General features: G+C 49.1%; 4 protein-coding genes and 2 long non-coding RNA genes across 17 annotated transcripts; 3 read left to right on the top strand and 3 right to left on the bottom strand.

The window, feature by feature from the left end:
- Nucleotides 1-8,812: 8,812 nt before the first annotated feature.
- On the bottom strand, nt 8,813-36,521 carry TMEM248 (transmembrane protein 248). 2 transcript variants are annotated; one of them, XM_045074907.1, is made up of 7 exons: nt 36,294-36,521; nt 20,066-20,242; nt 16,676-16,961; nt 15,035-15,185; nt 13,562-13,745; nt 12,066-12,209; nt 8,813-11,508 (listed from the first exon to the last, which is right to left on the bottom strand). In XM_045074907.1, exons 2-7 carry the CDS (start codon nt 20,231-20,233, stop codon nt 11,488-11,490), a joined length of 954 nt encoding a protein of 317 aa, XP_044930842.1. In that variant the 5' UTR covers nt 20,234-20,242; nt 36,294-36,521; the 3' UTR covers nt 8,813-11,487. The 2 variants fall into 2 exon arrangements, with proteins under 2 accessions (XP_044930842.1, XP_004761761.1); XM_004761704.3 differs by lacking the exon at nt 36,294-36,521 and adding an exon at nt 28,316-28,380.
- A 4,018-nt stretch (nt 36,522-40,539) lies between these two features.
- RABGEF1 (RAB guanine nucleotide exchange factor 1) lies at nt 40,540-91,452 on the bottom strand. Of its 4 annotated transcripts, none has more exons than XM_045074901.1 (9): nt 91,319-91,452; nt 75,347-75,535; nt 72,963-73,129; nt 61,845-62,014; nt 52,628-52,709; nt 51,597-51,729; nt 50,261-50,352; nt 45,896-46,152; nt 40,540-42,836 (listed from the first exon to the last, which is right to left on the bottom strand). In XM_045074901.1, exons 2-9 carry the CDS (start codon nt 75,523-75,525, stop codon nt 42,438-42,440), a joined length of 1,479 nt encoding a protein of 492 aa, XP_044930836.1. In that variant the 5' UTR covers nt 75,526-75,535; nt 91,319-91,452; the 3' UTR covers nt 40,540-42,437. The 4 variants fall into 4 exon arrangements, with proteins under 4 accessions (XP_044930836.1, XP_044930838.1, XP_044930837.1 ...); XM_045074903.1 differs by having other exon boundaries at nt 61,845-62,011; XM_045074902.1 differs by having other exon boundaries at nt 75,347-75,532; nt 91,319-91,444.
- On the top strand, nt 47,417-51,715 carry LOC123390682. Its single transcript, XR_006605220.1, has 2 exons — nt 47,417-49,675; nt 50,570-51,715. It is a non-coding gene; the product is annotated as an uncharacterized LOC123390682 (long non-coding RNA).
- Nucleotides 89,048-91,111, top strand: LOC106006706 (proline-rich protein 2-like). The gene is made up of 3 exons (XM_045074861.1): nt 89,048-89,637; nt 90,056-90,429; nt 90,510-91,111. The coding sequence occupies exons 1-3, from the start codon at nt 89,048-89,050 to the stop codon at nt 91,109-91,111; spliced, it is 1,566 nt and encodes a 521-aa protein (XP_044930796.1).
- A 6,223-nt stretch (nt 91,453-97,675) lies between the features above and the next one.
- LOC123390681 lies at nt 97,676-112,845 on the top strand. The gene is made up of 2 exons (XR_006605219.1): nt 97,676-97,876; nt 112,553-112,845. It is a non-coding gene; the product is annotated as an uncharacterized LOC123390681 (long non-coding RNA).
- Nucleotides 102,732-116,092, bottom strand: KCTD7 (potassium channel tetramerization domain containing 7). Of its 8 annotated transcripts, none has more exons than XR_006605215.1 (6): nt 115,744-116,092; nt 112,959-113,128; nt 109,569-109,747; nt 108,743-109,115; nt 104,706-105,034; nt 102,732-103,397 (listed from the first exon to the last, which is right to left on the bottom strand). XR_006605215.1 is itself a non-coding variant. In XM_045074904.1 (5 exons), exons 1-5 carry the CDS (start codon nt 115,885-115,887, stop codon nt 103,155-103,157), a joined length of 879 nt encoding a protein of 292 aa, XP_044930839.1. In that variant the 5' UTR covers nt 115,888-116,091; the 3' UTR covers nt 102,732-103,154. The 8 variants fall into 8 exon arrangements, 3 of the variants coding, with proteins under 3 accessions (XP_044930839.1, XP_044930840.1, XP_044930841.1); XR_006605214.1 differs by having other exon boundaries at nt 102,732-103,167; XR_006605218.1 differs by lacking the exon at nt 102,732-103,397 and adding an exon at nt 106,960-107,055 and having other exon boundaries at nt 104,931-105,038; nt 115,744-116,091.
- Between the last annotated feature and the right edge of the window lie 477 nt (nt 116,093-116,569).

Genomic DNA, 116,569 nt, shown 5'->3' with positions numbered 1-116,569 from the left:
ACATGTCTAGGAGGGTGTGGCCCTCATGCTGGACCCAACATGCTGTTGGTCCAACACGTGGTGTGAAAACAAGGCCATTGCCTGGTTTTCCATTGCTAGATGCTCCAAACTTTCTCTTGGCTTGAAAGGGATGCATTGCACAGACAGATCAGAGAAGGAAGTTGTGAGAATCCACTGCATTCCAAATAGGTCCACTCAGGAAAACACATGCACAGGCTAAATCAGTTCCCTGTGCCACAGAGTTTGTTTTGAAGCAGACATCTTAAAGTTCTCTTTTAAAATTAACAGAAGGGTAGATTAGAAAGATCAGACAAATCTTACAAATGAAAATAACTAGAAAAGCTAGATGAAACAATACTTCTGCAGGTGCCTGAGTGGCTCAGTCATTAAGCATCTGTCTTCAGCTCAGGTCATAGTCCCAGGGTCCTGGGATCGAGCCCCACATAGGGCATCCCGCTTTGCAGGGAGCCTGCCTCTCCGCTCCTCTGCTGTTCCCCCTGCTTGTTCTCTCTCACTCTCAAGCTTGCTCTCTCTCAAACAGATAAATAAAATTTTTTAAAAAGAAGAAAATATTAGAAGGGGAATTAAAGAGTCATTAAAGAGAATGAACATGAAAATACAACATAACAAACGCACAGTAGAAATGTTCAGAGGGAAATTTATAGCCATAAAACCTGCCTTAGGAAGAACTGAGATCTCAAATCAATAATGTAAACTTCCCCCTGAAGAAACCAGAACAAGAAGAGCAAGCAAAGCCCAAAGCAAATAGATGGAAAGGGGGCACCCAGGGGGCGCGGTCAGTGGAGCCGCTGACTCTCGATCTCGCTCAGGTCAAGATTTTGGGATTGCGAGATCGAGCCCAGGTCAGGCTCACACTGGGCATGGAGCCTGCTTGGGATTCTCTCTCTCCCTCTCCCTCTGTCCCTACCCCCAAACCCCACTCAAACATGCACACGCTCTCTCTCTTAACATAATAATAATAATAAATAGAAAAAAGAAAATAATGAACATGAAAGTGGACACAAGTGAAACAGAATAGAAAACAATAGAGAAGAACAAGGAAATCAAGAATTCTTTGAGGGGCGCCTGGGTGGCTCAGTGGGTTAAGCGTCTGGCCTTCCGCTTGGGTCATGATCTCAGGGTCCTGGGATGGAACCCCGCATCGGGCTCTCTGCTCAGCAGGGGACCTGCCTCCCCATCTCTGCCTGCTTCTCTGCCTACTTGTGATTTCTGTCTGTTAGATAAATAATAAAAAATAAAACATAAGAAGGAGGAAGAAGACGACAAGGAGACGGCAGGGAAGGGGCCGCTCTGACCCCCGCCTGCGTGCGGACGCGTGTGTAAAGTCCCTGCACACGGTCTGTCTTTTAAGCCCCAGACACCCGTGAGCCCGTGAACGCTGCCATGCACTGACACTCTGGGACCGGGACATTCGTGGAAGCAACCCCGAGTGTCCGAGTGACTGAGCGGGACCACGCAGCATGCGTGTGCCATGCAGTTTGGGACGGCAGGAAATTCTGACATTTACTGTGAAATCGCAGGCTCAGTCACCAAACACCAGCCCTGCACGGGCCTGCTCCGAGGCGGTGACACCTGAAACCACGGGGACAGAGTGGACAGGTGCTTGGCAAGGGCTGGGAGAGACAGTGTCCGGCGGGGGGACCGTCACGGGGTCCCTGGTCGCTGCTGCAGAATGGCAGGCGACCTGGCTTCACCACCCCAGCGGGACCGCAGGACTGGACTGATGTGGTTCGTCTGGGAAGGCTCACACGGCCCGGACGTGACAGACTCTGGCTCTGCTTGGAGCTTGGGCCACAACCTGTGGAGAGGCTCGGGCTCCTGGCCCGGGGACCAGACTCTGTGGGTGTTGAGGTGACGTGTCCTGCTGGGGAACATGCTCTGCTCAGATGGTCTCTGAGCTCCTCCAGTGTGCGGGGTCCCAGGACCTTGTGCTGCGGGGATTGGCACGGACCGTGTGGGGACGAGCCGGAGGCCCCGCGAGCCCCGGGGGCCCTCACAGGCTGGCCACGCTGGGTCGCAGGGACGCGCTCTGCCGGTCCCCACGGGTCTGAGGGGCCCGGACAGTTTGGGCACACAGCAGGCCCGGGGACTGTGGGAACACCTGCCGATCCAGAGGAGGTGAGGCGGGTCGGCCATTGGGTCACCCCAGACATTTGAGAAGATGCTCTTGCCTTTGAGAATTTTTCTGAATAAAAACTTCTAAAATGGGAGATAAAGACGCTCCCCTCGCACGATCCCCACACAGCATCCAGCGGCAACTTCTCGGGTGCCTTCGGGGGAGGCAGCGGAACACGAAACTCAGGAAGTCCCTGTCTTCACGAAAGGACACAGGAACCAGACAAGTGTGCTGGTCTCAGAGCAGGACCCACGTCCCTCGGCACTCCTCCCAGGGAGACGCAGAGTCCATGCCCTTCCCCTTGAACCTGGGCAGGCCTGTGACTGCCTCAGCCAGTAGAGAATGGTGGTTCACGGCTCTATGGGACACACAGACCAGGTGGAAAGCCCCCATGGGGACATTCCACTCACAGTCCCCAGGCCCATCTTCTTCCCAGCATGCAGGAACCAGACGTGCGATTCTAGCCCCCATCATTGGCGTCACCCCAACGGAGACCCTAGGCCTCATGGAGCAGAGACACTCATCCGTGCTGTGCCTTGTCCAAATTCCCGACCCACGGAATTCACGAGCATAATAAAAGGGTTGTTACCTCTTGAGTCTGGGATGGTTGGTTAAGCAGCAAAATCTGCCCAGAGCAAGTTAGCATATAATGCAGCGTCTGCTGTAGGGGACGTGAGTGTTCCCTAGAAGAGCAGAGCTGGGCAAGGCCATAATGAGGCCAGCAAACCCGATCAGAGGAAACAGTGAGCAAGAATGAGGGGCAGAGACACCGAATGGAAGATCGTGGTGTCTGTCCTTGAGGTATAAGCCTGCTCCCTACCAGCCCCAGGCCCACAGCTTCTCAGGGTTAGGGTTAGGATTGATGCGGGGCTCGATCCCAGGACCCTGGGATCATGACCTGAGCCAAAGGTGGATGCTTAACCGACACAGCCCCCCAGGCGCCCCGAACACCAGACATTTCACACGACATATTATAGCAGCTGTGAATTCTGATTTTTTTTCCCCGAAGTTTGTTGTTACTGTTCTATTTTTAGCAAGCTGCCTAGACTCTGGAATCGCCTTCCCATGGCACACACTCATAATGTCTCCACTTGCTTTTTAATTTATATTTTCATTTTTTGTGAAATAAAATCTGAATTGTCCCTGAGCCCGTCTAGTAGAGGGGTCAGGTCATGATTGGTTGGAGATTCTGCTCATACACCTGAGCCAAAGAGGTTTTCACCCTTTGCTGACGGGCCTGGGGGCAAGTGGGAGAGGCTGTTCAAAATGTCTGTTTTCAAGTCTTTCCCAGCGTTTTCTCTCCACCACAGAGCTTGAGGCTTCCTGGATCTCCCCTGTGTAAACCCACAAGCCCCCATTCAAGCAGGGATGTGTGGGAAGCTTGGTCGCCCTCTCTGGTTCTCTATTTCCTGGGATCTCCCTGGTAAATTCCTACAGAGCCCACTGGTCTGCCACCCGCCCCGGGGGGGCCCTGCCACCTCAGGCTACCACTACTGAGCAACAAATCCTAAACCCAACCTCCCACCCACCATGTTCTCCCGCCTCCTCACAGGCTCTCTGTCCACCCCCTGGGCACTAGAGCTGGTGACCAGAGGGATGCACACGGTCATTTGCTCTGATAAGATAAATAAGCGTGTTGCAGGCTTCCGGTGCTAGGGCTTAAGATACACGAAGGTGTACTCCGGAGGGTCCCATCCAGAAACCACCCCCTCCCCCCAAAGCATCTCGCTTCCTCCGCTGGCTGCCAATACCTTCACATTCTGGGCAGACCACCTCAAAGATTGGCTTCACTTCGCCTGCCTGGCCTAGATTCTTGACATCTCATTTTTTCCGAGTCCAACCCTCGCCAAAACCGCTAGCGTCATTATCATCAAGTTGCAAATCCCCCGTTCGCCGGGTATCGTGCGGTTCTAGCCAAATTCTTGACTTTCCACCGTGTATTTGTGACGTTTCCAGCTTATACTACTTCTACCCAACAAATCCTCCAACCCCTTCCCCTCCAGTCCAATATATAGCATGTTTCTGTGGCACCAGCAACTTCATGGGCAAATTTCTTTTTCGTTGTTTTTAAAGATTTTATTTGACAGAGCAAGAGCGCACGAGCGGCGGGGAGGAGCAGAGGGAGAGGGAGACAAGCAGACTCCTTGCTGGGCAGGGAGCCCGACTCGGGGCTCGATCCCAGAACCTCAAGATCATGACCAAAGCCCAAGGCAACTGCTTGACCAACTGAGCCACCCAGACGCCCCTATGGGCACATTTCTCACACCTCAGAGCTACGGGCTCGATTTTCCATCTGGGTACGGCAGAGAGGCACATGCATGGAAGTGGGTTAAAACGAGTTACTCCCTTTCCTTGCTCTCCTGGTCTGTGCACTGGGGGGATGTGGGTGGGGTGGGGGTGCACACGGGAGTTGGGCTGGGGACAGGAAGCGCACCACTGCTGCCCCCTCCCAATGCCCTGCCTGGTGGAATCTTGGCTTTTCGCGAGTAGCCGGACGGACATCTTCGAGGCAGGAAGCAAATCACGGGCATGCCCTCCTGGACCAAGCTCTTCCTCCTGGAGGACTAGGGACAAGCCAGGACCTCTCTCCGGTCCACGGCAGCCCCGTCGGAGTGTGGGCCATAGTCAGGCAAACCGGGGAGAGGCACACGTCCCAGACTGGTGGCCCTGGACCGTAGGGGCCGGGAACGACCGCGTTGCCTGGAAGCCAAAAGCCGAGACACTGCAGAGTTCAGTCTGGGACCCAGTGCACGGACTCTGTATGCCAGGGCCCTGCTGTCAACCACAGGGGACACCACCGCAGGGGACCTTTTCTTTAGGGGGTGTTTTGGTGATCGCGGTAACAGGGGCCTGTCCTCGGGAGCGGGGGCCAACCGCAGGGCAGTGCAAAGACCTGTCTCATTCCCGAAGCCTTCCAGCATTTGCTCCGTCCTTCGTGTGGGGATGAAACACGCTCATAATCCTGGGAGCCTGGCACTCAACTCAACTCTATTTCGCACAAGTCCTTTTAAGACACACACTGTACTTTCTGGGAACACAACTAACCTGAGGGAAATCGAACAGAAATCCCATCTCTAGCCCCGCCGCAGGATCAGGGCGGCCCATCCGAAATCCGCCTGTCACTGTCCTGCACAGCCATCCTCTAGCAGGCCAGGATCTAAACCCACTGTCCTCACTCCCAGGGTCATTGTGCCCAGACCCTTACTTAACACGCACCCGAGTTCGTGACATGTTGCTTCCCTTCACTTGACTTTTATATTTTGGTAGTCCTCTATTTTTAAGTTACCTGTTGGCAAACGATATGATCTCTCTTTGCGGGATAGTAAAATTTATAAAAAGAAAAGCTTAGGACTGATCAGGTTGAGCTCAAGGTGCCAGTGAAAGCCATGGGGTCCCTGCTCCCTAAGTGTGACCTTGATTGCCTGCCCACGGGTGGCCTGCAGCTGCCCCAGCACAAGGGGCCCCTGGGCAGTGCCGGGCCAGGAAAGCAGCCAGGCCAAGCCTAGAACAGGTGCCCCGGACTGGAGGGAAAGCAAGGGGTCCCATTCTAGGTAGCAGTGTTCATCACGTGTGCCCGCGCGGGGAACCCGTGCCCAGGTGGTGGATGACCCGGCCTGTACACGGATGCGGCACGTGAACCAGTCACGTGGTCGTGGGTGTGGTGCGGGGTAGACAGCGGGGCTTGGCTGAAGGACAGGGACTCAGCTGTCTTTGGGAGGAAGTCTTCCAGATTCAGGAGGTGACTCGGGAGCCAGCCTGCAGATGAAGGGACAGGGAATGGTGTTTGACCCAGAGCCTCAGGGAACAAAACGTTTTCATTGGAAGTGTCTTCCCTGGCCCCTTCTGTGTGCCTCTGTGTTTTGTTTTGTTTTAAGGAGTTTATTTATTGGGGCGCCTGGGTGGCTCAGTCATGAAGCATCTGCCTTTGGCTCAGGTCATGATCCCAGGGTCCTGGGATCCAGCCCCATGTTGGGCTCCCTGCTCGGCGGGGAGCCTGCTTCTCCTTCTCCTACTGCCCCTGCTTATGTTCCTGCTCTCGCTCTGTCAAGAAAATAAACAAAATCTTAAAAAAAAAGAAAAATATTTCATTTATTTGAGAGAGTACGGGCAAGGGGAGAGGGCGGACAGAGAGCGAGCAGGCTTCCCGCCAAGCAGGGACCCCGACACAGGACGCGATCCCAGGACCCTGGGATCATGACCTGAGCTGCAGGCAGACGCTTAACTGACTGAGCCACCCAGGCTCCCCTGCCGTTGTATTTTTTTGGATTATCTTTTTAGATTAACAGCTACTTCATCTTCAGAACGAAGGCGTGGTCAGTGTGATTTCAAGACCTCCGGCTCCCAAGCTCCGAGACCCAGACAGGCCGCAGCTTTCTCAAAACGGCGAAACGAATCCCTGACTAGACTCATGGCGTCCAGACCCTGAAACCTCTCCACCGTAAGCCACTCACAAATTATCCAGATCGGTGGTTTTGAAACCGCAGGCTGCCCTCCATTAGCTGCCATGTAATCGGTTTAGCGCTCGAACTCGGTTTCAAAATTAAATGGAAGAAACTCGACTTTAAAAATACCGCTGTGGGGGCTCCTGGGTGGCTCAGTGGGTTTAAAGCCTCTGCCTTCGGCTCAGGTCATGATCCCAGGGTCCTGGGATCAAGCCCCGCATCGGGCTCTCTGCTCAGCAGGGAGCCTGCTTCTTCCTCTCTCTCTCTCTGCCTGCCTCTCCATCTACTTGTGATTTCTCTCTGTCAAATAAATAAATAAAATCTTAAAAAAAAAAAAAAATACCGCTGTGTGCCATGACGTTCAGCTTCCTTTCGGGCATCGGTTCCCATCCTCGCTGAGAAGCACTGCGGCCCAGGAAGAGTCGCCTTGTGTCCTTCCTGCTCATCTACCCCCAGGCGACCCGCGGTGACCCGCCGGACTCACTCCTGCACACTGGCCCTCAGCTCTTCCTTCTAAGCAGCACGTACAGCACAGCACACACTGTTCGAGGTGCTTGGTGTCAGTCTGCCACGTCCTCGACGCATGCCGCGGGTGCCGTTACCCTTAGGAAGCGGGGCCGTGGAGAGGTGAGGCCGCTAGGCCCAGCCAGAGCCCCGCACGTGGGGGCTGGAGCCGAGGCTCATTCTGGCCACGCGGGACGTCTGGTCTGAGAACTCTCTTCCAGGACCTGTCCTTGCAGGGCCTCAATAGCAGCAACTTGGAGGAATCCTGTCCTTGGGAGGGGACAGAGGTCCCCACAGGCTTCCCCTTCTCCACCCAGCAAGGAGCCAGGGCCCCTGAAGCACAGCCTCTGAGCTCTAGGGCTTCTCCCAAGGTGCCATCCGCGTGTGACCACCCGGGGTCTCGGGCCATCAGCCTCGACCCCGACGAGCCTCTATAGCCCATGAGATCACAAACACCGGTTCACGGACGTTCTCACCAACTAGAAGGACATGCCAAAAGGACAAGTATTTTGTCTAGGCGCTACTGTACCTCTAGCTCCCGGAACAGGGGTGGCACTTCCGAGAAACTGCAGAAGTATGTGTTACTGAGTAAGCAGGAGTTGGGAGGGAAAAGTCTGCATAAAACCAGAAGCAGAGCCCACCCCCATTCCCTTCGGACAGGGCACCACACCTGCCATCTGGTCCTGCAACGGCTGACCCACTCCGGTTCACGCATCACCGACAAGCAGCCGAGGGAAGGAGTCTGGAGTCCTCAGGAGGGAAGAGGCTCTTAGAGGGGAGCTTCTGTGAGCAAGATCACAACGGGCCCGACCGGACTCCACGCCGCCCCCAGGTCTGTGCATTCATCCTGCGAGTTTCCGCTTTCTCCGTGCTCGGGGCTCGTCTGCGATCAGAACCTTCAGGCTCTGCCCACCCCCCGGGACATGAAGTGGTTTCAAAGCATTATCTGGGCCCTGGCATGTCAGATTTCACACACAGCGGACAGGAGACGTGAGCTCACCTCGTCCAGGGGCTCTCGCTTGTCTGAGCTGCGCTGAACCAGCAGAGCACACGGACCGCTGGGGACCAGGAGGGAGCAGAGCGCAGCAGCGCCCGACCTGGGACAGAGAAGGCCGGAGAGGGGAGGGAGGTGGAAACAGACGGGCCTGGGGAGGTGTCCTGACCCACAGTGTCTAGAAACTGACCCCTACCACCCTGCACCTGCTGGGGAGGGAGGAGAGACCCTCAGAGCCCCTGCCCACTGCAGGAGGGAAGTCACTTGGTGACGGCGATCTCCTCCACGCGTTGCTGCAGGGGACGCAGCGGCCGGCAGAGGCAGCCTGGCACACGGGGGGCTCCGCGGCAGGAGGCAGCGCGGCCGGAAGTCTGCTTCTCCTAACTCAGGCCGAGAGCACGCGAAGGGCTTATGTAACTGAGCGGGGTCTTCCAACGCCCACACCTGTGCCATCGCTCCCTCGAGCTCTGTTCCTTCCTTTACCTACTTCTGGGCAGGATTTGGGCCACGTCTGTGAGGACCTGTTGGGCCGGTGCACGGAAGGAGGTCCCACACTCAGGGAGATGAGCCGGGTGCCTGCCGAGGCCAGCTCAGTGGGAACCGCGGCCACCCCACATCCCGAGGACGGGTGACCCTTGGAGGGAACAGCTTGCAAGACACCCTCAATGACTTAGCACAGATGCTCTCGCCTTAGAAAACACCCAGCAGATGGCAGGAAACAGGAGACACGGCAAATAAATTCAGAGGTTTTATTCTGTAAAGCACATATGCACATACTCCAAACACAGAAAATTAACCTGGGAGTGAACGCCGGAACAGATCAGCTACTGACCATCGTGCAGAAGGTAAGCGAGACGGGTCTGCAGGCCCTCGCAGCCCCACGGTGCCTGCAAGAGAGCTGGAAACTGGGATGCGGAATCCCCACAGACCGTCAGAGAAAATGCAACCCAAACGCAGGCTCCTAGTGACGAGAAAAACTTACAAATAGAATCAAAACTGATTCAAGTCATACGGTGAAAAGACAAAAGGAGAAAGGAAAGAGATCAATATGATCTGAAATGACCACGGAGAGCTGCTGGCCCTGACTGGGCCTCCCGTCCAAGACGCCTGAGAACGCCCAGGGCTCCCACGCGGGGTCACTCGCAATGGCACCTGGGCCCTGCTGGGACGCTCTTCTGAGCCCGAGGTCCCCCGGCAAGAGGCGGCGGAGGACCAGGCCTCATCTGCAAGCGCCCGGATGTGACAGGACTCCGGACGTCCCAGAGCCCACGGGAGCCTCTTCGGTGCCTAGACTTCTGCACCAGGCCCACGGCCTCTCCGCGTGCCCGCCCCCCTTCAGACACCTGACAGACCCTGGGTTTCCGTAAGATCTTTGAGAAATTACCTGCCAGAGTGAACGCTGGATTTTAACGTGTGTGTCCTCCCCTCGTGACAAGTCCTACTGTCGAGGCATTTTTGGCACTTCCTTCCCTCCGCCCCTGGCTACAGATTCCAGCCACTCCCTGTCACTGAACAAGGGACCGTGCTGTGCTATTCGCAAGGGCCGGATCGAGCCCGCGCGCCGGGAAACGGACTCTCGTCACCTCCCTCCTTTCAGGGCGCGACGGACCCGCCTCCCGCGACGGACCCGCCTCACTCCGCCTCACTGGGATTTCATGAACTCAGCAGCAGCTTAATCTAAAATCTGTTGCTCTTGGTACTGACGTTTCTAAAGGCCAAGCCAAACGCTCTCTCTCCGTCTCGTCTCGTAAGAGCCTCACAGTCTCTGCAGAGGAAGCCAAATGAGCGGGTCAGCCACGCGTCACGTGAGCAACTCAAAACCCTAGACAGGCAAGTATGATCACTGTGCTTGAGATGCACCGAAAGGAAAAAAAATGGGGGGGATATTGGCATATTCAGTCACGACAGTGACTACTTTAACAATCTTTGTTTAGAGCCCACAACTGTCTTCCACTCGAGAATGCCTGGGACCACGTGTCTGAGGCCAGGCATTTTAGACGTAGCACTGATCTGCAGTTCGGAGCAGACTACAGACCTGACGTTGAGGGAAAGAAGTGCTGACAGTCACGTCCAAGGTTGTAACTGCCCTTCGCTCCACACCACTGCTTGGGGGAGCACAGAGGTCAGTCACGACGATGTGTTTTGAATGCAAAGAGCTATTACGGAAAACAGTAAGAATACAAGTAACAAGAAAGGACTAGGAAAGACCACGCAAATTTTTTTTTTTTTTTTACAAGATGGATTAGAAGAAAAAAGAGATAAAGGGTCTGATCATCAAAGTGCCACAGGAAAGAAAAATGCTTTTTGTCTTCCTCAGACACGGCGGATCAGAGCGGCCTTCCTTCCAGTTCCACAGGCACCATGACGTGCCCGGATCTACCAGCTGCCACTTCCTTCCGAAGACACGTTCACTGCAGAGACAGAGATGCAAAAAGCAGAAGGAAGAAAACCCACTCCCTCTTCAAGGAAGACAAGAAACTCCTGCACAACTATTGGGCTGAACCAGCTTTCTCTTTCCAAACTGCCGTCAGCATTCCAGCAAACAGAACAGCTGATTTCTACTCTAGAGCCATTCACTTCATTTTTAAGCTCTTCTGAGTGAGGACGCTGCTTTAACTCTGATAATGGAGGAAAGGGCCAAGAGAGGAGAAGACAGTGGGAGATTCTGTGCCAACTCGCCCCACACAAGACCAGGTTCCTCACCGTCTGTATGGAAAATGAAACTTAGATCTTTACCAAGTAGGTGATTTTTCAATAGTTAACTTTTCACTCAAGATGAAAGCACAAGTCTGTCCTAACTAGAGTAGTATTAAAATGTGACTATTTTACTTTTCTTTTCAAAGGAAAAAAAAAACAAAACAAGAAATAAGAAAGACAGGCATGTTTCCTTGCAAGCAAAACGGAGAAAAAGGGATTATTGTTGTCACCATGATTATTAAGCCACAGACACGTAAAATCCACAAAATGGATTGGTGGCTTTGGAAATGCAGTATCACATCAAAGGTGCAGACGGTTTTGAACATTCTGTACATACGGGCTGAGACAGGACCGAAGCAAACCTCAACCCCGCCAGCCATGAAACGGCCGCGACCGCGGGGAAGACGGCCCGGTCCGCTCCGCCGCAGCCAGCCGCCCGTCCTCCCCGGCGGCGCAGGCGCATCCCACCAAGTCCGCGGTGGGGCTGAAGGCTTTCGGCTGCACCCAGTGCGAAGCACGTGCATCATCGGACCAATTTCTGAATAGATTTTATAAATATATACAAATCAGTTACAGGCACTTGAAATGTCTTTGGCTGGAATAACCCAACATTGCGAGATAATATATTCACAGAGTGTCCAGGCCCAGGCTGGGTTCAGCAGGCAATGATTATGGTTCTCTCAGTCTCTCTCAGAGAACGGGCAGTTGTGGGGTTAGGCATCGGCCAAAGCCACCTGAAAGAGAACACGATGAGCCCGCCACACAGCAGAGCCCGCAGAACTCAGTCCCACCGGCGCCCTCACCGGTGATCCAGACCCTTTATCAACCAAACACCGGGAGCTACATGGCAGGCATCTAGCGGGCAGAGGAATGACTAACTCCCTAGGGAAAAAAGATCTCACTCAGCAGGGCATGAACAGCGACCCGAAAGTCTCCGCTGCGAGCGGCCGATCCAGCAGAACCCCCTGCCGAGACAGAGGTCGCAGTTTTGTGACCGCGGTCAGGATTCTGCGAGGCGGCTCCTCCAGCTGACAGAAGCAGACAGGAAGCAGCCCTGCCAGGGTCTGCTGCCCGCCCCCCCCCCCCGCCCGCCCGGGGCTCTGAGAACAGTTCCCAGTTCCCAGCCATGCAGTGGGTGTGCGGCTGGGGGCAGACCACTACAGATACACACAGGACCTAAGCTCTCTGCAGGAGACGAGCCGCCAGCCACAGAGGGAATCAGGACCACGCGGGACGTTCAGTCTGCAGAGACCCCAGCAACAGTGCTGGGCCACACCCGTCCACCGCTCACCTTCTCGGGACAGAAGTCGGGATTGCTCTGACGCAACTTGCTGGGTCTGCCTTTGATGACCGCGTAGCAAAACATGGTTATCACCATCACGAAGAGGAAGTAGCTGGTGTGCATGAGATGCAAATTTATTAATGAACGGTCGTCCTGAATAAAGAGAACAAGCCAGAAACATCGCACTGAGTTGCTGGAAGACGTCTCTGCTAGGATTCTGGAAATGGGTTCATAACCTCCAGACTCCCCTCAACTTGAATTCTTAACTGGAAGGAGAGAGGGTTCTGTTCCTCTTCTAAACTATTAAAACCGGGTTTAAGTAAAGACGCTGTTCCTGGGGCCACCCACTTCTTCCTAAGGCAGCCCCTGCCCTGGCTTCTGCACTCCCACACTGCCCAGGACCCTGCCCCAGGACCCCCGTCCCCAGGAAGCCCCAGAGACCCAGGGGCTCTAACCCTTCCCCTTCTCCTCCGCCCCTTCCTCTGACAGCCCAAGCCTGTCTTCCCCAATCCTCCCTACGCTCCCGCCAAGAAGGCCTCTCCCCACGGGCGGCTTCCTTCGGTCTTTTCTCACTTTCCAAGTCCTTGATTCAGTCTCCTCTGACCTCCCGCACGCGGTCACCGTCGCCAGGCCTGCCAGGTGCCGCACGCCGGCCCTGCTCCCACCCCTTTTCCTTCACACAAGCGCGCACACACGCACGCACCTCCAGGCCTCGAAACATCAGCCTTGGGCCCTTGGGCTCCAGCCCACAAACGCTCATGGGTTGGGCAGACCCGTCTCCCTCACGCACTGCTGTGCAAGGCCCTACAGCCCAAACGCACACAGTCCGAAAGCCTCGGCGAGGCACCGACGTGTCTTCCAGCCCCCGGCCCCTGCCCGGTGCCCAGTCTGGCTCTGTTGCTCAGTCCCGCAGCCCCAGCCCACCAACTGCTACAGCTCGACAGAAGAAAGAGACAAGAATCAGGCCAGAAGAAGTCTAGCTACCATATACCAACAGGAAGAAAAGTGCGGACACTTAGAAAAATCCGTGCAGTCCGTTAAAAGCGGGTTCAAGGCTGGGCACGAGGCCGAACCAACCCCAGCAGGCGGGTTACAGCCTTGTTAGGTAAAACCCTACCAGCCCTCGGTATCTCGCCAAAGACTCTTCTCCTCCAATTTACTTCCACCTTTCTGAATTTCACACGATTTACTATTCATGTTCACACCAACCCAATACTCCCGGAGTGACCGCGGGAGTGAGCAGACGGTACACGTGTCCCTGGAACACGACGGCCGTGTGACAAACGTAACCGCTGGTGACCAAAGCAGAAAATGAAAAACAGACGCAGAGCGTCCTTAACCAACAGGGTGGCAGCTCCACCCGGGCCCCCGCTACCACCCCTAGTCTCCTGGCCCAGCTGGAAATCCAGAAGGGGAAGGGCTAAGCGCACTCAAGGAGGTAGAGGGCCTAGGTGACTGTCCCCAGATGCAGGCAGACACACAGACACACAACTTCTCTCACTTACGTCTGGAACAATAACTGTAAGCTTGGGATTCAAAGCGTGATAGACTTTTCCAATGGCCCCCTTGTAACACCAGAAAGGGTTGTAATCCTGAGCATATTTTGTGTTGGCGTCTCTCGCGGTCGTGAAGATCTTGTACCAGAGTGTGGCGTTGCTGTACGTGTCGGGAACACAGTGTGGTGGCTGTCTGCGGGGAAGAGAGCGCAAGACAAGGCTCAGCGGCCTGATGCCCTCACCCGGGCCTCCCCCACGGCCCAGGCACCACACTGAGCATGGCGTCCCGTGTGGAGAAGAGAAAGAAGCAACATACATTTCTTTAAGATGAAGACCCTTACGTTCTTTTTAGCTTACAGGTTTTTTTTTTTTTTTAATTTAACGAACACCTAACGGACTAAGAAACAGGCAAGTCTGTTTGTTAAGTCTGCTTGTTAAGATTTCTGGCTTCACAAGTCAACCAACCATGGTTCTCTTCCCTGTGATGTAGCCAAAGAGAGGCCTGGCCCTTTTAGGCCCATTTTTGTAAATTAACTAAATTCTCAGTCACAACTGAAAGTTTTATACACAAACTTCTCTGACAGCAAGTAACACTCACCTGATCTTGTCCTACAAACCTCCAACTATCTAAAACAGGTAGATCCCAGAGTAATTATTTTTTGAGAGCGCGAGCGAGCGAGCGAGCGAGAGAGTGCGTGCACGTGCGTAGGGGACAGGCAGAGGGAGACGCTCAAGCAGACTCGATGCCCAGCGCAGAGCCCGACGTGAGGCTCCACCTCACGACCCCGAGATCATGACCTGAGCCGAAATCACGTCAGATGTCAACTGACTGAACCACCCAGGCGCCCCCTGAGTAATTCTTCTTCTTTAAAAAGAATTCCTCTACATTGCAGGTTAATAAAAATAATTAAATAAAAAACCAGAATTCATCTTAGAATTCTCTTAAATAGGCTACATCTTACGCATTTCATGTACTTACAGATCATTATCTCCATTATAAAGAGGCAAAAAAAACCCCAAACCTTAAAACTTATCCACGGTGACATGACAGCTGCTCAAAACAGATGAGGCACAAGTTTCAGCAACAGACACTGTTTCGCAGAAAGATTCATTTATGCTCCCGGTCGCAATGACTAAAGCTTCATCTTTCTGGAGGCTTCCTCCTAAGTCCTGCTGGTGACACATCAGCTCCTACTAACTCGGTGTGACACGCTTGCACCGACAGGACAGGCGGCCCCGCACGGTAAGCAGAGCGGATGCTTTCAGTCCCTGCTCAAGCATCACTCACTCTCCAATCCTCAATGCCGAGTTCTACCTTAGGATCCCAAACTCAACTCAAATAACCCTTCAGATGGGCCTGCCGGGACAGCCGTGTCTAGTCATTTACCGCAAGCTTCCCCAGAACCTGCCCAAGCGCCCCAGTCCCACTCCTGGTCAACGGGGCTTCTGGCGCGCAGCCACGGGGTTCCGGAAAACACTTACACGGTGACGGGGAACACCCCAGGGTTGGCTGTGAGGGTCATGCACGTGGTGAACACCACCTGCTCGCAGTGACCGTGAAGGGCACAGTCGTCCGAACTCCAAGCTGTAGGCAGGGTAAAGGTAATGTTGATCTCCTCGTGGGCTTCCCGGCCTACGAAAGAGAAATGGGGGTAGGGGGCAGCGAGGGAGAGCGTTGGTAAATCAAGGCAGGAACTCATCTATGCATGATGCTCTGGGATTCCAAGGAATCCTGGAATCAAACTCACCCAGGAATCCCCAATCCGCCCAGAGAAGCGAGACATCTGCCTGTGCGGGATTTCAGGAACTAGAGCTTGGAGCCAGACTGCGAGGCCTGCTCACCCGGGGGAGCCCGCGTGTGGCAAACGGAAAGGAGCCGCTGTTAGCCAGGGCCCAGAGATGCCAGGCAACAAGGGCCCCCAGTGCCCAAGGTAGAAAGTTGGGGGCGGGCTGAGTTACTACCTCCGCTGTTCTAGCACCTGTACGGCACTCGTGCCATTTCCAAATCGCTGTTAGATGTATCACTCCACATAAAACACACGCCATCCCACAAACATGACCAGAGAAGCGTTACTGCTCCCTTCCACATGTGAGCAGACCAAGGATCCGGGGGTCTACCAGACTTCAGGAAGGTTGGGAACTGATAAGGGATAAAGAAGCTTCAACGAAAACCAAGGTCTAGTACCGCAGCAGCAGGAGACGGTCCACCCACTCCCAGAGTCACCTTCCCGAACTCCTGTGGGAACAGCTCTCAGCCGGAAGAGCCAGCAGAGGTCGGCCAGGCACTCCCAAGTTCCTCCAAGGACGGAGAGGCCCTTGGTAACAAAGAACCAAAGACTATTCTTCTAAGATCTGGGCCTCCGTAGGAAGCCTGTCCTAGTCACTCCAGCTTCTGCTACGTCCTCAACTGTCTCCTGAATCACTTGCAGTCTGTCACGGTCAGAACGCCCCACTGGTCCAAGAGCAGGGCTCAATGTTCTACTGATGGTTATTTTCACTATTTTTTTTTTTTTAAATTCATTTAAGAGAGAGGGAAAGAGTACAAGCAGGGGGAGGGGCGGAGGGAGAGAGAGAGAGAGAAGAGCTCCCTGCTGAGAGGGAAGCCTGGCACTTAGTACAGCACCTCCTTTGTGCTAGGAACTACTGTTACGTGTTTGATAAATATTAACTCATGTTATATTGGTCTCTTCTGTGATCCTAAAATTCCAACAGACAAGACCAGGTCTTGGGCTTTTTCTTGCTCTTCCCAGCAGCTGGCACAGTGCTGAGCTAATGTGGGTGCGCATTCAAAAATTTGTAGACTAGTAACAATATTTGTAGTATGTAGTGAAAACTCTAAGATGAAAAACCTGAATAAAAATTTTGTGTTGTAAAAATTAAAACCGGAGCTCAGCCTTAAAGTGTCCTCTCAGCCGCTGTGTTGAGAGCCTACTATACACCAAGCACTTTAGGTGAAGACGCAGCAAAAACAGCTCCTTCTTGACTTCATTTAGCTCCAACTCAAGAAAAGAGGACACGTGTAAAAACAATAATCTGACGAGTAAAAACCATATACCACTGATACTCTGTCTTAGAAGCTGCTGCCTAAGAAAATCTAAACGGAAAAGGGTGACACTCACGTACCTGAAAGTCCAATCTGATGGCCCAGAATGGTCGAGCACAGATGGGTAACATTGCGGGAGTACCCTCCGAAGGGCTTCAGCGGGTCCAAGGTCAGCGTGATGGCCACTGAGATGTTCAGTGGGCCCGCGTCCTCCAGGGCCTGCGGGGACTGGGTGGACGCTCTGGCCTGCCCGCTGGCCACCGTGCTCTCCGGGGTTGTGGTGTCGTTTGTGAGGTGCTTCAGTGTTTCGTTCTCGGATACACACAAGTCCAGATCGTTGAACCGCAGCAGAAACGTATTCCAGTCCTGCGGTGGGAGAAAACAGAGGTGTAAGGAAAGCACGTGAGAGCCGTCGGAAAGCGCTGCCCCTGGCACCCTACAGCCAGGACCCCTGGAGGGGGTCACGGAGCCACAGAGTTAAGCGCTGAAAATAACTACGACAATACAGCCACCAGCCTCTCGCAGTGGCATAACGGTGCTGGTTTTCCAAACCACTCTCACACTCACAATCTAAAATACGAGCTCTTCACTGGCATGAGATACGAAATAAACTAGGAGATTAAACCAGCTTATTCAAGAAAATGCATTAAAAAACAGCATATTATACTTAGAGAAAATGATCTAGCTTGAGAACAAAACTTGAAAAGAAAGCTTGAATGAAAGTAGTAAAACATTAAAAGCATTAATCCAAATTCACTTAGCAGATGTGATTAGTTACTTGTTTTTTCTAAGACTTTTAAGTAATCTCTACACCCAACGTGCAGTTCAGACTCACAGCCCCGAGATCGAGTCACCCACTCCCCTGACAGAACCAGCCCAGTGCACTTTTACATAAGGCTGCCGGGGGTGCCTGGCTGGCTCAGTCAGAAAAGCATGCAACTCCTGGTCTCGGTCAGGGTCGTGAGTTTGAGGTCCATGTTGGGTCCAAAGGTACTTAAATAAATAAAACTAAAAAAATAAATAAATAAAGCTGCCTTAACATAATTTCTGGAAAGGTCAGTTCACCACCGTCAATACCAACACCAGTATGGCCCCCTTGTCACGGCCTTTCAATCATGACCACCTTAAAGCAGAACAACTTAAAAAAGGAGGAGAAAAGATGTTTTCTGGCATCTGTTCACTTCTGTATTGGCGGTTTAAATCATAGGCAGTTTTAAATACATACACAGCTGCTTATGTCATGGTTCAACCGAAACCAACAATAATAAAGTACTTCCTGGGTTCTATTTTAATTTAATTTTCACAAAAAGGCAAAGATAAACTCGGGATGAAAGGGAAGAACACACTAGCCCCAGCTGAGACACTGACTTCCTTCAGGCAACATTAGTCTACAGGAAGCTGTCAGATGTGAGGACTAATCGAGTTATACTTCGATCACTCTAACGAGGAGCAGGGGAGGGGAGGGGAGGGGAGGGCAGGGCAGGGCGCTGCCGGAGCAATCCTGGAGCGGCCAGCGAGTCTACCTTTAGAGAACCCGGTCCATCAGTCTGCGGCAGCTACGGCGGGTGCATCAAACTACACTCCTCCAAACCTACAGGGTCGACCGACCACTCAAAAACACTGGGGCTGAACAGGAGGAACATTCTAGTACATTCCTTCATATTCCAGACATGAGGGAACTGAGGCCAAGGGCAGCCTTATGGACTCTCAAATTCCACAGTTGACGGCAGAAGCAGGATTAAGTTTTTTGATTCATAGCCCCTAACTTTTCCCATATTTCTAAGATCCTCATTTGAAAATAAAATCATGGGGCGCCTGGGTGGCTCAGTGTGTTAAGCCTCTGCCTTCGGCTCAGGTCACGATCTCAGGTTCCTGGGATCTAGCCCGGCATCGGGCTCCCTGCTTGGTGGGGAGCCTGCTTTCCCTCCTTCTCTCTGCCTGCCTCTCTGCTGTGATCTGTCAAATAAATAAATAAAATCTTAAAAAACAAAAAAAAAGAAAGAAAAGGAAAGGAAAGAAAACCACGAAGTCGATCATGACCACAGTTCTGCACCGCCTTGGCACTGCCTTCCTGCAGACCGCGAGCCCATTCTGGACAGACAGCCAAAGCCAATGTCAGGCACCATTCCGATGACTAAGGACTGATCATCCAGGCTGCCTTAACCACTGGTGCTGGCCAAGTGCTCACCGTGGCCCTGGGCTCTGAGGGAAAGCAATGCCAGGATGCCGCAGAGCCCTGGTTGTGGCTAGAATATTCGTTTTCAGCCCTAATGTGGGCACATGCTATCTGCACGACCTTTAAAGACTCGGGCAGAGTCAGGGCAGAGGGAGAGCTGAACCAGCCTGTACTCTTCTTGGTTAGAAATAGTTTGAAAGGGTTTCCTGGCAGAAATAGCTAACACTTGTCACTTAAACTTTGTGAAAAAGTTCACTTGTGAAGGGGACCCCCCCTCCTGCCAAGGTAGTCTAGGATCGAGAGCACTGAGGACAGAGCACAGAGCAAGCCATGCCCCCTGCTACACCGAGGAAGACCCCTCCTTTCCTGCACAGGGCGCACACAAGGCAGGCACAGCCCGATTCCAATCCCGCCCCCGTTCCCGCTCCCACCAAGGCACGCACCCCAGAAGAGAAAGGGTAAGAGAAGGCACCCCATAAGTCTACTATGGCAGGAACTCTTTTGTCCTAAGAGAAACCACAACCACCAGTAATTTACCATACCTTTAATTCAGCATGATTCCTAACGTTGTCAAATACATTTTGTAATAGGTACATTATCATTCAGCTCCATTAAATAAGAACTGTTAACTTTGTGTTGTTTTCTTGGTATATGCAAAAATACATCTTTTAGAACCCAAATTATGAGTATTCAAACCATTATTTGCCTAGATTAAGGTTTAAAGGGCAACACCCTAATAATTTATTTAAACTGACCACAGTGTAAAATCTAGAAGGCCAGTGTGCAGAAAACGAAAGCTCTGCTTAATAAAAACAAATATATTTGGAAATAAGATCCAGCTTTGTATTTCTTCAGTGTCCCTCCTCAAGAAACGGAAAAGCTATCAGTACAGCTACTAAAACTCCGTGATGACACAGGGCCTCAAAAGAACAAATGTTTACAGTTTTTAAAAATAGCAATTAGCTAATTCAAAACTTTAATAATAAATTTGCTGATTTATTAAGTTAATAATAGCAAGCATGTTAGTTCTCTAAGTTCCTGACACACTTTACAATATACTTCCCAAACGCACGGTTCACCGCTGAAGCAGTCTAACTGAAACTGGTAACATCACTTAAATCAACACTGTCTGACTAGATGTATTCCCAGTGAACCACACGGAGACGGAAGACATGCTGGGGAAAACGCTGCTTTCTCACTGCGTTCAAAGGAAAGGTGTGTGGAGAGCCCAAGGCTGCTCCCCTACTGTGGAAGGCCTGGCCAGCCCGAGAGGAAGACTTGGAACGCACGATACCTCCGCCATTTCCGGTGACTTAATCTCCTTGATTTTGAAGAAATAGCCCAAGGTCAGGAAAGCTATCGCCATGGCGCTGACACTGATCATGAAGACCACGAGGGGAGGCCGGCTGCTGATGTACAGCTTCAGGTTCTCCAGGGGGTTGATGCTGAACATTATTCCCATCAGCTCCACCTGAAAGGGACGAATCGTTAGACTCAGGGACCGTCTCGCCCAAAGAAACCCTACGATCCCTGCCGTGGTTTCCTTCTCTGGTGCCTGGCTCTATGTAACAGGATTTATTTTTCCTGTGGGCTCCTCGATGGACTGCTGTGCACTGCAGTCTGGTTTTTTGTTTTTTAAAATTATTTATTTATTTATTTGACATACCGAGATCACAAGTAGGCAGGCAGAGAGAGAGGAGGAAGCAGGCTGAGCAGAGCGCCCGATGCGGGGCTCGATCCCAAGACCCTGAGATCATGACCTGAGCCGAAGGTAGAGGCTTAACCCACTGAGCCACCCAGGTGCCCCGAAATCTTGCCAGTCTTACTCACTGCCCTAGCCCCCTCGTTCCTGGCCCCAGTACAGGAGCTGACACACAACGAGCAAGTCTATACATGAACCGACGACAACACTAAAAAAAGCAACTAAAAAAACATCTGTAACAGCTTTTAAGTTTGAGAGAAAAATATGCATCAACACGCCCTAAGAACCAACAGCGACCACGTGCAGTAAGCCGGGCTGTGTCCGGCCTCACCCTCACCAAGAGTCCTTTGAGATGTGAAATAATATCCTCCGTGCTCCTCCCAGAGCAACATCCCCACGTGTTCTGTGTCCTTTTACTACACACACACACACACACACACACACACAATTACTGGCACTGCACACAGAAACTTGTGGAACATGAGACACTGACTATATTCTGACGCTAGTCTCATTCCCATGGTTGGAGCTTTGATCTCTGCAGACCGCGGCTGCCGGACGCACCAGCCACACCGTGTGCAAGTGCGGCTGAGGCCTGGGGTCCTCCCAGGTCCCACACCAGGCCCTGCAGCTCGCACAGGAGGGGCCCTGGGCCACAGGGCAGGCCCCTCGGCCACCGGACCGGGTCACGCCACACAGCTCTCCAAGGAGTCCCACCAGCAACAGAAGGGCTCAGTCTACTCCCCGACATTAGGACCAACACTCCACACTCTGAAGCAAGCTTACTCACTGGGACCACCAGTAAGATCGCTGCGAAATGTTATCTCATCGTTTTGTTTTCATTTTTATTTTTGCGAGAGAGCAGGCGCGTGAGCAGGAGCGGGGCAGAGGGAGAAGCAGACTCGGCCGAGCAGGGAGCCCAGGGCAGGACCCTGGGATCGTGACCGGGGCCGAAGGCAGAGGCTTCCCGACTGAGCCCAGGCGCCCTCCTCACTATTTCAATTGCGTCTCCCTCAGACTGACCATCTCCACTGCTTTCTCAGCCATTTAAAGAAATCGCCATTTCTTAGCCATTATTTTCCTCTTCAAGTCTTAGAGCTTCTTCCTAGGGAAACTGTCTCAGTCTTTTGGCTACTTATCAGCCTTTCGTCCATTTCTCATTAAAGCTCAGGAGTTTTTATATTCTGGAGCCTAAGCCATTTCCAGTTTTTTATGTTACACATAACGTAATGTATACATATGTTATGTATATGTTACATAAATACGCATCTATACATATGTTACTTATACATTATACTTGATGGCGTCTGTGGACTTCCTTTAATACAGTTTACGGTACCTTTTACCATATGAAAGGTTCTTGTATTTTTTCAACAACTCTCTTGATATATAATTTACATATAATTCACCCACTTAACATGCACAAATCAACTCACAAACCTGGGCAACCTTCACTATAATCAATTTTCAAACATTTTCATCGTCTCATAAAGAAACCCCCCACGCTTGAGGAGCCACTCCCCATGCCCCCCGGCCCTAAGACAGCCACTAACACAGCCGGTCTCTACAGATCTGCCCAGTCCAAACGCCGCACAGGAATGGACTTGCAGCATGTGGCCCTCGGCGACCGGCTGCTCTCCCCTAGCACGGTGTGTCCGGGTTGGTCCGTGATGTCGCATGTATCAGTACTCCCTCCCTTTTTGTTGCTCCAAATACTCCACTGTATGAAATACTTTATTCACGTATTTTGCACGTCCACGCGTCAGCTGACAGACGTCTGTTTCTACCTTTCATCCACTGAGTCAGGCTGCTACGAACATGCATGTGTCGTTTATTGTATGGACACAGGTGTCCACTTCTCCTGGCTGCTGTCTGTCCTACATACCCCAAGAGTGGCACTGCTGGGTCATGTGGTAACCACAGGTTTAACTTTCTGAGAATCTGCCGGGCTGTTTTCCAAAGCAACTGCCCCACTCCGCATCCGCACCGCCAGATAGTGAGTGCTTTTCCCCACCGCGTCACCCACGCTCATCACTGCCTTGTTCATTACTGCCACCTCAATGGGTGTGCAGACCACCGTGCTGTGGTCTGCATTTCCGTGATAGCTACGAGTTCTTGATTCTAATGTATTTATCCCCCCTTTCCTTTTATGATGATGTGTATGCGTACGTTATTTAATTCTCTTTCATTATTTTTCTCTTCAAGTCTTAGAGTTTGACTTTTAGTCTCTTATCGACTTGGAATTGATTTGAGATTCCAGAATTTAGTAGGCTTCTCATTTAATCTTTTTCGATATAGGAGGCCAATTACCCACTATCATTCACTGAAGATGGTTTTATACTGAACATGGATTTCCCATGGATTTGGAAGGCTACCTCTCATACACATGAAGCTCCCAGATGAATGTGGGTTTGTCTCTAGGCTTTTCTAATGTCCCATCATGGTGTCTGCATCTCCCCACCTTGGTACCGTTTGAAATCTTGCCATCTAATACAAGAATTCTAACATTTTACTTTTATTCAAAATCGTCTGAGCTCTTCTTGGCCCTTTACTCTGCTGTATGAATTTTAGGTCCTACCTATAAAGTTCTCAGGAAAATCTAGTTGAGTTTTAAACTGAAACTGTACCAAACAGACTACTAATTTGGGGAAGAAATGACATCTTTATAACACTGAGGTCCCTAGTCTCTGAACAGAATCTGTCTTAATTTACTTGGGTTCATTTATCTTTTTCTATAATTTTTTAAAACTTCTTATGTACCTTATTAGATTCAAAAAATACTGATTTATGCAGGTATCATTGACAGCATCTCCTAAAAATTACGTTTCTTACTGCTGTTGTGTATAAAAGCAACAGGCTTTGGTTGCTTCCAGACACACCGCTGAAATCTTTTAAATTCTAACTAGGTTCTTTGTAGCTTTCCCTGGGTTTTGTGTAGACAGTCACATTGCAAACTAGTGAATATTTCTTCCTTTCCAGACCCTATTTATTTTTCTTAAACTTTGACTAAAATCTTCAGTGAAATGATGAAGAGAAGTGGCAACAGTCGATTCCTGCCTTTAAAGAGAATGCTTCTAAGTGTTTCAGTATTAACTACCGTGTATGTTAAAGGTTTCTGAAAGAAACCCCTTGCCAGGTTAAGAAAGTACTCCTCCGGGGCACCTGGATGGCTCAGTGGGTTAAAGTCTCTGCCTTCGGCTCAGGTCATGATCTCAGGGTCCTGGGATCGAGTCCCACATCGGGCTCTCTGCTCAGCAGGGAGCCTGCTTCCTCCTCTCTCTCTGCCTGCCTCTCTGCCTACTTGTGATCTCTGTCAAATAAATAAATAAAATCTTTAAAAAAGAAAGAAAGAAAGTACTCCTCCAATTCAAGCACGCAAACAGACTTTCCTTACAAATAGGAGTTACATTTTAATGATCGCTTTCTCTGCAACTTCTTATCAACTTTTTCTCTTTGATCTGTCGACATCGACTATAAGCTGACATTCTCATGCTAACTCATATTTGCGTTCCTTGGATAAACTTAACATGACTGTGATTTTTTAAAACTACATGACTGGTTTATGTCTGCCATATTTTATCTGGACCTTTTAATTTCTATTCGTGAGAGATAAGAAAACGATCAGCCGTGATCACGCTCTCCTTGACTAGTAGGACCAAGTCATCCCAGTATCATGAAATTAAATGAATTATCTGCACATGCATTTTCAAACTGTGTATGAGTCTGTGGGTAAGATATGTGTAAGATATGAGTTTTTATTTCTAAGAACTTAACAGAACTTGACCCCCCCCCAAAAAAATACTCCTTCTTTACCTAAATCATGGTCATGGCCTCACCACGACCACCAACCAAACCCACTAGCTAATCCTGTAGCTCTTCTTTCCGAAATCTCTTTCAGGCTCACCCATTTCCCCCACCTTCATGTGAAGAGGTATCAGCCCTCCACAACTCTAAGAGCTTGACATCCACGAGCCCAGTGAGCATCTTTATACTTACACATTCCACATGTCCAAAACTGAACTCATCTGCCTTCCTGCCAATAAGATTCTTCCCCCTGTATTCCCCACCTCAATCCATAACTCTGGAAAACAAGCCAGACTGCCTGTGCCTTCCCCACTATATCCAATCAACTGCTAAGTGCTAAAAGATTCTATTTCTTTACCATCTCTTACTTCCTCTTCCTCTCCACACTCCTGCCCTTAGTTCAGGCCCTTATCACCTTTCTCTTGTAGCTATTACTAAGCGTCTCAACCGGCTCTGCCTATACCAGTCACATCATCCATCCTCCACATGCTGCGAGAGTGTCTTCTCCAAATGTCAATCTAGTTGTGTTACTGCTGAACTCTCGCAGCGCTCCAACAGCCAAGGGATGAAGTCCAAGCTCCTTAGAACGGCAAGCCACCGTGAGCTAGGTCTCATCTACCTCAACGGTCTAACTGCTTATAATTCTTGGAACACATTAGACAATACTATAGCTAGATGGGGAAGCGGGGGCGGGGATAGATGAAACAGGGGACGGAAATTAAGGAGTACACGTGTCATGACGTGTATTAGGGAAGTGGTGAATCACTATACCACACACCTGAAACTAATTTAACACTGGGTGCTAACTAACTAGAATTTAAATAAAAACTTTTTAAAAAATTGGGCTCATTAAAATTATTTCTGCTCTATGAAACACACTGTTGAAAGAATGAGAAGACAAGCACAGACTAGGAGAAAATACTGCAAAAGACATATCTGTTACCCAAAATATACAAAGAACGCTTAAAAAACAGCACAATTTAAAAATTAGCCCAAAATAGTTATAGTAATAAGATGTTAAATAAATAAATAAATAAATATTAGCTCTTGACAGCTCAATAAAGAAGATTTACAGATGGTGAATAAGTACACAAAGAGATGCCCCACATCGTAGGTCATCAGAACATACAAATTAAAACAACAATGAAATATCACTACACCTGCTAGAATGGCCAAAACCCAGAACACTGACAACACCAAATGCTGACGAGGATGTGGAGCAACAGGAACTCCCATTCAGTGCTGACAGGAGTACAAAATGCTAACAGCCACTCTGGAAGACAGTTTGGTGTTTTCTTACGAAACTAAAACATACTCTTTTTTCCCCCCAATATATTATTTATTTGTCAGAAAGAGAGAGAGAGAGAAAGCGCAGACAAGCAGGGGGAGCAGCAGGCACAGAAGCAGGCTCCCTGCTGAGCAAGGAGCCCAATGCGGGACATAATCCCAGGACACCTGATCACAACCTGAGCCGAAGGCAGAGGCTTCACCGACTGAGCCACCCAGGCGTCCCAATTAAAACCTACTCTTACCCATAAGGTCCAGCAACTACACTGCTTGGTATTTGCCCACAGGAGTTTAAAACTTACGTCCACATGGGGATGCTAGGGTGGCTCAGTCAGTTAAGGGTTGGTTCCTGATTTCAGCTCAGGCCACGATCTCCGGTCCATGAGACTGAGCCCCACGTCAGGCTCTGTGCTGGGCACACAGCCTGCTTGGGATTCTCTCCCCCTCTCACCCCTTAAAAAACGAAACAAAACAAAAACTTCTGTCCACACAAAAATCTGCACTTGGATCTTTATAGGCACATTATCCATAACAGCCACAATTTGGAAGCAACCCAGATACCTTTCAGTAGGTGAATGGATAAACTGTGGTATATCCAGATAATGGAATATATTATTTGGAACTAAAAAAAGAGCTATTCAGCCGTGAAAGGCGAGGGGGAAACGTAAATGCATATGACTACATGAAAGAAGCCCATCCGAAAGGCCACTTACAGGATGACCCCAACTATATGACCTTCTACAAAAGGCACAACAATGGAGCCAATAAGAAGACCGGAGGCTGCGGTGGGTGGGAAGCAGAGCACAGAGGCTCTGCAGGGCAGTGAAAACACCACATGACACTATCAGGTGGACACGGGTCATTATAAATTTGTCCAGGGCACCTGGGTGGCTCAGTGGGTTAAAGCCTCTGCCTTTGGCTCAGGTTATGATCCCAGGGTCCTGGGATTGAGCCCCGCATTGGGCTCTCTGCTTGGCGGGGAACCTGCTTCTTCCTCCCTCTCTGCCTGCTGTAAAATAAATTTAAAAAAAAAAAAACAAAAAAAACAACTTAAAATAAATAATAAATAAATAAATAGATTTGTCCAAACCCCTAGAACATACAACACCAAACACAAGTGCTAATGTAAACTGCACTCTGGATACTAGTGACAGGTCCACAGAGGAGGTTCACCAATTGTAACAAATGTGTCACCTGTGAGGAGGCGGGGGATGGAGGGTGCTGACAATGGAGGAAGCCGTGCACCTGTGCGGACAGACTGGTTTCTGTACCTTCCTCTCAATTTTGCTGTGAACCTAAAACTGCTTTTAAAAACTTGAGTATTTTAGGAAAAAAACCCCAAAACTTGAGTATTTTTAAAAAGATAAAAATCTAGAAATGGCATTACTTAGGTTAAGAGTCATAAGATTCCGAAACAAAAACATCAATAATAACTTAGAATTCGGTAAATTTAAAGTTGGAAGTCTCTTATATATGCTTATAAAGTTTATTAAGAAAGAGAACAAAATCTGAATCATATATAAACGTAAGCACCTGAAACTACAATTATGAAACATCTAGAAAAATAGAAAAATCTAAAATAAGCTTTTAGAGAAAACTGAGTCATTAAAACCGTGTCACACCAGAATGTAAACACTCAGATAAATATCAGCATAAACACCTAAAAATTAACAAACATCAACATAGCTAATTTAATTAGAGAAAGTTCCAGAGGAGGCCAACTATGTTTACTTAAAAGTACAGTTTTTCATTGTTTATTTGTTTGTTTTCTTTCTAGAGAGCGCGTGTGAGATCGAGACGGGGAAGGAGCAGAAAGGAAGAGAGTCCCAAGCAGGCCCCACGGCCGGCACGGAGCCCTACAACGCGGGGCTCGGCCTCACAACCCTGAGATCATGATCGGGGCTGAAATCAAGAGTCAGACACTTGACCAACTGAACCACCCAGGTGCCTCAAGCTTTTTAAAAATTTTTTAAAAAAACAATGAAAAGTCTAAATACTTCACAAACTTAAAATTCCTTTCCTACAAGCATTTTCAAATACAAATTTAACAAAAGCTAAACAAATTTATTTCTTTGCCCCAAAAATGACAAGAACATTTCTGTAACCTTCATCATAGTAAGTGTCACTAATTAAAGAGTAAGTTAAGCTCTGTACAGGGATAGGAAAAGTAGATCAGAGGGAAAGCACACTATCCGGCCCCTCCCCTCAACCCACCCCAACTTCAATTAGGGACTTTCACAAAGATAAAGAGAGAAACCGCCAGGGCTTGTGATGCTGCCTCTTGGCAAAGTCTAGGCATTTCAGGTACCAGAACACAGCCCAAAGGCAATTTTACAAGCACGTGATTCAAGTCCACTGGCAAAGCACCTAGAGCTGGGAGATGAGTTCACCGCCAACACTAACACCTCAGGTGGCAATTTAAGTAGACAAAGGCTAAGATTACTGCGGAGTTACCTCAAGCAACCTTCAAGTTAGGAGAAACAACGGTCACTTTAAAAAGGGAGAAAAAGGGCTGTTAATCTCCCTAGAGACCAGCTTGGCCACACAGATCAACAGCATTAAAGCCTAGCACACTCCCACCTCTGCTATGTGACTTCTGAAAACTTCACCTGAGAAAATACTCCTCGCTGAAACCAAAGATTTAACTAACACAGCTCCCTCAGGAGCGTTTAAAATGGAGAAAGAAAGAAAGAAAGAAAAGGAAAGAAAAGGAAAGAAAAGGAAGGAGAAAAAGAAAAACCAGGTACCCACCAGCAGGGCAACAGCTACAGGATCTACTCCCAGCAGAAACACCACGGTCCTCAGACAGCCAGGACCTACAGTGACACAGAGAGAGGCTCAGCAGGTTTAAGGACGAGCGTGTGGGTGCGCCTAAGCCCCCACAGGGGGTGAAAAGACAGCCACCCGCAAACTGTAAACAGTGCTGGTTCTCTCTAGCTGGTGAGATTACATACATCTTCTTTTAAAAAAATTTCCAAATGAGGGGCGCCTGAGTGGCTCAACTCCTGGTTTCAGCTTAGGTCCTGACGTCAGGTCGTGAAATCGAGCCCCGCACTGGGCTCCCGGCTCAGTGGGAAATCTACTGGATCTTCTCTGTCCCTCTCCTCTTCCTGCTCAGGCACAACGCACTCTCACATAAAAGATTTTCCATAGTGAGTATGTATTCTCTTTGTAATAATTTCTAACAATAAAATTTATATATATAATCCCCAATAGATCCTGCTGCTCTCATGGCCAAAACAAAAACTTTATTAAATCTTTTTTTTTTTAAGATTTTTATTTATTTATTTGATGGACAGAGATCACAAGTAGGCAGAGAGGCAGGCAGAGAGAGGGGGGAAGCAGGCTCCCCGCTGAGCAGAGAGCCCGATGCGGGGCTCGATCCCAGGACCCTGAGATCATAACCTGAGCAGAAGGCAGAGGCCTAAACCACTGAGCCACCCAGGCGCCCCAAACTTTATTAAATCTTAATTCTATTCACTTTGTCCATTAATAAAGGTGATGGGGTGCCTGGGTGGCGCTGTTGGTTGAGAGCCCAACTCTTTTTTTTTTTTTTTAAAGATTTTATTTATTTCTTTGACAGAGATCACAAGTAGGCAGAGAGAGAGGGGGAAGCAGGCTCCCTCCTGAGCAGAGAGCCTGATGCAGGGCTTGAGCCCAGGACCCTGGGATCATGACCTGAGCCGAAGGCAGAGGCTTTAACCCACTGAGCCACCCAGGCACCCCGAGAGTCAAACTCTTAGTCTCAACTCAGGTCATGATCTCAGGGTCGTGTGGGACTGAGCCCTGAGTCAGGCTCTGAGCTGGGTGCAGAGGCTGCTTGAGAGTCTCTGTCCCTGTCCCTCTGCCCCTCCCACTCATGCTCTTTCTCTCTAAAATAAATAATTCTTTAAAAAATGATAAAGGTGATTAAAAAAAATAACATACCTTTTTTATACCAAACTAGAACAAAAATAAATAAAAAACAGGATGGTCCTCTAGTATGTCCTGGTGCTAAAGAAAGGCAAAGCTTAACTCGCAGTGATCTGTACACAGAGGGATCTGTAAGAAACCAAAAATAAAATAAGAATACTTAGGTGAGGGGCACCTGGGTGGCTCAGTGGGTTAAAGCCTTTGCCTTCGGCTCAGGTCATGATCCCAGGGTCCTGGGATTGAGCCCCGCATCAGGCTCTCTGCTCAGGAGGGAGCCTGCTTCCTCCTCTCTCTTTCTCTGCCTGCCTCTCTGCTTACTAGTGATCTCTGTCGGTCAATTAAGTAAATAAATAAATCTTTTAAAAAAATAAATATATTTAAAAAAACCAACAAAATACTTAGGTGAGGTTCCTCTAGACCACCCACTAACGTGTGTGCCTGGGGCAGGTGGTGCCTTAGAGGTCCTCCCGACAAGCGTGGGCCCCTCCCCAGGGCATGGAGGGGAGCGGGTGACATGAGCAGAGAGGCCCCCAGGATGGTAAGGTGTCCTGCAAGGCAGGAGCAAAGAGCGTCAAGAAGGAAGCGGCTCTGAGAAGTGTGAAAGTAGGAGGAGTAAGAAAAGAAAGGACATGAGTCTCTCCGCTGGAGACGTGCTTAGCTGAACCTGAGCTTGCGTAATCCTGCACCTGGCAAGATCACTGGTGACCTTTAAAACCACTCTGGCGGAGGGAAATCAAACAGGATGAGGAGACAGGCCACAGGTGCACAGCGGCGCTTCACGGGAAAGGACAAGCGACAGAGTCAGGAGAAGGGAGGAAATGGACAGAAAGGAGCTACTCCAGCGAGAGGGCTGCCCAAGGGACCAGGAGCCGCGGCTGAAACACGCAATCTGCATCTGGGCTTAGCATCTTTATTAGAAAGAAAAGAAACGAACACTGATTATGTCAGATAACGAGCCCTTCCACAGGGTGTCCCTCTCGCCAAGTACATCACAGAGCGACTTGCTCAAGTTTAAAACTGCAATCTAAAACCAGAACTTAGATCTGCTAAACCACTACCTGTGACCCAATCAAAAAGCTCACTTTACATGAAAAAAAACGCTGTTCACCTTAAACCAGGTTTTCGGCCTCAAGCTAAATGGGAAATTCCTTAGATCTCCCCTATAAACTCAAGTCCTTTTCTAAGTTTGGACGAGACGGGGAGGTGGGGCGGGGGTCGGGGCATGCCAAAGCGACATCGTGGGGGAGGCTTGGAGAGCCCGTTCTGCGTGCCCACCCCAGGACACCCTGCTCTTGGGCCAGGGGAAGAGCCGCAACTCACCGGGATGTGGGAGAGAGGCCCGCTCCGAGTGTAAGGACTGAAGCGGCATTTCTCAAATATCCTGCGCCCACCAAAGAGCACTCGCGGACAGGACCCCAGATCGTGCAACACCTGGCAGAGCCGCAGGCACTTGCTGGCGTCCAAGAAACCCTGGGCGGTCTTGAGCGCCCAGCTACCATCCTCACTCTGCTCCAAGAGTAGCTGCAGCTCAGCCTCCACCCCAAGCTCATGGCCCGGCCTCTGCACAAGGCAGACACGCTCATTCCCAGCTTCCCGTGAAGTTTGCGGACCGATCTCCCACCGCCGCTCCAAACAGCCACCCACCGAAGCCCTCTACTGAGCTAAGCCACGGCTACCTGGAGCCGACCGGGTCCAACCTCATCCGCGGTCACCAAATCAGCTCATCCTCCTGGACAGACACAGCCGCCCCCCCAGTGACCACTGCCAGCCCTTCCTGAGTCTCTCCCTCCCACAGTCACTGTCTAGCAGGTCCCGCCTTGGAACCTCGCTCGCGAGCAGCTGCTCCCCTCCCCAGACACTGCCTCCTTTAGCCAAACGAAAGCCGCATACCCTGCTCGTGTTGACTCTCCTTCCCGTGATGTTTCTGCACTGCCCCACCCCCGACAGGCACCGCCTGACACAGAGCAGGTGCTTAACGTAACATTGAACACGGCTGCCCACTTTTCACGTGAGTGGCACACGGTTCCAGGAGTCCTGCACATACTGTGTATGTGCCCTACAACATCTGTATTGCACAGAAGAGGAAATTACGGCCTAAGTCAGTCGGCTAACTTACCCAAGGTCATACAATAGGAAATGAACCAAGACTCCAATCCAGTCCACCTCCAGAGCCAGCGCACTAACCAGTAAGCGCAGTGCAGCCTCCCAGGAGATGTTCCGGATTTGGATCAAGAGTCAAGCCTAGTCAACCCCCATCAAATGAGGTAAAAACCGAGGGTACACATAAAACTTTGCAGTTCAGACATCAGGAGCGATACAAGCAAGAGCCCTCTCACTAAGGGGATATGAGGAAGGCAGAAGCCAGACTACCAAGGGTTAAGGAGAGTGTCCTGTCTAACCGCGACCTACAGCACACCCTGTGTCAGACACCGCGCCAAGTGCTCTACTCACATTGTACTTCTTAATCCTGCAACAATGCTAAGTAGATCCTACCATCCTGATTGTACAGAAGGGGAAACTGAGTCAAAAGAGGTTAAGTAATTTGTGCAAGGTAATAAGTGGCAGAGATAGACTCTGATTAAATTCATCCGAGCCCAAAAGCTGTGCCACAATACGAGGGTTGATAAGTAGGTTTCAAGTCCAACATCAAGTTGGAAAGAAATAAATTTTTTTACAAGCCACAGATATATAAAATGTTTTTACTCGTGGAATTCAAAAAGCACAAAACCAACTTTTCTGAAGTTTAAAATGGTGAACTTACTTTCCATCTCTATAAACAAGGCAATTCATGTCTCAAAATGTTCATCCATTAGCGTACAAAGCAAAGATGAGTAGAATTTTGTCCATGGTTTGTTTCTCAAGCTAATATAATTCAGTGTAGAAAAAACTTCCACCATAACCAGAAGTTTAAATGATCAAAAGAGAAATTACAACAGAAAGCATAAAGTTTTAGTTGCTAAATGTGCATTTTAGGCAATACCAGTACTCAAAGACAAAAAGGAAAGGAACAACACAGGCTGATATAATTACGTTTGTAAGCAGACTTACTTTCAAAATTCAGACTCAGGCTGTACTTACTCACTTATAATTAATGAACGCATGGTTCCACTCTCCAAGTCATAACGTAAAATCACTGTAACCTCCAACATGCCCCTGTCCCTTTTTTATAAAATTAATTCACCATAGTTCCAAAACAGAAAATAATTTATCTTTGTTCTTTAATATTTTTAAACTGCTGACCATCTTAAAAACCAAATTAAAAGTATCCCCACATTAAAGTTTAATGACTTGGGAGTTTAATTAACAGATATTAAAAAAATAAATCACGAGTGACGACAAGATTAAATGAACACTAAACATTCAATGTGAAATTATACTGTAACATCCAAATTCAGTATAACAAGTGGGAGATGCCATGAAAACAGCACTTTTAACCAACGAGCATAAAAGACCAACTGGCAAATGACTGTACTTTGCAGACTGTCATCACCAAAGGCTTCTGTAGTCCCCAGGACCGCACTGAGATCTGTAATCATACAAACTACAAACCTCTGGTCAAATTTATTCAATCTGTACCAGGGAAAGATAATTTAAAGATTTCCATATTTATTAAAATAAATCCAACATGGAAAATCAATTTGCTAAAAACTCTCTTTCCTCCATTTCCTTTTTTTTATCACTATGATACTGTGCTCGGTTTATTTTTTTCAACTCGGTTTATTTTTTTCAAGTTAATTTAAATTCCAGTTAGTTAACAGATAGTAATACTGGTTTTAGGTGTACAATTTAGTGATTCAACACTCACATACATTGCCAAGCGCTCATGGAAAACAGCGCCCTCCTCAGTCCCTACCACCTTTTTCACCCCTGCACTCGCTCACGTCCCCTCTGGTACCCATCAGTTTGTTCCCCATAACTGAGAATATGTTCCTTGGTTTGCCTCTCTTTTTTCCCCTATGATCACCTGTTTTGTTTCTTAAACTCCACAGATCATTTTTAATATTAATTGTAGTGTCATAGTAAGATACTTTTAAAAACCCTCTTACATGGCAACAGAATTCCGCAGCACACTACTGACAAAAAAACCACGCAGATTGTCCGTCCCTGGACTAATGTCATGCTGCGGCCCCTGTTAAAACCACTCTTTTTCAGGTGCTCATCTGTAACGAGGAAGCACAGCAGTGGGTAGAAAGGGACCAGTCGTCTAAAAGCATTAAGAAGTCAACAGAGTGCAGTCCTGAGCAGCGCTCAAAGAAAGGATAAGGCTGCAGTCAGGGAGGTCCTGAGACTGGTTACAATGATGCGAGGCAATGACAGGGCATCCTCCTTGAAGGATACTGGGTCAGAGAAACAGCACGTCTGGGAAGTGAACTGATGTCAGTGAAAATACTGGGGAACCGGCGGAAAAGCGTGAAAATACTGGGGAACCGGCGGAAAAGCTCCGTCCATCACCCGGCTGCAGCCAGAGCCGCAGAGACCACACCAGGGCTGGGTTCTCGCAAACTAAACACAGGCGCAGAAACAACGTGCAGACACCAAATCTAATTTCCTGATTGCTAATACCAGACAGAAATCACCATCAGCATCTTTTTCATTGTCCTTAAAATAAGTCAAGCACCGCTTTGTGTCACTGGCGGCATAAAAGAACAAAAGAAACCCACCCCATGAAAACAATTCTTTAGAACCCAGAAATCTACCAGAAACCAGACTGGGTAGCCTCAGCTTTTTTTGTCTTAGAAAAGCATTTAACTGGAGCACTTGGGTGGCTGAGTCAGTTAAGTGCCCAACTCTTGATTTAAACTCAGGTCATGATCTCAGGGTCCTGGGATGGTGCCTGGAGTTGGGCCCCACGCTCAGCGGGGAGTCTGCATGAGGACTCTCTCCCTCTCCCCTTCCTAAATAAATCCTAAAGAAGCAGAAGGGGAGAAGAATTTAACCCTTTTTAAAAAAAAAAAGATTTTATTATTTATTTGAGAGAGAGAGAGAGAGCAAGAGAAGAGGGAGAGTCAGAGGGAGAAGCAGACTCCCTGCCAAGCAGGGAGTCTGATGCAGGACTCGATCCTGGGGCTCCAGCATCATGACCTGAGCTGAGGGTAGTTGCTTAACTAACTGACCACCCAGGCACCGGAGGAGCATTTAACCCTTAACGGAGTTCCGAGGCCAATGACTGCAGGACCCCACTGTCCAGCTACGAGGCCAATGACTGCAGGACCCCACTGTCCAGCTACCTAGTCTGGGTGCTGTTCCATTAACCGGCCTTTGCTTTTTCATTTCACGGGTTAATTCTGAAAGACCCAAATGCTCCAGACCCCCTGAGGTCCACCTTAAAAGCCACTTCCTTTATGACACTTAAGCATAACACAGCCACATGGCCACTGCGGCCTGCCACTTCTTCCCGCTCTCTCTAAGCATGTTCCCTGCGGGCAGAACTATCTGCAGGTCTGGTCTCTCTTCCCTGCAGCAGCGGCGGCCGCAGCCCAAACAGAGGGTGTTCCCTCAGCATTTGGGGATCTCAGACCCCAGGCGTGGGTGGCGGCCCCCACTTCCAGTGCCCCGCAACGAGGCCACAGCCATTCTTCCCACACCTCTACTGGGAAGTCCACACTATGCTAGAGAGAAAGCAGGCTTGGGGTCACGAAGTACGTCTCTGCTGCACAACAGGTCCCTCTCCTTTTCCCACACGGGGGAAGGGGAAGGTGCCCAAGCGGCTGCACACAGACAGCTCCCACGTGCTCCGACCCCGAGGGGACCGGAGGGCTCGGGCACCAACCGACTTACGGCACATTCGTCATCCAACCATCCCGGGCCGGCGCTGGATTCCCTCCACCTGCTCCCACCGCGGCTCACCTTCCAGGCAGGCGCGCAGCAGCTCGGGAGGGGCCGCCGTCTTTGGGCTCCGGGGCGGGCCGCGCGGAAGCCCCCGGCCGGCACCGAGGGCGCGGCCCGCCGCTGACAACCCCGGCGCAGGCCCCGGGCCCCGACCGCTGCCCCTCGCCAGCTGACCCGGCGCCGGTGCTCACAGGCTCGAAGCGGCCCAGCAGGCGCGGGGGTACCGCTCACGGCGCTGACCCCGAGAAACGGAACGCCGCGCCTCCAGGCCCCCCGCGGCCGCCCCCGAGTTCATCGAAGTGCGCGTGAAGCCGGCCACCCGCCGCCCCGGGGCAGCCACCGAGCCCGCGCGCGCTGCCGGCGCTCCGTTCCCGCACCCGCGCGTCCCCTCCCGTCCGCCCTCGCGGACGCTACTGCGCGGAGCCAGCGGGTCGCCGGCACGACCCCACGGGCACGACCCGGCCCCCCGCAGCGCCCGCGCCGAGTCCAAACTGTCCAGGTCTCGGGCGCGGCGGGGAGGCCCCGCGGGCAGCCCTGCTCCGGGGGCGGGTGTCAGCCGGCGGCGGGGATCAGGCCCAGGCCGGCGGCGCAGGCCGGACCCTGCGGGGCGGAGCGACCCCACCGCGACCCGGGCGGCGGCTGCGGCCCCGAGAGGCTGCGGGGACACCCGGCCGGCAGGTCCGCTCCCGAGCGGCGCGGTCCCCACTCGGCCCCGCGCTCGGCCCCGGCGACCCCGACCCCGGCCCCGCGCTCGGCCCCGGCGACCCCCACTCGGCCCCGCGCTCGGCCCCGGCGACCCCCACTCGGCCCCGCGCTCGGCCCCGGCGACCCCGGCCCCGGCCCCGCGCTCGGCCCCCGCGACCCCCACTCGGCCCCGCGCTCGGCCCCGGCGACCCCCACTCGGCCCCGCGCTCGGCCCCCGCGACCCCCACTCGGCCCCGCGCTCGGCCCCGGCGACCCCGGCCCCGGCCCGCCGGCCCCCGCTCACCCCGCCCCGGTGGGCAGCGGCGCGCCCCGGGCCCAGCCGGGCCAGCTGGTCGGCGGACGCCCGCGGCCGCTCAGAGCTCACTGGCGGCGGCGCGCGGCGGGCCCGGGGCCGCTCGGCACCATCCTCCCCGCCGCGCCGGGGGCGGCGTCGGGCTCCGCGGGGCCCAGGCGAGGCCCAGAGGCCAGTCCGGCTCACGCCGTGGCGACACAGACTCGTCCCCGGGTCCGGCAGCGGTTTCCGGGTAGAAAAAAACGCCACCGCCAACGCCGCCGTGACCTCCGACACCGGGCGTCCGACGGCGGCTCGGCCGGGTCAAGACTCCTGCGTCGCGAGCGCCAGAGACCACGCCCCCGTCGGGTCACGTGGCGGGGGCTTGCGCGCGAGCACGGCGCTGCGTGCGTCCCGACGTGGAGCGCGCGCCTGCCGTTCCCGCGCGTGGGTGTGCCCGCGCGTGCCCGCGTGTGCCCGCGTGTGCCCTGGAGGCGCGGGGCAGCGACGCTGTCATTCCGGGGAGCCGAGGGGACTGCGGAGCGGCTGCCGCGTCCCCGGAGCGCGCGGAGGACCAGGTGCCCGCGGCCCACCGGGAAACACGCTTTCGTGGGTTTTTAACGATTTTGTGTATTTTTCCGACAGGGGGGCGGGGGGCGGGGAGCAGGCTCCCGGCGGGGCTCGAGCCCACGACCCCGAGAGCAGGACCCGAGCCGAAGGCAGAGGCTTCGCCCGCGGACACCCAGGCGCCCGCCACGTTCACTTTCCGAGTTTCGGCGGGTTTTCAGTTATTTCGGATCGGGGGACCCCGTTGATCTCAGTGCGCAGAGTCACTCCCGGGATTTCCCTTCTGATGTCGCCGTCATGACAGCTTTTCCTTTTCAAAGTTCGGTGATCGTGGTGTTCGGTTCTAACACTTTTTGGTTCTTTCCCGTTTCTTTGTTTTCTTTTCCTTTCTACGTTTTCATTGTTTTCAGGCATGTTCATCTTTGCTCATCAGTGCGCTCTTACGATGGAGTCTTAAAATCTCTCAGGGAATTCCAACCTACGCGTCACCTTGCCTAGAAGTGGGTCAAGCAGCCATCCTGGTCCTGCTCCTGGTCCGAAAGGAAGAGCTTTCAGTCTTTCACCATTGATAGGGCTTCGGGTTTTCCTATAAACCTTTTGTTATGCTGCGGTTTCCTTCTATTCTTAGTTTACTGGTTTTTTCTCCAAGGGTATTAAATTTTGTTAAAGGCTTTTTCTGCTTCAGTTGAGATGACTGTATGTATGTATTGCATCGGCTGGTTTTATATGTTGAACCATTTTTGCATTCCAGGAGTCAGTCCTACTTGGTCGTGGTGTATAATCCTTTTAATGCATTGTTGAACTTAGTTTGCTAATATTTTGTTGAGAATTTTTGCGTCTGTAGTCACCAGGGAAATTGGTCTGTGGATTTTTCATAGTGTCCTTAACTCACTTTGGTATCAAGGTAATGCCGGTCTCTTAAGTATTCCCTCTTAGGGGCGCCTGGGTGGCTCAGTGGGTTCAAGCCTCTGCCTTTGGCTCAGGTCATGATCCCAGGGTTCTGGGATCAAGTCCTGCGTCGGGCTCTCTGCTCAGCAGGGAGCCTGCTTCCTCTTCTCTCTCTCTCCCTACTTGTGATCTCTGTCAAATAAAAAAATCTAAAAAAAAAAAAAAAGTATTCCCTCTTTGATGTTTTAGAAGAGCTTGAAGAGGCATGACTTAGTTCCTTAAATGGTAGAATTCAGCAGTGAAGCCATCTGGTTCTGGGCTAAAAGACTGAGATTTAAAATTGCATTTCCACCCCTACAGTTACTAGCTGTCATTTTACTGGGAGGAAGGCTTTCCCTCCATCATCTGGGTTCCAGTTCTAGTTTTTCCTCCAAATGTGTTGGTATAATGGTAACCTACAATATGTGCAGGTTTTAAAAATTTATTCGATGTTTTTCACAATTACTCTTCATAGTTTTTTATTCAAACTGTCCCCAAATAGGCCCGTGAGAACCCTTCAAGCTGACTCCTGTGCCCATTAGCCTTAAAGTAATTTCTCACTTTCTTGCTTTCAGACCAAAAAGATGTATTTTCCACCTGGATTCAGCCTTTTCTGCATGGAGCATGCTGGACAAACCCAGCCCTGAACTGGCCAAGATGCAGCTCTCAGATAGCGAACCATCCGTTGCACATCATGTCCTGGTCCAGTGCCCCAAGTGAGCACACCCAGCACTGACCATTCCTGAGTGCCCAGGCCGTGGCTAGAGTGGTCATACGCTGGCAGGGGTAAGACCAAGAGCTCATTCTTGGAAGTGGTCAGAAGCGAGACTGTGAATGAGCTCTGAGCCTCACTGTGCGTGATCCATTGTCCCATCGAATTTCACTTCAAAACACAAATTCAATGACAGGGGAACCTGGGTGGCTCAGTCGGTTAAGCGGCTACCTTCGGCTCAGGTCATGATCCCAGGGTCCTGGGATCGAGCCCCGCATCGGGCTCCCTGCTCAGTGGAGAGCCTGCTTCTCCCTCTGCCTCTGCCTGCTGCTCTGTCAAATAAACTAAAAAACAAAAAACAAAACCCCAAAACCCCACCAAATTCAATGATAAAATTATTAAGAATTTCCAAGATGGCAGGGAGCCTCGGTGGTTCAGTTGGTAAGTGTGTGCCTTCCGCTCAGGTCATGATCCCAGGTCCCTGGGATCGAGCCCTGCATCAGGCTTCCCACTTCTCCCTCTTCCTCTGCCTCTACCCCTGCTCGTGCTCTCTAAGAAATACAAAAAAAATCATAAAAAAAACAATCTTTTTTTTCTTTTTTAAAGATTTTTAATTTATTTATTTGAGAGAGAGACAGTGAGAGAGAGCATGAGCGAGGAGAAGGTCAGAGAGAGAAGCAGACTCCCCGTGGAGCCGGAAGCCCGATACGGGACTCGATCCCAGTCCCGGGATCAAGACCCGAGCCGAAGGCAGTCGTCCAACCAACTGAGCCACCCAGGCGTCCCTAAAAAAAAAAAATCTTAAAGAATTTCCAAGATGGCAGAGATAGAACATTACAGCAGCCCAAGTGCAGAGAACTTGAGCCTCAGCTCTGTGTATGTCTATTTTTTTTCTCGATTTTGTATTTTTTTCCATATAAATCTTAAAAGCTCTTGCTACTTGATTTATGTTGTCATTGTGAGTAAAATTTTCCCATTATATTTGCTAAGTGGCTAGTAACAAGACACAGAAAAGTCATTTCGTGCAGTTGCTTTTGATGGCTTTTCCTGGCATTTTCTGTCTTACTGTTTTAGTTAAATTTAATGTTTCAGAATCGGTTCTCTTGGGATTTCTACACAGAAGAATCACCTATGACTTGAGTACTTAGCACTGCTAGTCACTGTTACAGGTCGTTTAATCCTCATGAGCCTTCGAAGCAGACACGACCATGATCCCAAGTCACAGACTAGGGATGTGACACATGAGAGACTTGCCCAAGGCTGGAGAGCTGAGATCTAGGTGGCGGCCAAAAGTCAAAACCAGCACTGCGCCTCGAGTTCTCGTCCTCAGCCACCTGCTAGGACATTTCTGTATTGATTACATTCGGCTCCCTTTGCCTGGGGGGCTCCGTGCGGCAAGTGTCTACCTCCAGTTCAGGTCCTGACCCCAGGGTCCCGGGATTGAGCCCTGTGTGGGCTCCCTGCTGAGCAGGGGGTGTGCTTCTCTTTCTCCCTCCTTCTCCCTCCACTCCTCCCTCTCTCGTGCTCTCAAACACAAGCTTTTAAAAAATAAATAAGATTAAGTCCATGTTTACTTCTGTTTGAAGACTGAGTAGCTGGGGTGAAACTTTGAGAACAGTGTAAATAATAGTGACAGCAAACATCCTTCTCTTGTTCTTAGTTTTAACACGAATGTCTGCGATGTTTCCTTTCTGGAACGGTAATGGTAATGATGGTTCTTCAACAGGAAAACTTTGTAACGTGAGAGTATCAGTAATGGCATTGTCCTAAGACAACTAAAAATCAATCTGTTTGGAAGAGGGATGGATCATGAAACCTTACTAGTACGGACTTCTGTTCTAAGGTTTATTCCGGTTACGCTTATGTACATAAAACAGCAACGGTTCTTGTTGAGGAGACACAGACTATGGCCGTAGTGTTGAAGCGGACCCAAGAGAAACAGAAGCTTCCCGAAGGCAGGAGTTCCCATCTACAGAATCCAACTGACAGGAGACAGACAAAGAAATCAATGCCACAGCTTACTTGAACAGTGAGAAATCGAGAGGAGACAGCTTTTGTGGGAGGCCGATATGCACATTTTATTTAACAAACAGAGGGTACTGTATTCCCAGGAGAGTTAAGAGTGTGTATACCTGGATTAGCACCTAGAAAGTACATAGAAAAGAACAACGGGAAAGGGCAGCGCCTTCTACGGAGGTCAGTGGGGCCCGGGTTTCTAAGTGCAGATCCTCACTGGCCCATCGCAGTGACTCGCCGCACTTCCCGTGAGCGCGGTGACAGGTGACTCAGGTCACTGTTCACGTCTTCAGTGCGATACGACAACAGGTGTGTCGACCCGATGGACCTTATGTGTAAATTTAAGGAAAGGATAAAAAGTTGTATATTTACCCTAGTTTTATTCCAAAATTATTGCACTACAGATCTGTGGTACACTACCAGGAAGATACTGGGAAAGCAAAGAAACCTTAACTGCTTGTGATGTGACCTCGTTTCAGAATGGGGCCCTGGGCAGGATACACAGTTGCACAGGTCCACTGGTCATCTGTAGAAATCACGGACTCGGGGGAGGACCACACATGGCATACTTAGGTGATGAAGGGAACTGTTAGGGTTAGAAAAGGTTCCACAGTGCCAGTGGCTGAAGAACCTCCATGACTATCAGTTAACTGTTCTGTGCATTTAATGCAATATTCTTTGGTTACATTGTATTAACCACCAGCAGGAGAACTTCCTCACGTATGGAACAGATGAGTTGTTCCTAACTGGGGGCGATTTTGCCACCCCACTCCAACCTGGAAACGTGGCAATGTCTGGAGATGATTTTGCACAACTGTGGGGGGTGCCACCTGTGTCTAGTGGGTCAGAAGCCAGGAATATTGCTAAACACCCTACAATGCACAGGGAAGCGCCCAGAACAAAAGATCCTCCGGCCCCAGATGTCAGTAGTACTGAGGTGGAAAAACCCTGGAAGAGGTTTACAGGACGTGTGTCCAGGTTGTCCACCAAGTCAAACGCTGCTACGGAGGCAGAAAGGCAGCTGTGCACGTCAGCTCGGAGGGATTCCCCACCGCTCTCCGCAGTGCAGTCCTGTTCACTCCTGTCGTCCGGTCCAGACCCAGGACCAGCTCCTTCAAAAGAACTCGATAAATATTTCCTGAATGAGTAGAAGAAAAAGATGCAAGAAGCACAATTCAAACTCTTCAAATGACCCTGAACAGCAACTTCATGGGACCTAAAAATTACTCTGAACCTCAATGGCGTCACAGTCTCTGACTGTACGGAGGCCCGGTCGGGGCTGACGTACTGCTGAAGATGGAGCCGAGGCTTCAAGGGAGTCTGTCTAAGCACTTCTGGACTCACTGAGGTGGGCACACCGAACAGAACAGAGTTAAAGGTGAACAGTCAATATACTTCATTTTGAACTAAACAAATTAACACATGAAATGCCATGCACAGCAGACACCATTCCTTTTTTTTGTTTTTACATATTTACAATTTTACATATTTACTTATCAATATATCTTCTATCTTTACAATTATAAAATATTTCAAACTGTAGAAGAGTGGTACCATTGAATTCCCTTCAACATACATTTTGTAGCATTCATTTGTTTTACCCTTTAAAGGCAATTATTTACCCAAATCCAAACCACAGTGAATGCCACAGAGGAAGCACTTGGAAAAATCATGGAGAAAAAAGAGATTTAGATAAAACTTGCACATAAACCTTAAATGAATCTATTTCCATAACTCAAATAAATAGTATTTTATTATTTACTAAGCTTCCCCTGCCAGGAAAAACAAACAAAACAAAGAAAACAATCCCCACAAACTGTACCTTTAAAAATGCTGACACAAAGCGATTAAGTTACTGTCTAGATCCCAACCACGCTGCAGGAAGGACTCGCTACAAGTTAGGCTCAAATAAATACCACCCGCGTGCGCTCCCGTCATCCTGCATACACCTGAGGTTGCAGCGGCGGAGGAAGTTTATCATTTTCAACATTTTCAGAGTCAATAGCTGCTAAAGGCTGATTCGGGGGCTTGATTTCAAGGGGATATTTCTCCACAATGTCCTGAACCTCTTTAGCGACCCCATCTGTCCACTGTATGAGATCTTTCTCCAGTTTCCTGGCTTCACTCATGATCCTTTCTTGCCGTTCATTCAACTGAGACAGAAGATCCAAGTTCTTGTACATTTGCTTGACCCCCAGGCAAGCGTCAGGAGACCAGTTCTCAGATTCCTGCTTCCGGGGAGAAGTCTGGCCAGACATGTATCGATCAAAATCTTCCTGACTTAAATTCAAAGACTGAGCATCCAGCTTCTCGATGAAAGCCACAGCACAGCACTGAGAAACAAACAAGCCCGAGAACGTTATTTACTCCGGTCGCCCAAGAAAGACTCAAATTCTCAAATATGTATTTTTAAATCCTTTCACTGTGGTGCATTTAAAACAGAATCAAAAGGACACAAGAGTCTAACGACTCCCCAGGGACTTCAGCTTCAAAAACTACAACTCAGGGCCAACCACGTTTCCTTTATAGTCCCACTTGAAACGATACATTTCCTTCTTTAAAAAAAAAAAGTCAGGGCGCCCGGGTGGCTCAGTGGGTTAGGCCTCTGCCTTCAGCTCAGGTCACGATTTCCGGGTCCTGGGATCGAGCCCCACATCGGGCTCTCTGCTTAGCGGGGAGCCTGCTTCCTCCTCTCTCTCTGCCTACCTCTCTGCCTGCTTGTGAACTCTGCCTGTCAAATAAATAAATAAAATCTTTAAAAAAAAAAAAAAAAGTCAAATTGCCAATTCTCACTGGGTCTGTCAGAAATTCATTCCTTTCCTTGGGTTTCAAAGGTCCAGGGGTCTTATACAGCATGAAATGCTAGAGCAGGCACCTTCAGGGTCTGTCCCACACTGGCTACCACAGAGCTTCCGTGGACAAAACCGAAACAATTCCTCGGACAAAACCGAAACAATTCCTCGGACAAAACCGAAACAATTCCTCAGACCCGAGGCTCCCTGCTTCCCTGCTGCGCCGCAGGGCAGAAGAATCGTGCTGGGGCCGGGAGCTCTAGGGCCCTGTGTCCCAGGAACCTGCCCCACAAAGCCATTCCCTTCCAAGGTCGAGCCAGTCTCACAGCGTTCCCTCAGGGCACAGCAGCAGCCTGTGATTCGGGGACGGCTGTGGCACACAGGCCTCCGGGCCTCAAAGGGCCTTTGGTCCTTTCACATCAAATGTTTAGAAGAATAAGCTTTGAAATCAGGCAACCTGAGCTGTCCCCTGTCAAGTGACAGTCCAAGAGTCTATGAGCCTACGCGAGTCTCCCCACGCCCTGACATCCGTGTGTCCATTGGACAGGGAGGCACGGGTACTAGTGCCACACGCGGGAACAGCGGACGCTAGAAAAGAGAAAACCACCGGCCGCTCAGGAAGCTGTGAGTCTTGGAAACTAAACGCGGGCTGGATGAAACAGCTGGAAGCGGGGTCAGTGCGAGGGCAAAGCAGGGGCCACAAGCCTGTGTGTCGTCGTGCGCAGGTGACAGCTGCGCCGGTCCGGGGAGAGGAGCCACGGAGGACAGAACCCTGGGGAGTGACACCATTCAAGGGGAAGCAGAGGACACAGACAAGGAAGGAGCAGAACCGTGAAACTCTAAAGACCTAGAAGCTGCAGAACGAGGAGCTCTCAAGGGCGGTAAGGGCATAGGACGCACAGCGGGAGCTGTCGTGGGTCTGACAACCTGCGGACTCTCCCCCGGAGCCACAGCGGAAGCCAGACTCTGACCCAGACGAGAGGACGATGAGAAAGAAGGTTCCGGCCCTGGGAAGCCGCAGGAAGAAGCGGACCGGCAGCCTCCGCTGCTGACCACAAGGGCTACACCTCCCGGTCCCGCTCGTCGCTTCTACCACTGGCCATGTGTCCGTCTCCAACTTCTCTGAGATCTTCAGACTGTCTGAGGTTCCCCAGAGTAAGAACTAAACCCACAAGGCTCCTCTGCAGCAGTCAACAGCACTTGCGTAAAGAAATGGGTACCCGGCCACCTCCCCTTCTGGGGGTGTAGTTCAAATCCTGGCGTGTCTGGAAGAATGACAAATACTGCGAATAACAGCCCGAGCAGCATTTTGGAAAAAAGCGTTCCTGGGATGGGCTGGCTGGGAGATGGGCGTTCAGGAGGCACCTGCCGTAAGCACGGGGCGCCGTCTTGACGTGAGGACTCGCTACGCTCTGCTCTGAGTCCAGCTTTGTTACCCTGTATGCTCACCAACCGGAGTTTAAATAAAAACCTGGAACAGGAAGAGCCTCCCAAGTCGAGCAGCTGAACCCCGCGGCTGAGGGTGACGAGGGACGGGGCAGCACCAGGTTTTGAGGGACCCGGAGCTTATACACTTTTGGGAACCCACTTAAAGGAAAACACGACACAGAACAGGTACAAAGCTGAGTACGTATTTGGGATGTAAGAATAAATCACAACAGCTTTCTGGAAGCCTTGAAGATTCATGTACCGTCTTTTTAGGCAATTTACTAGAATTTACTGGAAACACTTCCCTAAGCAACCTGGCTTCCTCTCCGTATTCTCCTGTACGGCTTCCAACACAGGAAGGAAAGCGTTTAAGGTGTTTTGAGGCTCCAGTTCATTAGCAAACCTACTCTAAAGTAAACAACAGACGAGTTCAGTGGTCAGGAGAAGCGCTCTGCCTTACGACTCAGACACGCGCTCTTGAGCACTGTCTCACCAAGAATCAACGAGCACGACCAACAATACTTGAAAATCATCTCACATCCTGTAAACCAAGCTTTTTAAAATCTCGGTATTCGGGCGCCTGGGTGGCTCAATGGTTAAGCCGCTGCCTTCAGCTCAGGTCATGATCTCAGGGTCCTGGGATCGAATCCGGCATCGGGCTCTCTGCTCAGCAGGGAGCCTGCTTCCTCCTCTCTCTCTGCCTGCCTCTCTACCTACTTGTGATTTCTCTCTGTCAAGTAAATAAATAAAGTCTTTAAAAAAAAAAAAAAAATCTCGGTATTCAATTCTAAGAGATCACTTACAAAAATAAAGCAAAAAATAATTCCTAGGTCTTTTAATAAATCAAAATCCATGATCCGACTCATTCATGGTTAAACAACCCAACTGAGCGAGTGGCCCTTCTACTGGGATCTGGGGCGGGACGGCCGCGCAGCACAGATGCTCCCCCGCATGGCCACGTGCTGGCCAGCAGAGGACCGCAGTCTCTGGCCGAGGAGCGGAGGTGCGGTGTCTGCATGGCACGGTCCCGTGAGCTCTGGGACACCAAGCAAGCATCCTCAGCTGTGCCGACACAGCGGCATGGAACCGTCCCAGGCCCGCAGCGCCCTGTCACATCCCTGAAGTCAGCACCTCGGTGATCTTCGCCGTAACCCCCGGAGCGTGAGGCTTACCAGGTTGGTGAAGTAGTAGCCGTCCTCGCCGGTCATCAGCCGGCTGGGGTTGCAGAAGCGGGTGATGTACTGGATGTTGGACTGGAGGCGCGGAGGGTTGCCCTTCAAGACGATGTAGATGAGGGTCGGTAGGAAGTCATCGGCCGAGGCCGGCTCATTCCTGGTGATCTTGATGGCGTTGAAGATGTGCTTGCTGCAGCGGGTGATGCAGGCCAGCTTGTCCCGCGGCACCCGCTGCGAGTCCATCTCGATGATATCTGCGCAGCGGGAAGACACGGCTTCCGGTGAGGACATACGTCCACGCAGCACCGGAATCAGCACTTTCTAACCGAGCAGCGTGTGGAGGCCTCGCGGAGCCGCCTCCGCCAGGTACGTCTGTGCCCGAAAACGGACCACAGAACACCGTGGGCTCAGCTCGTCCATTCAGGACGCCCGGCCACAAAGCGGACGCTACATGCGTTACTTCTTTGCCCCGCAAGCCCACTGCTTTTCCGTCCCCAGACTGGGCAAGGGGTACAGCTGTGAGGAAGGCAACTGAGGTTCAGAGAAGCCTGGTGATTTGCCCAAATCATACAGACAGCAAGGGACGGAGGGGGGTTTTGAAACCAAGTCTGCCGGATTCTGAAACCCACGCTCTTAACCACGGTGCGAAGCTGCTGGTGAGCTCTCGGGAGGATTCGAGTCTTTCTCCTGCTTCTGCTCCTCTGCCACCCTGGGAACCGTGCAGAACGCACGCTGCTCTTTAGAAAGGCGGGGACGACACAGCATCGCCGCACCAGACATCAGCTGCCGAAGCCCCAGGCGGGTCGGTCTACAGGACGTGCCCATCTCCCCCCCGCCCCCCCGGCCAGAAGCCACCAGGGCCCCTCGACGACATTCGCAGCCCACCGGTCAGCCCAGGGGTGAGCGAGGATACACCTTTAGTCTCACACGCACCATTCACTTCCCTCAGAGAAAAACCACTTCACCGTCCCTAACCCTAACCCTAAGTGGCAGGCTCTTATACACCGTCCTGTGTCGCCAGGACGAGGAGCCCGTGAGGAACAGGAGTCAGCCCTGGGGACACGGTGCAAGGGAAGGGGGAGGGCGCCCTCGGACGTGCACTGCCGCCTGCCGCCTGCCGCCTGCCGACTGCCGCCCCGTGGAAGAAATAGCGGGGCGGGCTCCTCTGACAGCAGTAGCTGCCCACAGCGGGAACTGAAGTTTCCAGTTTGTGGGGGGCAGGACGGTGCTGCGCATCAGGGTTCCTTCCGCTCCCGGCTCCATCCCTGCGGTCGGCTCCGGGGGAGCCCTCACAGGACCACCCGCAGAAGGGGAGCCACTGGGCCGTGCGGGGCCGAGTTCTAACTCAGTGATGGGGGCACCTGGGCGGCTCAGTGGGTTATAGCCTCTGCCTTCAGCTCAGGTCATGATCTCAGGGTCCCGGGATCGAGCCCCGCATCGGGCTCTCTGCTCAGCAGGGAGCCTGCTTCCTCCTCTCTCTCTCTCTCTGCCTGCCTCTCTGCCGACTTGTGATCTCTGTCAGATAAATAAATAAAATCTTTAAAAAAAAAACCTTACTGATGCTTTCATTCCCCGAACTCACGAGTCTATTGCGTGGTTTTCCTTATTTTATAGTTTGGTTCCTTTAGTCTTTTAATTATGGGCTGTAATTACTGTTAATATGTCTCAGCCTGTTTTCTGAGTAGAACATACCACAAGAGCGACTCGGGGGAAGACCTTTTTAAACCTATTTCACTACTTTCATTTATGCTATTTAGCTTCCTACCTTTTATACTGGTTTTTACTCTTAGTTTAAACTTTTTGCCAATCTCTCATTAATGTTTATTAAGTATTAAAGTGAATAAAAAAAGAATCACTTTTTCTCTGGCAGCATGTGTAGCTGCCAGTGCCAGGAGGGAGTCCAAGAGTGTGGAACGGAAGAGAAGGGAAGGGAGCCCAGAACGAAGCGGGGGGTGCTGTGGAGATTGCTCCTACACCCTGTCCTGTGGCCAAGCTTCCCCTTGCTAGCACCCTTCAAGACTGAAAGAAGATTCTGGGGGATGCTGCTGGGCCCCCACCACGTGTAGTGAGCTCTGTGACCTGCACTGCCCTAAAGCCCAACTGAGGGGGTCCGGGAGGAAACAACAGAACAGGAGATTCCCCCTGGTGTTAACTTCTTCCACTGAATGATTTCCCACCCCGGTCTGCCTGCGGTCACGTCACCGTCCTCAGATAACGGCTGCACGTCTGTTGCCCCGGGCTTTTACAGTGGGCAGGACGCGAGCTGGGCTGCGTGGGGTCCTGCATCTGGTACAAGTCCAGGTTTAGCTTTAGCAAGTTCTGAAGACAAAGCAGGCTAGCCCTCTAAGTCATGACTTCTCCACCTTGGCACCAACGACAGTCTGGACTGGATCATCTCTTCTGGGAGTGGACTGTCCGGTCCTGCAGGATGTTTAACAGTATCCCCGGCCTGTACCTCCTGGACGGCAGATGTCCAATGAGATGGAAAATGCCTCATTCAGTGTATTTACCCACAAAACTGCCAGTGCTCAGCAGCAGCACATGGGGTGATTCTGAGAGATTTAGCTGGTGTCTCCGTTTTGAAGACCAGGGTTAGACACCGTCCTGTTTGTTCCTGTACTTGGGCTAACACCTGGAGATTAGGAAAAAGCGCTCACACAGCCTGTGGCCCTCGCAGAATGTGTGTGCACGCGGACCGGCAAGATGAGAAAAAGTAAGGAGGTTCTAAGATTCTGTGGCCAAATTTCTACTATCGCCACATCTCTTCAAACTCCAACTCAGAGGCCTTGAGATGAGTCTCCCCTCGAATTCTATTAACAAACTGTTGAAATACTGAAGTCCTTTCAGTTCTATTTTTAAGCAAACAATGGTCTGGCTTTTGTAGTTTCTGGTTTTACAAGGTCTAACCCTATGGCACTTCAGGAAAGAGTCCCGGGCACAAATTCCTATGAAGTACTTTAAACATAAACCAGCTGGTCTTGAACTTGGCAAGAGTCTTTGGAAAAAAACACAAATAGGAGGCCTACATCCAGGCTTCTCACCTTCAATCTCTTATGATGTTCCCTGAGCAAAAGGTGGGAGTGGGAGTGGGCCTGGACCCAAAGGAGACAATTCATGAAACCTACAACACAGCCTTGGAGAAAAGCTCTGAGTGACAGAGAACGGTAATTAGCTAGGCCAGTTAGACTCCGCAAGCAAGTGGAATTAAATCATTCACTCAGAAAATAATTCATTTAAAAACAGGAGTTAAAAAGCAAAGCTATACAAAGAGAAGCAGAACCCGAGAGAACAGAAGAATCATGTTAGGAGCAGATGACCCAGTCCCTAGTGGGGCTAAGTTTTGGGGAGAGCCCTGCTCCCTTTCCTACCTCGAGAGTATCTTAAGCAAATCCCCATTTCTTCCTGTCACATGAGTCTCTAGTTCTTAGAACCAAAGGAACCTACTTAAAGGCTTGCCCCAGGCCACGGCTAACAGCAGCTAACTTTCTCTCCCAGAGGAGTTCCACTAACGGCTCTAACTAGGGAAGTCTTTCCAACTCCTCTTAATTAAGAAGTATCTGGGTGTCTTCTCCATAAGGCTGAATTTGTTTTGGTTCTTCTTTTGTTTTAAACTTCCATGGTATACTTCTGCTGGGCTATTCCTCTGAGCAAGAAACAGAAACCTTATCAGATGCCGGGACCTGTCCTGGATGGTGGAGCCGCATCAAGGTCCTTCATTTCTACACTGAACAAACCAGGAAAGTCATCCAAAGCGCATCTCTGACTAACAACCAGTCAGTAAGTATATAACTGTAGTGTGGGGGTTACCTTCTCCCATCAATTTGCTTCCTCCCTCCAAAATTATTCTGAATATGTAAATGCAACAGGGTTTTCAGAAATTTTCCCTAGCTGGGGTGCCTGGGTGGTTCAGTGGGTTAAGCGTCTGACTTGACTTCGGCTCAGGTCACGGTCTCGAGCCCGGTACTGGGCTGTGCTGGGCATGGAGTCTGCTTGAGATTCTCACCCTCTTTCTGCCCCCTGCCACCCTCCCACTGCCCCAGTCACACACGCCATCTCTCACTCTAAAAAAAGAAGAAAAAAGAAAAGAAAAAAGGCAAGAAATCTGCCCTAGCTGCATCTGACCTCAGTTTAGTTCAAGGCCCACGAAATGAGAGACCTGGTCAGAGAAAGCACAGAGGAAACATTCACCTGCTAAAACGAATGGTCCAAACTCATAAAACTAGCACACTTACAAGCGGCTTTTACCACATTTCAGTATGTCTCTGGCAGTCTACATTTTAGAAACACTTCGCTGTCTTGTATGGATTTACGTCAGCTTCAAGGGGTAAACATCCAGACGGAAAAGCTCTCTGTGTCACTGACCTGTGATTGCTTTCACCACCATATCAGACACTTCTGAAATTTCTTCATTAACAGGGACACAAAGCATCTGAGGTGTGACCCAGTGCAGGGCTCTACAAAGAGGGAGAGACAATAAAAAAAAAATTCCAAGAATGGACCACAGTCATTTGTCTTGTTATTTCCTTCAGTTAAGGGAAAATATTGGGGCACCACGGACTAACAAGGCAATCCTAGGCCCGAGCATATCAGGAGCTCTGACGTTGCCCCTGAACATAGCAGGAGCTCAGACGAAGTGACCAGAACCCTCAAATGAGGCTTCTCTCATCACAGGAAAAGCAGAAGTGATCCGAGACTGAAGATCTGAGAAGAACCCGCCGCTCCCTCTCTCCATCGTCAATGACCGTAATGTCACTGGGGCTCTATCCTCAACTCTGGAGGCAGAGCAGAACAAGTGAAGAAAGGTCACCAAGCATGAGTCGCCCCCTTTGGGATCCCTGAGTTTTCTGGTCTCCCCATCTTCACGGCAGGGATTCCGACTGACGGATGCTCCCACCCCACTCGTTAGTCCAAGGCCCACCTAGTGCCTTAGGGCTCCACGTGCCACCTTCCTAACACCAACTCCTTGCTTCTGCCGTGACACATCAAGATAGTCTACCACTTAGCAGCCCCACTGTCAAGGAACCCTCCTTGGATTCCAAGACCCCCTCCTCCAGAAGCACCTTAGCACGACCAGTCTTGGACCCATTCCCACATCTGATGGCCTATTTCCTACAGGTTTCACTGCCACTGGTAATACAGAGCCCTGGGGCTCACTGTGCCGCCAGGGAAGACGGAGCGCTTTGGGGAGTGTCGTCAACCCAGTGTGAGCGCAAGTTGTGATCAGAAGAACAGCTAAATAATGAGTGACAGGGAGGAGGAACAATGACGCCTACCGCCTTCGTGTGGATACTCACAGCCTCTTGCCTGACAAGACAGTATAATGAAATGAGAAAAGAATGACATTTCCCCCCGTTCCTTGGAAATTCCGGAGATCTGAAACAATCTGAAACATCAGATCTGCTTCCTTTCTAAAGCTGCTAGGAGTCAGACGGATAAGCAAGCACGTGTTTTCGGGTGTTCCGTCCTACAGTCTACCGGCTGCTTTTCCTCTGACACCCCGAAGCCGCGGAGATGCTACGGATGGTGGGTACCTTGGCTGTTGGTCGCTGTCAAGGCCTGAAATCCAAGTGTGTCCCCCTGCTGGCAGGCAGTAAGTACGAGACAAAGGAAACAACTGGCTACCTGATCCTGTTCTGAAATCCAAGTGTGTCCCCTGCTGGCAGGCAGTACGTACAAGACAAAGGAAGCAACCGGCTACCTGATCCTCTTCTGAATAGCGAGATCCTTCTTCTCGTCGTCGGTGGTCTCTGGACAGAACACGTACTTATAGAGACGAGTCATGATGTACTTTTCGATCTGATCCATTATCTTCTCAACTCTTTCGGGAGGCACTGGAATATCCAAACGGACATACAAGCTCAAGGGAAGGACGACGGGTGAAAGGAATAGAGGTCTTCACAGCCTTCCCTTTCCCTGTGCGGCAGAAAGCGAACTTCCACTTTCCTGAGGTTTACTGTACAACCTTGGAGAGCTCTTAGAGATGCGCAGTGGGGCTTATTTCTCAGACAGACAGACATGCTACGTATATCCTAAAACCCAACACCAATGGAAGACAAATCCAAGAAAATGTACTAAGGGCGCCTGGGTGGCTCAGTGGGTTGGGCCGCTGCCTTCAGCTCGGGTCATGATCTCAGGGTCCTGGGATCCAGTCCCGCATCGGGCTCTCTGCTCAGCGGGGAGCCTGCTTCCTCCTCTCTCTCTCTCTGCCTGCCTCTCTGCCTACTTGTGATCTCTGACTGTCAAATAAATAAATAAAATCTTTAAAAAAAAAAAAAAGAAAATGTACTAAAAACCTAAGCTCTAAAATATTCACAAAAAAATAAATAAAAATCTAAGCTCTAAGTCAGCGATTCTCAAATTTTTTCCATCCCTCCAGCCATCTGAGGAATGTATCACCATGAAAAATGACTCACCAAAATGGTGATTCCAAGATGGGCATTTCGTGTAGAAGCGTCCTTCGGGGTTTTAACGGACACTACCCCTACCCCAACAGGATGATTAAACAATGTTTAATAAACTACCCAACTGCTGTGATCACTTTGGAGTGACACTGGTGGCATTCAAAGGCCCTCTCAGGACAAGACCAGTCACCAGCATGTCGGTGGAGCTGTTTACAGGACGGAGTTGGCAAACCAGTCAGGCCATCAGAAAGAGAGAAAGCTCTAACAGAGCAGTCAGACTCTGTACAATTACCAGCAATCCCTTTACAGCTGGCGAACAGAGCATTACCTTTTCCACGAGTCTGCATTCTTTCAGCCACATTTTGGTAAAAATCTTGAGTACACTCTGACTGTTCCTCAATGCTTAGATCCTGAAAAAAAAGGGACAAAGAGGCTATTGGTAGCTCAAGAAAGATCATGCGTAAAGCTCTCAATTTTACGAAGTTTCCAGAACCCACTCCATAACTGATGTAATCTCAAAAGTACCTACCAATTATACCAACTCTGCAGAGGAGAAAACCCCAATACTTAGAACTCCCATGACCTCATACTTCTGTGTGTGTGTGTACATAATATGTATTCACAGATAAGTACATTTTTCTTACATGGGTATAATGCACATCCTTGATAATATACACATTTATGTACATTTCGATTTATCGGGTCCACATAGTCCTTTCTGGGGGCCTTCTCACACCCCTTGTGTTAGGTGAATTACTGAACCGATCTACCCTGTGCCTCTGAGTTCCTTCTCTTTCTCATGACCATGTACTGCAGCATAAGTAGACTATCTCTCTGGGGTTATTTCTTGGTGATGCATGTTCAAGAGTGACACTAAGAGTTTAGTAAATATGAACTTTATGGCTCTCAGTATCTGCTGCTAGATGAGATCCTCGGAAACGCCAGTGTCCGGCCGTTAGCCACACGAGTATTGATTTCTCTACAGCCTCTACGCCACTGAGCTTCATAATTTCCCTTTGGGTTTACTGGTTATATACATACAATATGTGTATTTATTCCCTATTTTCTCCTAAAGAGTACGATCTACACAAAATGCCAACACAGTTCAGCACAATTAACTAGATGAAAACAAAACACGGCGAGACCAGAGGATGGAGCTGGGAGCAACAGAGAAGCACGGTCCTTGAAGATACAGAGGTAGAGTCAGCCCAGGCACCGGCCTCCAACAAGGTCTAGCAACCATCACTAAGACAAAAACGGTCCCGTAACTGGGGGTCCAAAATGTAAAAGTAAACTAACTCTTCAGATGAAATTCTAACACCAAACCCAGAAATTTCTCCCAAGGCTTTTCTTAAAGAAGTCACTGCAGAAGGGCACGACTGTGGCCCGGGACAAATCCCACAGGGCTGAGTCTTGGACAGCCGCGTGCAGGGCGGGGAAAGCAACCAGCGAGGGCTTGGGGAGAAGCTCTGGGGAGAGCGCGCAGACCCGGCTGCCCCAGCTTAAATCCCAACGTATGGGGCGCCTGGGTGGCTCAGTGTTTAGCCTCTATCTTCAGCTCAGGTCATGATCTCAGGGTCCTGGGATCGAGTCCCGCATCGGGCTCTCTGCTGGGCAGGGAAGCCTGCTTCCTCCTCTCTCTCTGCCTGCCTCTCTGCCTACTTGTGATCTCTGTCTGTCAAATAAAATCTTAAAAAAAAAAAAAAATCCCAAAGTATGCCGTGGGGTCCAGACCATCCCCTGCTGCCTTTACAATGTCTGTCCCCATTTTTGCCCGGTTTGGGCTCTCGTCACCCCTCATCTCGAGCAGAGCTGCTCTCCCCAACCCTGACCTCACTTTCCAATCTGTCCTACACACCACGCCCACTGGTCACCTCGGATTCAGACCGGGGCACGACAATCAGATCAGAAGCAGAGCACCAAGGGCGTCCATCTGTCCATCCGTCCGGGATGGTGCCTCAGTCTGCGACCAGCACTGCCCCCCCCCCCAACCGCCCTGCTTCCTCTGCTGGGGAGCCCGGGTCCTAAGGCTCTGCTTTAGCTGCTGCCCGCATCTGGAGCACCACAAAGTCATTCTCTTCCTGACGCACTTCTGTTGCTCTCCGTTTTCCAAGAGCTGCCCAGGGAAGGCTCCGTTCACACTTCCCTCTTCTAAGAAGGTGTCCCTCATCTCCTCAGTCAGAGTAACTCTGCGGGTCTCACAGGGCTTGCGGAGGTCTCGGACAAGCAAGTCCTGTTGCTTTCTTAACTAGTTATTTACGTAAGAGCGACCTGGTTGAATTAAGATCGATCCCTTGTCTAGTGAGAACTTAGTACTAAGTAAATTTTACACATTTTAAAATCTTAAGCTTTTCTTTATATTCACCACAATTTCCCAGTGCTACTTTCCATTTTATCTTTTACTTTTCATTACACAGCTTTCAAAAAAGTTAATGCCACTAAACCTTTTAACTGGTCCTTAAGAATAATTCTTTAACAGTTCAGCTGCACCTTGAAAACTGTTCTACTCAGATATGAGGAATCTGGGAGGCAGGGCAGGGGTAGGGAGGGGAAAAATGAAACAAGATGGGATCGGGAGGGAGACAAACCATGAGAGACTCTTCATCTCACAAAGCAAACTGAGGGTTGGGGGGGAGGGAGGGGGGTGGGGTTGCGGACACTGGGGAGGGCATGTGCTATGGTGAGTGCTGTGAAGTGTGTAAACCTGATGATTCACAGACCTGTACCCTGCGGCAAACACTACATTATATGTTAACTTAAAAAAATACATTTTACCTTCTTGGGGGGGGGGGGCTGTTCCAAATTTCTCCACAGAAGTAAGTACCTACAGTTGAAATAAATATCCTAATCTACTTTGTTAATTTACTTCTAAGTTTTCTCATGTTTAACTCTTTGGAGGAGGTGTGGGCGCAGAGCACGGAACACAGGATGTCACTGACATACAGACCCCGTCTTCGTCGGCGGCAGGTGGTGAAGCCACACTGCCCCTCGCTACCCCAGCTGTCACGTAACTGGCTCCTGAGAAACCGAATTTATTTCTGGAATCCCTGGTTTATTTCACTGTCCTATATTTTAATTTTTTAATCAAAATCTCACCCACTTGTGATGTCTTTCATTTTAGGAAAGTTGGCCAGATTTAGAAATCTCTTCCACCAAATTCATGCTCCCCACCCCACCTCACAAAAAGAATATATGTTTTTTGTTTCTAGAATAAATGTAACATCATAATTTCAAGTTTTCTTACAATCCTCAGTCTTTTAATTCTTTGAATGAGGTACGAACTTTCCTTATTAGAGTGCTATTAACATTTAATGCCATTCATTGCTAGTATCTTTAAAAGTAACTATTTTTTAGTACTGTGCTCAGTTCTTTAGCTTTTATCACTGGCATGTCATATTGCAACTGAATTTTATGAATTTATCTTGTCATGTGGCTAATTTTATGCCCCTATTAGTACACCTGGATTTTCCTGAATTCCATGAAAAGTATATTTGCATCCACTCTGAAAGCATCTGCTGCATGACTGGAATTGCCAGCCACTGCACCAAACATAAAAAAATAAATAAAATGCTCCAAGAGCACTCAACCTGAATGGGAAGGCTGAATGCAAGTAAGTAATTACAATATTCTACGAAAATTGTAAGCCAGAATGACCAAGTGCCATGGCGCATGTGGTGAATCTCTGACTTGTCTCATTCCTTCTACCTTCTACCATCTTCTCCCAACAGGCACGGGCAGAGCAGTAAGTATTCGTGTTCCGCGCTGCCCCCCGCGGGAGTGCGGAGTGACGGGACAAGCAATGCCCACAGGAAAATGTCTCCTCACGCCCTGGGTGTAAACTCCCGCAGATCCACTGCCACTCGTCCCTGTGGAGGCACGACTGGGGAACACGCTCAGACACGCTCAGACACGCCGAGTCTGTCCGTACATGGCCTTCCTCTCTGTGCCTCTACTTCCCATAAGACTTCGAGCTTCTGTTTCCTATCAGCCCTCACTGAGTCAGTCGATAAGATTTGTACGGTAAATTCTCTAAGCCTTAGATCACCAGACAAATATATCCATGGACCAAATAATTTTTAAGTCCCCTGGTATTACCTCTTCAGAGAGCGAATTTTACTACTAGGCCTGGACGTCCATGTGGGTAATCAGCAGCAGCAGCTCCACGAAGAACATGTCCATGAATTCTAAATACCATCGAATTATGGGTCTCTTCTCTGACTCTTACTTCAAATCATTCCGTAAACCTCCTCAAATCCCGTCAGTCAGCAGAGCGGGTTTCAGTCAACAGAAGGACTATCAATACGGAGTCTGTCGGAGGAGACCTCTTCACTACTAAAACTGTAAATCTCATTTTATTTTTAAGATATGGGGGATTCCCTTCGCATTTTAACAATAATGTTCTTCCTCCATGACGCTGAGATTTTGCTTTCTTTCCATTTACAAACGTCCACAACAGACTGTTTTTGCTCTTTTCCTCTACTTAGGTGCCTGAGACATGGCTACATTCCTAAGTACCGAATCTCAACGCTTAGAGCAAATTACATGGACTCTTCCAGTTACTACCAGCACTCACTTCTACTAGAAACACTGTGATGTGTTTCTACTCCTCTGCAACAAGTTCTTGTATCTGCCAAGCCTCGCTGTTACGCTTCCACAGGTTCTTTTAGTCGCTCTTCTAACGTGACCTTCTCTTCCAGGAGCATCTTCTCCATAGAGAAAGCATCTCTCTTCTGTTTCATGTCCACCCATGTTCTCCCTTCCATTCCGGCCACTGCACAACAGGAGAGGTCTGAGAGGCGATGCCAAAGCTGGAGCCTGTCTTGCCAGACCCACCGACCGAGTCATCATGGTTCAACTCCACAATGTTTTCAATTTTCTCTTACAGGGGCGCCTGGGTGGCTCGGGGGTGTTGAGCCTCTGCCTTCAGCTCAGGTCATGATCTCAGGGTCCTGGGATCGAGCCTCGCATCGGGTTCTCTGTTCCGCAGGGGGCCTGCTTCCCCCTCCCCCCTCCTTCTCTGCCTACTTGTGATCTCTTTTAAAAAAAAAAAAATCTCTTACATGTCATTGTATTCTATGTATGTTCTTATTTTATTCATTCACCACGTTCACATAGTTAGCAACGCGACCTTCTATCTATGTCTAGTTCTTACGATCTACAGACTGTACCAGCTCAGACGCTTTCCCGTCGCTTGTCCTCACTTCTCATCCTTTGTGTTCCTAACCCTGAAATGTGTCCTGGGGTCACTCCCCCGCCCCTGTTCCCCAGTTTTCTTACCCCGTTTAAAGCCCATTTTGTTAATTAGAGTTTCTCTGTCTCGGACACATACTCTGCTCTCTCAGCAGTAACTGCACAGCAGGGAACACTCGCACATACATATGGTTTAGAATAGTGAGGACATTTTAAGGCACAGAAGGACATCTATCTCTCTATTTCTTCTGAGAAAGAGAACGCAAATGAAGACATAGCCACATTTTAAACTCTTTTTCTCCTTTCTCAGGTTTAGAAAAACAGTTTTTCAAGAGAATTAATATGGGAGAAATTTTAAATTCATGGATATAACAGCACCAGAATTTTGTAGAAAGAACGGCAGGGAACAAACAATGGAAGTGGTAAAAAGTCTTCCACTGCGTCTGACTGCTTCTGTAGTAGGGAAACGCACATCTGAATGACTGCTAGCAGAGATATCTTTTTTAAAAACTGCACAGAGAGGGATGCGTGGGTGGTGCGGCTGGTTAAGCCTCCGACTCCGGCTCTGGTTTCAGGTCATGATCTCAGGGTCGTGAGCCCCGTGTCAGGCTCTGGACTCAGCACAGAGCGTGCTTCCGTTTCTCTTTCCCTCTTCGGCCCCTTCCCTTGCTCTCTTTCCCTCTCTCTAAAAAATAAATAAATCTTTTAAAAAACTGCACTGAGAAACCCACAAAATTCACTTATTAAAGAGCTATAATTCAATATCCAGTAAATTAAAGGGCATGTGTTTTCAGGAAGTCGAGGGTAATACAAGCTATGCTTTCAGAACAGGGGAGACTTTATTATTAAAGGCTTTATTAATAATTAACAAGGGCAGGATTTAAACAATTTGAGCAGCAAAAGTATCTTTTTTATTTAATTGCAGTCTGTTTTGTGTGTGTTTTGAAAATGTTTTCATATAAATAAACCTGTGGGGAAAAAGGTCTTCACTTTTGGCAAGGATCTCATTAAGTTAAAAAAAAATTAGGATTTTCTAATTATGACAGAAAAGCTTAACATCTGGTTGGGTCTCTATAATATTTTAAATTACCCTGGGCACATAAGGTTTTGTCCAAAGAACAAAAGAAACCTATACACCCTTCATTTCTTTGGTGACCATATACATCCTGGAATCTGTGGCTACTCTTAGGCCTATTTAAAGCTTTGTTCTTACAGTGAGACTCTTAAATTCTAGTTATTTTTGTAATGATAAGAAGTTTAAAAAAACGAAACCCTGCAAATTCTTCTTAGCTTCTTCTGCATACGCCACCCCTGTCAGCCATCTTCTCAGTAAAATTCAAATTCTTGCTAAGATGAGTTCTAAGAAAAGTGTTTGAGGGACGCCTGGGTGGCTCAGTTGGTTAAGCAGCTGCCTTTGATTCAGGTCATGATGCCAGCGTCCTGGGATCAAGTTCCACATCGGGCTCCTTGCTCAGCAGGGAGCCTGCTTCTCCCTCTGTCTCTGCCTGCCATTCTGTCTGCCTGTGCTCGCTCTCTCCCCCTCTCTCTCTGACAAATAAATAAATAAAATCTTAAAAAAAAAAATAAAAAAAAAGAAAAGTGTTTCATAATAACATAAATATAAATGAACTTTGTGTTAATGATGTAGCTGCCTATCCAGTTTGCAATAAACACAACTCTCTTATTCTAAAGAACACGAAAATGAACTATAAGAAATACATGTATTAATATTAAATAACTAATAAGATTAATGGAAAAGGAAAAATGGCAAAATAAACGAGCTTCCGAAGAGTCTTAGCAAACAGCAGCATCTTTGGGACAGGGACGCGCCATGCTGCGTTAGTGCACTGGGCATGAAAAACCACGCAGGACCCGAATGAGATTGCAGCCCAGAAAGACACCCTTTGGAATGAGGAAATTAAGAAAACAAAAAAGTCTGGCTACAGATAAGGTGTCTTATGACAAAGATAAAATGGCTGGGGAAAAAAACCCCAATCCTTTTAATGCTATTCTGTAAATATTTGGTTTTCTAGACTTGATCCATACGTGGAAAAGGCCGCTCGCCATGGGCTTACTCCAGGACTGGAGAAAACACTCATGTAGTAGAAGAAGATATGGGCAAGACTGGCTCACTGTTGTGGACCTCAGAAATGCTGGGAAGACTACAACTGTGGGACACAGTAGAAAGAATTACCAGTTGGGGTGCCTGGGTGGCTCCCTTGAAGCAGCTGATTCTTGATTTCGGCTCAGGTCATGATCTCAGGTCCTGGGACCAAGCCCTGAGCTGGGCTCGCGGCCCAGAGTCTGCTTCTCTCCCTCCGCCCCTCCCCGTTTGTGCTCTCTCTGTAACTCCCTCAAATCAATAAATAAAATCTTTTTTAAAAAAAAACCTACCAGTTAATGGCAATGTCACCAGAGTGGGTTCAAACATACAAGAATGAGTTTTCATATTGTGTAGGTCATTAGAGTAACATGACTGGAAAGTCTACTTGGTGAGAATAACATTAAGTTAAGGTTTTTCAAGTCTTAAGTCTAAGCCCAAGTTAAGGTTTGGAGTTTCAGTGAACGGAGCACAGAGGGCACCTCCACTAACACGCACTTCATTACCTCTCCGCAACCATCCCAAGCTGGACCCAGTCAAAGTCTTTGAAGAAACTTAAATGATGAAGTAATCTGAAGCCAGTTAGCTAAGACTGGTTCATTCCGGTACAAGAACCGTTTCATTTACTTGAAAAGACATGTAGCCTGCAGCCAAAGGCAAAAGGGCTTCTCCAGGGACATTTCAGCTGAACAAACGCCTATTCCTTATCAGGTGCAGGCGAGGTGTTGTGCAAGATACTGCACACGCGTGACGTAAGCCTGGGCCACTCAGCCAGCGCACACTCAGGGCTCGTGCAGACACGCAGAACAGGCTGCAAGACGGCCCTTCAGACGCAAGCAGTCTGAAGCCCGGCCCAGCTCTCCGGGGTCAGTGACCCTGAAAACAGGCAAGATGGCATCTGCACCACTTAATTACCGTTCCACTTTCGTGCACCGAGTCACAAGTCAACTAATTATTACAGAACGAGAGCACACTACAGTCTGAGCAAAAGAAGAATGAATAAACTGGCTCAGAAGAGCCGATCGAGTGGGCTCCGACATCCAGCATCACCCAGCGCATGCCGTATATGCTGTAGCACAGGCCTGCGAGCAGGATGTCCCAAGAACACCGTGCGGGCAGAAGGATAAAGAACCACAAAGCCTCAGCTCTTACCTCTGGTTAAAAACTTGAAGTTGTAACCACATGAGCTCTGCTGTGTCCCTACTGAGAGTCTATCAGTGCTTCTAACTCAAGACATCAATGATCTGTGCTTTCCTTAAATGTTACTATCTGCTTACAAATACTTCGAGAAAAAAACGGGGGGGGGGGTCTGCTTACTTATTCTCAGTGTAACTACACATCAAACAACAAAAAAGCTTCTTTTCTCCTTTACTAACTGAATTTGGTATTTAAAAAATATTCTGGCAGAAGATGACTGCTTATTAGCCTAGTGATTCTGGCCACGCTGGAACACAGCCAAGCTGCCTACCAGCTCGCTGCTTTCTTTACGTCCTTTCTCTTCTCAAGACCCCCTCACTTCACAGAAGGTGCCTTTCGTGCTAATTCTGAGTTTAATGGGTGAAGAATGTTACAAACAAACTGATCATTGTTTAAAAAATGAGTCCCTTTACAAGTAGTCTTACGAATTACTGCAACTGACATTACACTTTAGAAACTATGGGTTGGGACACACGTGTGGAAGGCACGAGTTCTAGCTCTGACTCGGGCAGAATATGCGGCCGTGTAACCTTGACAAGTCACTTACCTTCTCTGGTTCTCATCTCCCCATCTATAAAATAAAGGGGTATCTACTAAGGTCCCTTTCCACATCTAAATTCTAGCTTTCCCTTCTCTACTTGAGCAGAGAGAGTATTTTGTATCAAAACACAAAACAAACAAAACCGTAACACCCTGACGTGAGTACTACTTGGTCTAACAACTGTCACTTCGAGTTCGAGGTTACTCTGCTCTTGGCCGTCTGTATTACTTGCAAGGTGACCGGTTAGGAAGGCTTATTACTAAAGTACACAATGTAAGTGGCTTCAATGTCAGACTTTCCATGCAAAGATTACCCAAACACACTGACTTGCAGTGGAAAAGTACTAGCCTAGGAGCTGGGTTTTCACTTGGCTCAGTGACATTTCTTCGGTAAGTAACTTAACATCTCTGGGTCTTGATTTTTCCAGGTATAAAGTGACAAGGTTACACTAGATCGTCTCTAAGACCTTTCCTAAAACCAAAACTCTATGTTTCTAAGTGGTTACTCTCAACCTACCCTTTTGTAATGCATTGTTTCCAAAAACATCTTGGTCTGCTTATAGATTTCTTGGCCTGTCTTGTGGAAGGTCTTCAGAAATTCTATGAACTCTTTAGACACTCTATCCGTCTCAATGCTGGTTTGCCGGTTTATGGAAGGACTGGGAGCTTTTGCTTCCTGAATTTCTGCTGGGAAAATTAAACAGAATGAGTTTCGTTATATAGAAGATCCATGCATGAAATTACTTTAAGTATGTTACTTAAATTACTTAAATTATGCTTAGTCAAAGTGAAACCTAAATTTAAATTACTTTATGTTTAAATATTTGGACAACTTCACTTAAAGTGAGCTAAACCTATTTTAAGACTAGGACGTACAAGCAGATAAAAGTATATAAAATTTCCATTCAAATAAAAGTGGTTCTACTAATATTTTATCACCAAAATACATCATGCTTTGATCTACATACTTAATTGTAAATATGAAATAGCACTACTGTCTTGAACTCTCTCAAACACTGCATGAGTTTACAAAGCTAGTCAGCAGGGCGCCTGGGTGGCTCAGTGGGTTAAGCCGCTGCCTTCGGCTCGGGTCATGATCTCAGGGTCCTGGGATCGAGTCCCGCATCGGGCTCTCTGCTCAGCAGGGAGCCTGCTTCCTCCTCTCTCTCTCTCTCTGCCTGCCTCTCTACCTACCTGTGATCTCTCTCTGTCAGTTGAATAAATAAAATCTTTAAAAAAAAAAAAAAAAAAAAAACAAAGCTAGTCAGCAAATGACATAACAATCAGTAGGAAAAAATGTTACATTACTTATGGTAACTCTTCCAAATCCATTCTACTTGTCAAACAGGCTAATCTGTTGACGTGGAGTCTAACAATTATTTTCCCACCATTCAGTTTTCAAGTCAGACTGCTCAAAGTGAACGGATGCACCCAGCGTAGCGCAGTGAACACGACAGAACGTTCAGCAAAGGCCGCAAGCAGAACAGACAACACGCGTCTAATCCACCGCCACACAACTCCTTCACCTCTTCAAATTAGTACACTGACAGGAAAATGGGACCTTTCCGGAACAAAGATAGGAGCGTTGCCATCGAGGTCAGTGCTACCAGGCAGCGTGAACTAGCCCCTGATCTCTGACCACATTCTGAGCCTCCTGACTTTGAACTGCGCTAATTCGGCTAATTCAATAGTTCTAACGAAGTAAACTCCCTCATACCCCATGAAAGCAAAGTACCTTTGGAAGGTACCGAAATCGACTTACTACCTGCTTTCTCACAGTGACTTTGTATAATTCCACTTTCTGAACTTTAGTACCTGGGATACATTTTAATGACGCGGCGTCACTGAAGTTTTACGAGAAGACTGGATTAGTTAAGGGGCACGTGGGGGCGCAGTGGGTGAAGCGGCTGCCTTCAGCTCAGGCCACGATCTGGGCTCCTGGGATCGAGCCCCACGTCAGGCTCCACCCTCAGCAGGGAGCCTGCTTGAGAAGTCTCTCTCCCTCCTCCCTCTGCCCCTTGCGCACATGTGCTCTCTAATAAATCAATCAATCTTAAAAAAAAGAAAGAGAGAAGAAATCTAACAGTTCAACAGGAAAATGGGTAGAGAATACTAACTGCACAGAAAGGAAACATAAATGGACCTTAAATGTAGGAAACAAATTAAACTACACGAGATGCCATTTTAAAAATTAACGAAGAGACCAAGACCTGATGCTGAGGAAGGGGGGGGCGCTCTCACACTGTGGAGGGGAGAATGTACAATGATCCAAGTGCAATGGAGAGCAATGTGGCAATAACCATCAAACTAAAAATACATTTATCCTATGACCCAACAATTCCATTTCTCAGAAATTTCCTACTGATGTAACTGCACATGTACAAAATGAAGTATGTACAAGGCTACTCATTTCAGCACTACTTGTAACAGCAGAAGACTAAAAATGACACAGATATCTACCACTAAGGGACCAAATAAATTGTGATTTAATCCATAAAATAGAACACTATATATGTTTTAAAATAAATAAATTAAATAAATAAATAAAAATAAAATATTTTTAATATACTAAAAAAAGTTCTGTATAAGAACTTTTATAAGTTATAAGTTATGTATAATAACGCTCAAGTAAAAATAAAAAGGACAGCATGTGACTAAGAATACAGAGCACAGTACATGAAAATACCCGTGTCTACACTGAAAACAAAAGCACATAAGGATACACAAGAAATTAATGAAGGTGGTTGTCTGCATATGGGGAGAATGATGGTGGTAGTGGCTGGAAACCAGATGGGTAAGGGACCACACACCTTTTATTTTGGAGACATTCGAATGTACTACTTTTCTTTTTAAGCAAGTAAATAAATCAGGTACAATTTAACTTAAAACAAAAACTGGCAACATCCTTTCTGAAATATTTTTTACCAATATGGAAAACCAAACACCCTTGTATGATTAGAAAAAGCTCTTTAATACTTAAGAGTTTAATCCCTCACTCAAACTATTAATTCCAATCTTAGTCACGATGGAGTAACTGGGATTGGGTTTACCCTATGGCCTTAACAACTAGAACATCAGAAAAAATAGATGAAATCGTGGTTTTTAGACACTGGTCAAGAGGCAGATGGGAGAGGAACTCATGAGAGAAGTCGACAGTGTGGTAAGTCTAACGAGCACCCCAGCTCACTGCAGGGAGAATTTTTAGGCCATAGCACAGGGGGAGGCAAGGGGACTCAAACAGTCTAGCAGACCACTGAACTGGGGAAAGAGCATTTAGAGCTAAGGGAGGCCAAAGTCCCTAGAAACCACATGGCAAAATGAGAGGACGGGCCGGCAAAGAAAAAATTCCAGATAGCCACGCGGCGGGTTCCCTAAGTCTATGACTGAGCACTGCGCGTGCAAATTAGAAACTACCAATGACTGCATACAGAACCAGGCAGAACCACCCCAGGCAGACATGACTGGGATTAATTCATGTCCCAGCAGCCAGAAAAAGAACATCAGCAATGGCAAATATAAAAATCATTTTCTTATTTTAAAAAATTTTTAGGGGCACCTGGGTGGCTCAGTGGGTTAAGCCTCTGCCTTCGGCTCAGGTCATGATCTCAGGGTCCTGGGATCGAGTCCCGCATCGGGCTCTCTGCTCAGCAGGAGCCTGCTTCCCCCTCTCTCTGCCTGCCTCTCTGCCAACTTGTGATTTCTGTCTGTCAAATAAATCTTTAAGAAAATTTTTTTGACGACAACTAACTGTTTAAAACTAAAGTAATAATAATAGATAGTGGGATTTGTATCGTATGTGTAAGTAAAATCTATGACAACAATACGACAAAGGGAGGAAAGAAGAAATCCAAGAATACTATTGGTAAGGGTCTTATATAGAAACTGGGATAGCACCATTGAAGGCCGAGTAGTTAAAAGGTATTTTTTACACCTCGAAACAGCCACTTTAAAAAGAAAGAAAGACGGGACGCCTGAGTGGCTCAGTTGGTTGGGCAGCTGCCTTCGGCTCAGGTCATGATCCCAGCGTCCTGGGATCGAGTCCCACATCGGGCTCCTTGCTGGGGAGGGAGCCTGCTTCTCCCTCTGCCTCTGCCTGCCGTTCTGCCTGTGCTCGCTCTTGCTCTCTCCCCCTCTCTCTCTGACAAATAAATAAATAAAATCTTTCAAAAATAAAATAAAAATATACATACTTTGTTTAAAAAAAAAGAAAGAAGGAGAAGAGAAATGAAAGAGATACAGCTAATAAGCCAATAGTGAAAATAAAGATGCAATCATAAAAAACAATCTACAAAAACAAATAAATAAAAGGGTAGGAAAAGAGGGGATAACTAAGTCCAGATAAGACAAATAGAAGACAGAGAGCAAGAAGGTTAATATTCCACACCACGTTATCAAAAATTTTACTAATGTAAGTAGCCTGAATAGGCCATGATCCCTATATAACCTGTCTACAAGAAATCCACTTAAAAAAAAAAAAAAAAAAAAAAAAAAATCCAATTTAAATATAAAGACATGAATATATTAAAAACTCAAGAAATAAAAAGGATATACCACCCAAATAAACAAAAAGAGCTTAAGTGGTTTTATTAATACTGGACAAATTTCCAAACATGGAATATTACCAAGGATAAACAGGGGCATCTGCCAAAAAAGGGGGGGTTAATTCTTCAAAGGAACACCAACCCCCGAGACTCTGGAGGTCTGGAGGTCAGCCAAGGGTAGGGGAACATTAGCCATCCCCTTACTGCTTTGCTTGTGTATACTCTCCCCTCCAACAAACACTTCTCTTCAAAGACAGAAAATTTTGATGTTTAGAAAGCCTTTCAAAATGTTAATGAAAATAAAATGTAAGTGAAGATGTTCTGTATGATCCCATCATGGCAGATACACGTCATTCTACACTGTGCAAACCCACAAAATACACACCACCACGAGGGAATGAACCCAACGGAAACTACAGACTGTGGATGGTGGCGACGTGTCGATGCAGGCTCATGAGTCGTAGCACAAAACTTCCCATTCTGGGGCAGAATGCGGGTAACGGGAGAGGCTGTGCGTGTGGGGGCGAGGAACATACGGGAGATCTCTGGACCCTCCTCTCAATTTTCCTGTGAATCTAAAACTGCTCTTAAAAAAATTAAAATCTTAGGGGCACTCGGGTGGTTCAGCTGGGGGAGCATGGGACTCCTGCTTCCGCTCAGGTCATGATCTCAGGGTCCTGGGATCAAGGCCTGCGTCGGGCTCTGTGCTCTGCACAATCTGCTAGCTGCACTCCTGCTTGTCCCTCTACCTCCTCCTCTGCTCCCCCCTGGGCATGCACTCTCACTCTCTCAAATAAGTAGAATCTTCAAAAAATTTAAAATCTTAAAAAAAAAAAAATCAAGATTAATTCTACTCACTAGTATTAATTAGTACAAATCATTAAAATTAACACTTGGTTGTTTCCTTTTTTTTTTTTTAAAGATTTTATTCATTTATTTGACAGACAGAGATCACAAGTAGGCAGAGAGGCAGGCAGAGAGAGAGGAGGAAGCAGGCTCCCCGCCGAGCAGAGAGCCCGATGTGGAGCTCTACACAGCACCCGGGGATCATGACCTGAGTCGAAGGCAGAGCCACCCAGGTGCCCCGTCACTTGGTTGTTTCTGACCTTCCTAAAAACCAACTCCCCAGTAACAGAACATAAGTTCCAAGTTTGGATTATGGAGTGAAAACTGAGGAGCCAGAGTTCAGGTACAGAGGAAGGTGATGAGGCCCAATGGACATTCAGAAGGGAAGACAGAAAGGAATAACTTTTCCTGTATCACATTTTGGTGAGGATCCAGATGCCTTGCGTTTCAACTTCTAATCTTAAGGTTTTAAGCAGGTTGAGTGGCAGGAGGAGGCAGAGGGAGAAGCAGGGTCCCCACTGAGCAAGGAGCCTGATGCTGGACTCCATCCCAGGACTCTGGGATCACGATCTGAGCTGAAGGCAGTGGCTTAACCAACTGAGCCACCGAGGCATCCCTCAACTTAAGGTTTTAATACAGAAAATTTTTCATGTAGAGTGTTCATTATATAATGTATGTATGTATACATATAATGTATGTATGTACTACATGTCACATAATATAAGTAATATTTATATTTAATACTAAAATATTAGTATATATTTAATAATATTATATATAATATTATATTCAAGAATCGCAAATCTGCCATGAGTATCAAGCTTTTCATTACCCCATATACACACACCATTTAAAAAGTCTTCCTGGGGTACCTAGGGGGCTCAGTCAGTTGAGCGTCTGCTTAACTTAACAAGGAGCCCTGCCTGCATCAGGCTCCTTGCGCAGTGAGGTGCCTGCTCTTCCTCTGCCTGCCACTCCACCTACTTGTGCTTTCTTTCTCTATCAATAGATAAATGAATTTTTTAAAAAGTTAAAAATATGGGGCGCCTGGGTGGCTCAGTGGGTTAAGCCGCTGCCTTCGGCTCAGGTCATGATCTCAGGGTCCTGGGATCGAGTCCCGCATCGGGCTCTCTGCTCAGCGAGGAGCCTGCTTCCCTCTCTCTCGCTCTCTGTCTGCCTCTCCATCTAATTGTGATTTCTCTCTGTCAAATAAATAAATAAAATCTTAAAAAAAAAAAAAAAGTTAAAAATAGAACCATACCCTACAATCACACTACTATTTTTGGAAGATATTTTTTGGAAGTTATGGAAGTTTTTGGAAGTTATTTACCCAAAGAATACAAAAATACTAATTCAAAGGGATATGTGCACCCTGATATTTAAAGCAGCATTATCAACAACAGCTGAATCTGGAAACACCTGTGTCCACTGACTGATGAATGGATAAGGAAGACGCTGCGTATATATACAATGAAGTATTAGCCATAAAAAGAATGAAATCTTGACATTTGCACAACACGGAGGGATCTAGAGAGTATTATGCTAAGTAAAATAAGTCAGCCAGAGAAAAGACAAATACCGTATGATTCTACTCATACGTGCAATTTAAGAAACAAAACAAATAAGCAAAGGGAGAAAAAGGAGAGAGAGAGAGAGGCAAAACAAGAGCGGACTCTAACCACAGAGAACAAACCGATGGTTAGCAGAGGGGAGGCAGGGAGGGAGGCGTGTGTCATGATGAGCACAGGGTGTGCACGAAGTGCTGAGTTACTGTATCACAAATTAGTATTACTATGTAGTATGTTAACTAACTGGAATTTAAATAAAAACTTAGGGGCGCCTGGGCGGCTCAGTTGGTTAGGCCGCTGCCTTCGGCTCAGATCATGATCCCAGAGTCCTGGGATTGAGCCCAACACCACGTTCTCTGCTCGGCGGGAAGCCTGCTTCTCCTTTTCTCATTCCCCCTGCTGTGTTCCCTCTCTGTCTCTCTCTTTCTGTAAAATAAATACAGGAAATCTTTTAAATAAATAAATAAATCTTTAAAAAATAATTTCTTTATACCCCGTACTCAGATTCACAAAACTGTAACACTTTGCTCATCAGTATTATTTTTGTCTGAATTGCTTCAGGTAAACTGTATGTATCATGGTCCTTAGCCCTTAATACGCATGGTTCCTAGTAACGGAACATGCTTTTACATCACTGTGCTATCGTTCCTGGAGAAGGTGTGTGTTTTTCTCACACAGGATTCAACGGAGGGTCACGTCTTCACTTCGTGGTCAAGCGCACTTAGCCTCCTTTAACCTCTGGGGACTCTCGGCCTTCCCGTGTTTTCATCATATTGACAATTCTGAAGACTATAGGCAAGTCATTTTATTGAATACCCCTCAATTTGGGTTTTTCTGCTGTTTCCTCGTGACTGCATTTGGGTTTTAAGTTTTTAGCTTGAATAGGTCATAATTCATGGTATGTTCTTCTCAGAGCATCATATCTAGAGGCACATAATGTCCATTTCCCACAATTACATGGTCACCATTTCTCTATGTGTAATCAATTAATTAGCTGCGGGGATTAATTTGAGATCATGTTCACAATTTGCTCCTCAGGAAACTCTCTCCTCCACCCCAGATTTAGCATCCATTGATGGAATCTGTCTGAGTCGATTCTTACTACGACGACTGCAAAATGCTGATTTCATACTCCCTTACTCCTTTCCTATTTATCAGTCAACATTCTACGGCAGAGGAAAAAAGCTTTCTCCGGGCTCCTGGGTGGCTCGGTCAGTTAAGTGTCCTGATTTCAGCTCAGATCATGAGCTCAGGTCATGAGATCCAGCCCCACATCCACAGCCGCGCTCAGCAGGGAGTCTGATTAGGCTTCTCTCCCTTTCCCGCTATCCCGTCCCCACCTGCACTCTGGAGCACACGCTCTCAAACAAACAGATCTTTAAAAAAAAAAAAAAAAAAAAAAAAAAAAAAAAAGCCTTCTCTTCTCCTTTATTTACTCATTTATCTATTTTATTAGTTGAAAGGAGTAACGCCCCGGATTTGGGGATGCCCTTTTTTCCCTGCTCCAGCCCCTCGATCAGTCTCTTCTCCAAGGAACCCTTGAGTTCACTTTGGTGAGGACCAGTATTTAGAATCTAAGGTATGGGTGGAAAAATTGATATTTAAATTCTAAAAAAAGGGGCGCCTGGGTGGCTCAGTGGATTAAGCCGCTGCCTTCGGCTCAGGTCATGATCTCAGGGTCCTGGGATCGAGCCCCGCATCGGGCTCTCTGCTCAGCAGGGAGCCTGCTTCCCCCTCTGTCTCTGCCTACCTCTCTACCTACTTGTGATCTCTCTGTCAAATAAAATAATAAATAAAAAATTAAAAAAAAAAAAAAAGTTTTAAATTCTAAAAAAAGAAAAGCGATCCCTCCCACGAGCACTGCCTTCACGTAACGCCTGCCTTGCCTTCAGATGCGCGGGAGAGTCTGTTCAGGTCGGCAACAGCCTATCGAGCTGTAATGGGAAAAGGCTTTCAAAATGTACGTGCAAGTACTCCAACCTGGCCAACCACGACTTGCTCTGGGAGCTACACCAACTCACCCAACCTTACTTTGGAAATTTAAAAACTGTGAGTAGATTCTCCGAGTTTACTCAGAATCAAGCTATTCCATTAACCTTCTCTGAAGGGCATCCAAGTCTTAACAAGGTATTAAATATTCTTCAAACTCCTTAGAAGCCTAAATTTATGTTCTGTTTACCACCGACCTGCCTTGGTGTAAGAGCTTTCTTTCATGCCACTACAGAAGCAAGAAAAATATCAAGAGCGAAAGCATCACGTATTAATAAAGCAGAGAATACAGAACACAAAAGGCCTATTTTGGCTGAGACTCAATAAATGAAAACCACATGTAGTATAGGCTAACTTTATCCACAGGCAAAGACCAAATAATCAGCCTGAAATGCAAGGTTCGCCTGGCAGAGTTGCATAAGCAAGCTACAAACATCAAATAGGGGCTTCTTGTCTAATACATACACACCAGTTTTTTTCAGTACTTTGAGGTCTTTATCTTCCTATGCTTTCTATAGAACAAAGCCAACTAAAGATTAAAAATCCCAGGTAATAGTCTTACCTCTTGAAAAGAAAAGAAGCTAAGAAGTATACCAATATAATTTTTAAAAATAAAAACAACTTAGAACTTTTAAAGTACAGATCTTTCATAAATAATGCACATTGCACAGACACTCTTAGGACACCATTTTTTGGAAGTACCAAGGACAGTCACCAAATGTACATGACTATTATGCACTTAAGAACAGAGACCTCACCAACTATCTTTCCACACATAGAGACACAGATATACACACACACACACACACACACACACTTACTAGAGATCAAGGGATATAGTGGGAAAAAAACGGAACCAGGAGTTAGGAGACTTGAGTTCTAAGACACCAACTTATTCTATGACCTTGAGTCCGTTACCTAAAAGAAGCAGTTAGAGCCACTGGTTTTATAGCTTCTTTACTGTTTCATGTTTCACCATATTTGACCATTTCACTGTATATCATAATTTCATAAGGTTAATGAGACTTTCCCAAAGTAAGAACCAGAATTTAAGCTTACTAGGAAGGAGCAGCTTTAATACCGCTGTGCTCCGTATTAGCACAGCTTATTCTACCAGAAAAACAACCCGTATTTTTCTAACATTTATGGGAGACATATCTGTCAGGTATTGTTGCTGAACTCTTTTAACTGCATCGCCTCATTTGATTCTTAAGACATACCTCCAGCAGGTATTACTATCTCCTCAGGACGGAGCTTAAAGACATTTGCTTGCTCAAGGTCACAACAGCTAATAAACCACAGAACTGAGACTCAAAACAAGGGGACTCCAAAGATTACGCACCCCCCTCCCTACCTCCTAATAAATAATCATGAGCCAAATTTATCCTTAATTTAATCTCTAACAAGTACTAATTATTTCCTTTCTAATTACAGTAGAGAAAACCACCATGAATGACAGACAACCAAGAAACAACTCCAAATTAATTATGTGAACAAAAAGATTACTCCAAGGTTTGCTTTTATTGGGACACCTGGGTGGCTCTGTGGGTTAAGCGCCTGCCTTCAGCTCAGGTCATGATCCCAGCGCCCTGGGATCAGGTCCCACACCAGCCTCCTTGCTCAGCAGGGAGCCTGCTTCCCCCTCTGCCTGCCGCTCCCCTGCTCAGGCCTTTGCCTCTCTCTCTGTGACAAATTAATAAATAGAATCTTAACAACAACAACAAAAGGTTTGCTTTTATTAAAGAGAAGGGCTGTGTTTTGGGTAATAAGCAACCTTTCCTTCTAACAAGACAAAACAGAAGACGAGCCACTAAATCTGAAAGGCCGGCAAGGATCTTAAGGTGTGGATGTTGTTACTCAAATACAGAAACAAAACAAAGAACCTCCTGACAACTCCCTCAGGTGGTGGGGTTCGTTGGGGAGACCATCTCCTGCGACAGTCTCCACTACCACTTCAAATCTCCTGCCGAGCTCCGATAACCAACACTGATAACCAACGCTGAGGTTCAAAGACTAAGCGCCCCCAATGGACTGTCCTCGTGTGCAGCTAGGCCGCATCAGCTGCCCTCCAATGACGGGCGGAACACATGCAACGTTCGTGAGGGTCCTTTCACGGGTACTGAGCATTTTAAGAAGCAGATGCAAGAGATAATGCACAGACAAATCCACATGCTAGAAAACACCCACATGGCTTACTTTCACCCTCCAGAAGCCCAAAGCGAGCCTCTTCCCGTGTGTTCTCTATGTAGGTCTTCATGACGCAAGCTGTCCCTCAAGAGCTCAGAAAACCTCTTGTTCACCTCCTTTAAGCCCAGAGATAGTCATTTCTGATAAGGGATGTTTAGTAAGGATATTATACAAGGAGAATAGACCAGAATCCAAAAATTAAAGGAACAAAAAATTAAAACATCCAAAAAGATACACATTTGGATGGGAATGCATTTTATAAACAAAATTACATTTTTGTAGTCCTATAGAGTAATAAACAAGCTTCTCCAACACACAATGTCCTCCAACTAAAGATGACTTTTGGTTTTATGTCTTATCTGATCCTTAAACCCCATTTCAGTTCCAAATCTGGGTTGGTGCATCCTGGATGCTTACTGAAACTGAAAAGCAGAGTCCACATGCACTGTGGGTCTATACTGCACCTCACTTGAGCACAGAGGAAAAAAAGAATCAGAAAATTACCCTTTTTTGATCCAACCCTGGATGAAGCACTGAAGAATTTCTTTACTGTGGTCACTTTGCGGGTCTTCTCATTGGTTTTCTTTTCTTCAAACTTGGAAAATGTGAGGGACTGGGCCCCCTGGCTGCTCTGGCTGCTGGCAAAGGCCTCTTCCTCCTCCCGCTGGAGTCTGCAATTCAAGAGAGGATTGAGAACGAGCCAGACAGCCTCCGTGTTCCTTGTATCAGAACAGCAGGAGGGTCTAGAAGTTTTAAAACGGGAGGCTAAACACACCAAGCAAGTCTGAGGTGTCTGATATGAAACTGTCCCACAAATGATTCAAAAGGGACCTTCTCCGTAGATATTCATTTAGCAACTGTAACCAAATGTAACTAAGGTTACATAAAATAACTAAACTCACTTTCCACTAACAAGCTCACGGCTGAAAAGGAGAAACAGTAAGCAATGGCCATATAATGTGGCAGCTCCTACCCACGGCTCCTACCGGAGAGGGAAACCCAACTGCTACGAGATCATAGGGAAGAACAACTTAATCTGCTAGAGAAGTCCGAGGTTTTACAAGGGGGACATTTAGGTTTATCTTTTTTAAAAAATTGTATTAACATATGACCTATCATTTGCTCCAGGGGTGCAGGTCTGTGCGTCGTCAGGCTCACGGTCACAGCACATACCTCCCTCCCACCCCCCACCTCCAGCAACCCTCAGTTTGTTTCCTGAGATCGAGTCTCTTATGGTTTCTCTCCCTCCCCGGTCCCACCTTGTTTCATTTCTTCCCTCCCTTCCCCCCGTGATGGAGTATGACAGGCTGATCTGAAGAGAGGAACAAGGTTCCACTGAGTGAAAGGACATTCCAGGGAGAGGAACGACAAGCGTGAGGGCATGTGGTCTCGGCTGCGGACTCAGTTAGCGCAGTCACCGATGGCGTGACCAGATGGTAAGAAAGCCCGAATGCCAGTCCGTTAGAACCCTACATTCCACCGTGCGGTGGCGAACCAAGAATGGCCGTAAATTCAATAAATTACCATTAGGAGATCTGTGCTTCAGAAAAATACTGCAGGGAGCTGTGTTATAACCTGAGGGGCAATAATTAAGACTGTATTATACAAGATTTAAGTGAGAGAAAATAAAGACCAGGAAACTAAAAAAGGGTGAAATTCTAAGGACTCCTCTGAGCTGAGTAAGTTCTACCTATCGCTCAAAGACGGCCAGCATAGGCAGCTGTCCCAGCAGCGTGCCCTGGGAACTTGTTAGAAATGCAAATTCTCAGAGCTCACTCCCATCCTCCTCAAGTCAGGGACTCTGAGGAGAGGTCCAGGGATGCCTCTTTTTATAAGCTTTCCAGGTGATTCTCAAGCTTGCTCAAATCTGAGACACAGCGCTGCAGGAAATCTCAAGCAAGGTCCCAGACGGAGGAAGAAACAGCAAGGAAGTCACAGGCAGAAGCCTTGGGCTGAGCGTAGAACTGGGACACGCCTCTCTCTCAGACAAAACCGAATTAACATACAGAGAGTAGTGCATTTTGCTGTGGAGAGGGGAGAAAGCTAAGGGAATTCATGCCTACTGACCTCTACTGAAACCAGGTGAAACAGGCAATGTTCTTTGTCTACATCTTCTGTCTCTGACCGCAGAGCTGCTGACAGCAGTGGGCATGCACTGTCATTCTGAGGTCACCACAAACGCTAGCGAAGTGGTCACTCAACGTACATGGCTGATCAGACACACATAAAACTAACAAAAGTTGTCCGAGTTCAGTCTGACTTTTTTTTATGGAGAAGTTTTACTGTTCCTAGGATGTTCTGGCAAAAGATTAACATCACGCGTGATGCTTTATCCATCCCTGTGCTCACCAGCCATTCCATCTTCTACCATGGTCCTCGGTCTAGGTAATATAAACTACTTTTCACTAACAAACCGCATTTTAAAGAAAAGGTTAAATTTCCAAAATGCAAGGGCCATGTATACAAATCAACAAGTTTCCACCCCAGTGTGTTTATCACCACGTCAGATGCCACGCTAGATATATTACAAGAATGAGGAAAAGGATGTTTGGTGAGAGCCATGAGCCAAGGACTGTGCTAGGGACACCCCAGAGAGAGCCACAGTTCATAGTTCAAGTATGTGTTTTGCATTCCTCCAGTCCAAGAAGCCTATTATCTACATGAGAGAACTCAGACTAACGCACTCTAAACATAAGTAATTACAAGACAAAGATGAAAATAAATAAATCACTCAAAGCTATTCATTAAATACTGACTAAGAAGAAAAGGGTAAAAATATTCGTTTCTCTTAGCATTAAGCCGACGTGCTGATAGCTCGCCAGAGGAGAGAAAAGCGGATTCTGACAGTGGCCGTTTCCCAGTTAAACGCCCCCCTTTAGTCCTTTTACCGCTCTGCCAGTTCCCAGTCCTCCTGAATCTGCTTCTGCCTTGCTTTGTGGTACTCTTCCCTCCAGCACTTGGAGCAGAAACCCTGCCAAGCGGGGTTGCCATAGTAACCACATCCTTTCTTGCACAGGAGCTCGGACTGATCCACATGAATCCCTCGGCGTTCAGACTTAAGGCTCATCTTCTTCCTGCTAATCAAATAAATAAGAAGGTCATGTTGCAAACGAAGTCACTATCATTCTTCTATCAGCACAGCAAGGAACAAAAATGTGTCCGTAATCTTCAAGCTATGAAGGGGGGGAGGCAGGCTGAGAGGGAGGGAAAAAGAGTGTAAATAGAACACGTTGCTGGGGTACCTGGGTGGCTCGCCTGGTGAAGCATGAGATCTTGATCTCGGGGTTGTGGGTTTGCGCCCCACTCTGGGAGTAGGGATTACTTAAAATCTGGAAGGAAGGAAGGGAGGAAGGAAGAAGGCTGGTCCTGACACAGTCATACTGAAGAAAACACTTCTTACTTCCTTCTCAATGATATAAAGAACACTTTAAGAAAGGACTTATATTAGATTAAAAGCCTAAATGTAACATACGAACCTATAAAACTCACAGAAGAAAACATAAGGAAAAAACTCCATGACATCAGATTTGGCAAAAATTTCTTGGATATGACACCAAACATAAGGTAAGCAACAAAAGGAATAATAGGCAAATGTGACTGTATCAAATGCAAGCATGTCAGAGGGGGTCGGGCAGAGGGAGAGGGAGAAGCAGACTCCCTGCCAAACAGGGAGACCAGGTGGGGCTCGATCCCAGGACCCTAACTAACATCATGACCTGAGTGACGGCAAATGCTTAATGGACTGAGCCACCCAGGAACTCTGGTAACAAACGTTCATAACAACATTATCCACAATAGCCAAAAGGTGGAAATAACCCCCCCCAAAAAAGTCCACCAACTGATAAATGGATAAACAATTGTAGTATATCCATGCAATGGATTTTACTTGGTCACAAAAAGGAATTAAGTATTGATATATGCCCCAAGATCAACCTTGAAAACATTATACTAAGTTAAAGAAGTCAATGATAAAAGAACACATTTTATATGACTCCCTTCATAGGAACGTCCAGAACAGGTAAATCTATAAAGACAGAAAGCAGCTGAGCAGTTGTTTAGGACTAAGGGGCAGGTGTGTGTTGGGGGGAGAATGGGAATAAAGGAAACAGCTCAAGAGTATGAGGCTTCTTTGGAGATCATGAAGATAATGGAAGATTTTAAAGTTGGCTGTCATGATGGGTACCACCAAACTGTCTGACCTTTCGATAGCTGAGTTCTATGATATGGAAATGATATACCTAATAAAGTTGCTCTTAAAATAAAGGTACAGGGGGACCTGGGTGGCTACGATGGTTAAGCATCTTCCTTTGGCCCGGGTCATGATCTCCAGGTCCTGGAATCGAGCCTCAGGTCACGCGCCCAGCTGAATGATTCTGCTTCTCCCTCTCCCTCTGCCTCTGCTTGTGCTCCCTCTGTCTCTCTCAAAAATAAATAATATCTTATAAATAAATAAATAAATAAATTACAGGCATATGTTGGAGATATTGTAGGTTGGGTCCCAGACTACAATAAAGCAAATGTCGCAATAAAGTGAGTCAAATAAATGTTCTGGTTTCCCAATGTATGTAAATGTTAGGTCTACCCTATACTGTAGTCTATCTGGTGTTTAATAGTATTATGTCTAAAAAATAAGTACATCTTCAATTAAAAATACTTTATTGCTAAAAAAAAAAGAAAGAAAAGAAAACCTTTATCGCTAAAACCTACTAATTAACCACCATCTGAGCTTTCATTGAGTTCTAATCACAGACCACAGATACTATAACAAATAATAATGAAATCATTCGAAGTATTCCAAGTACTACAAGATCTTATGACACAGAAACACAAAGTGAGCAAATGCTGTTGGAAAAATGGTACCAACAGATGTGTTCAATGCAGGACTGCCTTACACCTTCAATTAAAAAAAAAAATGCAGTATTTGTCAAACTCAATAAAGCAAAGTGCAAGGAAACAAGGTATACCTGTCAAAATCAGGGAGGAAGGCAGAGTGGGAAGTCAGATTCAAAGAACTATCAGCTTCGATGGTGGACAGACTATAAGCCAAGGAATGTGGGTGGCTTCTGGAAGCTGTGAATAACCCCTGGCTGACAGCCAGCAGAGAAATGAAGATCTCAGTGCTTAACTGCACGGAACTCAATTCTACCAGCATGAGTGTGTCTGGAAGCAGATTTTCCCCACAGCTCCAGGTAAGAGCCCAGGCTGGCTGCCTCCTTAATTCTGACCTCTAGAGATCCTTCACAGAGTACCCAACCAGAGCAAGCCAAGAGTCCTCACTCACAGAACTTAGGGATAATAAACGGGTGTTCTTCCAGGCCGCTAAATTTATGGCACTATGTTACGGCAACGACAGAAAACTAACACTCCTTTCCATTAGTCTTCTTGGGGGTCTTTGCCTTGTGTTCCAGTGTCTAGAATGCTGTGCGCCCTGCTGTTCGCACGGGGAATACTTATGATATGAAGGCCGCAGCATCCAAGTCATGCTTCCAGAAAGGCCTCCCCCTGCAACTCTACCTCAAGCAGCACCTCTCCAACCTCCCCACCCTTCCATCCACACTGGCTCAGCATTGCTTCTCTCCATCCTACACATGTCTAACAAGGGAGGGAAAGGAAAGAGTTAACCAAGAGGATAAATTGCTAAAAAAACAATTATGCATATTCTCAGAAGGGCCTGCTTATTACGTGACTGGCTCTTGGTCAGCTTCTAGGGGAATGGAGGTCTTGGAAGTGTCCTTGTGTTTTGTATGCTTGGAGCTTCAAGCCACACTATTCCAACTTGCTTCGACAGCTCATGCAAACAGTGTGATGTATGGCGAGTACCTGCTGTCTTTCTGGGGGGGTCTGGAGTTGCATTAACTGTGGTCGGTCCTGAAGGCAGTCATGCCTGTCTGACCAACCTTCAATAAAAACCCTGGAATTCAAAGCTTAAGTGAGTTTCCCGAACAGAAAACATCTCACATATGTTGCTACAATTTGTTGCTGGGGATTAAACACACCCTGTGCAACGTCTCTGCTGGAAAATGACTTGGAAGCTCATGCCCGGTATCCTCCAAATAAATAAATTTTATCTTATTTATAAATAAATAAATGTGTCTCTGTCAGGTAAATAAATAAAATTAAATACAAACAGTCATGTGAGCCCTTCTATCAAATCACCAAACCTAGGGGCAGTCTTGGGGACTACTGACACCAGCTATGATTATAAAGGGGTGGCATGAGGGTGATCTCAGTGGTAACAGAATAGTTCTGTATCTTGACTACGGTGGTAGTTACAGGAATCTACATACACGATAAAAAATGCAACAGAACTGCTAAACATGCACACAGTACTGAAATCAATTTCTCGGTTCTGATGTTGTACTATGGTTATGTAAAACTCAGACACTGGCACAACCTGGTAGCATACTACAGCATCTCTCTGTATTATCTTTGCAATTTTCTGTTAATCTGTAATTTCAAGTTAGGGAGTTATTAAAAATTCCACTTTAAAATTCAAATAACATTTATGATTGAACCAATGTGTATCAGACAGATAAGCATATCACTCAGATTATTTCTAAATATGGAAAACAAAGAGAGCAAGTGAATCTCCAAAGTACACGCCAGGGTTTGAAAGGCTATCACAGTGGTGACGGTAGCTCTGTTTCAGGGGGCAAAGCAGGTACTTTCAACACACCTAGACTAGACATCAGAGCTACGTAAGCAGCATATCCTCTTCAGTTCGGGGAAAACACAAGGGGATCAACGGCCTGAGACGGAATTGTCTTTCCTGCCCCAAAAGACCTGTCCCTCATTAGTAAAGCCATAATCCAGAGGCAAGTTACTACACCCAGGAGGAAGGTGAGAGGGGCACATCAGTTCAATAAAAATACGCTTTTACGGAACAACCTGGGCATACAGAATGCATCATTCAATTGACCCATTCACATTAGGGAAGACAGAGTAAGAATTATCTCTATTTCTGAGACAGTTGAGATTACTATGAATTCTGCTTCAGAACTAGGATTCAAGGGGCGCCTGGGTGGCTCAGTGGGTTAGAGCCTCTGCCTTCGGCTCAGGTCATGATCTCAGGGTCCTGGGATCGAGCCCCGCATTGGGCTCTCTGCTCGGCGGGGAGCCTGCTTCCCTTACTCTCTCTGCCTACCTGTGATCTCTGTCTGTCAAATAAATAAATAAATCTTAAAAAAAAAAAAAAAAAAAAAAAAAAAAAGAACTAGGATTCAATCTGGGTTGAAGTACCCCCCAAAACAAGGGCCAGAGGAGGTTCAATCATGTCTTGGTGGTTCAATCAGTTAAGTCTCTGATCTTGGTTTTGGCCCAGGTCATGGTCTTTTTTTTTTTTTTTTTTTTTTAGATTTTATTTATTTATTTGACACAGAGAGATCACAAGTAGGCAGAGAGGCAGGCGCTGGGGGTGGGGTGGGGGGAAGGGAAGCAGGCTCCCCACTGAGCAGAAGGCCTGTTGCCGGGCTCCATCCCAGGACCCTGAGATCATGACCTGAGCTGAAGGCAGAGGCTCAACCCACTGAGCCACCCAAGCGCCCCTACAGGTGTTCTTTTTTTATGTTATCTTTTAGTCCCTGACTTTATATTATGAAGACATTATCACCGCTTTAATCAGACAATATTTAAAATCCATATCCAAATGTCACTGAGTTTCTATTAACTACATTGCTTCCAAAATGAATGTAAGTATCACACTGAGGGGCCTCCTGGGTGGCTCAGGGTACAGGATCAGACTCTCACTTGGCTCAGGTCAGGATCTCAGGGTCAGGAGACAAGCCCAGCCTCAGGCTCCGGCGTCTGCCTGAGATTCCCGGTCCACCTCCCTCGGCCCCTCCCCGGCCTGGGCTCCTGCTCTCTCTCTCACAAATGAATAAATAAATCTTTAAAGAAATATATCGCACTGAGAATCAGTGGCAGAGCTCCAATGTTAAATTTAACAAAACAAAGTATCCAAACACTGGCCTGCCCACTTCGTAATCAAGCCATGAAGAGAACGCTGAGTCGATGCTGCGGAATGAGCAGAGCCAGCAGAGCCGCATTCTCGGGGAGGGAGCTCCCGACAACAATCTGCCACTGTGCCAAGTCGAAGTCCATGTCGCACCCTCTCCGGGTAAGCCCAATTAGGACGCCAACCTGAGCTTGCCATGCCCCAGGCTAGCGACACAAACTCTGCTCTACTTCGCACCGTGCTCCGATCTCCCTTCGCTGGCAGCGGTCAGTCCTCCACGGGTCCGTTTCTTGGGAAAGTAAATGACCAGATACACCCTCTCTTCACTCCATTTAAACGAGCAACAAACTGCAGCACATTATGTGGTTTCAACCATGAACAGCTCGTTTCCCTGAGAGTCACACGGCAGTTTTAGCTTCGCGGCGGCCCCGACACCTCGGCCTCACCCAGCTGCGGCTGCACAAAGTGACACACACACACCTATGAGACGAGAACTACAAAAAGCAATTGCCTGAACGGAACATGTATTTATTCAGATTCGTTAGACAGCTCAATGAAATACATTATGTTCTAAACCACTGAGAAGTATCTTGTGTATAATAAAAATATAATCCCATTAAACTCCAGAAACTTTCAAAAGTTGCGAAAACCATACCCTCCTGGGGTGCCTGAATGGCTCAGTTGGTTGTACATCTGCCTTCAGCTCAGTCCCACTCCTGGGGTCCCGGGATCGAGCCCCACACTGCACTCCCTGCTCAGCGTGGAGCCTGCTTCTCCCTCTCCCTCTGCCCCTCTCCCCCAACTCATGCTCTCTCTTGCTATCTGCCCCCTCAAATAAATAAAACCTTAAGACAGAATAAAATAAAAAACGTACCATCTGTTGGGGTTGAATTATGGCCCCCCAAAAGACAGGCTGAACTCAATACTGCGGAAGAAACCTGATTTGGAAATCAGCTCTAGGCAGATGTAATTATAGAATGAGGTCATGCTGATTAGGGTGGGCCCTAACTCCAGTAACTGGTATCCTTGTAAGAAGGCCCTGAGAGGCACCCAGGTATAAAGACACAGAGGCCACGTGGCCATCGAGGTGGAAATCAGAATGATGCGGCTGAAGCCAAGGAGCTACAGGGCAGCCAGCAATCATCTTCCCTACAGCCTTCGCAGAGAACTTGGGCCCTGTGGACGCCTTGATTTCAGATTTCTAGCCTCTGTAACTACGAAAGCATGAATCTGTATAGTTTTGAGTCACCATGCGCTAGTCTGCTTAGAGTACTCCTAAGAAAACCACAAAAATCATCCATTAAGAATTATAAACAGTAACTGTAAACAAATACTTGAAAGCAACGAGTTTTCCACAAGGTAACACAGAACCGGGGTTCGCAGCATCACTTGGCTCTTCCCAAACCGGTTAATCGCGTATCGCAGTTCATGAGAACAGCCCCGGCATCCGTCTGCTACCCTAGCAGAAAGGCCCCCTTTGGGTCCTCAAAATGACCTGCTCTGCACAGTAACTTACACAGTCATCGTCTTCATGAACAAGCCCAGAAACCCTCCTGTTAGTCCACCTTCAAATTCCACCCCGTTCAAACAACATCTGACTCCCCTTTCCCACTTACAGAATAATTCTTTCTGGTTCATACAGCATTTTATAAATACAGCTACTGCAATATGTTCTATTGTAAAAGCTTGCTTACATGTCCATTCCGTGTTCACAGACACACAGCACAGTGCCCAGAACAGACTGACTAATCAATACACATTTCCTAAATTTATTGAATTATTTATTCCGAAGACTAAAAAATACCTATACAGACCATTTTCTTTCATTTCTTTCCCCCATATACACTCTCCAGGGCCCAGTGAAGATATAAGTAGAAATTTTAAACAGCAAAACAACTATCTTATGAAGCAGTTATTCCCAAATTTTAGCATGCAATCAGTATCACATGGAGGACTTATTAAAGCACAGAGTGCTGGGTCCCAACCCAGAGTTTATGATTCAGGAGGTCAGGCGCAGGGCCTGAGAATCCACATTCCTAAGAAGTTCCCAGATGATGTGGCTAAGGACTACTCTTCCAGAACTAGAATTATAAAGCAAGCACAGCAATTATTAAAAAACCAATTTCTTCTCATGACTTCCTTACTGGTAGGAGACCTTCTTTTCTAAATACAATGGAGTAGTTTGTGGCGACCAACACTCCTGCTGAGAACAAGGAAAGCTAGACACACGTTTAAAATCCATTATTTAAAGGCATCAGAAAATCTAAAGGAATCTAGGTGCCTCTGGATTCTGGAAAAAGAGAGAAACTGTGGAGAAACAAAGCGACATTCTGCAGTCACTTTTGCCTCAAGTGTATCCATGCCTGGGACAAAGTGATGAGAATCCAGACTTACTTTAGGAAGAACTACAAGAGCTTTTGGAAAAGAGGAAAGGCAAGACTCAGGGAGCCAAAATCCTAGTCAAACAGAGTCAAAGAGAGCTGGGCTTAACAGAAGGCTGATTCCTCCCACCCCACCCCACCCCCGCCAGGCCCAAGGACTTATACCAAATTTTGCAGCTGCAAAGAGAGGGCTTCAAAACCATTGGGAAACCCTCTGAAAATCTAGAGTGGCATTTACAGGGGCGCCTGGTGGGCTCAGTTGGTGGAACATACATACACCCCTTGATCTTGGGGTTGTAAATTCAACCCCCATGTTGGGTGTAGAGATTACTCAAAAATAAAATCTTTTTTTTTTTTTTTAAGTGGGGGGGCCTGGGTGGCTCAGTCGTTTAAGCTTCTGCCTTTGGCTCGGGTCATTACCCCAGGATTGGAGCTGGAGCACCCGAGTGGGTCAGGCGCCTGCTTAGCAGGGAGTCTGCTTCTCCCTCTCCTTCTGCCCCCTCCGCGGCCTGTGCTCCTGCGCTGGCGCTGCCCACGTTCTCTCAAATCAATACAATCTTTACCAAAAAAAAAAGTGGAATTTTCAGTAATCTCACTGTTCTCAAGAAACAAAGATTACAGTATATAAGCCACCAGGGGAAGAGACTCCGGTGAATTCACTCCCCTACGGGTGGGAAGCTCTGGACGACTACTTGATAGTAGTAAAGGTAAACCCGAGGGAACAAAGCCTTATCGACCCAGCAACACAACTTCAACCGGCAGCTCAGTCCCTAATAGGATTAGGTGATAAGCCCCTACTCAAAAGGGAGGAGAGATTTTCTCTCTGAAAAACAAAAAGAGTACCTTCCGGAGCTTCATTTTATTCACAACACCTAGTATTTACAGAATTAAAAACCAAAAAGAAAAAAAAAAAAGACAATAGAAAGAGATGCTCAGATGATCCAGACAATGAAGTTAACAGAAAGACTTTTAAATAGATATTTATTGGGACGTCTGGGTGGCTCAGTTGGTTAAGCAGCTGCCTTCGGCTCAGGTCATGATCCCAGCGTCCTATGATCTCTCTCCTCTCTCTCTGTCAAATGAATAAATAAAATTAAAAAAAAAATTAAAATTAAAATTAAAATTTTAAAGTGAAAAATAAATTAAAAATAGGTGAGAAAAAGGGGAAAGAACATTTTTTTTTAAGAGTTTATTTATTTATTTGACAGAGATCATAAGCAGGCAGAGAGGCAGCAGAGAGAGAGGAGGAAGCAGGCTCCCCGCTGAGCAGAGAACCTGATTTGGGGCTGGATCCCAGGACCCTGAGATCATGACCTGAGGCAAGGCAGCCACCCAGGCGCCCCAGAACATATTTTAAAAATGAACTGAGAATTGTAATCCCTAAAAATCGAAATGAAATGCTAGACCTGAAAAGTATAATAACTAAAACTAAGACTTCAAAGGGTAGATTTAAGAGCAGACCAGACCTAACAGAAGAGAAGATTAGAACTGGAACCCAAGTCAATAAAATACACCCACAATGAAGCAGTAGGAAAAACTAATAGGAAATACAGTGTGGGGGGGGGAGTATAAAGAGAATCAGGGACATTGTGGAAAAGTCTATGGAGTATGTAACTGAAGTTCCTCAAAAGAAGAGGAAAGAATGAATAAGAAGCAATATTAATGAAATTTAAAACTGATAAAAAGACAACAAATCCAAGAAATTCTGTGAACCCCAAAGCAGAAAACACAACACAGAGATACAGCATACTTAACAGCTGATAATCAAAAACAAAGAGAAACTTTTGAAAGCAGCTAGAGGAAAAGAAACACATTACTTTCATAAGTGGGACAATAAAACTAAGAGCTAAATTTTCAAAAGAAATCATAAATGCCTTAAGACAACAGAATGACCTATTGAAAGTGCTGGAAAAAAAATGCCCCCCTAGAATGTGGTGTTTAATAACTTGTTCCCCTTAAAAATAAAGACAGAATAGGGGCACCTGGGTGGCTCAGTCAGTTAAGCATCTGACTCTAGATTTCAGCTCAGGTCATGATCTCAGGGTGGTAAGATCAAGCCCTGTGTCAGGCTCCACGTTGAGCCTGTTTGGGATTCTCTCTCTCCCTCTGTGCCTCTCCACACTATCCCCCCCCACCCCCCGCCACCAACCCATTCACCACCGTTCATGCACACTCTCTTTAAAGTAAAAAATAAAAATTATAAAGAATTCATTATGGGCCTACTAGCATTAGAAGAAATAGGAGAGAGAACTCTTCAAATGGAAAGAAAAATCAGTTTACCCCAAAGAGAAACACAAAGAAGGAAGGATCAAAAAGTAATGGAAACAGTAAACATGTAAGTAAATACACATAAATATTGATTACAAAAAACAACCATTTCTTGTGGGTCTTAAAATAATAAGTAGAGGGGCGCCTGGGTGGCTCAGTGGGTTGGGCCTCTGCCTCCGGCTCAGGTCATGGTCTCAGGGTCCTGGGACCAAGCTCCACATCGGGCCCTCTGCTCAGCAGGAAGCCTGTTCCCCTCTCCCCCTCTGCCTGCCTCTCTGCCTGCTTGTGATCTCTGTCAAATAAATAAATAAAGTCTTAAAAAAAATCTTTTAAAAAGCACTTAATTCTTCTTCTCCAAATACAGTCCAAGCTTTGACTGAAGAATGAAACGGACAAATTTTCACCACACTTACATAAATGGCAGACTCACCCTTGTAACCCTCAGTGGTTGTGTTTGGGGCTGGAACTGGCTGGGCCTAAAAATCCAACCTCCTGATCAGTTTTTCTGTTAGAATCTAAGAACTTTAAACGTCAAAGAATCTTAGCTTATTTCTCAAGCACTACTTTAAACAAAATAAGAAATAAGTTGAGATTTTTATTTTCTAATTTACTTATTCAATTACTAGCCCTAAGTACTAAGAAAGCAAAAGTTCTTATTTCTCTCTCTCTCTCTCTTTTTTTTTTCGATCATCTACACAGGGATGGGAAAGTTCTTCTTGAAATAAATAGCCTATACCCTCTTGTGGGTAACAACAATGACAAAAAAGTATCTGCACTTTGTTCCCAAGTATGTCCAAGAACAAAAGCAAGCTCTTGGAAGGAACCAGTGTTTACATACAGTTGCTATTCAAAGAACTTAAATATGGAGCAGTTTTAGCATATGGGTATGAACGCCCTTTGCCATCTGATTAATCCTCCTAAATGATACTTAAGAGGTGTCCGCCCATGACTGTACAACATTTGAAAGCCTAGACAAAAAAACCCTACACTTACCACACTACAACTGCAGTGGCTACTTAATTTATACAAATAAAGATATAACTCAACTGGCTAAATAGAAGCCAAGCATATTAATTCCTGAGACACTAATTACAATGGATTTTAGACATTTTATCTCATCAGCATACAATTCTGTTTTTTGTTTTCACATTTTTTTAATTTACATTCTTCTTGTAATATCCTATTCAAAACTGTGGTCACTAGCCCAAGTCATTTTTCAGGAAGATGTTTAAAAAACAATGCCAAAAGCTCTATGGAAATGCAATTAAGGAACCACTAAGTTACATAACTACATTTAGGCAACAACACTTCCACCTCTTGTTTACTGACTAAAGATGAATAAGGATGTTCTTGATTCTGCTAGGTCATAATTTACAATATACCGGAGGAACTGTATTAGAATACTTTAAAAAAAAATAATTTGGAATTACCTGAAGTAGCTGCATATGAAAATACACAATAAATAATGGTTTACTCAGGTGCCTGGGTGGCTCAGTGGGTTAAGCTTCTGCCTTCAGCTCAGGTCATGCAGGGTCCTGGGATCGAGCCCCGCATCAGGCTCTCTGCTCGGCGGGGAGCCTGCTTTCCCCCTCCGCCCCCTCCCCCGCCTGCCTCTCTGTCTACTTGTGATTTCTTTATGTGTCAAATAAAGAAATAGAACCTTAAAAAAATAATGGTTTACTTAACTGTACAACTTTCGTGCAGTACACTTCCTAATGAAACGGAATGACAGTTAAGAACACAAACACCTTGCAATGGCATTACAACAAAAGCACAACCTAAATTCATCCCATATCACAGCAGCGTTGGGGCACCTGGGTGACTCAGTCAATTACATGTCTGCCTTCGGCTCTGGTCATGACCGCAGGGTCCTGGGATTGAGCCCTGCATCAAGTTCCCTGCTCAAGTGGGGAATCAGCTTCTCCCTCTCCTTTGACTGCTTCCCCTGTGTGTGCTCTCTCTCGGTCAAATAAATAATAAAATATTAACACCTACACACACACATACACACAGAGCCGTGAAATCACCAGCTAGAGTTGACTCTAAAATGTGAATATTTGGCGCCTGGGTGGCTCAGTCGGTTAAGCCTCCGCCTTCGGCTCAGGTCATGATCTCAGGGTCCTGGGATCGAGCCCCACATCGGGCTCTCTGCTCAGCGGGGAGCCTGCTTCCCTTCCTCTCTCTCTGCCTGCCTCTCTGCCTACTTGTGATCTCTGTCTGTCAAATAAATAAATAAAATCTTAAAAAAAATGAATATCAACCTCTTTTTCTAGAAAGGTGCACTATTTTTATAAATATTATGGTGGCTTTCCTGATGTCAAGACAAATTTAGAGTCAACAGAAAGAAAAAGTATATGTATTTTATGTGCAAACACATGAAAAAATATCCCCACTTTGCCAATCCCGATGAATGCTGAGAGACTCCCCCGCCCCCAGCTTGACCGACTACAACCAAAAGGCCTTAAACTTGCAGCTCCCCAACCATTACCCGGGTAGGAAGATCCCAAACTGTCCCAGGCCCTTTAGTGACAGCGGGTCCGGGCACCGCGCGCTCACTGAGGCCGTGCGCGTCTGCTGTCCCCGCGGGAGCTCAGAGTCCCGCGGGCGCCGGCACTGCCAGGCCCGGGTTGGGCGCAGACCACGGATGCGGTCAGCAGAGCCCGGGCCGCCCCGGCTGTAGGACCGGCAACGAGCGGCCGCGCCGAGCCCCGGAGGAGCAGGCGAGGACGCGGAGAGCCCGCCGCGCAAGGCCGCCCTCCTCACTCGGGGCCTGGGCCGCGCCGCCACGCACGCGCCCGGTGGGTCTCAACCACTGTGACTCCCACAGTCAGCTCTTTAGCCTGAGCAAGACACAAATACGTTAATTCTCTAGGCCCTCCGTCTAAGATGAACGGGCCTGTGCTTTTTTAAAACACTAGGTTCCAGGCCTGGACTCTCCACGCCGAGGTTCCCTGGGCCGCAGCCCCGGCCCGACCGACCGCGGAAACGGCGCGTGCGGTGAGCGGCGCCTCGTCGCGTCAGACGCCCCGGCGCTCCGCAGGCGGCGAAAACGCAGCGCGCCGGCCAACGCCGCTCCGAGGGAAACGACAGCCAGCGGCACACACAGGTGCTCCAGGAACCGGTCGGGAAGCTCGGCCTGGCCCAGCCGCCTGTGGACCCGGCGCGGCGGTCTACGAACTCGCGCCCACTATCCCGCCGGCTCCAGCCGCATCCGCGGCATCACGTGCGCTCCGCGACCGGCCCCCGCGGCGGCGAACCCTGCCGCTGAGCAGGACACCGAGCGCAGCACCGCACAGCCCCCGACAGCCGGCTCTGCCCTGGCGGACGCAGCCGAGGACCGTCCGCACGAGGCGTCTCGGCAGCCGAAGGGAACCGGCCTCTCCTCTCAGTCCCGGACCCGAGCGACGGCCCGGGCTTCTCTCCGAGCCGGCGGCCGCCCCGGTCGAGGCCCCGGTCGAGGCCCCGGTCGAGGCGCGCTACCGCGTGCGGGACGCGCCCCCCGTGCTCGTGCTCGGGTCTCCTCCCGCCGCAGTCAGGGTCCCACAGACGCGTCTGCGCCTCCGACTCCCCGTCGCGCCGCCCCGCACTTCACTTCGGTGCGGGCTCCGGAACGGCGGCGTCTGCCGCGGGGAAGACGGACGCGAGCAGCAGACTCGCTCCGCTTGGAGGACACGGCGACAGCGAGGTATTTTCTTCCGTTCACGGCCCTTTATGCGCCCGACGGGTAAGCGCGAGGCCTTTCGGGGGTCCAGAGGAAACACAAGGTGCTTTTGCAAACATTGTGTCTAAAATTAGGAAACTCTAACAACAGGAACTACAAAAATAAAGTTTCATTATGTATTTTTCACTCTGGAGCACCAGAAAATTACAAATATATCCCATGTAAAAATCCCCCAAAAGCCACTTTTTAATTTTAAAATACAGGCCAAATCCCCAGAAATGCAAGCACGGGTATTTGCTGAAGAGACCAGCTTCAAAGCCGGCTCATGAGCGTGCGGACCGGAGCGTGCGGACCGGAGCGTGCGGACCGGAGGCCGCCAGCCACCCCTGCGGTGCAGCGCCCCAAGGCCCTTGCTGCGCTCCCGCGTCGGAGACTCCCGCCGTCCCCCGGCCTCATCGCAGGAAACGCGGGCGGACATCCGCGTGCGCCGTCCGGGCCACTCCTGAACTCCCCCTCGGACGCTGACCCGCCCCCGACCCCCGCGTGCCCGCCGCTGCACCGACGACGACCCCGGCGCTCCGCCACCAGGAGCCGAGAACTGCCCTACCGCACGGCAGGGTCGCGGCTGCTGCCCCCGGAGCTTCACCCTCTGACCCGCAAGCAGCACCACCGAGTCCAGCTTTTCCCCAGAACGTCTCAGGAGCGTCGCCCGAGCGTCCAGCCACAGGTACGTCCGTCGTCGGGTGACGGGGAGCCACCGCGTGCCTCCGAGGGCGCGTGCACCGCCGCCCCGTCCTCCGCAGGCGCCGCCTCGTCCGGACCACGCGCCGTGTCGCTCCGGGGCCCGACGACGGAGAAGGCCGCGACTAAGCTCCCGACACGCCCGACTTCGCCGTTCGAGGCCCGCCCTGCGCGGTGAGGGGCCGCTTCACAGGGCGCCCTCGGAGGCCGCGGCCGGACGGGGGTCGCCCGGCGCCGTCCGCGCTTCCGCCGCAGACGCAGACACCGGTCCGCGGCCGCGCTCCCCGCCGGAACGGACGTCCCGCGCCTCGGCACACGCAGGGGAGCGCGACCTCGGCCCCGCGCACTGAGCCCGTGAGCGCGACGCGGCGCCCCGCGGACACCCGCGTCGGGAACGGCGAACGCTGACCACGGCGGCGCGGCCCCACGGAGCCTGCAGGCCGGGCCGGACGGAGCCCGCGGGCGGAGAGCGGCGACCCCGTCCGCGGACGCTCGCCCATCAGGCCCGACCCTGTGCGCCGGGAACCGGCCGCGAGGGCCACGGAACTGCACTTCGGCCACGCCGAGGCCCTTCTGGCCTGGTCCCCGCCAGACCGACGCCCCCGGGACCCCGCACCCCGGCCCCGCACCGCTGGCTTCCGAAGACCGCGGCCCGCATCCCCCCACCCCTGCTCGTCTCCACGGGACCCGGTCCTCGCGACCCCGCACCGCGAGCTCCCCGACGGGGCCCCCGCCCTCCGGACCTGCGGTCGGCTCCGGGGCTCCGTCTCCGCTCCGTCCGGACGTGGCGCGGAAGGACCGTCACTGCCCCTGACCCGCAGCCCGTTCGGAAGGCGAGTGACCCCTCCGACCCCGACCCCGACCGGCCGTCCGCGCAGAAACCGCGACCTCCGCCAAGCTTCCGCCGCGCACCACCGCCTGGACCGACAGACAGTGCGGCCCGGCCCCCGCCCCGCCGCTTCCTCGGTGCGAGTTTCCAGCTCACAGACTTTACACGCAGCCCCGGGGTCGCGGGGAACGGCCAGACGCGGCTTCCTGACCCACAGCCCCGACCCGCAAACCGGAGCACCCGCGCCGCCGCCCTCCACCCCAGCGCCGTGAGGCCGCGACCCGCGCGGCGGCTTCCGCGCTCACCCCAGGGCAGGACGAGCGCAGGACCCAGCCCGACGCGGCCGTCCGTGACCCTCGAAGCTCCCCCCGCCCGAACTTCCGCGACGGCATCACCCCGCGGTCCTCCGGGACGGCTCGCGAGCAGGGGCTTCCGCGCCCGCCCCAGGCCCCCCGGCCCCGCCGCCGCAGAAGTCGGGACAGGAGTTCGAGGCCCCGCACCGGGAAAGCCCGCACGCCACCCCGCGCCCCCGGACCTCTCCGCCCCCAGCACCCAGGCGGGGTCGGAAGTCGCGGCGTCCCGGCCCGGCGGGGCTGCGACCCGGTCGGCGCCGTCCACGCGGACGGGCCCCCGAGCGGCCCGGGGCCCGAGCCCGCAGGGTCCCCGCAGCCTCCGCGCTGCAGAGCGAGGACGGAGCCGTCGCGCGGGGCGGGCGCCCGGAACGGCAGGCGCGTGTCCGTCGGGGCGCGGCCGGGCCCGCAGCAGGCGGCGCGAGCGCCCGGAACGCCCGGAACGCCCGGCTGGGCACCACAGGCTTGAGGCGGCCGGTGAGGGCCGCGCCGCTGCGCCCGGGGCTGGGCCCGACGGCGGCTGGACGCGCCGGAGCGAAACGGCCCCGGCCGGGGAGGCGGCACGGGCGGATGACCCAGCAGCCCCCGCCCGGACGGCGCCCCCGCCCCGCCGCGCCGCCCGCAGCCGGCAGCCGCGCAGCCCCCGCCGCCGCCCCGCCGCCCCGCCGCCCCGTACCTGCGCTGCGGCTCCACGGCGTCGGGACCGCCGCCCTCCGCGCCTCGCTCCAGGGGTCCCCGCTCCGCCGGTCCGCGACCCGCCCTCCGGCCGGCCCTCCTCCCTCGCGCCCCGCCCCCGGCGCCGCGAGCGCCCGTCACGCACGCACGACGTCACTTCCGGGCCCGGCGCGCGGAGGGAGGAAGTCGTCGCGGCGCCGCTCGGGACCCGCGCTGGGCGGAGCGAGGCGGAGGGGGCTCCCGCGGTGAGCGGTCGGGCGCGGGGGCGGCGTCGAGGCCGGCGGTCGGGGGTGGCGAGGAGCGGGCGCTCCGTCCCGGTGCCGCCTGCCGCGGTGGCCGCCGGCCCTGGACGCCGCCGAGGCCGCGCACAGCCGCCGCCGCGCCAGCAGCGGTCGCCGGGTCGCGGGGAGCGAGGCCGCGTGGGAAACCGCGAACCCTGATCCTCTCGGTGCCGGGACTCCTGGTTTCCGAGGTCCCGGCCCGGAGGCCGTCCTGACGGCGGAGCGGCGCCGAGGCCCGCGGACCCGGTCGCTGGGGGCCCGCGCCGTCCGGGCGTCCGGTTCCCGAGGCCCCGGGTCAGGAGCGTCGGGCCCTGCGGCCGCTCGGGGTGCTGGACGCCGGCTGCGGGTCGCGGCCGAGACCGGCTTCGCTCCGAGCCGCCGCGGTGGCCGCGGACGGGCGTCCGGCCGTCCCCTGCGGAGCCCAGGCGGACTCGCTCCCCGGTGGCCCCCGAACGCGGGCGGGGCGCGGCCCCCGCAGACGCGGGCTTGCGGCGGAAGGTGGGTGCGGGGCGCCTCCGGCGGGGACGGGTCGGGGGCGGAGGACGTGTCCCCGCAGAGGGGTCTCCGGGCTGCGCCTCGAGCGCGTCGGCTTCTCTTCCCGGTCACGCCCCAGAAGCGGCCCCGCCGGCGCCCGGGTCCGTGGACTCCGGTTTGTGTGTCCCTCGCTGGTCGGTTCCCTCCCGGTGACCCCTGTGCCCGGCGAGGCCCCGGGGAGTGTCGGACCTTCCGCAGGGGAGGGGGCCCGCGAACGAGCCCCGGGGGCGCGGGGAGGGAGCGTGCGGGCGAGCCGGGCCGCGGAGCTGGTCGCGGGTGCGGGAGGACCCGGGCCGGGGTCTCTGCGGGGAGCGGGAGCGCCCTCGACCCCCCCGCCGTGCAGCCCGGGGAGAGTGCGGGGACGGTCCGCCGGGGCGCGGGGGTGAGGCCGCGGCGGGGGGACCGGCTGCCGGGTTGCTCCTCCCGAGACGGCGGGCTGGGGGCGGCTGGGACGGCCCCGCGGTCCTGCGTCCCTGGGGAAGCGGGGCACTGAGCGGCTCGGCTCTTGTACGGGTGCGGGTCTGCGCTGTGTCGTTTGGATTCGGTTGACTCTGGCAGGTGCATTTCTTTTGATATGGACGGACGGACGGACGGACGGACGGACGGAGGGAACATCTCCCAGGCTGAGATCCCGACCTGACCTCACGTCCAGAGTTGGACGCTTCACCGCGTGAGCCACCAGGTGCCCCTTTAGCGTATGAATTTGTAAAAATCAGCCCCATTGGAAAAAGTGAGGATAAAAGAGGCCAAAAACTCATCGTGGAATCAAAAGATCCGAGAATCAGAGGTTCATCTTGGGTGGGAAGAAGAACAAGAGGAGGGTGGGGAGTGCGGGGGCCGAGGGGACGGACGAGCAGGACTGATGCAGAAGGTCAGACCAGATGACCTCCCCCGAGGACGGAGACGCACCACGGACCGTGGAAGCAGCATCCTGTCTTGTTCCCATCTCAGAGCGACGGTGTTCGCTCCGTCGAGTGGGGTTTACCTCTGCTGGTCGTCGGCGGCCTTTACCCTGGGTGGACGGCGGTGCCTGCTCTCCTCAGTGGACAGGCTCTTCTGTTACTCAGGAAAGGGAAGGACAGTTTTTAAAACATAACTGTTTATTGTAAAATACAGTGACATAAAATTAACAAGAATGAATTTGGACCCTTAACACTATATACAAAAATTAACTCAAACTGGATTTAACACCTAAATGTGAGATACAAAATTTAGAAAACACAGCTGAAAAACCTCATGACATTGTATTTGACAGTAGTATCTTCTGCAACACCAAAAGCATAGGTAATAAAAGGAAAAAACAAAAACTAGACTTAACAAAATTTGAAAATTTTGTGCACCAAAGGGCACAGTCAACGGAATACAAAGGTAACTCACAGAAGAAAATATTTGCAAATGACTTACCTGATAAGGGACTGTTACCCTTAAAACTCAACAACAAACAACCCAATTTACATGAGATTTCTTTCCATTTCCTTGTCTTCTGTTTTCTGCAAGGTTTTAGAGTTTTCATTGTACAAATCTTTTACCTCGTTGATTAAATTAATTCTTAAGTATTTTATAACTTTTGAGGCTATTATAAGTGGAATTGTTTTCTTAATTTCTTTTAGGTTGCTCATTGTTAGTATGTAGAGGGGTGGCTGATTTCTGTGTCTTGATTTTGTATTACTACATTGCTCTATTCTAACAGGTTTTTTTCTGTAGAATCGTAGGATTTTTTACATACAAAATCATTTCTTTGAGCAGAAATAACTTTACTTTTTCCTTTCTAACGTGGATGCTTTTTACTTCTTTTTCTTGACTAGTTGCTCTGGCTAGAACCTCCAACACAATGCTGAATAGAATTGTGGGAGGGGGACGAGCATGTTTGTCTTATTCTTGATCTCAGTGGCAGCACTTCTTACACCGTTGAGTAGAATGCTAGCCGTGGGTTTTTCATATGTGACTTTCTTATATTAAGTCAGTTTCGCTCCATTCCTAGTCTGTTGAGTGTTTTATCATGAATTGTGTCACGAGATTTTTCTCTGTCAGTTGAGAAGATAAGGTAATTTTTTCACCCTTAATTCTCTTTAGACCATCTTTGTATTCTAGGACTATATTTCATTTGGCCACAATATATAATCCTTTTGATATGCTGTGGAATTCAGTTCATGTTTTGTTGAGAATTTTTGTGTCAATATTCATAGGGGATGTTGATCTGTAGTTTTTGTTTTTGTTTTTTCCTCTTGTGTCTTTATCTGGCTCAGTATTGGGGCAACAAATGAGTTAGTGAGTTAGAAAGCGTTCTCTACACTTTGTTTTTTGGGAAAGTTTGAGAAGGATTGGTATTAGTTCTTTAAATGTTTTGTAGACTTCTCCAGCAAAACCATCCAGTCCAAGGCTTTTCTTCATTGGAGGGTTTTTGATTACTGGTTCAACCTTGTCACTAGTTACAGATCTATCTGGATTCTCCATTTCTTGGTGATTCAGACTTGGTAGGTTTTCTATTTATGTAAAGTTAGTAATGTCCCCTCTTTAATTTCTGATTTTAGCAATTTGAGTCTTCTCTTTTTTCTCTGACATTCTAGCTAAATATTTGTCAATCTTGCTGATTGTTGTTGTTGCTGCTGTTTTTTAAGATTTTATTTGTTTATTTCAGAGAGAGAGAGAGAAAGCCTGAGCAGGAATCAAGGGCAGAGGGAGATGGAGATGCACACTCCCTGCTGAGCAGGGAGCCTGTCATGGAGCAGGCTCTGTCATGAGCCAAAGCCAGACGTGTAACCAACCGAGCCATCAAGGAGCCCCAGTTTTGCAGATTTAAAAAAAAATTTTTGGTTTTGTTTCCTATATTCTTTTTATCCTATTCATTATTTCACTTTTCTCCACTCTAATGTTTATTTCCTACTCTTTGCTAACTTTGGCTCAGTTTGTGCTGCTCTTTTTTAGTTCCTTTAAGGTGTATGGGGGCACCTGGCTGGCTCAGTAGGTGAAGCATAAGACTTGATCTCAGGGTCATGAATTCTATCCCCACATTGGGTGCGGAGCCTACTTTAAAAAAATTTTAAGGTGTTTAGTTCGGTTACTGATTTGAGATTTCTTAACTATAGATATTTGCAGGTAGAAATTTCACTTAAGCACTGCTTTCAGTACATTCACTATGTTTTGTATGTTGTGCTTTTATTTTCATTTGTCTCAAAATATTTTCTAATTTCCTTTATGATTTCTTCTTTGACTTCTGGTTATTTAAGAGCATTTTAAAAAATTTTTCAATTATTGTGAGTTTTTCTTCTGTTACTGATTTCTAGTTTTGTTCCACTATAATTAGAAAAGACATTTTTATGATTTTTCAGAATTTATTAAAATTCATTTTCTGTGGTGATTATGTGATGCGATACAGGTTGGCTAATGCTACAGATGGAAACACTGGCAGTATAGAAGCATATCGAATCAACACATTGTATACCTTAAACTTACATGATGTTATATGTCAATTATATCTCAATAAAGCCGAAAATTTTTAATTTAAAAAAACGTGTTTTCTGGCCTAAAATATGTTTTACTCTGGACAGTGTTCTGTGTGCATTCGAGAAGAATGTGTGTTCCATTATTGTTAGGTGAAGAGTTCTGGATGTATGTCTGCTAGGTGTACTTGGATTATACCATCATTCAAGTACTCTTTCCTTCTTGATCTTTCCTCTGGTCGTTCTATCCATTATTAAAAGTGGGATAATGAAGTCTCCGACTATTATTGTAGAATTGTCAATTTCTCCCTCATTTCTCCTTGTTTCATATGTACTTGGTGCTCTGATTCAGATGCTATATGCTTACAATTGTTGGATCATCTTGTTGGATTAAATTTTTTTTCTGTATATAATGTCCTTCTTGTTTCTTATAACCCTTTTTCTAATGTAAAATTTATAGCCACCCCACACGCTCCTTGGTTTACTGTTTGCATGGAATGCGTTTTTCCATCCTTTTACTTTTGACCTCTTTGTGTCTTTGAATCTAAAGTGAAACTCTTTTGGACAGCATATAGATGGAGCTTTTAAGAGAACATACTCCACAAGTCTCTGACTTTTAATTGGAGAGTTTCATCCATTTACGGTTAAAGTAATGACTAATAAGGAATGACTTCTGCCATTTTGCTAGTTCTCTATATGGCATATTTTTTTTTTATTCCTCAATTCTTCCATTACTGCATTTTTAAAAAAAATTTTATTATTTGACAGACAGAGATCACAAGCAGGCAGAGAGAGGGGGAAGCAGGCTCCCCGCTGAGCAGAGAGCCCGATGTGGGGCTCAATCCCAGGACCCCGAGATCATGACCTGAGCCGAAGGCAGAGGCTTTAACCCACTGAGCCACCCAGGCGCCCCTCATTACTGCATTTTTGATATGCACTTGTTTTTCTGTAGCCTACCATTTTGATTCTCTTTTCTGTATATTTTAAAATTTATTTTCTTAGTGGTTAGCTTTGTGACTGTAATTTGCATCTTAAACTTATAACGACATAGTTTGAATACCAATTTATTTAAAATTGCTTATAATCTGTACATACACTTCTCTGTCCCCTTATCTGGTTACTGTCACAGATTTCAGCTTTAAAAATTATATGCCTGTTAACACAGGTTTACAATTAATGATTTATGTTTGTGCCTTTTAAATCATATAGGAAAAGTCTTTTAAAAAAGATTTTATTTAGGGACACCCGGGTGGCTCAGCTGGTTAACCAGCTGCCCTCAGCTCACGTCATGATCCTAATGTCCTGGGACTGAGTTCCACATTGGGCTCCTTGCTCAGTGGGGAGCCTGCTTCTCCCTCTGCTTGTGCTTGTTCTCTCTCTTGGATTAAAAAATAAAATAGGGGCGCCTGGGTGGCTCAGTGGGTTAAGCTGCTGCCTTCGGCTCAGGTCATGATCTCAGGGTCCTGGGATCGAGCCCCACATCGGGCTCTGCTCAGCGGGGAGGAGCCTGCTTCCCTCTCTCTCTCTGCCTGCCTCTCTGTCTACTGTGATTTCTCTCTCTGTCAAATAAATAAATAAATAAAATCTTTAAAATAAATAAAATAATTTATTTTATTTATTTTAAAGATTTTATGATGAGCAGAGGAAAGGGCAGAGGAGCCTGCTGAGCAGGGAGCCTGATGCAGAGCTGGACCCTAGGAGCTTGAGATTGTGATCTGAGCTGAAGTCAGATGCTCAACTGACTGAGCTACCCAAGCACCCCAACACTGGCTTTTACATTTACCTAGGTATTTACCTTTCCCAGTGTTATTTCTTCATGTAGCTTCAATTTACTGTCTCGTGTCATTTGCTTTTCAATCTGAAGGATTCCTTTGGGCATTTCTTACAGTGCAGGTCCACCAGTAACAAATTCCCTTAGCTTTTGTTTATCTGGGGATGTCTTATTTCTCCTTCATTCTTGAAGAGGAGTTTTGCCAGATGTAATATTTTTTTTTAATTAATTATTTTAAAAAATAATTTATTTTAGAGAGAGAAGGAGGGGCCGATGGAGAGGGAGTGAGAATCTCAAGCAGACTCCATGCTGAGGACGGAGCCCAGTGAGGAGCTCAGTCTCATGATCCTGAGATCACGACCTGAGTCAAAACCAAGACTGGATGCTTAACTGACTGTACCACCCAGGCACCCCCAGATACAGAATTCTTGGTTGACAGGTTTTTCTTTCAACTCTTCAAATATGTCAACACACTGCTTTCTACAACTCTTCAAATATGTCAACGCATTGCTTTCTACCCTCCACAGTTCCTGGTAAGAAACCGTTTATATTCTTTTGGGGATCCCTTTTATGTGATGAATTTGTTCTCGCAACTCGCTGCTTTCAGGATTCTTTTTTCTTTGGCTTTCTACAGTTTGATTATGTTTCTTGGTGTGGATCTCTTTGACTTTATCTCACTTGGAGTTTTTTAAGCTTCTTGAATTTGTATATTTGCCCCATTTGCTTTATCATTTGTTCAGTCTCTCCCTACACACATGCACACAGTTTTCCTGAAGAATGCAACTAAATTGCAGAATCATGCTTCTTGACTTCTGTATATTTCAGTGTGTATTTCCTAAAAACAAAGATACCCTCTTAGATGAGATCAGGTGCATTTGGGGTGGCACGGCCATAGACGAAAGATACCCTCTTAGAAAACCAAAGCAGAATCATTAAAAAAAAAAAAAAAAAAAAAAAAAGGAAATTAACATTGATAAAATCCTACTGCTTAATCTACACCCCTTACTCAGTTTTCATCAATTTTCCCAAGAAAGGCCTTTATAGCTATTGCTTTTCCTGGTCCCAAATCTAATTCAGGATCATTTAATTGTCATGTCTCCTTTAATCTGGAATAGTTCTTCCATTTTTATTTGTCTTTCAAGTTCTTGAAATTTTTGAAAAGTGGAAGATGGTCAATCTAAAGAATGTCCTTCAAGTTGGGTTTGTCTAATGTCTTCTCATGATTAGATTCAGGTTATTCATTTTGGCAGAGAAATCATATAAATAATGTGTCTTTCTCAGGACAGGCCTTTCGGCTAATGCTGACTTTGGTTACGTGACTCATGAGGAAACTTTCAGATGTTTACACTGTCAAGTTACTGTTTTTACCTTCGTAATTAGTTATTTGTAGGGAACCACTTTGAGACTATGTTAGATCCTGTTTTTCTTCAACAGCTCATCAGTTTTAGAATCCATTGATGATTCTTGTCTAAGTCAGTTATAAATTTGACCATTGCTAAATGTAGATTTTTCCAAACCCCATCCTTTCCTTTATATTTGTTAGCTGACATTTTACTATAATTAAGAACTTTCTAGGGCACCTTGGTGGCTCAGTCGGTTGAGCCTCCGACTCTTGGTTTTGGCTCAGGCTATGATCTTGGGGTCATGGGGCTGCATAGGGCTGTAAATGTCATGCACAATAGAGGCAACATCTCTGCCTTCAGGGAGCTTATTTAAAAGGAAATACAGACGTAACAAGATAATTACTATTGGTAATAAATGTTATAAAGGAAATAAATCAGGTGACGTGATAGATAGTAATGAAAGTGCGCTTTAGATGGCATGATCAGAGGTCCCATTTACTATGTGACATTTGAGCTGTTATATGACATTTGAACATAAAATAGGAAAGTGAGCCAGCCCATGAGAAGGGTTGGGGGAAGGGCATTCCTGGGAGAGGGAATGACAGTCACAAAAACCTGAGGCAGGAAGTGAAAAAAAGGCCAGAGCAGAGATGGGAAAAGAAGGAGCAGGGTGGTGAGAGGAGGCTGGGGTGCATAGGACCCAGATCAAACCTGGTAGGACCTTACAAGCCCGTTGTAAAAGTGAAGGGTTTTAAGTGAGCGTGCTGTAGGATCTCATCAGACCCTTCAAGACTATTTTGAAGAATAGATTGGTGGGGTAATCAGGGGCCAAATTAAGCGAAGTAGCCCTTGTAGTAACACAGATTGAGAGACAATGGTGATTCAGACAGGTGAATTTTTGACGTTTTCAAGATCCATCCTGAAGATATATTCAAGACTTGGTGATGGATTGCACTAGAAGGTGCGTTAAGGAGGAGTGTTAAAGACGATTCTCAGGTTTCGTTGACTGGATGAATGGCGGTGGCATTTCCCGAGATAGAAAAGATAGAATCAGGATGTTGGGGTGGAAGAGGAAATGAAGAATTCCATTTGGATACGTGAGGCTTGAGATGGCTAACCGACCCTGAGGTAGCGGTATTTATCTGGTTACTGGGCATACAATTCAAGGCTGAGGAAAGAGGCCTGGGCAGGAGTATAAATTTGGGAGTCACCAGCATATAGTAATGCCAGTTATTGGGGCACCTGGGTGGCTTAGTCACTTCAGCGTCTGCCTTCAGGTAAGGTCATGGTCCCAGGGTCCTGGGATTGAGTCCCGCATCAGGCTCCCTGGTTGGTGAGAAGCCTGCTTCTCCCCACTCTGCTCCCCCCCCCGCCCCCGCACGCTCTCTCACATAAATAAAATCTTTTAAAAAAAGATGCCAGGGGGCGCCTGGGTGGCTCAGTTGGTTGGACGACTGCCTTCGGCTCAGGTCATGATCCTGGAGTCCCGGGATCGAGTCCCACATTGGGCTCCCGGCTCCATGGGGAGTCTGCTTCTCCCTCTGACCTTCTCCCCTCTCATGTGCTCTCAAATAAATAAATAAAATCTTTAAAAAAAAAAAAAAGATGCCAGTTATTGATTGCCTCTTAGCTCCATATTCATCCTTCGTTGGCTCTGCAGAATTGGATTGGGACTTTTGAATATTTTTTCCTTTGCCAATTAACGGGATATTAAACTTCATTAGCAGAGGATATCAGGGACATCCTACCAAGAGGAAAGGTACTTCCCTTTCTGGTTCTGGTGTGATTGCCCCAGCACAGCTTCTCCGGCACGCAGCTCTTGCAGTGCGTGGTCGCCAGCAGCACAAAGAGGCCAGCAGCTTTCCCCAGCACTCACCTTGGGTGGCTTTGTAGTGGAGTGCCTCTGATAAAACACCTCCCTGAAGAGATTTTCCCAGCGTCCTAGAGTTAGGATTTCCAGCAAGTTTCACCAAGCATAGCACCCGATGACTTCCCTGCCATTCAGTAAACCACGGCTCTGCCCTCTCCAAAAAGGTCTGATACCAGCTCTGGGGAAGGGGCTGTTCTTCCTTGGATCCCGTCTCAGTCCTGGGTGGCGCTTCCTCTATGTGGTCTTTCCACGTTCTCTCTAGTTCTCACTGCTGTTTGTGAACCAGCCCCTCGTTATTACAATGCAACTATGATTAAGCTAACTTACATTAAAGATAGAAATTGTTCAATTGCTACTTTTTTGTTTTGTCTTGACTAATACAAATGACTCCATGCAGTTCGGGAACGCTCACCGAAGAAGGAAGCAGCACATACTGCTGTGTCAGAAGGTCCCAAGAAGTCTGTTATTTTCCATTTTGAATGCATGAGATATCAAGGCACGTGGGATAGCTGGCCTCCTTCTCGGGCTCTTGTGCATGTTCGCAGTATCTTCAGAAGCCAAAATGTTTGAAAAACACATCCTGCTGCACTATGGGGAACAAGCTCCCAGTCTCACCTTGAGTACTCCGGGTGCCTGCAGACAGACATCCCCAAAGGGCTTCCTCAGTGCCGCCTCTAGACCTTGAATCTGTTGGTCTTATTGCAACTCTCACACCTACAAGGGTTGTCGGCCTGCCAGTGCCAGTATCGTGGACATGGGGAAACAGGGGACAGAGGCTGCCCATGCTTGTGCCTCCGTGATCCCTGCCAAGGCACTGAAGTGTGTCTGGGTTGCTTAAGACCATGATAGGAGAAAAGATGTACAGGGTTTTCAGCTACTGGAATTCTGGGTCCTTAGCAAGGGGTCAGCTCAAACTGCATCCTAAAAAGGCAGGATGGCCATGTGAAGAAGTGGAGGAACATGACCGAATGACTACTGCCTATAAACCCCCAAAACTGTGGGGTAGTTGAGCATCTGGAGAACCTTCCACCTAAGAAACATCACTTTTTTTTCCCCCCTCCCCAGAAACATCACTTTCTTATACATTATCATGAGGATACCTTGGTTGAACTTTCTGGAAATCCCACCTCTGGATCTCAATCCACAACTGCAGGTTATCCCAGGGCTGCTGCTGCCATCAAGGGGTCAGGATTGTCATCCCAGCAGAACACAGTGCTGACAGGATTCGAAACCAGGCAGTAAACCCCATGTCTGTGGAATCCTCCAGGCTAAACGCCCAGCCAGTGTAAGTGGTGGAACATTCCAGTAGGTGACTATAAACAGTACTCCTCAACATCCTACCTCTCTGAACCAGCGGGAATTTCCAGACAGAGCTTTATTTAGAAGTATACAATCAGGCAGTTGGGTAGAACATTTCCTGAATATGCTGGAGGCAGATATACGCTGCCTTGACTTTCTGGGAGTGCCAAGTGAATAACGCCATCCTCATTTCGGCCATCAGTGATGTGGTCAGCTGACCAGGGAAGTCCCTATTTTTGTTAGGAAGCTCTTGGTGAATGCAGTTTCTGGGAAAAGTATGGTGATTATCCCTTCCAAGGGTAGAGGAGGGTGAAGCTAACTTACCTGTCTGGTGGGGCCTTGCCAGAATCTGCTGCCATTGCGGAAGCAGTCACGGTAGACACGGAACTTAGAGAGAAGGGCTGAAAATGCTCTTCAAATCCTAGCAGGCCAGGTGAGAAAGCTGAAACGGAAAGTCTGGGACCTTGGTGCAAAGAGCACCTACCTGCCTGAGAAGCAGTGGGGGACACTGCTGGACGGAACATCACCACCAGGGCTGGCTACCAAATGCTGGATGAGGTACGGCCAGAAGTGGCAAACCAGCTTTAAAATGCCAAAGACAGGGCAGTCGTAAGTGGTGGGGGTGGGGGGTGGTGATGACGCAGGGAGAGTGGGGACAGTAGGCACCCACGACAGATGGGTGCATGGACAGATGGGTCCTCAGGACAGTGCAAGCTGAGACAGAGCTGAAGGCAAGGATGTAATGCTGGAACTCACACTAATAAACACACTAATGGCATTTACAGAAGGTGATACACGTTCTTAGGACTTAAGCCTGATGATACCATCCAACCCACCTACAAACATAATAGAGGTATAAGGATTTCAATTCAACTCTTAACTGATTAATTTCTTTTAATGGAGATCAAGCTCTTAAGTTTTGTGGTGCTTTGGGTTTCTATTTCTTAATTTTTCCTTAATAAAGGAGAAGTATGTATCCATCTATTCAAAAGATCTACTGGAGCTAGGCCACCTGCCACAATCACATGACACAGGAAAAAACCCAGGGTCTGTAATACATTAGGAGAATCTTCTAAAAGTCATGGTTTGTGGAAGGGTGATTCAGGTTGCCACTGAAATCACAGAAGGGCAGAAAAGGTACATCACAATCTGATTACGGGTCCCTTCTATGAAGTACTTCTGGATGGTTCAAGACGGTTCAAAGTCTTCCCTGCAGTTGAGTCAGACTTCTTCCTGGTGCACGACAGTCCCGTTTCCACTGAATTCCAGGTGGCTGGAGGTGGTGGAATCCCAGGATATTTAGATCATGTCACTGCTCGGGAAGAACAAGCGTATGAAGGAAGAAGTCCTCAGCAGTCGGGACTGGGACTGCCTTGTTCCTAAGTCTGAACTTACTGTTACTGTGTGTATATGGGGGACGGTGGCATTCTGGAGGGGGAGGGAAGAGCTCTGCCATCGGATGTAATAGATAACCCAGATCTATGGCTTTTGTAATAACTGTCAGTTTCTCCTTGCCTTTAGACTTCAGAAGTAGATATTCATCTAAGGGAAAAATGAGATACCTAATGTTCACGGCTAATAAGATCACTGTAGAAATGACTGGAGGAGGGAAAAAAAGGCATATCATTACCCGTGCTCAGAACAAGAACTACGTTCATTAGCATCCTATTCATATAGGGGCTTTATTTTAAAGTTATGTTAGATATAAAGTTTAAAATTATGTTTAAAAAAATGGAGAACACTAGGGGCGCCTGGGTGGCTCAGTGGGTTAAAGCCACTGCCTTCGGCTCAGGTCATGATCTCAGGGGCCTGGGATCGAGCCCCGCATCGGGCTCTCTGCTCAGCGGGGAGCCTGCTTCCTCCTCTCTCTCTGCCTGCCTCTCTGCCTGCTTGTGATCTGTCTCTCTCTCTCTCTGTGTCAAATAAATAAATAAATAATTTTTTAAAAAATGGAGAACACTAAAACACATGACGGGAAAAACAAAATGGTAAGGAATCAAATGATAGGAAGTTAAAGATAAGTAAACAAAAGTGAAAGAAACATGCTGTAAGTGAAACAGATCAAAAGGAAAAGTTAGTGAAGCTAGCTACGAGGTCATCTCCAAAATGATGACAAAGGAACAAACAGGCCCAGAGCCTAAGGGCAAAAAACCCAAGCCAGGCACACAAGATGCCCTAAGCTAAACGAAAAAGCCTTACATTCAGTTCTTCTCCTGAGGCCAGGAGCATCCTTCCCCACGTGGCCAGGCTGCACATCTGTGTGGCTAGGCCCGAGGGCTGCAGGAGTCTAACTCAGCCGCCCCAGATCATCTCACACCTACAGGCCAGGCGGCGACCCTTACTTGCGTCCATCACTGCCCACAGGCGGGGCCCTTCTCCACCTAGTGAACGCGCGTCTCTCACTCAGAAGGGTAGTACACTGGGGACCCGAGCTGGGATTACTTAAAACCTACACATCAAAGAAAGTCTTTCTAACATTCCTTCCAGAGCATCTGCCTGTCAAATTTTCACAGGGTGAGCAGGGTGAAGCCCTAAGCCCGAGAGGTGGGACACTGAGCTGTCAAGAAGGGAGGGCCCCACTGAACACCTGCGAGGATTTCGGAAAAGGGCCCTCAGAATCCTGACTTCCACTTACTAGCCGCCTGCCTTTGAGGAAATTACAGCTCTGCGAGCTTCAGTTTCCCACTCGTTAAGTATTATTGGTGTATTGTTACCCTGTGGTTGTGTGCACAGTAAGTAGGTCAGGGACATACTTGGCGCAGGTGATGCAGTGCTTTAAAAGTCAGAATCATCGGAGATTTAAGGAAGCAGTTGGAGGGCGGCACAGCTCCCCAGCACGTCAGGACTCACCTTTCTGGGTTAATTCATGGAGTGACTCCAAGGGACATCTTGATGAGGACACTCATTAGCCAGGAAGGTGTCCAACTCTGCTTCCAGAGGAAGAACAACTCAAGTCCATTTTCCTCAAGGACCGGTCTTAACCACTGAGGCCCACATAAGCTTAGAGCCATTTCTCTCTCCCTTGAAAGAAGTGGTGAATGACAGAAGGGATTCCTTTCGGAACCACCTGACGTGGCTGGGAGCTACACAGTGACTGCGCACCTGTGGTATCTTCTTCCCCTGGAGACCTCTCCACACGAGAGGGGAGAGCTCTGTGCCTAGACTGGGTGGGCACACTCCTACCTGGAACAGAGACAAGGCTAGAGTAACTGCAGAACGGCCTTCACGGGGCCCACGTCCCTCTTACTTCAAGCCAGGGCAGAAGTTCAGCTGCCGAGCTCAGGAAAAGAGCCTAGTTTACGTGGTTGCGCGTCCCCAAACACACCACATTTCAAGGAGAAATCAAGACATTGTTTGCCAGCACCGTGAGGGCAGAGGAGAGATGAGAGTAAGTCCCTAGAAAAGAAAGGCACAGCACCCAGGTTCTAATTCTTCACTTTAATGCCACGTGCGGGTCCTGGGGCTCCATGCACCAAAGCGCTTACAGACAGGCAGCGAATGAACACAGGAGGTGTTATACTGTGTACACACACCCACCACCACACAGAAGGCAGGCCGTGGGCGCAGGTGACTTCCCATGCTCCAGAGGCAACGGGTTCCTACACCCAGTCTTTGTTCCCACCTCCTCAACCCCTGCCAACCCACCCGTCTCCCCGTTAACATATGCATACATATACGTTTCTTCCAGAGTTCCAAAAAGTGCCTCTTTCACCCCACGTCCCCACGCTCCGGCTTCTGATGAATAAAGCCCCCCTCTTTCAAGGATCACAAGGCAGGCACTGCCTTCATGAACGAGCCCCAGTGAAAGGTACCTAAGAAAGCTTAATCACTTGGAATCAAATACGGACAGATCCCAGGTAGAGGTAAAATTCTACCTGGGATCAAAATGCTCAGTGAAGCAGTTTTGTTCTGTTGCTGCTGTCATTTGTCTTAACCTCTTCAGGATCCGGCTTGGACCAAGGTTGCACACTGAGGCTCACCCCACTTTGTGGCTTGCAAATGTCATTCTTCTAGTCCCCCAACAAGCAACCCAGAGCAGGAAGGTTGTGTCACCTGACCCGCCTGAGGCACAAGGCTCCGACAGCCTCCAGAACACCCTAAGCCCCAGGAAGAAAGAACAGAAACTTTCAGAGCACAGCTGACTCTCTGCACAGGATGGGCAATGGACAGCCTCGTGAGTTACCCCAGAGGTAGAGTAAGGATGCTGGCGATTCGTCTCTCTCTTCTATTTAGAGAGTTACCCAAAGAGCTCCTCCATCTGGCATGCTGTCATGTTTCGTTGTGGTTTTGTTTCGATCTCATTTGTTGCCATTAAGTTTTTCATTTTTGCGGAATTTTGTCACGGCTGCTATTGCACCATACAACCCTGTCCCCTAAAACTTTCACCTTCCCAGCCAGCGAGCACAACACCGGGGAGAAAGGTGCCCAAAGTCAAACATAACGGAAGCTCCAAAGGCAGGCACTTGGTTTAACCCATCAATATTACGCACAAGAATTCCATGCAAACGTACCCCCCTGGATCGGGAACAAGCATTCACCCCTCGGAGCCCTCCTTGCTAACCCAACCTTTCGTATGCTCTAGACCTGACCATTTAGACTTGAGAAGGGATCCAACTGGGAAAAGTCACTTCCTCAGATACGACCTTTATCTGGAGGCCATTATCACAAACCACCACATCCAAAAGCACTTTTCATCTTGGCCTTGGCTTCTCATCAGAGAAGGGCCAAACTGGGCCACTGAATTCTTTTACTTCGTTTGAAAAGAGCTCGAAGCTGGCTGCCAGTATTCCTGCTCTGCCTGGTCTACTGGCCCAGAGCCTTGTCTCTCCCACAGCGGCACAGAGTACACCACTGTGAGGACAACACAGGGCCAGATGGTCCAAGGGGCCTGGGGACAGTGTCCTCCTGCAGCATTCATGTAGCCCTAAGCTAGTGTTCAGGCCTATCTTTGAGCAAACTTACATTTGAGCCTACCAGTCGCTCTGTCTTCCATGTTTGGACTCTAACCAAAATACTGTGATGCCCTGGGCCAGCGGTGGCAACGAGAAGGAGCCAAGGCCAGATAACCGAAAGCACTGGGATTAATGATCTCCTTTCTACTCACACCAGCTTTCTCCCGAAGAGCTTGCCTCAGTGTCTGTCCAAAAATGAGTTTGCGTTAGGCAGTAACACCGATCGGAGCAAATTCAGTGAAGGACTTCTATTAGAACAAGACAAGAGCCGAGTTGTCGGAGTAAGCTTTAGGCAGGGACATCAACTCCAGAACAGCGATGATTCATTCGTGGATGAGAACAACGGAGAGAACACATACCTCAGAACCTCAACAGCTGACTTTACCTTCCTCTTAGAACCCCGTGTGGACCTCTGTTCCACCACATGACGTGGAGTGCAAAACTGCGCCCCTAACCCGCTCCACAGAGGGCCAGGAGGTCACTGCCCCACTGAGGGGTTCAGCGAGGTCCCAGGACTTGGCCTTCTCTTCCTCAGAAGGATGCAGACGTCTTCAGCTCCCCCTCCCGCTCCCCCATCAATCTGGTCTTGTAGGACTGAGACCAATGAGGCTGTCCTTGCCCGTGTTTTACATATAAAAAAACCTCCCTAACAAATACCCAGGACCGTCAAGCACAGTCATGATCACAGGGAGAAGCCCTTAATGCAGCACAGGAATGTTACGTTCCCACTGCTGGTGCCACGCAGCTCTTCTTTCAGGAGACGCGTGTCCACAGCCTGCTTAACTGCCCTGCTCTGAAGACGGGAGCAAGAAGAAAATGCACTGGGAGCAGGACCCTGTGGATCTTTTTCTCTGTCTGAGATGTGGAGAGGACAGCATGATGGAGGCTTGCTACGACTGTCCTACAGCTCCTGGTCTAGCTGTGCCTCCCACCCAAGCCTTTGTGTGCTTCCTCAGAACAGACACTTCTGCTAGGAGAACGTGAGCAGGGTAAAGCAGCAGGGTTTAAAAGAGGGGCTCCTATCTACAGAGGTTCACCACAAATCGGATGCTAACACATGAAATGGCAGCCAAAGAGATATTCTGAGCCTCCAGAAAGGATGTTACATCTCAAAGATAACAGATCTATGCAACCTGCCTGCTTGACTCAGGGAATCTTCGAAAGGAACCTCTGAAATCTACATTACAGCCCTGAGAAGATAACCCTTCAAGCAAGGAAGGTTGGTGGAAGGTAGGAGAAGCTGCGGCCCTAAGGCAGGGCTGTAAACATTGTGCTCTCTTCTAAGGCCAACCTGGTGCACGGCTTTGGCAACTATGGTTACATCTCCAAAAGGTGGTGAAGAGTATGTTTCAGGAGGAAGAGTCTCTCCACATCCTAAAACAAAGCCTGGAACTATCCCTGGGGGAAGAGGGAGAGAAAATGCTTCTCCTTCAGTCAGGGGCTTTGGGGTAGGTCCTTGGGTAACCCCCATAGCAATCTGTGCTCATACCTGTGTGCTAGGCACACGCAAGGGGCCCTCGAACGGGGCTGAGGAAGGGATCACGCCTGTAGTAGTTGGTAACGTGGCACTAAAAAGGGCAGAAACTCTCTTGCAAGACCAGGAGAGTGACAAAACCTCTCTGGACTTCCTGGTGCAGCCCCAGCTCGCCAGACCCCATCAGCCTCAGGAAAAGACTGCCGTGCCCTGAGGAAAGGTCAGGAGAGCGCGGGTACAAGTCCCTCCGGGCCACAAGCCCTACGCCTGACCTCAAGGCCCAGCCAGGAGGCTGGAGCTGCCAGGAGACCTTCAACCCCTCGCAGCTGTGCCCCAGGACTTGGTCCTCACCTCAGCGGGTCTGGGGCAGTTAGTGCCCCTCTCAGGATCCTACTCCCAGAGCCACTATAGAGAACAGACGCCCTCCCTGACAGGCCTCTGTCCCTAGCAGGGCTACTCACCACCACGTGATCTTGAACTCATAGATGGGACGCTTGCAGTAGTAGTGGTTGATGAGGTGCTTGTCACACACCCCGATGCACTGGTGGTCCACGACGAGGCCCTGGGCTGAGAGGTCCGTGACCAGGCAGTGCAGTAGGTCATAAACATCAGCCACAGCCTCCCAGGGCCCAAAAGACACATCCACCTCGCAATGGTGCTCAAAGAGCTGCCCATCGCTCTCGCTCCGCTCGAAGCGCAGGGAGTTGAGAAGCGGACACTCGTAGGGGGTGATGGGCATCTCCTCCTTGAAGACACAGACCTTGAGCTTGGCAAAGCGGGCCTTCCGCTGTACCGCACGCAGCCGGGCAATCTCCACGATCCGCTCCAAATGGTCTGTGGGGGTGAAGACGGCACCCGTCACTGGGACAAGGGTCAGGAGGCTGGGGCGTGGGCGAGGCAGGGTCAGGGCACACAGAGAGAGCCCCAGTGAAGGCAGGATCCAACAGGGGAGCGAGATCCTGGGGCAGGGACTCTCTGGGCTCATGAAGGATGCAGACTTAAACAGGGATCATGGACCACCGTGGCAAAAGGAAACCCAAACGATGGAATGGGGATAATCCTTTTGAAATGGGATTTGATGATGTCATAGGCCAAGTGGGTCCTATTTAACCTGAATCGTCCCAGTGTGACCGGGAGGGGAGGGCAGAAAGGGAAGCAGAAGTCTCTCCAACCTTGAGCAATGCAGATGATCCCAGACCGCCTCTTCTGGTGAAGACCTAGGCCCGGACAGACGCCTTCAACCCTCCCTGCCCACACCTTGACCACCCTGGGCAGTTGACCCCTCACCTTTGTAATAGGGCATGAGTCCCAGAAATGCCTGGCGCACTTTCTCCCCCTTCAGAGGCTGCATGTTCTCTAGCTGCTCCAGGAGAGGACCGATGGCATAGTACTGGGCTTCTTTGTACACAGCCCGTACACGTTCCCGGGGCGGCAGGTCGCCCGAGCGCAGAAAATTCAGCACATCTCTGAGCAGGAAGGAAAGAGAGGTGCTGAGAAGGAGCTAATGGACCTGGGCAGTGACACATGGTACTTAGAGCACAGAATCTGGAACCAGACTACCAGCTGCATAATCTTGGGTAAGTGAACCTAACCTCTCTGTGCCTTGATTTTCTCATCTGTAAAATGAGGGAAAATTGTAAAAAAAAAAAAAAAAAAACCCTACGCCATAATAGGATCAAGGGATTCAGTGAGTTTAAAGATAAAAAGTGCTTGGAAAATACCTGGCACTGGGTAAGCCCTCAGTATGCATTAGCAGCTGTTATTATCAGCATCATTACCATTAAAATTACTATTAGGTGTATTTTTTATTTTTATTAGGTGTTGTTTTTATTGGGTATATATAGGAATAATGGAAAGATATGATTTCTGGGCTCCTTAATCTAGATTTTTAAATTAAGATATAGTTAATACACAATCAAGGTACAGTTTGATTATGACCACCACCTCCACCAAGATACAGAACATTCCATCTCCTTAAAGTTTCCCTCTGCCTCTTCCCATTCAAGCCCCAAATTCTTCTATCAACAAAGACTACTTCTGCCTCATCGTGACGTCCATATAAGCGGAAGCACACAGTACGTTCTCTTCTATGCTTATCTTCTCTCCTTCAACAGAATGCTTCTGAGACTCATTCCGTACGTCATGTGTGACAAAGGAGGTGGCCCGGCACTGAATGGATAGCCTGTCGTTTATTTACCAATTTTCTTGTTGATGGACAGTTGCGTTGTTCCAGTTTGGGGCTCTTATGAGTAAAGCTGTTATGAACATTCCTGTGTAAGACTTCCTGGGGACACACGTACCAACTTCTCTGGGGTATATATTAAGAGTAGAACTGTTCACTTGTTTTTTTTGTTTTGTTTTGTTTTTTAAAGATTTATTTATTTATTTATTTGACAGAGAGAGAGAGAGAGAACAAGTAGGCAGAGAGGTAGGCAGAGAGAGAGGAGGAAGCAGGCTCCCCGCTGAGCAGAGAGCCCGATGCAGGACTCGATCCCAGGACCCTGAGATCATGACCTGAGCCGAAGGCAGCGGCTTAACCCACTGAGCCACCCAGGTGCCACAGAACTGTTCACTTGTAAGGTGAAGTACACACTTAACAAAATGGTCATAGCGTTTTACATTTTCACCAGCAATGTACAAGGGTTCCTCATCTTCTCTACATCCTCGCCATCAGTCTTATTCTGTAGCTACCAACACATCAAACGACTACCCACAACACCTGAACAAACTGGTGCTTGGGTGAATAGAATCACATGCTGCATTTTCTTAAAATAAAAACTCAGTTCTTTTCATTCTATCTTCAGATTCTTTAAGTGCTAAGAGTAATCAGATCCTTCACTGGTAGGTGTGGGCAGGTCTTTTCTGTAAAGACGTGTGAGTAAACCCCAAGATCAAGATGTTGCCTCAGTAGTGGTCTATGACCAAGACGTAACACCAGCGAACACTAACTAAGTCCTGATCTGTGTCAGTCATTCTCCATGTCTTATCCCACTGAATCACTTCAATGACATTGTGCAGTAAGTTCCATTTTAGGTCCATTTCATAAGTGAGGAAAAAGAGGGGCTCGGAGAAGTTAAAGAACACTCTTACTCAAGGAGCCACAGCTAGCAGGAGCCCAAATGCAGACCTGCCTGACTCCACGCCCATATCCACAGTGGTCAGACTCCAGTCCCAAGCGTTTCACTCATCAAGCAGCCTTCGTGGTGGGTACTGGGAGCACAGGAGCCGCCCCAGCAGAGAAATGTACCTGACCGAATGCCTTAAACACCTGCACTATTTTATCTGAGTCTTCAGGCAACTTCATCTGCTGATGATGAGTCATAGGCCACGGGAGTCCAGCAGCCCAAGGAGAAATGCTACAATATCCTGCTTTCTGCCACACCCCTGCCTGCCTCCGCCCCTCTCCAGCTATGGCCACCTGGGCACAGGCACATCAACCTAGAGCCAAACCCTGCTCCCCCTCCCCACAACCCCTTTCCAAATTAGCGCTCTAGGATCTTAAGCAAACCTTGGTCTGCTCTGAAAAACATAACCCCGGGGCAAGGCCCAGCTAAGAGTACTGTGGGAGCTGCCAGCTGGGGCCAGCACTTTCCTCCCCCAAACAGCCTGCAAACAAAAATCTTTTTATAGCTCTGCAGAGTGATGTGACACTTTGTTTTCTCAGCATCGGAGGCAGCTGACAGCCCAATGGGGACACCCAGATGGTTCAGAGTAAATTGTTTGACCAGAGGCTCCTTTCTGAGGATAAAAATGACCTTTCTCCCAGTGCGGGCAATCCGAATCAGAGGCCAGCACGGAGAGGTAGTGGCTGTAGAGTTTCTGCCTCCCTAGTCGAGAACCGCTGAAGGTCGAGAACCATGTTCGTTCTCTAGGCATTCCAAAGTTGGGCTGAAGGGCCAAACAGCTTTCGCCACATGCTCTGGAGGGACCTGGCCAGAGGTCACAGAAAGGCTCCTTATGTAATCGGCATGGCAGGCCTGCGAGGCAGCCACAATTATTTCTCATTTCACAAATAAGGAAACTAAAACATAAAGTCTTTAAACTGTTTATGTGTGAGGTGTCAGAAATCCTTTCTTGCGAAGGGCTATTTTCTTTTTTGAGATTGTGTCTTTCCATGTTTTAGTATTAAAATGACAGTCAAAATTGAAGTGTTTTTTTTCGTTTTTGGGGGGTTTTTTTGGTAAAGACTTCTTTTGGCAAAATTAAAGGATGGCAATCACATATTGGCGCTTCCCTCACCTTTTTTTTTCATTTGTTTTAAACTATTGAAGGAAGTCTGACAACATGGTCACACACCATGTCCCTCCCTAATGGCGATGTGGAGCCCCAGAATCCGAATCTGAGGATTTCCCGCAAGAAGCTGTTGGAACTCCCCCGCCTCCAGGTGGGATCACATCTATTCCACACAGATGACAACTTTCTGGTCTTCAGTTCCACAGGACAGAAGCTGTTCCACCACATGCAGCCACTGGGTGTCACCTGGGATTTCTCGGGCTGTCCTCATCTCCTCTGGGAAACTAACTGCCTTTTTATATCATTCAATAAACACATTTATTAAATTCCAGCAGCACATTTGCGATCTCCTCTTCTAGGTACCGTAAAAGACACTAACGCCCCATACTGAAGCCCAGGACACTTACTCGGACTACAGAGTTGATCACAGAGGGATAAACATACCCAAAGTGCGTGCCATCCCGGTCAATGAAGTACCGGCCCTCGGCGTCGGTGGGGATGTAATGCCGCCCGCTGAACATGGCCGCCAGCATGGTGTCCTCATAGCGCCGCAGGGTGGACAGACGTGTGGTGAAGTGAGCCCCTCCAATGTTAAGGGGGACAACCTCAGGAAACTGGAAAGGAACCACCGGCACTTTCAGCCAGGCACTGGGGAATGAGAGCAGGGGCTGCTCTGTCTGCGTCTCCTTGGGTCTCATCAGTGCTGCACCACTCAGGTACCCAAGGCTAAAATACGGGAGTCTTTCTGAATGCTCTCCTGTCGCCCCCTTCCCCCACACTCCTCAGTTGCCAAGTCGACCCCACTGTTCCCCAATACCATTCAATCAGGCCTCCCCACCCCAGTTCTACTATCTCTGCTCTAGAATGAATTTACCATTTTTATGTCCTTGCTTATGCTGTCTTCTCTGTCCGGAATGTTCTTCCCAGTCTCCCTCTGTCCATCTAGCTAATGCAATTGCCCTGAATGTGGTGTGTGTTGTTCACTGCACAAGGGCACCTGTCTCCCAGTGATCTGCCAGCCCAGCTGTGTGCCCTTTGTCTAATGCACACCACGGCACCATATAAGTTAGCAGCATCCATTCATTCTAAACGCTTCTCTTTAAGGTTCCTGATCCTGTGAGTGTTCTGCCCTTTGTTCCCCGCTTGCCCCCAAGACCGAGTTAACTAACGAGTCACCCTCCACTGTGCCTCCACCATGTGCCACGCTCTCCTCTCTGGAGTGCCTGGCGTGCCGCAGGGCAGGCTGGCTGTTACGTACTCTTATCCGCTCTCCTTTCTAGAACCCAAGCTTCCTGAGGGCAGCATCTCATTCACTAACCACGAGGCCACCCACAGCAGGGCTCCCAGGTGGTCGTGGATCATTCCAGACATCCACCCCGCATTCGCTTTACCTCACTGCTTCTCTCCTATTTAAACCATAGAGCGAGATCAGTGCCTGGTCCAGCTCAGGTTCCGGAGGCACGGGCAAGGGGAGAACAGGGCATGATGGTACAGAATGGCCCAAAGCAGCTCTGGATAAAATGCTCAGCACCCGCTGGGGGGAGGAGGATCTTTCACTGCTTGTTGTTTTTAAAGAAATGAAGCCAGTTCTCTCTAATTTCCCCCACAAACCTCCAGCTTAACTAAAATTCTACACTAGTGCATACTTTTCAGTATTATAACATCTCTCAGGCTCCCGGGTACCTTTGTCTGCAGAGTCTTTTCCCCCAGCTTTCCAGTTCCATCTTTTCCCCACTCGTTTTTTGAGGTGTAGCTGACACACGAGGTTGCTAGTTCTGGGGTGTTGGGCACAGTGGTCTGGCAGGTCTATAGGGCACAGTATGCTCACCACTCGGCGGCTACCATCAGATACCACTATTACAGGGTCGATGACTACCTTCCCTGCGCTGTGCCCCTCATCCCAGTGACCTGTTCATTTCGAACTGGAAGCCGGCACCCCCAGTCCCTTCAGCCACTCTGCCCCTCCTCCCACCCCCTCCCCTCTGGGAACCACTGGTTCGTTCTCTGTTTATGAGTCGGTTTATGCTCTGTTCGTGTGTTTGTTTTGTAGATTCTACATATAAGTGAAATAATACGTTTTCAAATTCTTGGTGAAACACAGCAGGACCGCAACACACTCCGTCACAGTTACCCGGAGCCCCACGCGCTGTCCGGGGCGCAGTGAGGACCCAAACAGGCCCTGGATGAGCGAGTGGGGAAGGACAGGACAGAAAGGCGGGTGCGGTTCTTGGGTGGGTGCCCTGTCACCCCGTCCCTCGGCAGCCGAAGGGCAGCAGGTGCCTTCTACGCGCTCCGCAGCCCCTGCGCCCAGGGCGCGCTGCGGCGGGATAACGGACTCCACACTTCTGGAGCTCTCGGGCCTCTTCCAAGGGCATCTCCTGCCAGGCCGCGGGTTGGCTCCGTGGAGCTGAAGACCGGGGCGCCGAGGGGAGCGGTCCAGCAGCGTGCGGACCCCACAGCCCGCAGCGGGCCTGGCGCGGGTCCGGCGCTCCCGCTCGCAGACCACGCCGCCTTCCCGGCGACGGTGCCCAAGAGACGACCCCGCCGCGGCCTTTCCTTCCCCGGGGGCGAAGACGCCCGCAGGGTTTGGCTCGTGGGCACGGGCGTTTCGGGATGCTGCGAGCGCAGCCTCCAGTCCCGAGGGGACCCGCCACCCCCGCCCCGGCCCGCGCCCCGGAGCTGTCCCCCTCCCGGGCCTGCACGCGCCCCGGCCTCCCTCCCGCAGCGCCGCCGCAGCTCCTCCTCGTCCCGTCCGGCCGCGCCGCGAGGCTCCACCTTCCCTCTCCCCCCCCCCCCCGAGGCTCCCACACGCAGCCAGGAGGGGCCCCGGCACGGGGGCGGGAGGAAAGCCCCGCGGCCGGCGGGCGGAGGCGGACACGCCGATCCGCGGGCCGCGTCTCTGCACCGGCCGGCGGGGCAGCAGGTCTGGGCGCCGCGAGGGCCGCCTCCTGGCTTTCCGACAGACGCTCCGCTCTCGGGGCGCCCGGCCCTCCCCCGGCCCCGGCCCCGTCGCTCTAAGGACCGGCCGCGGGGTGCGGCCCGTGAATTCCGGGAGCGGGGGCTGGGCCGGGGCGGGGGGAGCAGGCGCAGCTCCTCGGGCGCCGCCCTCGGCCCGGCCTCGGACCCCAGCCGAGCCCCGCTCACGCCCCGCGGTCAGCTCTCCCCGCGGTCAGCTCTGCGGGGCCCCGGCTTCTCCCCTGCGCCCCTCCCCACGCCCCGGCCCCGGTACCTCCTGGGGCAGCAGGGGCAGCGCGTGCCCCGCCTGCGTGGCCGTCGGAGTGGCCGGCTCCACGAAGTCGTCCTCGGCGTCGGAGCTGGACATGGCACCGTCCGCGCGACGGCTGTCTGGCTCCCGCCCCGTGACTGCCACCATCCCTCTGGCTCTGCACAGTGGGCGCGGCTGCGGGCGGGCGGCGGCGGCTCGGACACTAGCGCCGAGCGGCGCCGGGCATGACGCGGCGCGGCCGAGGGGCGGGCCCGGGGGGCCGAGGGCGCGGGGTGCGGGGGCCCGGGGGCGGCCACTCCCTCCGCGCCGAGCGGCTCGCCGACCACCGCGCGCACCGCCGGGCACTGGCCTGACCCGGCCGCCTCCCGCTATTGGCCGACGCGCCTCTTGCTCCGCCTCTGATTGGCAGGAAGCTCGTCCAGTCCGAGAGCAGGCAGCGCGTCGGCCTGCGCCTGAGTGGCCACTGGGAGCCGGGCTGCGGGCCCACCCTGCCCTGATTGGTCGTCAGGCCAGCGGACGCGCCCTCTCCGCCCGCCCCTCTCGCCCGGCGCGCAGGGCGGGTGCGCGCGCGGCCGCCGCGTCTACGCGGGCTCTCCTCGTTGGCTCCGAGGGTGGTGCCCGCGTCGGGGTCGGCGCCTCCTTGCTGGAGAGAGCAGGCGGGGCCCGCAGCCCGGTCGTGGGTCTGTGGGCGGCGCTGAGGGCCGGGGAAGTCCCGGGCGGGGAGAGCGGGCCGCCGCGGTGGAGGAGCGGGTGGGCGCGGCGGCAAGGGGCGGAGGCCAATGGGGTGTGCGGTGCGGGAGGACGCGGAGGGTGAGGCGGGAGGGTGCGG

Source organism: Mustela putorius, unplaced genomic scaffold (genome assembly GCF_011764305.1).
Source record: "Mustela putorius furo isolate JIRA1106 unplaced genomic scaffold, ASM1176430v1.1 tig00000139_pilon_pilon_pilon, whole genome shotgun sequence".
NCBI classification, from domain to species: Eukaryota; Metazoa; Chordata; class Mammalia; order Carnivora; family Mustelidae; genus Mustela; species Mustela putorius.
The sequence above is the reverse complement of the archived record's forward strand: the minus strand, read 5'-3'. Positions and strand labels throughout refer to the sequence as shown.

Excerpts from the sequence above, each read along its gene's own strand:
- TMEM248 (XM_045074907.1), bottom strand. The coding sequence starts at position 20,233 with ATGGGAATAATGTTCAGCATCAACCCCCTGGAGAACCTGAAGCTGTAC. Across the intron at positions 16,962-20,065 it reads AGTCACCGGAAATGGCGGAG|GACTGGAATACGTTTCTGCT; the intron begins GTATCGTGCGTT and ends CTCCCACCGCAG. Across the intron at positions 13,746-15,034 it reads GGGGTGTTCCCCGTCACCGT|ACAGCCACCACACTGTGTTC; the intron begins GTAAGTGTTTTC and ends TCTTCCCCGCAG.
- RABGEF1 (XM_045074901.1), bottom strand. The coding sequence starts at position 75,525 with ATGAGCCTTAAGTCTGAACGCCGAGGGATTCATGTGGATCAGTCCGAG. Across the intron at positions 62,015-72,962 it reads CAGGGTTGGATCAAAAAAGG|CAGAAATTCAGGAAGCAAAA; the intron begins GTAATTTTCTGA and ends TAATTTTCCCAG. Across the intron at positions 51,730-52,627 it reads AATGCAGACTCGTGGAAAAG|TGCCTCCCGAAAGAGTTGAG; the intron begins GTAATGCTCTGT and ends TGGATATTCCAG.
- LOC106006706 (XM_045074861.1), top strand. The coding sequence starts at position 89,048 with ATGAGCGTGCGGACCGGAGCGTGCGGACCGGAGCGTGCGGACCGGAGG. Across the intron at positions 89,638-90,055 it reads TTCGAGGCCCGCCCTGCGCG|ACCGACGCCCCCGGGACCCC; the intron begins GTGAGGGGCCGC and ends GGTCCCCGCCAG. Across the intron at positions 90,430-90,509 it reads CCCGCCCCGCCGCTTCCTCG|CCCCGACCCGCAAACCGGAG; the intron begins GTGCGAGTTTCC and ends CCTGACCCACAG.
- KCTD7 (XM_045074904.1), bottom strand. The coding sequence starts at position 115,887 with ATGGTGGCAGTCACGGGGCGGGAGCCAGACAGCCGTCGCGCGGACGGT. Across the intron at positions 113,129-115,743 it reads TGCCCCTGCTGCCCCAGGAG|TTTCCTGAGGTTGTCCCCCT; the intron begins GTACCGGGGCCG and ends GTTCCTTTCCAG. Across the intron at positions 109,748-112,958 it reads CGGGATGGCACGCACTTTGG|AGATGTGCTGAATTTTCTGC; the intron begins GTATGTTTATCC and ends CTTCCTGCTCAG.